We start from the raw sequence: 121,100 nt of genomic DNA, 5'->3' as shown, positions 1-121,100 counted from the left end.
TTAGTGGCAAAATGGGTTACATCTAAAATGACAAAGACCGGATAGTGGACGGTTTAATTACTGTTAACGTCTACTCACAAACTGGAGAAAAAGAACTCGTATCAAGCCAATTAGTCTATATCATTGTGAAATCTAGGGTCATGAAATCTTGAACAAACAGAAATACAGAACATTAACGAATGTTTTTGAACTGATAGAGAATGAGCCATGTGAGAAAATTCATACAGCATTTTGAAAAAATTATAAATTATAAAGAACTAAATAGACAAAGCTTGCACAAGTGAATACTGATGTTTCCGTTTAATAAATGGTATTGTTCTACCAATAATGGAATATTAGAACTATTCAGAGAATGCTCCCTCAAAACCAACACGTTTAAGTGATTCGCTTGTATGTAGTAAGGACTTAAGACTAAATGGAACAGCCTATTGGATTCTTTAAGCTAAATTCATTATTGACACATGTTATGTAATGAGGTGTCCTCAAAGTGACTCTATTTTGTTTTATTTAATTCATTTATTTATTTACAATTGTGTGTGTGTGGGGGTGGGGGTGGAAGTAAGGTAACATCAGATTTTGCCACATTATTATCACACAGACAAAATTCTTGTTAACATAATGTATCAGCTGATGCGGGCTGGCCTGAGCGGTTATTGACCTCGCAACCCTTGGATTATCTTTTGTCCGACGTTCTACACACTATTCCACTGCTGGATACAAAGTATATAATACTATAAAAAAAGCCTTTTAGTATAGAAAGTTGAAACTGAATGGAAAACTACACTACTACAATTCATTAAAATTTAACATTTGCTCCCACCAACTGGAAACAGAAACCGTCAGATAAAAATAACGTTGAACTATAAAATAAAATATGCAGCTCGTATAGACTAGAGGTAGATGATGAACATAATGTTTTAACTAAATGTCTTTTCATCAGCAAACAAACTCATCAAATGATTATAGACTGTTCCCTTTTTCTTGTTGCTGTTTTCTTTTTTTCTCCGTCTGTTTTGTTCGCACCAGTTGTTAGAGAATCTGTGTATGGGATGTTTTGTTGTTGTTGTTGTTGTTGTGGGGTTTAACGCCATTTTTCAGCACACGATAGGCTATGCATGGCGGCCATTATTAATGGTGGAGGAAGAACCCGGGAAAACTCAGGGAAGAACCACCGACCCACGAGAAGCTACTGGCAAGCTTTCTCACATACCCACATTGGCCGAATCCTGGACTCGAACCCACGCAGACAGAGCTGAGATGGCAGTGATCCGTAACGGAGAGCGCTTTAGACCACTCGGCCACTCGGGGCCCCGGGATGTTTTGTAATAGAGGAACTACTCAATGGTGCCTTTGGTCAAGGCATCATCCGTGTTCAAATATTCCTCCATGCAAACAGAACATCGCACAAATTAAAATTTGACCAAAACGTGTACATTTTGCTTGTGTTAATTCACAGTTGAAGGGCTTCCGTCCATATTTTTTAACAATGTTTTTATAACATTTATAATAAAGTAAAACAAAATCATTAAACTGAATTCATTGTATTTGTAATTTTAGAAGTTGACTACTAATGCTCGGCTAGCGTGGATACGTGGGAAAGCCTGCCAGTAGCTTCTCGTGGGTCGGTGGTTCTTCCCTGAGTTTTCCCGGGTTCATCCTCCTGTATTAATACTGGCCGCCATGTATAGCCTATCGTGTGCTGAAAAATGGCATTAAACCCCAAACAACAAACAACAACAACACAGGATAGAAAATGTCTTCACTGATATACTTTTAAGGCGCTTCCCTTTCATTGGAAATATCCTTACCTTAAGATAGATCGGATAAAGTTAGGTTTACACTGAAATGTATTCATTATGAACTTCTAAACTGATTGTTGCTTTCAAGGAAAAATGGATGAAACGGCCCCGGCAATGACAATGCAGGATATCCGAAGTGTACTGCAGATAACGTGGACAATGAAACAAATGTGAACAGGTGAAAAATAAAGTCCAATCTTATCCACAAGATGAGTCGTGACAGACAAAAAATAATATAATAGTCCCTGATTCAGCTTTGATGTAGAATTGATGTACTTCTCAGAAATAATTATGAGAATAAGAATTGTTTTAAAATTAACGTTTACAACAGCGTTTTTTAAACTCGAATTTGCACTGTAGAAGCAGTATATGTATGTAGATCAGTCAATTAGAAACATTTTGTTTGCAGGACACTTTAAGATCAACAACTGCTCGATTTAATCCATAGATGAGCTGCATTTGTTTTGCACCTTGATTATAGTTGATGAGTTATATATAACTATATTTTTTAACATTTTCCTGGCGCACATTTTTATTTAATTTTTTATAACTTTTATCATGGTTGTAATGTGTAGAATGTATCTTTAGTTAAGCTTGACCTTTCTGACTTGAATGTGTTAAGAGTATAATATTGCATAGGATCTATGAATATATGTTTACGTACGTCTTGAGAATTATTGATAATGATCTTAACAATAAGACGTAAATAGACCCTGTGACGTAGTTTCTCAGTGGCTGATGGGATGTAGATGTTTCGAGAATAATTCTGTAGTTTCACATTGGTTGCGCGAGGTCACGTGAATATGCTTAATTCGACGCAACATATCAATAGTATATGCTGTCACGTGGGGTCTATTGCGATACTCGATCCCACCATACGGTGTATAGAAGGGAAACGTTAAGCAGTCAAAATCATTCTGATTTTGTGAGTCTTTCGCACGTGTGTTCCTGTCATAAGTCTGCAGAAGTGCTGTATAATGTACCTAGATAGTATTCGAGAGGAAGGAAAAAAACATTTGGACTGTTCAGTGAAAACAGAAAGTGCTCATTATTCGAACTATACTATTATTCCGAACTTTTATAAATTATTCAGAGGAATTCTGGACAATGCCAGATTGACAACGTTACGTTTCTTGGAGGATCAGTACATTTCCAGCACTGAATTTATAAAAGATCTTTATAAGGACTAGCTTAAATTCACTTCATACTACTTAAGGTCCTTTCATATATTTCATTTATAACTTTCATAATTAAGTTGTTTGTTAAGTTTTACAAAACTTATCGGTTTTACGTCTTTTCTATTACTAAGCTTGTGACCACAGAGTCGTGATAGAATCTTCCAGTGATGATGAAAATCGAAGTGTTTGCTACTTAGTGTACATTGTTTTCACATCAGATGGTCAAAATAGTCTATTAGTCAGGCTACGGGTAACCTGTAGGGCAAAACAGAGCTGTCAAGCATCGGTGTCCCACACTGGAAAACACGATCATATTCATATGGGAATGTGGGAATAGACGTAGGTGTAGTAGTAGAATGTGTAGTTGGAGGCTGAAGTGGAACAAAGGATGAATATGCAACCCATTTTACCAAATTATATATTGATAGTCGTTATTATTCCGATAGCTACATTACACTTTCATCAATTGTTTCAGCTTGTAACTGAATTATAAACTTTCTCTATTTGATTAATCCTTCGTATGTTTTCTCTAAAATGTCCCTCCAGCTGTGGTAGTTGTGGTAATTATTCTTGCAGTACATTTTTAAAAGCTCCTAACTGCCTTTCCGTTTGTTCGATGAACACTAGTTTCAATTCATGCAGAAGTTTTGTACCTTCAATTCTTATGTGGTACTCATCAATTATAGTTTCAACATTGTTCTCCATTTTATGAAATGGTGCAGTACTTCTTTTTTCTATGGTACGTTTTCTGGTTCTTGTGTGTTAATTGTTGGTATTTGTGGGTACTGAGGTTTCATATCAGCCTCGCAATGTATCACCATTCATTCCTGTATTTGTCTGGCCTATTTTAATCAACATCTCCTTCCCAGTCTTTTAGAATGTATTGTTGGGGGCTATGGCCTTTTTAGGCTGCAAAAGAGAGCGTTTCGCTTTGTATAATATGGCTGATTTTCTTCAATGGTACTGTAATACATTCATGCCAAAATATTCCCTTGACTCCTACTTGACCAAATCAAAAACTTAGTTGACAAGTCTAGAACCTACTTTTAGTCCAACACTAATACATCGCATATTTTAGTCTTCAGTGTCATTAGCAATATGTTCAGTGTCATCAGCTTTAATCTGTACCTACTGCATCTTCGGGTTTCAAGGGTTGTCATCGCCGGGGGCGGATGTGGGAGATAAGCACCCACTTCCCTTGGAAATCTCCCAATGGCTTGCGTCTGATAGAGCCTCTGACAACCAAATCCAGCTCCAGGCCTTCACTAGTGGCGGAATCTGTTTAAACTGACTGGAGAAGGGATGACAGGCGAGCATCTGGCGCCTCAAAACCAGATGCTTCGGGCAGATGGGGCTCGTTAACCTTGGGTGGTCGCCCATCTAGGAGAAGGTAAACTCCGATATCAAACCTTCGCTGCCTTGCGACTATACCCTCTCAGGGGAAAGGCCAAGGGAGTAAACCACAACAGAAAATCCGGAGTCGGAGTCCCTAAGGCGACTTGGCATTGATTTCAGTGTCATCTCGGCAACTCCTGCGACGCAGCTGGTGCCATGACGTATCGGCTTGTCCTTTCCCTTGGATCCATCAGCCGCGTGGAGAGGGGTGATCAGCTGCATGGGCAACAGGTGATTCTCCATATCACCCTGCCCAGGCTTGCACCCTGGAGAGGACACTCCAACTTCGCTCCATAGCGTCGACACAACACGGGAAGCAGCAGTTTACCGGTTATAAGTCACCGCTCGATTGGCGTAGAGCCGGACGCCAGGGATTGCTTCTGACGGTGGGAGAGACCAACATGTTTCACTCGACAGCTACCGCCCGCCTCAAACTGGGCAGCCCCCAGCCAATAAGGTGCCGTCCCGCCACAGTTCGCCTGCCTTGCTTGGTGCGTAAGGCTTAAGGTACGCGAGTACCTGACAAGCGGACCAAGAAATAACAAAATAAAAATCAAAATGAAGACTTCAGTCCTCCAGCTAGGTACCTGGAATGTCCGGACCATGCTGACTGGGCTTTCAGATGATCTCCAGATAATCAGTGATATTCGTAAGACTTCAGTCATCAACGACGAACTTGCAAGGCTCCAGGTCGACATCGCCTCACTACAGGAGACACGACTACCAGATTATGGGTCCCTCAGAGAAAAGAACTACACATTCTTCTGGCAAAGAAAGAGTGCAGATGAAGCCAGAGAGTTTGGTGTTGGATTCGCTGTCAGGAACACTCTGCTGGGAATGATAGAACCCTGCCAACAAGGAAATGGAAGACTGCTATCCCTCCGCCTCCACACCATAAACGGGCCTGTCAACCTGATCAGTGTTTACGCTCCCTCACTAAGATCCTCCACAGATACCAAGGATGAGTTTTATGATGAGTTAAACTCGCTCATCGACAAAATTCCCAAGGAAGAGAACTTGACTTTGCTGGGCGACTTCAATGCTAGGGTGGGTGCTGACCATGAGTCTTGTCCCTCCTGTCTTGGCAAGTTTGGCATTGGGAAGATGAATGAGAATGGGCAGCGCCTTCTAGAGATGTGCTCATACCATGACCTCAGCATCACCAAGTCATTCATTCAGACAAAGCTACAGCACAAAGTGTCTTGGAGGCATCCCAGGTCTAAACAATGGCACCAGCTGAACTTGATCATTACAAGACGGTCAGCCATGAAGGGTGTGCTTCTTACCCGTACCTTCCACAGTGCTGACTGCGACACCGACCACTCGTTGGTGTGCTGCAAAATGAAGCTTCAGCCAAAGAAGATCCACCGCTCTAGGCAAGAGGGTCAACCACGCATTGATGTGAACAAGACATCATAACCAGACAAGGCTGAGGAATTCACCTATGCTCTTTCCAAGACGTTTGACTCAGAACCCCCCAACGGCAGTGCCAAAGAAAGATGGGATCACATCAGAGAGACTGTATACAGCACAGCCACACGGATCTTTGGTAAGAAGCAATCAAAGAACAATGACTGGTTTGAGGCTAAATCTGCCACACTCATGCCAGCCATAGAAGAGCGTCGCAGTGCTCACCTGCAATACAAGTGATCCCCCTGTCAGAAGACACTACAGGCATACAGGTCTACCAGAAGCAAAGTGCAGAGATTAGCACGGCAGTGTGCCAGTGAATACTGGCTTCAGCTCTGTCAGAGTATCCAGTCAGCAGCAGATATTGGAAACATCAGAGGCATGTACGATGGCATAAAGAAAGCAATGGGTCCCACGAAGAAACTGACAGCACCACTGAAGTCTGCCACAGGCGATACCATCCACAACAAGGGCAAGCAGATGGAGCGTTGGGTGGAATACTACTCCGAACTGTACTCCAAAGAGAACCACGTGACCAATGATGCCCTGAACGCCATTGAAAACCTCCCTCTCATGGCCGAACTGGACGAGAAATCTACTGTAGACGAACTAAAGAAGGCCTTAGAGAAACTGTCCCTAGGTAAAGCCCCAGGGAAGGATGGCATCACAGCAGAACTCATCAAATGTGGATGTAGCGTGCTGCTCACACACCTACACGACCTCCTCTGCCAGTGCTGGGACGAGGGGGCAGTGCCTCAGGACATGAGAGATGCCAACATCATAACCCTGTACAAGAACAAGGGCGACAGAAGCGACTGCAACAACTATAGGGGCATATCACTTCTCAGCATCGTGGGTAAAGTTTTCGCACGCGTCATCCTGAACAGACTGCAAACGCTTGTTGACAGAGTTTACCCAGAGTCGCAGTGCGGGTTCCGCGCAGAGAGGTCCACACTCGACATGATCTTCTCTGTCAGGCAACTGCAGGAAAAATGCAGAGAACAACACAGACCCCTCTTCCTGGCCTTTATAGACCTCACCAAGGCATTCGATCTGGTCAGCAGAGACAGACTCTTCACAATCCTGGCGAAAATTGGTTGCTCTCCAAAGCTGCTAAGCATGATCCAGTCCTTCCACGATGGCATGAAAGGCACAGTGCAGTACGATGGATCAACATCCGACCCCTTTGACATCCACAGTGGAGTTAAACAGGGCTGTGTCCTTGCCTCCACGCTCTTCGGCATCTTCTTCGCAGTCCTGCTCAAGCACGCCTTTGGGACGTCCACATAAGGGATTTACCTGCACACAAGATCAGACGGCAGACTGTTCAACCTGGCACGAGTGAAGGCAAAGAGCAAAGTGCGTGAAGTAACCATCAGGGATATGTTCTTCGCAGACGATGCTGTTCTAGCCACCCACACAGAAGCTGAGCTCAGCGCCTGATGGCCCGCTTTGCTAAAGCATGTAATGAGTTTGGGTTAACCATAAGCGTAAAGAAAACAAACGTAATGGTTCAGGACGCGGACCCCCCAAACATCATCATCAACATCTACGAACTTGAGGTGGTCAGTCAGTTCATGTATCTCGGCTCTACCATCACCAACAACCTCTCGCTCGATGCTGAGCTCAACAAGCGGATCGGAAAGGCATCAACAACTCTCTCCAGGTTGTCGCAGAGAGTGTGAAACAACAGCATGCTGACCATGAACACTAAGATCACGTGTGCAATGTATGCGTGCTAAGCACTCTCATGTATGCCAGTGAAGCCTGGACTCTGTACGCCTCACAAGAGAAAAGACTGAGCGCCTTTCACATGCGATGCCTCCGACGCATACTCGGGATCACCTGGAGCGATCGAGTAACAAACAACGAGGTGCTCGAGCGCGCCAAGATTCCCAGCATGATCACACTCCTCCGCCAACGCCGCATCAGATGGCTGGGCCATGTACGTCGGATGGTTGACGGACGGATCCCCAAAGACATTCTTTATTTGGAGCTCGCCTCTGGCAAAAGGTCGATCGGACGGCCACATCTCCGCTTCAAGGATGTCTGTAAGCATAACATGAAAGCCCTTGATATTGATGTCAACACCTGGGAAGAGCTCGCTCTAGACAGATCAGGCTGGCCACATGCTCTGATCACTGGTCTGATAGCCGGAGAGGACAAGCAACGCTTGCTAGCTGATGAAAGACGATCGCAGAGGAAGAAGAAGCAGCTTCAACCAACACCTGACACAACCTTCAAGTGCAGCAAGTGCAGCAGGGACTGCCTCTCCCGCATTGGACTCCTTAGCCACAGCATACGCTGTACAACCACCAACCGGGACATATCTCATGGGCGCAGTTTCATCGTCTCTCGAGACTAATGGATGCCAACTAACCAACTAACTGCATCTTCATTTTCATATCAAGGAGTTTCAACCAAATAAATAAAGTCACCGCCCCCCTATGTCATTTTAAAGTTATTTCACAGCCAAATCACCTCAAGCCATATAATTGTTTCATGAAGATCGTTGGAATGTAGTCTTGGTAGAAATCATTTATCCCACCGAAGTTATAGATGTAGATAATATAAAATAATTTTCCCCGTCGAAATATTCAGCCAAGGAGTTCAAACACACTGGGCAAAAATCAACCTCTCATTTTCGAATTGCAAACATCATCTACATCAAATCCCGATTTGAATATCTATTTCACGAGAATCCCTACAGGAATGTACGTTAATGCTTACCATCTTTGTCGAAACAATCTCAGATACTTTTTAAAGGTCAGTTGTGGCGAAGCACCAGGAAAAACTAGCCGGAGAACTGTCGTAGAATGTATTTTGTGTCTGACCGTAAACCACTTTTTATACGATTTTCTCCCAGTTTGTTTGAGATGGCATCTTATTCAAAAGACATTCACAATGACACTCGATTCTACAAAACCTTTTCTTGTCTATTGAGCTGAACGAGGAACTAAACGTAATGCTTTTCTATTCAGATGTTACTGAATATAACAATGATGAGAGTATTTCATTTCAATGTGGATTCGGCCAAAGCAGCCAACAGTGAGGGAGAAAACTCATCACATTCACCGAAATTTTGTATATCTTCATTATCTTCCTGACAAAAAGTCGTATTTTGATAGTGTCAATATTATAATAACAGGAGATCTTAGATAAAATATCGTATTTTCCCAAGGAAAAGCCGTTGTGAAACTGTATTTTCGAAAATGATTCTCCACTGATTGTAAAAGATGCATCTTGTGTAGCACGGAGTAGCACGACAACATCGAAATAGTATAGGTGATATTTAAAATCAGATTGGAGTACGGTAGAACCCATGGTGGAACCTATAGTCTCTAGAGGATTGCATGCTTCAAATGATGCAGGTACGACGCAAGGAAACTACGTTTTACAAAACCTACTCTTGGACAAGCATAGTCCTAAAGAAACCGTGATAAAAGGAGGAAGAAAGTGATGATTCAAACGGGAAAAACCCTTAGGGCGCTAAAAGGCCTCAATAATAATGATTCATGCTTCTAGAGATGGCATTGTTTACCCCTCGACGCCACAGCAAGGACAAGGCAGAAAGAGATCTCGAACATTCATCACATCTCATAGACATGGAGCTGTCCATAAAAATAATACGACAAGAAGAAGGAAAATAGTTCACCGTGAATCTTGCAAATGTTCAAAGTCAAAATTCGATATGTTTGCCATGACGTCGATGATGATGACAATGTAATAATCCCAATGGGTATGAATAACATCCTGTGCTGTCTTTGAATACCTTATTTGAAATCCAAGAAGAACACAAAATCGAGGACACCACCAAATCGAGGCACCAGTGCTAGAGCAACACCCGTCAACAATTTCATGTACTCGTTGCTCAGCGAAGTGGATTTGTACCTGAATAAGAAACTAGTGATCAGCAGCATGGACATTTATCCTTAGGAAGTACTTGGAAAATCTCTTTACTTACGGAAGAGAAGACAAATACATACATGTCGACATTTGGTTGGTATGGAAACCCGATACGCTGCACAGATTCAACGATACAGAGTTGACTGCGTATGATGCATGACGATCTTGACAGTATATGGCGGGATATTGGTCTCTACAGACGACATGTTAATGGAATAGTGTAAGGTGTTGAATAGCAGATGAATGGGTAGCGGTCACTGCAAACGGCGTGTGGATGGTATAGTGTGGGGTGCTGGATAGTAGGTCACGGAGTATTGATCACTTCACACGGCGAATTAGAAGGTGGATATAAGATGCAGGATAGTAAATGACGGGATGTTGGTCAATCCACACGGTGTGTTAGATAGTATATGTGGGGTGCACACGGTGTGTTAGATAGTATATGTGGGGTGCTTGATAGTAGCAGTCGGGATATTGGTCACTAAACACGTCATACTAGAAAGAATATGAGATGTTGGATAGTAGATGACGGGATCATTACACATGGCATGTTGATGGTATTGTGTGGGGGTGCTGGATAGAAGATGACGGGGCATGGTCCTTACGCACGGAGTGTATAACCCTCAAGTAACTATTCCTTCTAAACCTATGGACGAATATTATTTCCAGCTTTCCAAGAGGCTCATTCAACTATTAAAGTTTTAAAATGTGTCTAATAATCAATTATTTGAATTGTATCTATACAAAGAGAACTGCGGTAGTTTAGTTGGTATAGCGCCAGACTCGTAATCTATGGGCCGCGAGTTTGAAGCCCGTCAAAGCCATCCATGATCGGCTGCCACGATATTTGGAAAAGTACTAGGCTCACATTTCCTCGGCAAGATGAATTAGAAGGTACTGCAAAAACTAAAAATGTATTATAATATATCAATAAGTCTAATTTGAGACATAACTCCCTTCATTCCTATATTATCGAAGTAACTGAAAAATTAATATATTTCGCTGGTTTGGTTCAAACACTGCAAGGGGACAAAATAAGTAGATAATTTATACAAATATTTAGACACTTGCTAGTAAATAGAATAACCTGCTTCTTCATGCAATACAAATATACATTTTTTTAAAATGATAATGTCCGTTTGTCTTATTTGACCCAACTGTTTAACATTCTGGTTTGGTTCTGTAGGGTTTAGCACCATTTTATCAGCACTTGGTTAGCTCTACAAGGCGGAGATTGTATTTTGGTGGAGGAAGAGCCCGGAAGAATAACCAATCAATGGTAATCTAAAAGTACGTTTTCTCACAATCCCAAGATAGTCGAGCAGTCTCGAAATCGCACAGACAGAGGTGAGGTATGTGATCACTACCTCCACGTAATATTTAAATTTTAGTAACGCAAGATATGTGTAGAATGAACGATAATTTCCTACGTTTGCCTTGTTACTGTACGCCGATTTATGAACTCGCCGCTGGTAATTTCCCCTTTGGGGATACAAGTTCTAACATCATTTGCTCCACATACTTGATGTCATGTGATCAGAGTGATTTGCCCATAGGATGGCTTATTACAAAATAATGAAACATTTAGTGTTTACCAGGCCCTAGTAAGAAGAATTTAAATTGGATGCAATTAAAATCGTTTGACCCAGAAAAGGTAGTTATTTGTTCATATTACCGAAAAAAAGTAATTAATGATGTATTCATGCGCCGTTCTTGTATACTTGACAAAATGTTTTATTAACAATGGTTACCAAATATTTTGTTATTTAATGCGAGAGATTCGTATTTTATTTTTAAAAAGGTACCTGTAATTATAAGATTTAAAAATAGTAATTCATAAAATTCGTGGAACCATGAACTTTAAACTCGGGTATACACTATGCATGTACGGCCCTTGCTTTGCTACTATCGTTAATTCAGCAATTAATAAATTATCGAGCTGCATGGATCCATGCAACATATAAAATATGAAGTTCGATTCTTAAGCAAGTGAATGCGCGTGCATATGAAAGACACTGGATGAAACACTAGAAAGCAAATAAGATGTTACAGTGACACACTACCAACTTATAAAGACCATATTCATACAGTAACATTGATCACAAATCAATTGAATGACTATGATAATTGAGACAATGCAGAGAGTTCATGATTCGGATTGCCTCAGCAGTAAAAGAATGGTCATGCCGCCCTTGAAATATTAGCTCCGACAACAGACCTCATGTTTTTCCTCATTTGTTTTTAATTTTGGTTTCTCTTTCTTGTAAATACAAACGAGTTTATAGATAATAAACCTGAAATAAATACTAAAGTAGACCATATGACTGAGATGTTATAGAAGTTTAGGATCAATAACTGCAGTAAAATCACTGGATTGTAGCCGGACTTAAAGCATTGTTCATTTGGTACATTTGGCAAAATAGCAATTATCTTTTTCAATTTCAAAACTTAAAAATACAGTAGAATTTCTAACCATGGCTTTTACAGGAATATCGTGTGTGTGTGTGAGTGTGTGTGTGTGTGTGTGTGTGTGTGTGTGTGTGTGTGTGTGTGTGTGTGTGTGTGTGTGCGTGTGTGTGTGATTTGGATTTGTAACGTAGCTTTAACGATTTTTCAGTCATATCGCTACGATGTCTGCAGTGTGGCAGTTTATTTATAGTGATGTCTAGCACTGAGACATCATGCCGCAGACATGTAACATGATGTCCCACCCAGTCTCATTATTCTGACACCAGGCCGACCAGTCCTAACACTAACATCTTAATGCTGAGTGCCAAGCGCGGCAGCTGTTAGTACGATTTTTATAAGTCCTTGGTAAGCAGCAGAGGGGGCGAATCCGACATTTTGTCCAATCGTCATTTGGCTTAATTAATACTTTCTGCAACTCAACGATCTAGTGTCGTCAGCGCCTGGTAAAAAAAAAACGACGTCGTCGTCGGGGGATCGTCCAATCGTCATTTGGTTTAATTAACACCTTCTGCGCGTCGATCCCCAGCGTCGTCAGCGTCCGGTAAACACATCGACGACCGCGTCGATGTCATCGCCCCCTCTGCTGCTAAGTGGTTATTTACAATGAGGGTCTTTATGATCTTACAAACAGAGTGATCACTAACTCCTCCTCCTGTAGATCAATTAGGTTATTTGACTGATCGGTAAGTCTAAAATTAATTCTCGTTAAAAACCGATCATGGCATCGCATATAGACCGGATTAATCGGACTCTCAACGATTAAAAATCCCGGAGGGGCTGTTGGTGAAAATGAATAAAGGATATACCCCTGTTGAGCTTGATTTGATTGCTTGGTATCCACCTGGTAACTCCCTTCGATAACATCACACACTAGATTGATTGCTATCACCGATGCGATATTTACGTTGTACGGGGCAATATGCCTACCATCATCTCCGTTATCGTGTCTGAGGATATGAATTAATGGACTGAGAAAATCATTAAGAGACTTTTTTAGTTCTGGCGCGTTGTATCCTGGAAACCTAAAATCGGGTAAATCGGCTTCTGCGATATTATACTCGGTTAGGAATTTTTGTTTATTATCATTGCTGCTATCGGATATTGTTTTAACGATTCGTTCATTGATATATTCCATGTCTGATATAAGTTGATTTAACACCTCAACGTGTTTTTGTGCTTTTGTTTTCCGTAGCTGTTCTAGTTGTGATTGGTAAATATAATTAATCTCGATAAAATACCTATTAATATCACTTAAACTAACTGTGGTCGCGGCGGACAATTTAGGAGTTTCCTTATACGGAAAATACCATTGCATGTTATTCCTGTCTTGAAATATAAACCTACTGGGTAATAACGCGCCTTTCATAATAGACAAATCAATTTGATAATTGGGATTAATTTCATGATACGATTGCTTGTCCGCGGAGATTTCATGAGGTGGATTCTTAGGCCATCCTAGTATGGTTCTTATTGAACTGTTATAGATATCAACCATATACCCCGGTGTGCTTATTTCAATCGTCGACGATAACGTCGGTTCATGAACCGTAATAGCGATTTTTGATTCTTTTCCTGTGATCGATTTTATCCTGCGCTGAAATTCTCCATTGATTTGTTCTATTTGGTATGACCCAGTTGGTATTGTAACCTCCTTCCAGTCCGGGGTTCCATCGGGTTTATTTGTCCATGCAAAAACCAGCGAGTTATTAGGTTGTTGTCCGTTAAATGCATCCGCTCGGATATTAGGCCAACTGTGATATATTCGCAATTTTGCCAGCGCTATTTCCTTCACTGGAACCGGCGATGGGAAGTTCACACTGAATTCGGGTTTCGTTGACGTTATCGATATCATATTTGTTTGTACCGGAGTGGTGTTCTCCGCGATCCGTTGAAGCAACTGAAACCCTTCGGGGTTCAGCGACATTATTATTATTCGTTGTTTTTAGTGTCTAATTTCAACAACCAGAGCCCATTGAAGTGGTTCCGGCTTCCAGTTGAAAATCCTCGATTTTTGACATCGCGGAGCTATACAACTGGACCATCGTGGAGAATTCAACATCGGATATGAACAAATTATCAATCGACAACGAGATCAACCCGGATAATTTCGAGTACGCGTCGGATACTATTTGATGTTTTACTGTATACTCGTTGAGTTTTTTTTGAAAACACGATGATATCTTCCTAGTGATTGCGTTGGCAACTGCAGCAACTGTTGTCATTGCGGAGATAGCGATTGGAACAGCGATCGGGGCTATCGTGGTCACCGTGGATAAAATAACACCGGTACCGGCTACTATACCCGACACCGAGTACACGACCGCGTCGATGGCGGTTATTTTTCGGCGGTATTTTTTTATTTTTGCACGGTATTGTTCGGAAAGCGTTTTCAAATTCGCGGAGAATTCTTTTGCGGTATCGAATCGATATTGATGTGACGTCGGTGATACCTCTGATTCAATTACCTTGGTGGTCATTTTTATTTTAAAAGAGCTAGTGTTTTTAATTACTTAGATTCGCTACAAATTCCACATACCATGTGATGTTTGCCCCGGCTAGATTTCTATCAACGGCATAAATTGTAAACAGTTCAGTTGCATCCTTGTCTATAATTGTTGATATTGTATTGTTAAACCCGGATGAACTCGACGATAATATATTAAACTGCATCATTGAAACCAGTGTCAATCGATAAATGCCCTTAACAGTTGCGGTGATATTTACTGTATTCTGTGTAGGAGTCCAATCGAATGATCCATGCCGAATTGTGTATACTGTGTTGATGATGTTCTCATGAGGGGTTTTATTTTTTCGAATTGCTCTGCTACTTTTGGTAGTCCGTCTTTAATCGCTTCAACATCAGTTCCGATTATTTCTATTCTCAGCAAATTCGCGTCTATATTATTCTTGTTCGCTGCAACATTAGTTTTGATTGTTTCTATTTCCCGTGTATTCTCGGTCATACTTTTTTTGTTCGCTGCAACATCAAGTTTGATTGTTCCTATTTCCTGTGTATGCGTGTCCATATTATTTATGATCGTTGTAACATCAGTTTTGATTGTTTCTATTTTCTGTCCATGCGAGTCTACATTATTTATGATCGTTGCAACATTAGCGCCGATTATTCCTATTTCCCGTTCATGCACGTCTACATTCCCTTTGCTCGTTGCAACATTAGTTTTGATTGTTTCTATTTCCTGTCTATACGCAGTGATATCATTTATAGTTATTGTGATCTCATCCGGCCTGGTATTTTTTTTACCAAAGAATTTATCAAAGTTGTCATCGATCCTGTTAACATTTTTTCGTAACGTGTAAAATTGGCCCGACAGCGTTGTAAACTCCGAAATAGTATTTTTTATTGTTGCAAGATTCGGTTCGGTTACCGTCGGGATCCCAAAAAAACTAGCGGTAAATTTTTTCACCTGCGTGTCGAGTTCGATCACAAATTCATTCAACTTTATAAGATTGTCTTGGGTTAATGTTATCCTATCCGTTATCGCCAATATATGTTCACCCGGTTTGAGTCGTCCGTCTCTGGTATACAACGCGATAATGTCCTCGGCGGCATCACGCCGTCGTGTTAAAACGTCATCCAGCGACACATTACTGGATTTCAATTTACCCTGGCGGTCTTGAAATACAACTATTTCGCCCGGGTCAACACTTGTTAGATTCAACGTATCAGCGATTTCATCCTCAATTAGTTTTTTTATGTCATCGGTGGCGGCCGTTTCCGTGGGCTTTTCAGCGCCGAAATGGGTCGTCCCCAGATATCAATCATCGTTATTGTAAAAAAAACGGTGTTTTTAATTAACCCGCCGGGCCTCTACGACCCCACTAGTGTATTCGTTTACAACCACATGAGGTGGTTTTCACGATGATGAAATCGCCGCGAGTACGTTCAATACCTCACGGCCACATATCGGTGGGTCACTTAATCGCTGTGTTGGCAGCGTGGAATAAAAAACCGGGGCTGAACACGCCCGGGTTGAGCACGCCCGGATATACCGCATGAATTCGTTTGGTGGGGCTAACCCGTATGAATCAAAATAGACGATTGCACGCGGGTCAATCGCGTATGCAACCCAATGAGTTCCCGCTCCGGAGGATCCATCGAGGTTAATTATGCCGGTTTCAATATTTCTTGGCGCCGCCGGTAATTGATCCCTCATAAAAACACCTCTGAAGTTTTTTATCGCTAACGCGTTTGCGGCGTCTATTAAATCAAAATTAGACATGGGAGTCATAGACTCTTGAGTTAATAAACGGTTCCCGGTAGTCTTACACCCTTTCCCCGAGTACCATGAATACGGGGTCCCCGGTAGTCTTAGACCCTTTCCGGCTACGGGTTGTTTTTTTTGTAGCCTTTCCCGGTTGCCTTTTTCAATGCCATTCCCGCCACGGTACCAACGGCCCCCAACGCAGCCGCCTTAGCCACTGCTGGTGCGGCCGTGGCAATCAACGCTGGAATCGCAGCTAACAGCGGAAATATCCCACCGGTCTTTTCCATGTTTTTAATTGCTGCGGCTGAAAAATCTATTTGAACACCCTTTTTATTCTTCATCGCATCATTGAAATGTTGTATTTGACGCGCCGTCAACGATATCTTATGATTACCACCTGCCATCTGTGATGGCTTCAGCGTTATTGTGGTTCCGCATTGTTTAGCCGACTTTGATCGTAATTTCTTGACTTGACCATCAGTTAGTGTAACGCCGACAACACTATACGATATTTTATTGTAAATGCGTTTGTGCTTTCAATTACATGTTTTCCACTGGCGCATCAACGATTCTCATTCGTCCACCAACACCTTCTAGCAGCATTGATTTATCGCTGAGAATGACAGAACCGCTCTATAATCAGCACCAGCCGGGGCTATACGAGCTCGGAAGTGTATATCAACGACGGATTGTCTCGTTAAATAAAGATGTTCCAGCGAAAAATAATAAATCGGATACAGGTTTTTAAAATCAAATTGTGATATTTGCAAACCAGTGTCGACGTTTTGATCACGACCCATATATGACAGCAATCGATGATACACACGTGCGATATGGTTGTCGCCGTAATTAAGCTGTATATCCTCGGATGGTTCCTGTTGTCCGTTTATTCTCAGCGAAACATCCTTGACTCCTAATTGATCAAATATCATATGGCTGCGTTCTTGATTACCCAATCGTTCCCTATTCTGTAGCGCTATGAATATATGACGTGGGGCTGAAACACCCTGTTTTGACGCCAAGTGCCATGTAAACGTATCGGCGACGTTATCCTCTTTAGTATCAGTTGTTACCGCTAGCCAGCTCAACAACGATTTCCCTCCCTGTTCCATAAATGCTAACAATCGTGCTTCCGTGGTAACTGATGGAGTCAGCACCGGCATCCACAATGCCATTTTAGTTAAAATGACTTTACCGGCAGCGACGCCAGCAGCACGCCATATTGCATTGTTATCATCGCCCCTTCGCGTCAGCGCGATTGTATGCTTAGCCCCATAGATAACCTTCCTGACATTTCTGCAGAATCCAAATATGTGATGGAGTGGAATCGCGCATGAAAACTGTCGGCGTGGTCTTTGCAACATTATTACTCGTGCTGCGAATCCCATATTGTAATCATTGTTGATACTCTTTATAATATTGAAATTAGCGCCTGGTCTTGCTCTGCGGTCTGGATTGGCTGCTTCAGCTTGAACAGCAACTGCGGTATCTCTTTCCGCCAGCACGTTGATGTACTGAAGATGATCAGCGTTATTAGTGGTGTCCTTCGCAAACATAGATGGGCCCGCCGATCTTGTATAATCATCCGAGTATCTCGCTAACCCAATTATCGTCGTTGCAACATCAACCTCGCGTTCTATTGATTCAATTTCTCGCCCGTCAATAAGATATCTGGCGCTCTCAAATAACGCCATGATACCGTTGTTAACGAAGCCAACTCGAACACGATCGTCATCTGCGTATGGTGCATTATCGGCGGCATTTGTCACGAGTTCTCCCTCAATTTCGATAAACGCTTCACACGGCAAAAAATATTTACTGGTATCTTGGACTTGAAGTTCAATTCGCGATCGTAGGTCAGGTTGCGCTGCATAATAAGAATAAAATTGATAATCACGGACAGAATCATCCCTGCGCACTGGGGCATCCATATCAAACGCGGGATCAGCGGTTCGCGCAAACATTTTATTATTATTCATGTCGGTGTTTTCAATTGAAATCCATCAACGTCGTTTTCGTCGTAGACCACTTCCCGCTATCGCGTTAATGATCGCGTTGGTTGACGCATCGGTGGATGACTGAGCCGCCAACGACTCTAATTTTTCTTCCACGGCGTTATTTATTACTTTACTGACATTCGCAGGCATCACTGTCGTTGATGGCATCTGTTTTTTTCTCCTCACCAACGACATTAGTTTGTCCCGCGCGGCTGAAAGCGCCTTTCCGGCAACATCTCCAATAGCACTAATACCCTTATCACGAATAACATCAATAGCCTTCATTCCTAATTGTTTGGCTAACGGCGCTACTTTTGGAGCCATTCTTGTAAATAACCCCGCAATGGTGCTACCGAGACCATCTCCATAGTACGCGCGGTAAACAGGCAATCGCGAGTTTACCACGTAGACGAGTACTGGTTTATCGTGGTTGTAGTGTATGATCATCCTTATTATAAAAACACCAGTTTTCCAATTAGTGATTGTGATCACCAGTGATTGATCACCCCCCCCACCGAATCAAAAACCGGAATAAATTTTATCAAAATTTCCTTGGGTTTTTGCCCTCGATAAAAATCCGGTTTTTTTCTGGTTTTTTCTTGATTTTTAGTCATTTTTGGTCGTTTTTTGTTGCCTATAGTCGTTTTTTTCTCTATTTTTCAGAAAAACATCGATTTTCTCTAAATGATTTCCTTGGGTTTTTACCCTCAAAAAATGGCAAAAAACAGTCAAAAAATGGCAAAAAACGGTCAAAAATTAACAAAAACGATAATTTTATAATTTTATAATTTTATAATTTTATAATTTTTTTAATCATCCACGAGTTCGTCTATGAGCGTTCGATATGCATTAATGTCCATAATACCGCCCGCAAATAAACGCTTGCAAATATCAGCGGCCTCATTGATTATTTCCGGAGAGTTATTTCCGGCTCGTTTTCCTCCGATTAGTACTTCCAGCCGTGATATATCACTGAGAACACTATTGGGACAGGTAACGCCGTAGGATTCTTTACCAACAGAGTATCCTTTTCCTTTTTTTGGTGTTCTACTCTTAACTTTCTCGAGGAATTTGTCGTAATCGGGATCACCACGATGTGGTAATGCATCTTTATGTTTACTCGCTAAATACACTATTCTTGTCCAGTTCTCCGTCGAGGTTATTTTTTTCTTGTAACCTTCATTGATATACTCATCTCGAAGGCTCTTAGGTGATGTTGTAACAACAAAATTAACTAATTCTTCATCGTCGTCGATGTCTCTAATTTGATCTATTGCGGACTTTTTAAGAACATTACGGGGTATATTCCCCTCTTTCTTTTTTTCTTCCGGTGCTTCTTCTTTTGGTATTTCTTCCGGTATTTCTTCTTCTGGTTCTCTTGCGGTGGCGCCTAGTTCTTCCTCGTCGGCCATTGTAACATAAGGTTCTTGTGGTTCGGTTATAGCGAGTGGTGGTGGCCTCCGTGTTGTAGCAGCCGCTATTTTTGCAGGGAGTGTTTCGAAAGACCTTTTTGTTTGTTTTGTCTCTGCCGCTATCTTTTCAAGCGCACCAAGTACGGGTACAGTTGCCGCCGTAACATCCTTAGTCGCTTTGGTTACCGGGGCAAATAACTGTTCGCTTCCAACAGCAAAATCAGTTTGCATTTGTTGTCGCGTTTGAAGTTTCTCTCTCACTCTGTCTCGTAACGGTATGAACTTTTTAAGCGCCGCTAGCCGCTCTCTGGCTAGCCGAGTAGTAAGTGATTCGCCTACCATTATTGCAATTGCTCCGCAATTTCTAATTTCTCGCCGAGTGTGCCATCGGAGGCTCCGTCTATAATCCTTCTAATGTTTTTGATCTTACTAGAAATCTCCCGGCGTCGTTCATAAACACGTCCAAGTTTTTTTCGTATTATTTCAACGGCAGTAAATAGTCCAATGAATGCATTTGCGTCATTGTGGTACAGGTTCTCATTAATCGTATGTTGTAATCGTTTTATAAAAAATACTCGCGGGCCAGGGTAAAACGCCCCCGTTTCGATTGTTCGTTAATAATCTCATAATCGGATAATATTCTTTCGCTGTCGAGACCATCAGATAATTCAATTCCTTGATTTTTTAATTTTGAAATCTCGGCTAATATATTATTGATGTCTTCGATATTCATTATTCTTACAGAACATCTTATTTTTAAATAAAAAAAAAATTATTTTACAAAATGAACCCCCGTGTATCAACCCCGAGGTGTGTTAACCGTAGAATAATTCATTTTCTTCCGGAACAGACGCGTTCACACTGTCATGGCGACTTCCTCAGCGCCATGGGCGCCGGTGGCCTTGTCACGGTGACTTCGTCACTCGCTAATTTCTGTTATATATGAAAATCGAATTCTGTGCCCAGTCTTTTTTGAGATCGCTGAATTCTGTATTCCTTCTGCAACAAATCGTACTGCGGGCATACAAATATCAAAATATCTACTGGCTTCATTCATCGACTGAAATATTTTTTCTTCGTGCGTTGTTGTATCAAATGACTTTACGGGTTTTGCTTTCTTTGGGTATTTACCAGTTTGGCCTTTTTTGACATTCTGACTTTGCGAGATAGCTTGTAGGTTTATAAGAGAATTATCAGTCTTTTTATTATTAATATGATCAATCACAAGCCCATTATAGATTAATCCGTTAAATGCTTCAAATACCATCCTATGAACATAATAATTCTTCTTTCCGGCACTAAACATCAAATACCCCTGATTATTTACGGTACCAACCGGCCTCTTCAGTCTGCGGTTTCTGACAACGCCGTCGCGAGATGCCTCGTAATTGACGAGCACAGGGTGAGGTCTGAACTCTTGGTCCATTTGTATAATAATACTACTTGTCTAATTTATTATTTGGTTTAATTATAAATCTTTCAACGTAGTCTTGGGGGGTTTTGATGACGAAGTCGGCGGTGGGGTCAATGACGGCGTTTTTAATTCGCTTGTCGTAATAACGTTTTAACTCTCTGTATCGCTTTCCGCCACAATTAATACACAACTGCGATTTTTCTCTTACACCAACGTGGCAAACCAAGCACGGGAGGGGGCCAAGAGAACCATTACGAACGCTTTGTAAATGATACCCGCAGAATTCACCTCTGCATGATTTATTGCACGGGGTTGTCGACCCAATCATCAACCATTTGCATTTATTCATTATACTATATTCTTTTATTTAAATACTTGTTTTAATTATATGGATGAGTTCGAGAGATTATCAGCAATTAAGCCCTGGAAAAATATTAAATTCAATCTTGACAGAGTCCTCAAGGACGTACCAAAAGCGTTAATAAACGATAAAACCCTGTTGAGTAAAATACGCGAGTGTATCAATGAATTCAAGCGTGATGGTGCATCTCATAGTTGGTCAACATTTCGAATTGATGGTGTTGTTGATGCTACCATGAACGACAACCGCGCAGCAACGATAATATCACAACTTGGCTCCAGCAAGTATTTCTTTAGAGTAAAATTCATTGTCCGGGTGGAATCAGGTGATTGGATCATACGTGATAAATTTGAACCAGTTCTCAGCGACAAGAAAACAGTCATTGTCAGCCGCGACTCCAAGCCGGGGTTGTTAACCGGAATTGATAAACCATACTATGAACGAGCGTATCCTGAAACAGCAGTTGTTTATGGAATATACCCGTTAAATAAGAAACCTGATATCGGAAAACTGAAACCAATGAAACAGTCAACGGGGATAAATTGTGTAGCAGAACGAGTAATAGAGCATTTTACAAATGCATGTCGAGGAAACAAATTGACTGATTTACGACGTAGCAAAATCAACCAGTGGGAACTAACCGTAAAAGAGCGTGGAGCAACCATCAGCGACATAGCGAGATTAGAAACATCGCTGAGATTTCCAATAACCGTTACAACGATAACCGGTGAAGTATTATACGAATCAAAGTACAAATCAAATGGAGCCCCAATCAAAATTATTGATCATAACGAACACGCATGGACGCCCGCGATCACAATATTTCCACGGGATAGAACAGTAAAGTATATCCCGGGGGAATTTTTGGGAGAGGACGGTTTTCTCGCGGAGAGGAAACTATTTGATGCTATTGCCTACTTGTGTAAAAACGACCCTGTATCAGTGTGGTTACTTCGCAGCACTGAAAACGATGCGGATACCTTTGATCAGTTTGTAAGACCAAACGGTGAATTATATCGCACTGAAGCATTTCACAACAGGATGAAAAAACCGCCATAGAATTTGAGGAGCATGATGAACAACTGCTAACAAATTGTTTTACGATTCCATCAGCAAGGAAAAATGCGTGGAGACCAACGCGCAGGGAATTTCTACCGGATGTACAATCCAGTTGTTTGGAATACTATCACGGTGGACTATGGAACACTGAATACAACCGCGACGCTATGATCTCGGTTGATATGGTTGCCTGTTATCCAGCGAGTTTTCTCGGGTATGGATCCGCCGCTGAGTATTTCAAACGATTTGGACACCCCAGACATGAAATGACTCGTGTTGCTATTAATGGACCACTGCCTGATTTTGATTTAACCGGATTCGCTCGCATAGTATCATTTGAATTCGCGGCAGGACTTCATCGCTGTTGTTATATTTGGATCGGTAGACACATGGCTGAAAAGAAGTGGCTGCCAATAGCGCTGCTACGGTATATGATTGATTGTGGCATGCTAGTTTCGTTGATTGTCAGTGACGCGATTATATCATACCGGGCGCAGACTGAAGTCTGGTTACCAGAACCGGAGCGTCTAGATAGCATAATTGACGAGTCCAAAAAACACATTGATGCCGACGAGGAATATATCATCGAATGGTCCAGGAGGATATTCAACCAACGAAACAGAGAGGCAAAAGATCTCGGTAGAAGAATAATTGGTAAGTTCACACAAGGTGGAAAAAACTGCGATTACAAACGATATTGCTCACGGCTGATTATAGATGACGCGGAATATGATTTCATAATCAAGGACGCAGTGGCGAAAAATAGATACGTGAACTGCAAAACAGCTTTCTTGTCCAATGGAACAAGGTTGGGAACAGTTGTTACCTACAGCGACGGAGACAGCCCGGCATACCCGCATTTGAGGGCGTCTATGCTGGGTTATGCCGCTATCAATTTATTCTCGATGATAAATAGATTTCCCGACACCGCGGTTAGAGTAGCCGTTGATTCATTTTATATAGACGTAAAGTATAAGGAAAACGTAGCCGAGTTTACTAGTCCGGACGAGAGTTGGGGTACATGGAGAATTAAAAATGAAATACGACGCGATTATTCCCCGTCAGCGGATGTCACCGTTGAGAACAATTACCTACGCGGTGATAAATTATCAGAATGGTCTAATGCACCGCCGTGTTCTGATCCAATTTGTAGACACAAGACGGTTTATTTAAGCGGCTGTGGCGGGTCAGGAAAGACGACTCGGGCAATTGAATTATTTCGAACGCGGGCAAGTATAATCGTGCTTACACCGACCCATAGACTAGCGCGAGAGATAAAACAACGAAATGTTGACGCCGTTACTTATCACAGCTTTTTTTGATACAGCGGCGGTGAGTGGACTCCTGATCGAATGGGTGAAAAATTTATTCCTGAGGTTATCATCTGGGATGAGATATGTACTGTTTCGTTAGACGTTTTACAAATGTTTCTTGAGTGGTTGCTGCTCGCGAATACAGCGGTAATCATGTGTGGCGACCATGGCCAACCACCACCATTTGTCGGCGAGGGTCCACATGATTGGTTAAGGGGTTTTGTGGACTATTATGAAGAAACCGATACTGATTACCGAGCACTTGATGAACAACTGCGCGAGGTTAAAAAATTAATCAGATTACAGGCGGATAGAATTCAGTGTAAAATAATCCGCGAGGTGATTCCGGAAACGCCGTTAAATGAATTCTGGGAAACATGGAAACCAAACGATTTAATTGTAGCGAGTAGAAAGATAGTCAGGGACACACTTCAGCAAAAGTTGTTTGCGTTGCATAAGGAAAAGTTTCCAACGCGTCCAGTGCCGTTATGTTATAGAGCCGCGGATACACGGCGGCAGAACATTGAAGTTGAAATCCCGGGCCCGACAGCGTCAGGGACAAAAAAACAAATTCTCGTGCTGAATGACATCGTGCTCGTTGATATCAGCGTCGTCGAGGACGCGCTACGTGCTGATAAATCCCCGTGGACGCTAGGATACGCAACAACAATACATTCCTCGCAGGGACTAACCATCACGGACACAATTGTTTGGATGGTTGATAATCGCATCGAATGGTCAAATCTAGTTTATCTTGCAGTGTCCCGAGTACGGAGGATAAATCAGCTTCGAAGAATTGTTATTGACGGAGTCAGTGACGAAGCCGGCGACAAAGTCGCCATCGATGCAAGCGTCATTGATAGAAAACTTTCGGGTTACCGCCAACAGGATAAAAAAAAAACAGCGGCGTTTTGATATTGATGCCGAATTAATAATCTCGCTACGACAACAACAGAATAATCACTGCGCGAGTTGTAATTGTATAATGAGTTGGCGTTATTCGGATAAAGACGCTCGCCAATTTACCGTGGACAGGATCGATAACAGTCTCGGTCATGTCAAAAACAATGTGAGGTTGACCTGTCTTGAGTGTAATAGACGCAACGGCGCTAGTTAAGACCACGCGGGGGTAATTGAGTATCGTTAGGTATCACTTGTAGTTGCTCGCGTGTAAATCCGCGCTGAGGAGCAGTTGAATCCAGTCTATAGATCGGTGGTCTACCAGTTGATCGTGTTATCGTTGATATGTTATGTGTGGTAACACTCCAAATAGGATCAGTAGCTCTTTTTCTACCGCCTTCAAGCTCTCCTGGTTCATATAGATATCTAACAGTGACATCGCCAAGAATCGGCTTGGAAACGCTATTTATTTTTGATTTTCCGGGTATATACTCGTATTTAATCGCGTCGCTGGGCTTCATGTTGATTGCTCGGGTAATCTCGTTATTTAACGCTGTAATTACGCCTGGCAACCTTTTAACCCATTCACGAGATCGTTTTTCTTGGATGAATTCCTTCGCGTATTGATATCCAAATAACCGTTCAGCAAGAGTCCGATTGAATCGTTCAACAATTGCCTGATCACGATGTAGTGCAGTATGACCTCGTCGTATCGCGACGCTATGATGTTTCAGCGTTGATAAAACAGCGCCGCGAAATTCACTACCGGGATCAACTTGTAATAGATTTGGCCAGCGCAGAGGACCTCTTTGATAAATTCTTTCAAACGCAGCGGCTACTTCAGTTGCTGACTTTGTTTTTAACGGCTCCGCTTGTTTGTATCGACTCGCAACATCAACTACGGTTAGCGCGTATTTGTAACCGTTGTCATGCGGCAGAAATAGTATATCAGCCTGATGAACTTCATTAGGTACGCTGACATCAAAGCGCGAGAAGTTGAGTTGTTTAGGCGGTGGTAGATAAATTTGCCATATAGCCTGTTTGGATAACCAATTAGCCGCAGTGGCCTTTGTTACCTTTGCAGCGCTTGCAAGCTTACCAATTGCGGCCTTCCCCTTCCAGTATCCTCTCGGAGAATAATAGATGGATTCCATGTTGTTATTAATTACCAGCGCCCACCATTAATTTACCTTTCATAGCCGATTTTACCAACCATGAGGCCAATTTTTCTTTGACGGATTTATCAGGAATAGCATTTAACGCGTGAATTAATTTTACATCCGCGATATGACGCTGTTGCAGATCGCTACTTTTGTAAGCAACATCATGAGCATGACACGCCTTATCGATAGCGTTTATTGGGTACTCACCGGGTTTGGGCTGATTTTGATCATCGAGTCTGATATCTAATCGTGTTCCTGGGCCACAGTAGCTATATCCTGGGAGGTGCTTTTCTCCTGGATACTTTGCCCACGGGGTTCCGGGGAGTTTTGATAACCTGGCTGCGATGTCACCTCCTCGCTTTTTTTTAAAACATCCCCGGGTTTAATAGAAATAAATCTAAATTTCTTTGTACCGCATTGTGCACACTTACCAGTAAGGGCCGATCTGTTATTTCTTGTTGTAGCGGTTGTCATATCATTTGTGCCAGTACGTACTCTACACTTCACACAATATAGATCCATAATTTATGTATAGAGGTATGAATATAATTGATTTTTCGGCGACTAAAACAAGAGAACCAGTTAAGCATGTTGCAGCGTTACGAAACTCGATCCGGATGATTATCATCGGACCATCTGGATCCGGCAAGACGCAATTGTTACTCAATTTAATAATGAGATGGATGAAGTGGGATAAGTTGTATTTGGTTGCTCCTAGCGTAGATGATCAACGATGCTACGAGGTGTTGAAAGATTTCAACGAGAATGCATCAGCGATCGCTAAAAAAAATGTTATTGAGTTTATTACAGATATCAATGATGCACCAGGTATTGATGATATTGATGGCGACGTTAACAATCTAGTCGTGTACGATGATGTTATGTTAGACAATCAAAAAAACCCAGCTAGGATATTTTCCAGAGGCAGGCATAAAAACACTGACGTGATATATGTCACTCAACGGTATACTCAGATTCCAAAAGTAATCAGAGATAACTGTAATATTCTTGCTGTATTCAACGGCGTTGATACACACACGCTACGAAATATTTGGCAAACATGGTGCGGCGGTGACATGGACTTTAATGTTTTTCGAAACTTTTTTAGTCATGCTCAGTCGACCCCACATGGATTTGTAACGATAAATTTACATGATCCTCGGACACGATATCGTATCGGACTTGACCAAATATTCGGTTAGTTGTAAATAATTTTCATTGTAAGCAGCAGAGGGGGCGATGACATCGACGCGGTCGTCGATGTGTTTACCGGACGCTGACGACGCTGGGGATCGACGCGCAGATGGTGTTAATTAAACCAAATGACGATTGGACGATCCCCCGACGACGACGTCGTTTTTTTTTACCAGGCGCTGACGACACTAGATCGTTGAGTTGCAGAAAGTATTAATTAAGCCAAATGACGATTGGACAAAATGTCGGATTCGCCCCCTCTGCTGCTTGGTATGACTCGGCCGGTGATCGAACCCAGGACCTCCCTTATTCGAGACGGACACTCTAACCACCAGGCCACCGGAGCGGTCAGGAATATCTGACAAACACAAGCACGCACACATACATACATATACATACACATTCCCGTTTAATTGATGCTTGAACAGAAAATATATATGTCGTTACGTTATGAAATGTTTTACTTCAAAGCAATAACCGACGTATGACAATGCATAGGCCTACTGATTAAAACAATTTACAAAAGTATTCTTGACTTGAGGCTAGCGTTTTGTAAATTACAGTTACTGCACTATAGTCCAGAAATTCGTCAATAACAGGTGCCAGAACACAAACGGCAACATAGCACTGGCTGCAATAAACAATAATTTCAAATATATATATATATATATATATATATATATATATATATATATATATATATATATATATATATATATATATATATATATATATATATATATATATATATATATATATATATATATATGAGAGAGAGAGAGAGAGAGAGAGAGAGAGATAGATAGATAGATAGATAGATAGATATCGACAGTCAAAGGATAAAAGACAGTAACAATCAGCCCTTAGAAAGCATTCTTTGTATTGTATTGGACATTAATAGATTTATATGTCCTCCACGAAACCGTAACTGTATCGAAATTTCATACCAGTACTTAACAGTCTGTGCTCAAAATTACATATGACGTTTTCTGCTAATCACTATGAATCATGTTTGCTACAGTACGATAACATATCTATTTGTTTTGGTTGCAAAAGGACAAATAAATTTATATATATATATATATATATATATATATATATATATATATATATATATATATATATATATATATATATATACATATAGCTATTGTAAACCACCCTTTCATGTAAAATTTAACGCAATATTTGATAATATTGAGAAACAAAAAAGAAGATCATAAATTGTTCTGTGAATATAATATAGTTGTAATAAGATTGATGACACATCTTCCTATTTCGTATGTATATAGTTTTGCCGATGGATATTATTTTTTTCTGCTTTTGATTAAAATAAAGTATACCACTTTTTATTGTTCTTCAAACGGCCACGATCAGCTGATAAAAATCAATGATTATGTGAAAAATAACCGTAAACTATCACAGTGCATGTGATGCTTCCATTTACTGCCACTGAAGTATCCATGAATATTTTGAAGATTTTTGCAGTGACAGTAATCTCTGTAACGCAAATACTTTGAAAGATTTTTCAAGGTACATACATCCTCTGTTGATCTCGTATGGTGAGAAACCTTCAATGACTCGCAGGTGCATGGAGACCACTAACTCCTCCTTTTCGTGTATGATGAATTTGCCTATATCCGTTGAACTTCTTTTGATCGAGGCACATGTCTACAAATACAATTGTCAGTAATTAATATATATATATATATATATATATATATATATATATATATATATATATATATATATATATATATATATATATATATATATATATATTCATATAACCGATCGGCGGTTAGAAATTCTATACTCTTAAGATAAAAACATATTATTCGGCAAACATAAGAGTTTTATGAGACGTAAAAAGATATATTTTCGAGTAGCATTTCTGACAAATTCAGCAACAAGAAACAACATTGCTAACAATGCCATAAATAGTTCGAAAATAATATTATGAGCTGTATACCTTTGGTAAACTAAACAAAATATCCTTATGAGTGACTTAGTCCTTATGAGTGACTCAGTCCTTATGTGCAACGTAGTCCTTATGGGTAACTTAGTCCTTTTGAGTAACTTATTCCGTATAAGTGACTTTGTTCGACATGATCATCATAGCCATGCTTTAGAGTGATTACTTAATATTTGCGACGAATTTTTACATCAAGTGTTTATATTATAGAGTTTATATTTTCGTCTATTTATATATATATATATATATATATATATATATATATATATATATATATATATATATATATGTATATGTATATATATATATATCTATATCTATATCTATATATATATATATATATATATATACAATTAAAATATAAATGAAAAAGTATTGCAGGAGCAAACATAAATTCAATTATGAACCTTTATCAATCATTTGTGAACAATGATACATTGTGTTACTTATTTATTTTCCATGTAAAGTGGTGAAGTAAGGCAGTTTATGAACAACGAAAGGAAACAAAATCATCTAATTCGTCGTCCACATATGACTCTAGTAATGAACAAATGCACAAATAATGTAGTGACTGTAATGCACAAATAATGCAGTGGCTGTAATATTTAGAGAGAACAGGATGAATCTGTCATATGTTTTCACAGATATGAATCTGTCATATAGGTTTTCACATATAAAAATTTTTATATAGATTTTCACAGATTAAACACTGAAGAAAGAAACAATAAAAAAACAGTAAAACTTACGTAATTGCACTTCTGGTCCCATTCCTGACAGATGTGAAGAGCACAATGAATAAACACAATAGGCGACGAACGGAAACGGAAGGCAAATAATGTGGCCCAGGATCGAGTATAACCGTCTCTTCGCACGTGAAAATGGGTCGCCAAATCTTTATTAAGACTGCAACTTGTGTATTTATAGGTTTAGAACAAGAAGAAAATTAGGCGTTTTTGTAAAGTATTCTATTTCTATCAAAATAATATTGCTTACAGTTGGAAATCAATTGCTAAATATAAACCAAATCTATATTTGTACAAGGTTATTTCAAGTGTAAATAAACAGAGTATAACACAAGTGTTACAAAATATAAAGCAGAAATTATAAAAAATGTTATGACTGCAGGATTAAAATTTACCAGTCAATCTTAAGTAAAGTTTTTCAAAATAAGACTAATTGCTAGAATGGGTGACAACACCCCGGATATGTGAAATTAAACAATACGTTTCAACACACACATATTTTTATATTGTTTGTTATTTTCTGATGCTTGTAATCGTCAAGAAGCACAATGCTGTTTTATGCAATAAGGCAAATTTAAAGCAACAATCAGACGCAGCTCGGAAATGGGGATTATTCTCTACTTTGATACGGCTGTTGTCGTATACCTTATTTTTCAGCACTAAATCTAAAACAAAGCTATATTCCTCCATTGAAAAAACGTTCGTATTTCGACCTACCCTTTCTCTATGAAAGTCAATGCCGGAATTGAAAAATGGGAAGAGGTTCCATCAGTTGTGGCATTACAGGTGACTGGTATCAACGTATAACTTCCTGAGAAAAATGCAAGCACAAGATGATGATAACGATGTAAAATGTGTTAGTAATAACTGTAAATATTTGATAAATGATGACGATGAGGTAAGAAATAAGACGATTATGAGTATTCTTGTAATTCTCAGAATTTGCGAAATTTATATAGATCAGTTTAGTAACAGAGCTTACAATTGAGTGTCATGCCTTAAACTTCTCTATTTTTCCACACGAATATTACTCAAACATTGTGTGATTGTTTATTAATATGAAAAGATATTTACACATGCAGAACTTAAGCCTTGTCAATCGTAGCCTCATTCAGACATAGCACGAAGAACACATTCCTATTTACTCAGATCTCTGTGTCTCTTATCCTCACTCCCTCTCCCCTTACGTTTGGAAGGGATCGCAATCTCCCATGTCAAAGCCTCCCCGACGTATAGGTGTCTATTCACAATATGACCTGATTCTTCCCTCAGCACCATTTCAATATCATTCACAGTAGGTGGAGATTTGTCTGAAATAAACCAAGCAGACCCCCTCCTGTACTATGCGAAAGACTTACATACAATTGTCATTCATGATGAGTACGACGGAAACGGTGATGATAACAAGAATGATGATGATGACGATAACGACAATTATTTTAATTATGATGATGATAAAGGCTACTAAGAGAAGGAAGAAACCGTTTTGATGGTTTATAAAGCACTTTTAAGACAGTACTGTATTGGCTATGTCATACCTGGGAAATGGGTGCACAATGCTTTACCCAAGCATAAACTGATGCAGCCAACCCGGGCTAACCTGTTGAACCCGCGTCCCTTGGATTTCAAGTTCGAAGCTCTGTCACCTGAGCTACTGCGACTCACGGATGATGAAATAGTGTGGCAACTGGACATACACACAGTCATACCTGACACCTTCTACATCTGTCACCAGGCGTCATAGGCGTAGGTACTTAAACTCGTGTGCTGAATAGAAGCTTATAAAAACTTATTCTTGACTGAATGCATGGTTCGTCTACGGAACTCCTTACCAGCCGATACGGCATTTGTATTATCCAGCCATACATTCCCGCAGGTTGTGGTTTCTTATTAAACTTACAAAACTACTAAACAACTATTATAAATTTTTTTCTTTGTGTTAGATTCAGCCAGATTATTGTATTTCTTTCAATAAGATCAACTTTAAACACTTGAAAGAGTGATCAGTTTCCTTGAATATGACGATCGTATCAACACCTTACCTTTGATAATTTTCAAAGATGTAATATTCAATAATTTTATTCTAAAGTATTATTTGCATCAATTTCTATTTTAACACTGCACAGAAAATGTTCTTAAAAAATTAACGGGGACGCGCAAAAATATAATCTATACCTGAATCAAAAAGCACTCTCTATTACATACAGTTCAAGTGAAGATATGTTGAATCAACAAATCATGCAATCAAATTATATCCTTTAATTGACATGCCAGTCTGTTCCACAAGAAACCAGATTGTAATCAACGAGCACATAGCTCACTTCTTCGAAGCGTTAAGTAAATTCCAATAACTACTGTAAACATTGATTATCATGCTGAAAATAAATTCTAATTAAAATGATCTTCATAACGAAGTTTTGGCCTTTATAACTGGACATAAGAGACAAAACAAAGAAACGGGGCATCATTTTATGGTATGAAAGAAACAATGTTTTCATTTTTATGGTATGAAAGAAAGGAAGCATTCATTTTTAGAATATTAAAGAAAGAGATCATTAATTTATATGATATCAAAGTACTATGACGAGTTGATAAAATCCAAAGACTAATTTTTACTAAATCATTCTTCTTAAAATCTACTGGACAAGCTATTGTCGTTGGCTAATCATAGAGACGAGATTGTAGTGGATGAAGGTTACGGGATCTGAATAACCTTTGAGTTACAGCCAGTATAACAACTACTACAAGTTTATGAATAATGGATGTCCTGGTTAGCCACTATAGATGAAGCCTGACATGAAATGCACGTAGTTCACTGGATTGATTATATAATTCTTCACGTGCCGAGTACGACGTTAACCTGTTGAGAGTTACCAATTTCAATATACAATGTAATGTCATTTATATCGAGTTTACCACTGAACACACAAAATATATTTCTTCCAAATGCATTGGTCAAGAAAGGTTGCATCTAGCAAAGAAATACTCGTCTTGCAATGAGGTAAACATAGATACCGAACTTCTGCTAATAAAGAATAGTGTGTATATCGCAGTTACCCTTTTGGTTATATGTACGTGGCGGTTACATTCAATTATCACGTTTTGTGATTAGAATATAAACACCATCCTATAAATTACCCTTCAATACACGATTTTAACATAACATTTTGGCACAGTCTCTGCAACACGATATGTAGGTCACATAGACCTAATTTTGAAATAATATACATTAATAATTTGAAATATATTTTATTTGACGTATACATCATATCATTTTGTATTTGTTATGATATATATTCTCATAATGCTCCTTGTTTCTAGTAAGGGTGCTATACATATTGCAGGCCAAACACTCAAATGTTCACGGGCGAAACACAAAACACAATTCTATGTTTAATAGTATGTATAAAGGATGTGCAAAAAAGTTTCTTTAACATGTTGCCAACTCAAAACCTTTAACGAAGGCAATTAAACATGGAATGTAAGTGGCAGTTACCGCCATTTGTTGCAAACATGTGTAATTAAGAGAGATCATATAATCATCAAGTTCAATGATTTTAGTATGAAAAGTGCTTGAAAAGTAGCAAAAAAAATGGACCCAAGTCAATGAAGCATGAAATATGGGTCATAGTAAACTAATGCGAAAAAATGGAGATGAAAGCAAGTACTTATCCTAACTGGTGTACATTCACGTACACAAATAGCCACCTTAACTTATATCCCAGGTGTAGGTGCTGCAAAACACTCCAACTATTTTTATGGACCTTAGAGAATGGTTCCGATACAGTGAGACCGTACATCTATATATATTTTTATATATGCGGACGACGCTGACAACTACAAATACGCCAACGCCGACCTCGACACCTCAGAAGAAATGTACTGCAACGCATTAGACATTATCTAGCAATAGAGGGTAGCAAAACCAGATGCCATACGTTTATTATGTGAAAATTTAGATTTCGCAACAAGATTTGACCCTTTTATGTCCCAAAGATCACTGACAAAACTGGAAAAATCTTCATTTCAGAGAACTCAGATTTGGATATAAAGACAGCAATGCTACATATAATGACCTGTCAACAAAGTCAAATACATGTACACTTCATGCAACCAGAATTTGGTATGTGGCTATCCCGACATGGGATATTAACTTTCCACAAGTGAGTGCTTTTCGAAACCGAAAAGGAATGTAATATTTGTTTATATTTATAGTTATGATATAATTATCAAGGTTCAAAATACTCAGCCATGTAACTTTAGTAGAAACATATAGATCCAAAATATATGGACATACCAAGCTCCAAAATGCTCAGCAATTATTGTATACATGATAAGATCCAAAACACTATGGTAGAAATAACCAAGAGCCAAAATACTCAGGTATGTATATATGGTAGAAACACCCGGATCCCAAAGACAGTGGTGAAATACCAAGATCTAATATACTCTGGAAAGTATGTAGAAATAACAAGACCAATATAATCGGGTAAGTATGGTACAAGTAACAAGACCCAACCGCTATGGCATCAATAAAAAGACCCCAAAATTATGGTAGAAATAACAAGACCCAAACACTATGGTAGAAATACCAAGATCCCAGGTAAGCATGGTAGAAGTGCCAAATGGCAAGATCCAAGGCCATATGGTAGAAATATTGAGACCAGTTTTTATGGTTTTAAAAAATTTATCAAAAGTTGGAATCACATTAAATGCTAATGTACATTGTGCATATGGTGTATACTTAAGATTTCACTTACAATGCTTGAAAATGATTGGCTCATCGCATGCACGTGCTGCTTATTGCTCTTGATTGTATTTGCTTTTAATTATTCAAGGAATCAAGTTCTCTTTTCCCTACAGGAACAAGTCATGCTTGATTCGTAATATGTATATTTGAATATACATCTTGATCAATATGCCATGCAAAAGTATTTTCAACCTCGTGTACTATGGTACCGGAGGGTGTACGTATATATATATATATATATATATATATATATATATATATATATATATATATATATATATATATATATATATATATATTGCATAAAACAACTCCGATGACATAGTGGTTAGAGCATCCGTCTCGGATGCGGGAGGTCGTGGGTTTGATCCCCGGCCGAGTCATACCAAAGACCTACAAAAATGGTACTAACAGGTGCCTCGCTTGGCGCTCTGATACAGCAGCTACTTAAAAGTTGTGACGATTACAATATGGTCCATGCTTTAACATCAACAAGTTAAATGACAGCTAGCGCACTAAAACGTGTTCTTTTTTAATAGCTAGGGATATTTCTGGGAGCATTAAAACTGTTCGTGATCATCAATGGGTCTTGTGTGTGTGTGTTTGTGTGATTTGGATTTTTAACGTAGCTTTAACAATTTTTCAGTCATATCGCTATGATGTCTGCAGTGTGACAGTTTATAGTGATGTCTAGCACACGGGCATCATGCCGCAGACATGTAGCACGATGTCCCACCCAGTCACATTCTCTTTACACCAGGCCGACCAGTCCTAACACTAACCTCTTAACGCTGAGTGCCAGGCGAGGCAGCTGTTAGTACCATTTTTATAAGTCTTTGGTATGTCTCGGCCGGGGATCGAACCAAGACCTCCATTATCCGAGGCGGACACTCTAAACACAAGGCCACCGGAGCGGTCTCATTGGGTGTTGTATCTGTACGCGCATCTTTGTGAGTAAAGTGGGATTCAGATAAAGCCAGTTATTATTTGTGTAACACATGTTGTAGCAGCTTGGGACCTCTGTCATACTTACCAATTATAATTCCATTCGGAAGTTGAATCTGAATCCCTGTTTGGACCGATTTCGTTTTGGAGACATCCACACTTGACCTGCGACCCACATTTGATCTCTGATCATTAGGCGATCTCTTGCATGACAAGTTGTCTATAACTGTACCACCACCTCCAGGATCATAGAGTTTTATGTGTATCGGTTCGAACTGTAAAAGTTATTTTGACTAAATGAATTTGGAACGATATGGGACGTACATAATCATTTTTAAAATTTCAAGTGCGCAATAAATTGATTGACCCTGATATGATAATTTGTATAATTTTCGCAATGTTGTTACGACTCTATGATCTTAAAATCAGTTAAAAGAAAGAGTTAACTAACAAGTTTTGCATAATCGAAAATATAATTTATTTCCCTAAAATAAATAGTGAAAGAATTAAAAATATTTTACAGTATGTTGAATAAATTCCTAAATTTCTAAAATTTCTATTAATTCGAAATTTCCGAGTAATCCAAGTGAGTTTCGAAGATTCTCCAAATGATTGTCTGAATTGTAATGATGTCTCAACAATTAAGGAGAATTCTTATGAACTAAATGCAGTATTTTATCTTATGTACAGGTCAAGTGATATTTACTTTTACGAACAGTAGGACTCAGCCTTGGAACTTTATGAATGAATAAACGCTCTTGATACAGGACTCACCTTTAAAGTTCAAACTACTATCGTGATATATTAGTATTAAAAATGTTATGAACTAAATGACCCTGGCGAACTATAATTATGAATAATAATGTACATAATATTGGTATACATAATAACTTAACCTATACAAATTCAACCATTGTCTTTGCAAGCGACCTTGCGATATAAATAAGGTATACACGAAAACATCAAGAACGGTTTATCAAAAGCGCTCGAGAAAAAAACGAAACTTGTACGTATTGTTGCACATATTTTACTGCAAATATTCTGTAAAACATTAAGACCGACGACCACTTCCATATCGCAGCCACCTATTTAAAAAGGTAACGTATATCTGATCCTATATTTAGATATACATATATAAATAAAAGATTAGTACATCTGGTCACACACACACACACAGGCACACACACACGCACGCACGCACGCACGCACATATGTCACTTGTATGCCCTCCACCGGTACAATTAGGATAATATCTGAAAGACACGAACTTTATATAGGGGAATTGATATAAAGTTGCACGAAATGTATATGGGGAATTGATACAAAGTTGATACCCATATATCTGACATAATGAATGTTTCATGCAGAGTGGAAACAAAGTTTGGGTAGTTGGATGTAAAATCACATTATTAATCTGTGTGTATGTGTGTGTGTGTGTTTTGGATTTTTAACGTAGCTTTAACAATTTTTCAGTCTTATCGCTACGATGTCTGCAGTGTGACTGTTTATAGTGATGTCTAGCACTGGGGCATCATGCCGCAGACATGTATCATGATGTCCCACCCAGTCCCATTATCCTGACACCAGGCCGACCAGTCCTAACATTAACCTCTTAATGCTGAGCGCCAAGCGAGTCAGCTGTTAGTACCATTTTTGTAAGCCTTTGGTATGACTCGGCCGGGGATCGAACATTATTAATCGGTGTGGATCTCGTTCATGATAAAATACTTATGAAATCCTAATGATATAACTTATATTCCATGCTTGATCAAATTCGAATGAGAAATTAAGTCCCTCGATTGGTAGCAAACACTTATCGACGGAACAACGATTAGAGTATGGGCATGCAATAAACTCACTTGTCCTTACGGTCATTTTAATTGAAAAAAACAACAACACAGATTTGCGTTTTAGAACACATATATACAGCAAAGTTTCAAAAGATATCTAAAGTAGCGTAAATGTTATGATTTTACACCATAAGATGTCAACCTGATGTTATTGATCCACGCTAAAAAATGGTTGGTTATTGGTGGCAACAAGATTATCACAGAAAAATGTTGAAGTCTAGTGAAGTGTAGTAGTAGTAGTAGTAGTAGTATAGTGGATTGTTGCTTTGCATTTGGACCATACGATATAACCTCAAATATTCCCACGAAAGTTGTTCCACTAGCAGCTGCTGAAAGATCTGGAGCATACATTACATAAAACTAGTGTTATCAGTTATACAATTATAAACCATTCTCTAGAGACCTACAGCCCAAAAAAAATAATAAAACGACAGGATAAGGTAAATTTCAATTTAAGAAATCGTATAATGCCATATCCCATAGATAAAAGTGAAAAAAATAATTGAATTGTACGCATATTCATTATTTGCAAATGTTTGTACATAAGCATAATTTGATCCAATATATATCAGCAGATAACGTGTGTCTTGCTACTGTACAAAACAAAACATTAAAGAACGAACAGTTTATGCTAACATTATTATACTTATATAGGTTCTAAATGGTGTTTGAAGATTTCTGATGGACTATTTTTTAGTATGGCTTAGTATTATTAAACTCTAGATGTCTTGACAATACTAGCTTCGTATGTGAAAGCGAGAAAACAGTTTTCTTCTTCTTCTAGTAAAACATGTTTCATCAATAATACTTACTCGATTGGGGCCCCGAGTGGCCAAGTGGTCTAAAGCGCTCTCCGTTACGATCATTGCCATCTCACATCTGTCTGCGTGGGTTCGAGTCTCGGATTCAGCCAGTGTGGGTATGTGGGAAAGCTTGCCAGTAGCTTCTCGTGGGTCGGTGGTTCTCTCTAGGGGTTTATCCGGGTTTTTCCTCCACCATTAATACTGGCCGCCATGTATAGCCTATCGTGTGCTGAAAAATGGCGTTAAACCCTACAAGAACAACAACTTAATCGATCATAATACCGTGAGAGAACTTCAATTAATTCCCGAATTTTGTCCTCCCAGGCTATAAAAGTTTAGCTAATATGCTGAATGATGTATGCTCACCTAGGTGGCATTTAAAAAAATTAATCTCCCTTTGATACAGGGATTGGCGCCAAATCTCGCGACTACTTTGGTTACCACTGGAGGGGAAGGCATACTCTCCATATGGGTGTAAATACGGGGAGGCTGATGAGGGTGTATTTGCATTATGACTTGGAAATTATTATTGAAGAAAAATACTTTAAGAATACATTACCCGATCAAAGTTCCTCGGGAAGATATGTAAAAGGTGGATGGCGATATATATCCTTATCCCTGACAGACCATCTCGACCCGCTATGGTATGTGAGACATCTTCTAGATAACCGAACTGGAGCTTAGACTCCATATGACGGGGAGAGACATCGAAAAGGAAATATTTTACCTCCAACAAATCCAGCAGAAGCCTTGAAGCTAAGAAACGACCTAGAAAAGTAACCTGGTGAGCCACAACTATAGGTCCCACCTTATAGAGTTGAGACTTTTAGAATCAAAAGATCTCTGTGATAAACATTGGAAAAGTTTACTCGGATCTTCATCACTTGCCATGGATAATATATCTCAAAGAGAAGTTTCGCTCAAATGCAGTGTTTGTGGCGACTACCTTAATTTCATGAGCCGAGCGTTATTTTCCTATCTCAAGGATTAAAGTGCCGGTTCTTATAGAGCCCTTTCCCTCTGTGAGGGGTAAGAAGAGGTACGATCTCCCTTTACATACCGCCATGAAGGTGGTCCGGACATGGGCCATTTGTTTGGTCTATCAGTCGAGTGAAACCTCATGGACTAATGCTGAGTGAGGCTGTGAGTGCCCTGAACTGGCAAATGGTGCTTTTGTAGACGATCGAAGGAACCTCATTGAGGCGGACTGAAGAAAGGCACACTGACTGCGTAGTCTCCCTCTTGGAGTACATTTAAAAGGCGCAGTGGTATTTGATTGCGTGCGCTTAGGTTGAAGACAGTGCAACATGTGCCGAATTTGCAAGTGAAGGAACCCTGGACAGTGGAGGAGGTGTGATGAAAGTGATGGCGATATATATCCTTATCCCTGACAGACCATCTCGACCCGCTATGGTATGTGAGACATCTTCTAGATAACCGAACTGGAGCTTAGACTCCATATGACGGGGAGAGACTTCGAAAAGGAAATATTTTACCTCCAACAAATCCAGCAGAAGCCTTGAAGCTAAGAAACGACCTAGAAAAGTAACCTGGTGAGCCACAACTATAGGTCCCACCTTATAGAGTTGAGACTTTTAGAATCAAAAGATCTCTGTGATAAACATTGGAAAAGTTTACTCGGATCTTCATCACTTGCCATGGATAATATATCTCAAAGAGAAGTTTCGCTCAAATGCAGTGTTTGTGGCGACTACCTTAATTTCATGAGCCGAGCGTTATTTTCCTATCTCAAGGATTAAAGTGCCGGTTCTTATAGAGCCCTTTCCCTCTGTGAGGGGTAAGAAGAGGTACGATCTCCCTTTACATACCGCCATGAAGGTGGTCCGGACATGGGCCATTTGTTTGGTCTATCAGTCGAGTGAAACCTCATGGACTAATGCTGAGTGAGGCTGTGAGTGCCCTGAACTGGCAAATGGTGCTTTTGTAGACGATCGAAGGAACCTCATTGAGGCGGACTGAAGAAAGGCACACTGACTGCGTAGTCTCCCTCTTGGAGTACATTTAAAAGGCGCAGTGGTATTTGATTGCGTGCGCTTAGGTTGAAGACAGTGCAACATGTGCCGAATTTGCAAGTGAAGGAACCCTGGACAGTGGAGGAGGTGTGATGAAAGTGACACCGAGTCCCTGGAAATGACTTATCAGCTACATTGGTCGTCGTGGCACATCTTGTCCCATACGGCATCCGTGATAAGGGCGGAGTGAAGAAAATGCCTTTGGTGGAGTAGGAGATTCTCCCCTGGCGAGAAATGCTGACTTTTTGTTTGGGAGGACTATGGTTTTCGAAGGTTGTAGAATAGGTAGGACTGCTTCCCGGTGGCTTGTTTTCTGGCGACTTCCCTACGATATTTGTATTGATTGCCCTTAAAATCCCTCGGCTGTAGCTGACACATTAAGACAGGGACGTTCGTGTCCTTGTTGGCTTGTTTGATGATTGCCTTGAACCGAACCATTAAAGAGGAGATTAGATAATAAAGTTTAGGAACGCAGCCTGACTTTATGATGATCTTAAGAAAGGCGGAAGTAGATAGCACTGCCTCTCGCTGAGCCAGTTGTTAAGTACGTAGATTGTCTAGAGTAATTTGGGCAGTTCTGTTTAACACGTTGGCCATTCTGGAAACAAATTCCTACGCATGTCCCCTGGGATTCGGGGTGAGAGTAATTGAACTGTGTTCCGCCTATTGAAAGATCGAAATATATATTAAGACGATTCTAGATACTAGTACGGCACGAACGTGCGCACAAACATTTGTTTGTCTTTAAAAGAATTCCAAATCCATGTGTAAATAGGATGACTTTGCCATCCCCAAAGCTGGAATATCTCCGTCGACTGTTGGGAGATTTCAACGTTCACTTTGACTGTCCTGGAAATCCAAACACATAAATAGTACTAGATTCTATTCATATTTTCAACCTCAAACAGCAAGTTAGCCAACCCGCCCATAAACAATGTTACATTTTGGACTGGATTCTTTCTACACCTGATCATCATATTCTACAATCTTCATTGGTGTTCCACGAACATACATCAGATCAACCCTGCGTCATATGCCATCTTGACGTATCAGTTACTAACACTCCATCTCTGCTTGCTACTAAGAGAAACCTCCGTATGATAAATAGAACTCATGCAATGTATTACATCCAAGCAAACCTAACAACGTCGCTACCTCTTTCAACAGTACAACTTGACAAATGCATGCGATTATTGTTAATATGCCACAGCAACCAACTTCAGAGTATCAATTTAAAAGTGTTTTCCATGGTATAGTAGTTTAGAGTTCAGCTTCACGCTGCTGAAAGAGGACCGCGTACGGCTGAGAGCATTTGGCTTTCCACCAGCCTCACTGCGCATGAGCAGAGCTATATAGCGTCTTTGGAGAATGTTACAAACACAGTTCTTGCATCCAAGTCAACCTACCGCAATAATAAGTCCACTAAATGTTCCAGCTGCTAAGAACTATTTGAGATTACTAACAAGTCCAAGTTTCTATATTCTATACAATCAACTGCTATTAAGTGTCACAGATCGACATCTGGCGCCTCACCAATTGTACGCTTGTGACACTCAAATATTTAAACCTAGCTAACCATCTAACGTTGAGGCTACAATCCAAGGCGTAGAGAGGTGCATTTCCGATGTGAAGTTATGGATGACATATAACAAGCTGTAATGAATGATGATAAAACTGAAGCCATCCTGATCACCATGCAAAAACCTTTTATTTCATATCGTTTACCTGAATAAACACCATCAATGTCAAATTAAATTTACACAATATGAAAAACGATTTTTTCCAAGCAACATGTGCTTCTTTGAGAATACATATTCAATCATTTATCTTAGGAGAACTATTATCTCTGACAGGTTAGCCGACAGTAACTGACAGGTTCGTGTAGTTTGCCACCAATCCTTATACTTATCGGGAGATTACTCTGCTTGACCACCATCTAGGTCTGCGGACAACGTTTAGCTCCCTTTAGCTAAACGTAGTATCTGGGAGAGCTGGATTTGCAAGGTAGTAATAATTCTTCTAAGGTATTATGATTGGATAACGTAGTTAAAGAAGAACACAGATGCATTCTTGACAGTACAATCTCATTACACAGACATGTAATGAACATATGCAAAGCTGCATATCTGGAGCTGAAACACATCAGATCCATTCGTTTTTTTTTTTCGGTCGATGCCACTAAAACATTTGTGTGTTCCTTAGTACTCTCATGACTGAAGAACTATACTTGACTTCTGAATGGTTCCTCCTAATATGTACTATAGAAACTTCAAAAGTTCAAAATACGGCTGCTTGGATCATCATAAGAGTACGAATTCAGTACCCCCCACCCCGTAACCACTGGAAACCCTTTCGATCCAGAATCAAACGCAAATTATGTTCATTATGCTACATTTCGTTGACTGGCTCCTATCTACCTCGCATATATATATATATATATATATATATATATATATATATATATATATATATATATATATATATATATATATATATATATATGCACTCTTTTTAGAAACTGATCGCTTTATTTCCGAAACACAAGCTGCATTGTTCCCACTGTTAAAACTAAATCAACATTTTCTTGCGTACCAGAGCCAAGCTACTTGAAAGGAATTGCCCATTGATCTTAGACACAAGGACACCATGATCTCATTAAAGAGTTTTGTTAAAACTCATCTATTTCGACTTCAAGAACAGACTCAAATACTTAATAATGATTATTCCCTTCATTATTGTGATGATGTTGTTTTATATAAAATTTGATGGTGCTTGTTGTCGTAATTTCTTTGTTGCATATATTTTTATGTGTTGTCTAATAATGTAAAACGCTTGGAGCTTATACATATTATGCTCTGTTCTAAGTCCACATTATTAATATTATCACTTAAAGGATTTGTCACCGCTCCGGTGGCCTAGTGGTTAGAGCGGGAGGTCGTGGGTTCGATCCCCGGCCGAGTCATACCAGAGACTTAAAAAATGGTACTAACAGCTGCCTCGCTTGGCGTTCAGTATTAAGAGGTTAGTGTTAGGACTGGTCGGCCTGGTGTCAGGATAATGTGACTGGGTGGGACATCGTGCTACATGTCTGCAGCATAATGCCCCAGTGCTAGACATCACTATAAACTGCCACATTGCAGACATCGTAGCAATATGACTGAAAAATTGTTAAAGCTACGTTAAAAATAAAAAATCACATCACAAATCACAAAAAAAGGATTTGTCGCCAATTCCCTTATCAAGGGGAGATCGCTCAACCTAGCTGCCACCTTGTTGTGCAGATAACATTTATTACTTTAGCTACATAGTTTAAGCCCAGGAGAGCTGAAGTTGCGAGGTAGTAGTAGTAGGTATCCTAATGTATTATTATCGAATAACGTATCTGAAGAAGAAACGAAACCCTGGCTATACTTACACCTTCGCAATCTGTTATGATCAATCTACGGTATCCATTAGAGAATATGACGTCGCACATTTTTCCGTTCCTACGTGCTTGCGCTTCTGTCAGCATTTCCGGTTCAGGATTGATCACTCTGATAGACCCATTAGTTAGACAGTCTCCATGCATATAATAAAAAAATATTGACTTTTATACTTTATTCTAAATGCCGTTGTTTATTTCTGAAGGATTTACATTACACGTGTTTATTTAAACAAATGAATGCTAAGTTCTTTAGTCCATTTAATTTAGATACTATTCACCAACCTCGTGAAACAAATTTTTGCTTATGGCATTTTACGGGAAACTGCATTTTAGAGCAGAACGTATATATACTTGCTGAACAAGTTATTTAAACGAAATCCGATATTACTGACACAATCTATTTGCTAAAGTAATGGTTGATTGTTATTTTCTTTTTAACACTGCTTTGAAGCACTTAATTTGGAGACCGGGGGTTGGGATGGGTTGAGTTGGGTTGGGGATTGTGGCTACAATTGGAAAACATATGAATAACAATATGGAACACATATGTTAATAATCACTCCCGTCTATCCCCTAACGGCACAAACACACTCACACACATATACACACAGACACACTTTAAAGCGTCAAGAGAGTAAAGGGAAAGGAAGCATAGTAGGAGTTCAATTATAAGAAAATATTTTGATCTAACTAACCAACAGTTCTATGATCAACTCGCCTAAAATGAATGTGTGTGTGTGTGTTTGTGTGTGTGTGTGTGTGTGTATGTGTGTATGTGTGCATGTGTCTGCGTGAGAGAGAGAGAGAGAGAGAGAGAGAGAGTACCATATACAAGTGTCGTCTGCAGGCTTAAATTTGCCTTCATGATTAGGATTAGCGCCAACTTGTAGACCATGACAATCAAATAATGTTTATCAAGAGGTACCTATAAATGCAAAATAATTTTGAACAAAATTAACCATACATAGGTTAGATAAACACATAAACACATACATACATGCATGCACGCACGCACGCACGCACGTACACACACACACATACATACATACATACATACATACGCATTTATCAATCAATCAGTACAGATATACATGAAACCAATGAAATGACTGTACTGAGATAAATCACCCATAGTTAAATGAAAGCTTTCTTTTTATACCGCATGTAGATACATAACTTGATATCAGAAACACTTAAAATCAATCAGATTGCTGTTAGTAACAATACTTATCAGGGGCCTCGAGTGGCCAGTCGTCTAAATCTCCCATCGTTACGGGTCATTGCCACCTCGCCTCTGTCTGCGGGCTCGGCCAATGTGGGTAGGTGAGAAAGCTTGATAGTAGCTTTCCGTGGGTAGGTGGTTTTTTCCCGGTTTTTTTTTTAGGGGTTCTTCCTCCACCAGTTATACAGGCCGCCAGGAATAGCCTATCTTGTGCTGAGAAATGGTGTTGAACACCATAACACCAACAGCCAATACTTATCAAGGTATGACGAACGTTTTGAATAAACAGTTTGACTGAAAACTGAACAGTTTGGGTCCTATAATTTTTATTGAAAAAAATAGCATTGGTTTTAGACTGTTGATTAATAAATTGACGGGGCAGTTTAGTCCAGATGCCATTGTGTACTTATATAAGTAATGGACACACGAAACCTAATGTTATCAAACTTACCTTCAAGTCCATAAAAACTGAATGTGCTAGCAGACGTGGAGTTGTATATCACGTGATCTTTATCAAACTTGAAAGAAAACAATGTCCTCTAAAAGTCGGCCAAGCCACTTTTTCTGTTAAGTGAAATAGTACGGTGAAAATATTTTGTAAACTATTCTGGATATCGAATATTCCAAACTGTATCAGCGCTTGCAATCTGAGTAATTGCTGACCGTTATGTAGACAACGTATATCTCCGCACTAATATGCATTGCACGTGCAGCACGTTTATCCTTTATAAAGTCTCTGAACGATGACCGAGACTTGTGTATATGCCATTGATAAAAGCGGGCAGACGTCGTTTTTTCCTCCTAAGGACTATTAAACAATAGAGGTAAGGCGTTTTTAGTTAACTTGAACAGAACAATCGTTAAGGTTACAAACTTTACATAACTTTCTTCAGGATTAAAAGCTTGAAATGTTTGTCTCATCTAGTTTGCTTCAACTTGATGCTGAACGATTTCATTCTGGTTTAGTTTTCTTTGTCTTGTCTTAAGTGCTCAGGCTAGTTAGAAACTAGTTTTGCACTGTTAGTTGTCAGTTTATTGCACATACACACACACACACACGCACACAAACACACACACATGTATATATATATATATATATATATATATATATATATATATATATATATATATATATATATATATATATATATATATATATATATATATATATATATAATGTTTCGTTGCAGACTGAGCTAGTGTGTACATTCTAATGTCGTGGTCAGGATAAAATTTATCTTTAAGATTGGTAAACTTCTATTATTCAATGCAGATTTGTAACTTTTCGTTTGTTTGAGAGAGAGAGAGAGAGAGAGAGAGAGAGAGAGAGAGAGAGAGGGCTGAATTAATATTATAACCTGCAGTGACCAGAGACAATCTTGGACAACCGTTGTCAGAGAAAACTTTTTTAATATTAGACACAGATACTCATGTTTTCTTGTCTATGACGGTGTCTAATCTTATGCATTGGGTCTCGATAGTGATTTTCCACGTGATGCATGAGCTATAAAAAGATGTAGCTTCAGATGCTTAATCGAAGTGTCACATGATCGATACCCGCACATGTCAGCCCGGTCAGCTGCTTTAGTATATCCTTGTGAAAGGCACATAACTATTTTTTCTTTGACATAACCCAGCCAATATTGTGTTAAAGGTGCAGTTAAAACCTGCTAAAATGACGGAACTTCCTTGGTCCTTTTCCTGTACATAAAGTGTTTCTGACGGATTTGTTGACATAACCTTAAATGACGACGAAAAAGATCAGTGGCTGTGACAGTTAATTAAAGGGCACGTGCATAAGGTTTTTCATGGTTATCCAAAGAACAAGCAAATGAGCTGGTGTGCAGTTTTAGATTTACAACCGACTTGTTGCAATTAAAGACTTCACTGAGGTCCATTCACTGCATGCAATATTAATCTTTCCTTCCTGTTGTTCTTTCTGTCTTCCTTGTTTTGTTATGTTCATTCTGGTTTACTTTTGCAAACTTCATTTTCACAGAGGTGATTGTGCCTACTTGACTCGGTTACTTGCGATAAATGTTGCATACCTACCATACTGTAAAATGGCCGTCCCTTCTCACGACACCAATCTCGAAATGACTCTCCATTTTATACAATCACCTGTACATTTTTGTTTGACAGAAAAGCTGCGGTTTTGTTTGTGTTGACTGTAACTGCACTCTTAGCGCATTACAGGACGTATCAAGCAAAGGAACTGCAAACCAAGTGCTTTTCTCGAGAACAGCAGAACAGGCCAGGGCGGCTACCAATCTAGCGACCCAGGTGGCGCGGCTCCCTCATGACCGTATTACATTTAATGTTTTCTATTTTCAGCCAGTCTTGACATCAATGCTTAAGAAGGAGCTAGCGTTGCAGTCGACATCCCTTTTAGCCCTGATTGCACACATATACAGTGCGATATTAAGCGATAACATTACATACAGTGAGTATTATATTATGCAAGCATCCAACGGTTGTATATTCCGTAAGGAATTAATTTTTCTTCTAAATATTAATACATGGATCTAAATCACTATGGGGAGAGAGCTACGATTTATACTCCTTTGCATGAGGTAAGATGTATTCAGGGTAAATATATTGCACTAGTTCATTGAAATTGGTCCTAAAATATGACGACAAAGTCTGCAAAAGTAGAATCTTCAGTTTATTATAAACAGCACCCAACTCACCTTTTTCAGAATGTAAGTGCTAAAATCAATAAAAATCCGATACTGTTTTACGTTGGATTACCTTTGACCTTTGAAAGTCTCGTTAGTGTATAAAGAGACATTACTTGCAAAGGCATATGACGATATTATTTTTCTTCTATTCAACATTCACAAAATTTTAAATAAGGACAAACAAGAAACATAATATGTGTGATTATAATTGTCCATATATTCCATTTTGATTTTATCTTTGGAGTTTATTTTAGCAAGACAAGAAAATATTTTTTGAAGTTGAAATAAAATATTTTTAGTGACATTTAATCACATAACAGTAGAATTTTGGTAAGCTATACTCACGTTTCCTGAAGATAAAGTAAAACAATAAATAAACATCTTCGAAAGCTGCAATATTTCAGAGCAGGACGGGAGATAGTGCAATGGTGTGTATTTTTATATAAGTTATTGGGCTGGACCATCATAAATGATAATGTGACAGTGCATGTATATTGTAATAAATTTGGAGTATGCACATTTGGTTATAGCGCCCCGTTTTAAGGAATGCTTAGATTTATGTGATTACTAGTCTGATTATTGGAATTCGGTGCAATGGAAATATTCCTTATGTTACGTATATCTGATTTAATTCATATTTATTTTAATTTAGTTGTTTGTCAGTTTCATTTTTTTTATTCTATTATATGCTACTATAATGTAAATTTATTAACTAGAGATGATACTTTTTCAAAACATTGTTTGACCTTGACTGTTAGTTTATAAACACCATGTGTTGATTTAAATTCTGGCCTTGTTTCAGAACTTGTAGCTACATTTATAAACAAGTTCTATTTTATTTTAAAATGATTGGTTGTTTCCAAGGTCATGATGGTACTACATGATTTAAGATGTAAACAACTTTTTAATATTTGTTATTTCTTGGAGTAAAATGTTTGGTTGTCGTCAAGGTCATATTTGGTGTAAACACGATCACGTGACCCCACTTTCGATTTCGCAATTTGGATTTCCAACACTGGAGTGCCATTATTTGTATTTCTACAAGGAACTGTAGATAAGCACAGTAATGACTACATCATACGTCATCGTCGCCCATCTTGGATTTTCCATCTCCATTGTGTAAATTTGTGTAAATTTGTCACCAGACTTAGTTTCACGACCCGTGACAGTCGGAATGGTGTATGTTTTATCCGTTGAGGGCATTCATTTATTACTAGGCAACGACATAGCTGGAGACTAGGTTGTGGTTAATCCACTTGTAACTGACAAGCCTTGCTTGGATCAGAAAGTCGATCCAATTGAAAAAGAATTCCCTGATGTATTTACAGCTTGTGCAAGATCAAGAGATATGGCAAAGAAAGCTCTTGAAAATGATGTTGGTAAGGCAAGTATTCCTTTAGCTGACACATGTATTGGTCAGGTTTTTGATGAGGTCACTTTCACTCCTTGTTTGGATCAATCAGAAGGTATTGATCACAGTGATCCTCTTTTAACGACTCATTCTCTTTATTCTAAATCAGGGTGATAAACGACAATCACTTGTCGCCCAACAGGAAAAAGATCCTGTTTGTTTCAGAAGGCCATTAGCGAAACTGAAGCTACTGAAGTTCCTGTCTGTTATTTCATAAAAAATTTAATTCTTATGAGAAAATGGAGACCTCCTGTGGTACCTGCTGATGACGAATGGTCAGTGAACTATCAAACTGTAGTTCCAAAACCTTCCAGACAGGACATATAGAATCTATGTTGGGGTTTGGACCGAGACAAGGAAATCCCAGTCAAGGGGTTATATTATTTGACATATAATTTAACCCCGCGACGTTGTCCAAACCCCAAAGTGAATCTTTTTCTCGCCCAATAATTGTCTTTAAATTAAAAATGAACTTCTCACTTGTGCAGTGCAGTTCACGCGCAAATGTTTACATGCGGTGCATTAATACAAAAATGAGGAATGTGGCGTGACCGTGTAATCCTAAGTATACAGTTTCTATGCGCGAGCCAAAAAGAATAACAACATAATAATTTGCATAGTATTGAGGTATTATCACATTTAATATATGGATGTTATATGAAATTAACAAAAAAAAGTCAATATTTATTACAAGAAAATGTTTCATTTTCATCAGTCCCAATTTAGAAAATTAAATTGTAAAGAATGAAACGACACTGCGCCCACACTTCTATTGTTATAACGAAAAGTTACATGTAGCATGAGTGTCCGTGTTTGGGTTATTCACGGGTATTTGGAGATCAGAGTCACTATCGTATATAAATTTCCTTATCTTTGGAGGTGGTGAAACTGTTTGTAACATGTGTTGTAATTAATATGGATTGTAAAATTACCACCCCGTATGAAAGACCCTCCAAATACAGTCCCTAGCTGATAACCATGTGATGAAGTTTCAAGTTCAAGATTTCTAGGAAAATTTATATTCTCTGTCTTGGAAATATGGCAAGTGTTCCTACTAGTAGTGGAAGAATCTGCTACAGGGAAATTTGTTTGTGGAATAACGTGTGGATTGATAAATGATTCCCTTTGGCTGGTAAGTGCATTATTTGTCCTCAAAGATTGCATGCACATGTTTCATTCAACTGGGGCACAATGGAGATGTTTAACAAAATTAGAAGAAAGGATGCTTGACATAACACATTCTGGCTATTACTAAGTTTTCTGTAGTTGTTGAGAGAGTTGGGATTTTTGTGGCCAGTGATGTGTATAGCCTGAGTGTCTGGAACATTGTATTCTATTAGTTTCTGACAGATATTTTCTCACGCTAGCGTTTTTAATGGGTTTAGAAGCCAAATCGGGCAAGTTTACTTTCAAAGCCATTTTTTTCATTAGCGAGTTAAGCTTTCGAGCACCAACTGGTGCACATAAAAACCATTGCTCATTTGGCCCAGGTGCATGCACGTAAGTTACAGGGGCATGGTAAAATGGATGGTCAGGGTTACAAAAATCAATTGGACGTTTGTTCATGCAACATTTGTAAATAGTTACCGGACGTATATCTGGAAATAGATGGTTAGCGTACATCCCTGGTTTTTCTTTTCTTGTGTTTTTTATGTCCTCTCCTGTCCTCGTCTTCGTCTGTCTCTCGTTAAACTCTAAATATTCTACGTCAAGTTCGCAATCTTGCTTTAATGATATGTCTCCCAACTTTATGTTTCTGTGTTCTTCTCCCCCTCCCCGTACCTCAAAGTACAAAGTATTATTAAACCATAAAGTGTTCAGTAAACTTGCCGGTGTGCTGGGGCCCAGAAGCGAGTATTCATACATTTTTTTTATGTCATCATCAGTTACGGCATCAGCAGTTTTGAGTTTGTTTCCTTTTCCTTTCTTCTTCAAATCTTTCTGTTTACTTTTTAGGGCATCTCTTGCTCGATAAAATTCAGGGTCATAAACCAAGCTGCAATTGTATCTGTTTCGTCTCAGATATCGTTCAAAACTTCCCATCATGCCTAATAATAAATAATAATTAATTATAAAAAGCCATGTACCTAGGGTAACAAATCTCTCTCTGTTTTTTTAATCATTTGTCATCCATGTTGGCGAGGGCCTAAATTGCTTTATCAGTCAAGTTCTTTAATTTATAAGGTAATTTACCTTTTAAAACTATGTATACAATTCTTGTTCATTACATAATATTTTTTTGGGTAATTATTTATTCATTCTTGCACTCATTTAAAAACTCATTTATGTTTCAAACAAATTGAATGTATATCAGTTGCGCTATGCATCATTTTATTTGCTCATCAGTGATTCTACTAAATTCGGACCAAATATGGAATAATACAGTGATTTTTTTTTCAATCTAAATTCACAGTTTTGGATATTTAATCATGTTACTAACATTTCACCGCACATGAAAACAAAAAATTGCCCACAAATTGTTTACCGTTTTCATTTTACGCCAAATGCATCTCTCATGGTGAACCTTGTCGTTACGGAAGTTAGTTGAATCAATTAAAGACTATTCAATCCAATTAATAGTAAATTTCAACCTTTTACTCACTTTTTAAAGCTAAATTCTGATCTATCTTTTAGTTATATACTATAGAAAGGCTTGTTTTTTATACTTTGTTTTTACAAATAAAGTCTCAAAATAGACTAAACTGCGTTTGGATAACAGTCACACATAAACAAATAAACTATCCAAAAGCATGTTTGGGAGAGCCAGTTATTGTTAACTTTCCTTGTTTTTGCTAATATAATGCATTATCTTTCAAGTTAAGGTGATATGTTTTTTGTGCACTTGTATATTTTTATCTCCATTATAAAAAACAAGTAAAAACGTTACGGAAGTTAACTTTACTAAGTTCATGAAAGAACATGAAAGAATTCTTAAAAATTGTATTACAGGGAACGAAGTAATTCTATTCTTTTAGTTCACTGATTAAAGGCAAACATTTTTTTTGTCTATTTGATCATTTCGAAAGCCCTTTCGGCCTTTTCCATCTCACTTTTGTCAATCAGGTAAGTTTTATCCAATCGTTTGGATTTTCCTGCAGGTCTTGGTTCTTTTTCTAGTATGGTCAGAAGTTTTTCTCTTTTTATCCACAATTTGTCTTCCCTAGATGGCATTTGGAATGCTTTGCCATACTTTCCTGATTTCTCTAAAAAATTGATCTCTACTTCATCATCGTCAATATCAATGGCTACTATTTGACCAAAATAAAAATTTCGTTCGTAAACAGCAGAGACCCAGCAGGATGGTTGAATGTCAGAGTACTGAATGCGTTCATATTCAAACACTTCTTCCTGGTCGCTTGTAACGGCAGCGACCTCTAAAGTTGGCATGAGAGTTCCATTTGTATCAATGACTTCCTCATCCTGTCTTTTACATATCACATGTTCCTGCCATTCATGGACGCTGGTTTGAGGATTGACAAGACAACCATTACAATAACATGATGTTTCTCTAGTAAGGATCGTACAAGAGTTTATTGGCACAACTGCATGTAACTTAAAGGTACCGGATATTTGCATAGGCTTCTCTTTCTGTTGTATTGTTTCATTGCTCATGTCAACGTCTGCCTGGTTGTAGTACAGATATTTTATTTTGCTACCACTCTCTTCCGTCTGCTTAGACCACGCGTAGAAATCTTCAGCATTTTGAATGAGACATTTTCCATGACGAATGGCCATATCTGCGGCTCTTTTTATGCTAGCACCTAAACCATCACACGGGCCTTTGCCATGGCCCGATTCCAAATAGTTCCATCGACCAGCTATACCAAAGTCTTCATTGTGGTCAGCCAAAATTTTAAAGATTGTTTTGTTTCTATATTGGCTCGTTGGTGAATCGGTAAGGTAGTGTATGGTTTTGATTGATGGATAAGTTGATTGCAGCATTGGTATGAGTTTCTTCAAAATTGTATAAACAACTGTTGCGTTATGACATAAGACATCAGAGACTCCCACAAAACTTTGAAGACGTTGGCCTTGTGACTTTGGAAAATAAACAACCATAGTGTGGAGACTGACCATAGCCTGATTCCAATATGAAGACTGGACTGCTTCCACGGAGGTACACACAAAGTTTTCAGCAAAGTCCATCCATAACATTACTTCATTCTCGGGTAAATTTTCTCGAAGGTTTCTCATTTCTTGGTACTGTACTTTTACCCTCTTGACGTGGTTTCTGAATTCTGACGTTTGACTGTCCATCAAATGAATAAAATCGGTTTTAGCTACAGCTTCATCAACTTCTTTCCATCTTGACTTCTGCCCTTCTACTACCTTTTTCCATTGAGTGTATTTAACCATATCTGGGAGACCGGTTTCAAGTGTTTCTTTCAGTTTTTCATTCGTGTCCTGTTCTTTAATGAAAGCATCTGGACTTTTTGGAAGATTTAGACCTAATGACCTCATTGCTTTAAGTTTCAAAGCCATATTTTGATGTCGTGCGCATAAACAGGTTCTTCTAGATGCAAAGTTAGCTAGCAACAAATATTTCGGTCTTGACTGGTAGAAACGAGCTCGTGACACCTTGATATCAGGATTCTCTAAGCGAAATTTGTCATGAAGGTTATGCATATAGTCGGATAAAATTCTCTTTTGATGCTCGATGTTTTCAATCACCACTACATCACTCTTCTTTTTGCTGACAAGTACTGAGCTGTTATCTTCTCTCTCCAGGAAACTTGTTACTTGTAAATTTAGATTCTGTTTAGATGCTTGTTTCTTTGTAAGCGTGGTTCTTTTGACCACCTGTTTTCTGTGTATGCCAGTTCTTCGATGTAACTCAGACATGAAGCGATACTTTCTAGCGGTATAAAATGGGAGCTTCTTGAAAACACTTTTTTTAACTGAAGCCACAGATTCTTTTAAATCTTTTGTGATGCAGTTGGCAAAGAAAAGCCTTTTTCGAAGTATTTTTCTTCCTGATGGTGTGAGTTTAAGTCTATTAAGCAGTGCATTTGTTTTTGATCGTGGTGTCATACGTGAGCTAGGAACTGAGTTTTCGTCTGTTTCAAGAGTTGTGTCTAAGTCTGCATCCGAAGAGTCATGAGTTTTTGTACTTTTTGCTCTTAGTCTTTCTATTCTCTTTTGAATACGTTTGTTGCACTTGCTTAAATCTACGTTTTTCTGTTCTAACTCTTGAATTTTCCTCTGTGCATTCTTGAGTGAGCTTTTGTACCGTTTTCTTAAGCCTTCTCCCTTATTATGTCCAAACGATGGAAACTTCACCAATATTGTTGTCTTTTCATGACTTCTTGTTGATGTACCTGGACCATCTTCTATGTTATTCACAGGGGTCATTTGGGAAATCTTCTTTTTCAAATAATGTCTCTTTACTCTCTCGTTTACTTCTTTTTTCCTTCTTTTATGTGCTCTCTCGCCAAGGTTTTCAACTGGAACATATGACTCCCTTTTTCTTTTTCTCTCCTTTTCCATGAATGCGTTTAGATTCTGTTCTTTTTTTCGCTCTCTCCATCTCTTTTGTCGTTCTGCATTTGACAGTGGCATGGTTAACTGAAAAAAATACAAGAAGTGTTTTTAACCTTTTAACCTCCGTAACGAAAGCAATTTGCGTTTTTTTCTAATACTAATATAATAATATTAGAATTGAGTGGAAACGGTGATAATTTTATTTCTAGTCTCGATCTCTTGTTCAACGATTTTAGTTTTTTTTTCTTTTTTTAGGAAGGGGGGGGGGGTAACATTGTGTGTTTTATCTTTGATAAGCCATACCTCAACATCAAGAATCATCATAGAACACTGGTCTGTAGACACGATGTTAACTTACGCCCATTTTATAATTTACACATGAATAGCTTAAATTTAAAGTTATAGAAGTGACAATTGAAAGCATAACATGTAAAAGAATACAAAAACCATATAAAAAATATTCAATTAACTTCCATAACGGAATCGGACATGATTTTCGATTGGGCAAAAATTCACTCTACACCGACAACATGCAGACGATTTTTTTAAGTTATAATCAGGTCGTATTTGGAATGAAAATCAGTTGTATTTGTCTTTTCTACTATTAAAATCAAGTTTCTGGCATGCTTTTTCACTAGTACACAAAGAACTTACCTGAAGAAAACAACAAGTAGCTCTAAATTATAGTAAAAATCGTTGATAAATGATGTCTGCTATATTCGATAATCTTCCGGTGAATCGTGAAAAATAACCACCAAGTACAAGTCTCGATCCGGTATCGACTTCTGATTCCGGAAAAAAACCGTTACGGAAGTTAAAAGTTACGGAAGTTAATATTTTATATTTAAAATTGAACTATTGGTTACAGACATCGATAATGTCTTCGTTGAATAGTTTATATTAAAGATTTCCAGCGCTTGCAGTGAAACTCGCCTAATATTTACCGTTTAAATTTACCATTTCACAGAGATAGTTGTTACGGAAGTTAATGTCTTAAGTAAGACATCCTTTTTTTATATTTCATTATCTTCTTAGCAGAAAGTTTCCAACTATTTCTTTTCGACAGAACTAAGATCAGAGCTAACGGTTTTCTGTTTTTAGCTTACAAAAAACCCGATAGTTGTTTTCGATTTAACTAAACGTTTTGGTATATACATAAAAAGGTTACGGAAGTTAATGTAATTTTTGCGACTAGGTTTAAATCAGCATAAAACATAATCGATGTATTTATTGCTTGAGATCATGTCTTCTTTCAATCAAGCAAAACAACAAAATATAGAAATAAAGCACCAACACAAAAAAGTGTCAAGGATTCAAAAAGTGGATGCATGCATAGCGACACATTACTTTACGTGTAAATTAGATTTTCATTTTTGATATATTTTCACAATTAAAAAGGTCTAGATACCTTTATTTAAATTGAAATGAGAAAAAACGTGTTATAGTATATATCAAAACAGAAACTAATGGTGTAATGAATTCAATAAACGTTTTACGACTGCAAATTTGTTAACGACATGAATAATCATTAATTGGTCACATTATAGTAGAATGAGTGTCATACATTATTCTTCAGATTCAATTGTGTGTTATCGGTCAGTATGTATGCCATTGTCACCTCTCAATGTTGCCGGCTCGTATTCACTTCCATCAGTCTGACGAAGTGAAAGGAAAAATCTTGAGAGAATGATGTTCAGGGCAGGTGCCGGCACTTGATGTATAGGGCGCGTCTCGTTGTTTTTCTCAAGATATTCTTCTAGTAGTTTTATGTCTATGTCTTGCTATGTCTTGCGTTTGATATTCACATTTTCATGCTCTAAAACAAAATTTGTGACAAATTGTTCGTCCACTTCTGTAAATCTACTCTCTTTGACCGTTTCAGTGTTTTTTATTTCCACTCCTGATTTTGTTATTTTCTCCGACGAAAGTTGGTTTGGTTTCAGAGACACATTTATTTCATTTGTTTCCCAGTCATCAAAAAGAAAGGAAAGATCCTCTGACTCATGCTTTGGTGAATCTTCTGAAATTACTAGTTCATGTTTTGCATAATTTGCGAAACTTCCATCGTCCAAAAAGCGTACTGTATACATGGAATAGGTACCCAGTGGGTGGTAAACATTTACGATTTTTGCTCTATCTTTAAGAGACAAGATGTTTCCTAGCTTGTAGTCTATTTTCTTTTTGTCTTATCTTTATCTTTTGCTTTCTAAATCTTCTTTTTGTAAGTTATTTTTTTCTCTCTACTCCAAAAAATTATTTTGTCAAATGTCCCAAAGTGTTAGCGTTTGTTTGATCCGAAAATAACTCCATCAGACCAAGCATAAGACAACTATGGTTGCGTTCCTTGATAATGTAGTCCGTAGAGCGTGGACACCTTGACTGAGACGACTGGTCTGAGATGACTAGACTGAGATACGAAAAGTAAGGTTAGCAAAACAGCTAGATTTTTCTGTCGCATGGGTGAGAAATACTTAGTCTCGACCATGAAACTCCATTGGCTGATCATTTAGGGATCAATAAAACTTATAACAAGATCTTAACTCACTTCTATTGGCCAAAACTCAAAAGTGATGTTGGTAAATACTGTAGATCTTGTCATACCTGTCAAATGATGGGAAAACCAAATCAGAAAATTCCCAAGGCTCATCTACAACCTGTTCGTGCCTTTGACGAACCATTCAGTAGAATTATGGTAGATTGTGCTGGTCCCTTACCTAAGACCAAGTCAGGTAACCAATACCTGTTGACCATTATGTGTGCGTCAACAAGGTTTCCAGAGACAATTCCCTTGAGGAATATAAAATCTAAAACAATAGTAAAAGCTTTGATAAAGTTTTTTTTTTTTTTTTTTAAACTCAGTTTGGCCTTTCCAAGTCCGTACAGTCTGATCAAGGCTCAAATTTCATGTCTGGAATTTTCCAGCAAGTTATGTACGAATTGGGCATTAAACAATTCAAATCTTCTGCCTATCACCCTGAGAGCCAAGGTGCATTAGAAAGATTCCATCATACTTTGAAAAATATAATTCGATCATATTGTTTTGATACGGGTAAAGATTGGGATGAAGGAATTCATTTACTATTGTTTGCTGTTAGGGAATCAGCACAAAAATCTTAAGGTTCAGTCCCTTTGAACTGGTTTTTGGACACACTGTGCGTGGACCATTGAAGTTATTAAAAAAAAACTTCTTTCTAATGAAGATTCTGAAATTAATCTTCTTGATTATGTTCTAATTTTAAATACAAGTTGTCAAAGGCTTGTGAGGTCGCAAGAGCAAATTTGCACTCTACTAAATCCAAAGTGAAGTTAAGATATGATAAAAACTCGAAGGAAAGGAGTTTTCAGCCTGGTGATAGAGTCCTGGCTCTCTTGCCAATACCACAAAATCCTCTTCAGGCTAAGTATTATGGTCCCTACACAGTTGACAGGAAAATAAATGATTTAAATTACATCATAAATACTCCTGGGAGACGTAAACAAAATCAACTCTGTAACATTAACATGCTAAAAGAGTATATTGAAAGAGATAGCCAGGTTAAACATGCAATTAATTTAGTTGTTGTTGTTCTTGTTGTAGGGTTTAACGCCATTTTTCAGCACACGATAGGCTATACATGGCGGCCAGTATTAATGGTGGAGGAAGAACCCGGGAAAACCCCGGAAAGAACCACCGACCCACGAGAAGCTAGTGGCAAGCTTTCTCACATACCCACATTGGCTGAATCCGAGATTCGAACCCACGCAGACAGAGGTGAGATGGCAGTGATCCGTAACGGAGAGCGCTTTAGACCACTCGGCCACTCGGGGCCCCCTAATTTAGTTGTACCTGTCCCACTCATTAAAGATTTAAGTGAAGGAATATCATCAGATTCTACTGACATTGGAGTGACCAGAAAATTTCACATTTGCAAGAGAAAAAAAGAAATAAACTTAAAGAGTTATTATTGAATATGATCACTTATTTCCAGATGTTCCTACAAGGACAAACAAAATCTTCCATGACGTTGAAATTGTAAATTCTAAACCTTTCAAATAACACCCGTAAAGGATGAACCCTCTCAAACAGGAATACTTGAAAAAGGAAATTCAATATTTGCTGGAGAATGATTTTATAGAGCCTAGTAAAAGTGACTGGAGTTCACCATGCATACTTGTTCAAAAATCAGATAAAACTTTCCGTATGTGTACTGATTATAGGAAGGTGAATATTGTGACAAAAGCATTTATTCCCATTACCAAGAATCGATGACTGTATTGATAAGATTGGGAATGCCAAGTATGTCACCAAGTTTGACCTTTTGAAGGGATTTTGGCAGATTCCACTAACAGAAGGAGCAAATGAAATTTCGGCATTCGTGACTCCAAATGGACTTTACTAATATAAAGTAATGCCGTTTTGGGATGAAAGGGTCGCCAAGTACATGTCAACGCCTCATGAATATGATTACCTCTGGTCTAGACAATTGTGATACTTACATCGATGATGTCATCATCTACAACGACACCTGGAAAGAACATTTAGCAACAATTCGGAAATTTTTTGACAGACTCACAGATACAGGTTTGACAATATATTTATCTAAAAGTGAGTTCTGCTATGCATTTCTGGGACACATCGTGGGACATGGACAAGTTAAACCTATAGATGCTAAGGTCAATGCTATCTCTGAATTTCCAGTGCATGTTAATAAAAAGCAACTGATGCGATTTTTAGGTATGGCCAGATAATATCGAAAATTTTGTTGCAATTTTTCTAACATTGCTGAACCGCTGATAAATTTATTGAGCAAGAAAAACAAGTTCCTTTGGAGTGAAAAATGTCAGGAGGCTTTTGACAAGTTGAAAGCCATACTTAAAAGCGCTCCAGTTATTACAGCTCCAAATTTTAGCCAATCTTTTAAACTGTCTGTTGATGCAAGTGATGATGGGGTTGGAGCAGTTTTGATTCAAGACGATGAAATGGGTATTGATCATTTAGTGTGCACACTATTCCAAGAAATTAAATAAGCACCAAAGGAATTATTCAACAATTGAGAAGGAATGTTTGGCTTTGATATTGGTATTACAACATTTTGAAGTTTACCTTAGTTCAGCTCCTTCCTCGATTGTTGTATTTAGTGACCACAACCCCCTTATTTTCATCGGCAATATGAAACATAAAAATCAAAGACTACTAAGGTAGAGTTTATTGTTACAGGAATATAATATTGACATCAAGCACATCAAGGGAAAATATAATTTAATAGCAGATGCAGCATTTCTCCGTGTATATAAATGTATTATTCATATACAATGTTTGTAATTCATAAGAGTACTTATGTTTTTCTTAAAACCCATGTATTAATCCATGGTAAAAGGAAAGCTTTATCATATAAATCTTTCTTTCTTTATGGGGGAAAGTGTTACGTATATCTGATTTAATTCATATTTATTTTAATTTAATTGTTTGTCAGTTTTAATTTTTTTATTTTATTGTATGCTTTTATAATGCAAATTTATTCACTAGAGATGATACCTTTTCAGAAAAGTGCTTGACCTTGACTGTTAGTTTATATACACCAGGTATTAATCTAAATTCTGACCTTGTTTCAAAACTTGTAGCTACTTTGATAAACAGGTTCTATTTTGTTTTACAGTGATTGGTTGTTTCCAAGGTCATGATGGTACAACATGATTTAAGATGTAAACATTTTTTTTATTTGTTATTTCTTGGAGTAAAATGATTGGTTGTCGTCAGGGTCATTTTTGTAGTAAACACGATCACGTGACCCCCTTTCGATTTCGCAATTCCAGTTTTTCCATTACGCGCATTTTTTAGTTTTAATAGAGATGCTTTGAGAGAGATTTCTCATTTTTGGGCTTTTTACACTGATGTCAGGTTATTTTGCTGTAGCCAGATTTATAGTTCTAATTTTCTTCGGATCAGTTGGATTTCAAAAGGATTAATTCTTTTTTCTCTGGAAATATTTTGAGAAGTGCTCACAAAGAAATTTTGGAAAGACATTGCTTACAAGTTTAATTTGGATTTCCAACACCGGAGTGCCATTTTTTGTATTTCTACAAGGAACTGTAGATAAGAACGGTACTTGCTACATCATACGTCATCGTCACCCATCTTGGATTTTCCGTCAGGATTCAAACTTGAAATTATTAGAACATTTGTTACTAGGACGTTTGCAAAGTAATTCGTGGATTATTCTTAGATTATTGTTGGATTTGATTCTTGAAATCGTAAGTTCTTCTCCTTTTTTCATTTTTACAGAATTTTTCCAGAAAAATAAATAATTTGTTAAATTTTAAAAGTCTTGTTGTTTTCACTCTTTCTGTGTAACTGTTTATTCGAGCCTAAACACGCAACACTTAGCCCGAAATAATTAGCCAATTACTAGGAGCAAACGTCACAGTGTGAAGTGTTAGTGAGTTTCCATGATGCAGTGATTCACTAGTAGTGAATTCTGGTAGTGAATTCTGGTAGAAACGGAATGAGTGTCCCTGTCGTACCGTAGTCCCTATTAAAATCGAGAGGTGTACATTGGTGGTGTGACTGCAGTGGCAGTATTTACGGTAGGATACCTGTAAATTAAACAAAGGAATAAATAAGAAGGCACTCGGCAGATAGCGTTTATGTCGCTATGGTGGCAAATGTGATGGAGTTGTACTGGCGAAATGTGCCTGGAAACCATTGATTGACTGGCCTAAGGTGCCGTACTTAAAATTATTCCCTGTGTTAGGGGATAGTTGCATAGTTTCTACGGCGTGAACTGCTGACGGTACGGAACCTAACGAAGAGAAACAATGCAGATGTGCTGTTGATAAATATTTGGCAGGTTGTGAAATATGTGGTCTTGCATTGCTCGGAATAAAATGTATGTATAGAACGGACATGTCGGCTTTCTAGTGTACAACTGAAGTAGTTTGGATGTCTTTGGAAATTTGGGGTAAACTTGTGACTTTTAGCGGAAATCGCGCCAGGGTTTGACACCGTTCGGTCAAGCAAATACCCCTGGCTGGTGACAATATGTTCTAAGTTTCAAAAGAACATAAAATGCATATATGATTTTAGGAAGGCAGTTATGAAGGGAATGACGTAAATCTCGTTTCATGTGAATTATTTGCAACTCCCATCTTCTCTTCTTTACCAACTACTACTACTTTCGTATATTCTGTTATTGTTGCCGCTACTATCATGATCACTGCAGCAATCGCTGATGTTGATATTGTTGTTGGTTCTACTACCACTATTACTGCCACCGCTACTGCAACAACAACTACTATTGCTAGTGTTGCAGCATCTGCTACTACTATTATTGCCACTACTACTGCAACAACTGCTAATGTTGCTGGGTCTGCTACTGCTACTACTATTACAAATGATGATACTATTTATATTACTGCTTTTACTGCTACCACTAGTACTACGGCTGCTATTTGCTTTTTCTCGTTCTGCACTAAAAACAAGGAGACATTTAAGATCAACTCAGCCTTAAATACCTTTCTAGATGATGGTATATATCTCTATTAGTATCACACCGAAACAGGAAAAGAAGATCACTGTGAGCTAAATTTCATATTTTACTAGCTTAGGCCATTTTCGTGCTTAAGTTGTGACCAAAATACCTTTGACAAGCTGTAAATATATACTTTTATAGCTAGATTCATGACGGTTTGGTAGATTATTCATCCTGATGAGTTTCAGACCCTCATCACAAAAGAGGTAAATGTAATCCATATTTAACATTACAATGAATTTAAAAAAATATATATTTTAAGTTCTTTTCTTTAGGTATCGGACTATTTACTATTTTGCAGCCAGATAACCAGTTTACTTGTTAGTGAATACAAAATTAGAGTACTAACTATTTTCACACCCACCCACCGTCTAATAAATGGATGTTTTTTAATTATTCATTTCAAACTTCTATCTATGTAGTATAATCCACACGGACATATTCACTTTTATTTTGATATCCTGTATTTAATATCCTACAAAAATAGCTCATGAACTTTTGTTGCAAGTCTGTGTTATTGGATGTAGTCACCCTGTTTAAAAGCACTAAATTAGAACAACTACTGTACCGCGAAAAACCTATTTTTCAAGGATGGAAAATGTCCAAACATTTAATGAATGCAAGTATGTCTGGTTTTCACGACAGTCTTATTCAGAAATTCGTTTTATTATTTAACATTCACATTAACGTCAATGGGAAATTAATCAGTTTTCCAATCCCTATAGGGGTGGGAACAGTGTATATATCTATGACAACTATGTGTATATCTGTGTTCGTTTTAAATTCAGTATTTGATTTATTAAAAATTACAACACAGTGGATTTAAAATACATCATGAAACTTTAAAGCTGCCCTATAGCAACTAATATCTAGATCAATGGTCATATTATTTTGAAGTTTAAGTTCCAACATACCCTCTATTGACCATGGCTTTTTATCATTTAAGTTCCAACATACCCTCTATTGACCATGGCTTTTTATCATTTAAGTTCCAACATACTCTCTATTGACCATGGCTTTTTATCATTTAAGTTCCAACATACCCTCTATTGACCATGGCTTTTTATCATTTAAGTTCCAACATACTCTCTATTGACCATGGCTTTTTATCATTTAAGTTCCAACATACCCTCTATTAACCATGGCTTTTTATCATTTAAGTTCCAACATACTCTCTATTGACCATGGCTTTTTATCATTTAAGTTCCAACATACCCTCTATTGACCATGGCTTTTTATCATTTAAGTTCCAACATACTCTCTATTGACCATGGCTTTTTATCATTTAAGTTCCAACATACCCTCTATTGACCATGGCTTTTTATCATTTAAGTTCCAACATACTCTCTATTGACCATGGCTTTTTATCATTTAAGTTCCAACATACTCTCTACTGACCATGGCTTTTTATCATTTAAGTTCCAACATACTCTCCATTGACCATGGTGTTTTATCATCAGTATTCATTTGAACAGTTATATTGTGCACCATAGGCCTGGTTGAAGACTGTCATAGATGTACGAAGTCGACTATAGGTGCAGAACTTGTTTTTTTTTGTCACCGCATTTATCATCCTGTTATTTTGAATGATACTTTCTGTCTGAACGTAAAGGGGCCCCGAGTGGCCGAGTGGTCTAAAGCGCTCTCCGTTATGGATCACTGCCATCTCACCTCTGTCTGCGTGAATTCTAGTCTCGGATTCAGCCAATGTAGGTATGTGAGAAAGCTTGCCAGTAGCTTCTCGTGGGTCGGTGGTTCTTTCCGGGGGTTTTCCAGGGTTCTTCCTCCACCACTAATACTGGCCGCCATGTATAGCCTATCGTGTGCTGAAAAAATGGTGTTAAATCCTGCAACAACTGTCTGAACGTAACACACTGAATATTGCTTTCCAGCTCCTGATTTAACTATATTATTGTATGTATCATCACATCAAACGTAAACGTTTTCTTGCTTAATGTCGCAACAAATTCTCCTTTCTTATATCATTTCAGATCTTTGCCATATCTTTCCTGTATGTACTCTGTTCAGTGACTCTGGCACGAAATGTCTGAACTTATTACCTATTTATTGACATCGAACAGTTATCATATGCTATGCTGCACGGTCCGTATGAAATGGTTGAATTGATAACTAACCACTATGTGTCAAGGTTGAGGTGGATCGGCTATCTCTTCATGTCTATTGGTTGAGAAAGAGAAACTCGTCCCATAGGAGCATATCTTGTTATCCATAATTTTATTTCTAATTTGGATTGCCTTACTTTGCTTCATGAATCATTCCATGCAAGAGAACAAACATATCAAATGCTAATTCTTTTTCTGTTCTTGTAACACTGAATAGTATAGACGAATTTATATGAGTCCATTGTTTGGACTCGCGTATAAATTATTTATCTTAGTGTAATATAACGGTAAGATATATGGGAATTAAATCAGCGACTTGATTCTTTTAGTTCTGTTTTTGCTATAATCAACAAACTAAAACGATTATATGCATCGTACCAAAATCTCTGATATAGGAAATTGACATTAACACAAAGGCTTTGGACGCTGTAAGTATTCTGTTACAGCTTTATACATAAAGCATGATATATAATATATCTGGATGAGTACTACGCCCTCATCACAAGAGTAGTTCACTGCAACCCATATTTCACGCCTCACTAATTTGGGATCAATCTCGACTTCATGCCATAATCATCAAAACATATGATTTTGTCACACTCTTATAGCTAAATTAGGTCACTGTGATATGTATTTTACGTTGTAATTGATTAGGTTATCTTTTGGCATTTAGTAGGCTTCCAAATTCCAGCATAGATACTGCTATACCTAGATTCACGACTGTTGTTGAGAGGTTGCATCTGAATGCGTAGATTAATGTATGTGGTAATTGTTCTAGACTTGTTGAACTAGATGATTGCATAACAACATCCTTAGCACCGCATCCATACAAAAAGGTCACTGTGACATACCTTTTTCAATGTACTAGCTTAGGTTAAATTTTTCCATTTAGCTCAAGTTGCTTGGGGCATTACAGCATGGCTACACCAATACTCTGTTCTGATGAGGCAATCCGAGTAAAGAACCGTGCCCATGGTAGCTATTCTTGCTTATCTCGATTGTGAGTTCAAACCAGCAGCCTTTAGGTCACGATTTCTAAACGAAAATGACGAAGCCTTATGTCTACTGCTTGAAATTAATCACCTATTACAATGTACAGTAGGGCACATGGAGGGAGAGGCATTAATCTAATGAACACTTAAATATTCAAGCTGATAGCCATGTAGAATATTTGCATCATAAGCCGCGGATGCTTTGTGATGGAGTGTTGGGCTCGTAATGCACGGGTCGCGGGTTCGATACCCACCCCGTCTTTGCTAACAAGGCGTCTAATATGGTATCCTATCTAGACCTTTGAGGATCGATCAGTTATGTCCGTAATTCGGGTTTATGAATTTCATTGGATGCTGTGCAAGCCACCGCATCCAATCAAAATCAGCTTGTTTAAATCTGAGCACCGTTCCTACATAATCGAGCCAAGGAGAGCACACACTTATTATAGACTTGTATATATGGAATTTTCCACTGCTGGTCCGTGTTTGCAGAAATACATCCTTTCCCTCGAACTTACCTATTGGGCTTATCTCTGGTACGCAGTCATACTTCGATGTTCAACTTACAAAGTATAATTTTGAAGTCAATTGTCTCCACCATTTTCGACCGATGTACAACGCACCGCTGTTACATGCTATTGGTTAGTTGGCAATGCATGCTGAGGAAGTCAACTCATGAAATCAAATAGATTTTGCTAGGACAAAGCACTGAAATATATGATCCTCCAATGTGTAGATAGGTTAATATGTCGGAACCTTGGGTAGCCAAGATGTACCTGCTCAGGTCAGCTCGGGTCGGCTGCTTTTGAATGTCATTGGGAAAGACACTTAGATCCCATTTTCCTGACACGATATAGCCATTTAAATTCAACAAAACATAAAGGAGCTTCATCACCAATATTACCTTCATTCAGTAATAAGTGATTATGGCCCATGTTTTAAACTGTTATACTTCAATGAGTTGTGAAATTTAGTATTTCATTTTCGTTGATTATGCGCTGTGCATGATTAAATTGTGAAATTGACGATATACATCTCCTTTAGCAACATGCAGTTGCAACAAAACAACCTCATCGTGACTTGTACTCCATTTGTTACTGACTTTGGGCAAGTTTCTGCATGAGCTGCTAAAAGAGTGCTGACTGGATGTATTTTGATAAGCGTAGACTACATCCTAATTGCAGATTAGGTTTTTGTGACCGTTTCATGCTTTATTGACTTGTTGCAAATTATACGTTGACATTTCATGCATTGGGTGCTGTGCATGTTTCATTATGGAACTTGATTATTGGATGCATCTCAGTTAGTACCGCACCCTTATATCCAAAGGTCATTTTGATATACATTTACCAGCACAGCCAATTATTTGCGTTTGGCTCATGACTTCATACACTTTTATATTATATATAAATCACAGTCTATACAGAAAACCCTATTTGCCCTGTGTATTTGGATTAAAGATTTGAATGGTAAACTTACAATAGTAATGACTTATATTGTATATTGTGAAAGGTTTCCTTTAGTATAGATTGCATAATGTTATCGGTTACCGTCAAATGGTTACTTGTATTGTACATTCAAGTGAGTATAGACATTACATGAATGGACTGCATATTTTGCAAGTAAAACCCCAGTAGTAGTGGCTCAGAAACGCAATCATTGAGCTACTGGTGTCACTCCACAGTTACTCAAAGCCTATGACTTCCACCAAGTAAAATCGGACTTGGTGGAAGTCATAGGCTTTGAGTAACTGTAGGGGTGGACAGTGATATCAGGTTTTGCATTTGGTGTTAGGATGTTAGGACCAAAACCGAACAATAATCAAGACTACATGTCACTGGAAAGAATGTTCTTTGTTTTATTATCTTGTGTATGGAGTGCCTTGCATGTACATACACACATTGTCAACATTTTACCGCAATACTGTCTATATAGGGCTAATTAAACATTTACCTTTTACATTTAACAAGACAAAAAAATACCCCAAGCTAAAATTTACTTTAAAGAGAGTATATTCCAAAAAGAGCTTAATTAGCAAAAAGGGGACAATATGTCATTATCACTTTGAGTATGAATTGACTGTCTGCATGATAACTCTTGTTTGCAATGGCTACTGGAGACTACAAAGAACTTCGTGTATGTAGGCTGTGGAACAGTGATTACATCTGGTTCTTTCTTTTGTTTTCCGTAGGTTGTAACCCAGGTGGTAGTGTGACAGTCAGCAACCCCGACTCGCATATATACAAGTATGCTCTAGCCAATAACTCGCAGACTGAATGCTTCACCTTCGTGTCTTCAGACAAAAGGACCTTCCTCATAACCGGCTGTATGACGGTATGTGCTCACCAGCGTCCCTCCTTTCATTTTTATGTATGTTGGTCTGTTTCCCTATCTGGCATAACAATTTATAATAGTACCTGTACTATAAACCTATCTCCATTTAGCAAAGATTTGACGAGAAACGCCTGATCGTCCCTCCGCACATCTTAGTTTACAAAACTAAATGCGTCATAGTGATAGTAACATCTGCCTTCAGTTTAACACACACACACACACACACACACACATGTGTGCTGGTATTAAATGTATGTTGCTTGAAATGTGTACCTTCCATTTGAAAATAAAGTTTATGCCTGTTGGCTCGTTTAATCCAAGGACTCAAAAATATATGTGCTACTGATAATTAATAAGTAGATTTATTTATTGAGCACTTTTTATTACTGCATCCATATTTTCAAACAGGATATGGATATAAGACTGGTTTTAAGCAGTAGCCACCTGGCCTTGCAGGAAATCATTGCGGGAGAAAGTGTAACCTATATCCTCCGCTGTAACCAGATCCGGAATGATGGTATCGAACGAAGCATACGCGATGAGTCTTTTGTCACAATTGTGTGAGCATCGTGAGCAATTTAGATGACAGTATCGAACCCTTTTCCCTGTAAAGTACCCATAAAGCTAGAGGAATACCCTAAAGACAAATAACAGAAAAGCATGACAACTAGTCATATTCCTCCTCTTCTTTTCTATCATTGTGATGATAGGCAAATAGAGTTTAAGCCATTATTACATTTGTTAAAACACATTTGGAATATTATAATATCTTAAAACTTGTGAGTTATAGGCAAAGAAGGGAAGAATACATTTGTGTATTTGACTTCTTTTATTTAATTTTTTATATTATTTTTGCCTCTACCTATACTAGTACACATTGTCGCAGTTTTCTCTCCTTCTTTGTAGTTTACCGATAGCTTTAAAAATGAGTTAGCTTCAGCAAAACTTTGTAACCTATGGTAACACATTTGGCTGCCCCTTTAATATAGATCTCGAACACATCTCTGCATCTTATTTGGACAGACGTAGAAGGTGTTATTTTGTCCTTTGATACACAGTATATAATGTTTTGAAAAACAAAATATAGGAGCTGATCTGCAAATATCATCAATTAATGTTCATAACACTTGGAACATTTGCTATTGAGGCAATTACATTTCAGGGCAAAGGCTTTACGTCAAATGAATGTGACACCGTCGTTGATCGTAGTCAGTCGCCTTCTTGATCCTGTTACTGGTCTACCAAAGCCATCGGCTTTCATCGGTGAAGAGCTTTCCTGGGAGATAGAGGGACCAAGTAAGTTGGTTACATATTTAATCTCATTCAGCAAGACTCTTGTGACTTAAAAACGAGATTTAACAAAAATATAGTGAGTACAAACTGTCGCCTTAGACGAGTGATTGCAGTTAGTTGTACACCTGAGCACGTGCAAGTCGTACGTCGTTACTGCACTAGTGGCCTACGTGTACAATACACGTCCTTCAGTGCTTATCCAACTTCAGCCATGAAGAACGGAGTGGTAACCTACTCGCATCTGTTTTGATAATAATCAAACTATTTATTTGTACGCTGTTTCTACTTAAGGACATTTCGAATAATTATGTTTAGCTACTACATCCATACACAATAATCCATTTCCCCGCCCCAACTCCCCGACTTCCCCAAAATATATGTCTGGTATCTCACTGACTTGAATCAAAGTCGACTGAAAGAAAGCACTTGTGCATCGCATATACATTAATGGGTATTAGTAATACAGAGTTCAGTTCAGGTGGGCAGGGCCCGTGAATCTGATTATGAAGAAACAGCTAATGGAGTAAGTGATGTCTTATTTTCTTCAATTAAGTATCGTGTATCACTTCGCAGTGAGTGTCTTAAAGAATAACTTTAAAAAAAGATTCATATCCTTTTGTCCACAGATTTTGACAGTGGTAAGCACTCACTCTTAGGGATAATCCATTTTGAAGTGAACTTTGCATACAACTTTGATACATTGAACATATCCCTTATTTTTTGCAAATAAAATGCATCTTTTAGGGATAAAACTAATTGTACATGAAGCCTATTCGACAAACGGTAGACTTGGGTGACGTATATATGCCATATACATCACTATTAAGCCTGTTGCACAATACTTAGTTTAACATTCATGATTATTGAAAATTGTAACATCAGACACAGCTAAAAGGAGCACCTACTTATAATGCATGTGGACGCTCGTAAATTTCACCAATTCAGTTCCGAATTTTCTTAAACCTTGTGAGTCTCTTCTGATAAATCACAATCCTGCTTTGCGAGAAATGCCGTCTAACTCACTAGCGGAAACACATCTTTCAACTTCAAAACTTTAATAATTATAAGCAAAATTAGTATGATTCCCATTTGGTATATTTATGATATTTAGCTAGCTAATGTTAAGTACATTTCATAATCAAAGATCGGCGGATTAATATTTATAGGACTGTATGTGGCCGGAGGCGAGATGAGAAGAAGTGTGTGTGTGTGTGTGATTAGGATTTTTAACGTAGCTTTAAAACATTTTCAGTCATATTGCTACAATGTCTGCAGTGTGGCAGTTTATAGCGATGTCTAGTACTGGAGCATCATGCCGCAGACATAAAGCATGATGTTCCACCCAGTCACACTATCCTGACACCAGGCCGACCAGTCCTATCACTAACCTCTTAATGCTGAACGCCTAGCGAGGCAGCTGTTGGTACCATTTTTGTAAGTCTTTGGCATGACTCAGCCGGGGTTCGAACCCACGCCCTCCCGCTTCCGAGGCGGACGCTCTAACCACTAGGCTACCGGAGCGGTCAAGATGAGAAGAAGTAAAATGTAAACTAATCAGTCATTGTGTATTATGTACTCCATGAACGTTTAGATATTGTCTCTGAGTTAGCAGTACCGATGACAATTGTTCTCTCTCTATAAAAAAGAAAACCTTTGATATCCACCCGGGCCACAGGTACACATGAAATATAACTCACTCATGGGTCTGCCTGGACTGTAAGAAGACCAATAGTAGCATCCATTACACGGCAATGCGTGTTTTGCTATATGCAGTATATGTAAGGCCCCATATGTAACAAAACGTAACATTCGTTGCATCTTGTTTGGTCTTTATGCAACACAACGATTACATTGCAATTACTCGGTTAAGTTCCAGTGCCACGTTCTATCGATCTATTACCAATGGGTGATACCTTCTTTCAACTCTAAAGGCGTGGAACGTATCTGTCCAGTTTGAAGGTAAATTGTTTCTACCCCTTAGGAACTAAACGCAAAAGGGAACTCAGTGGGTAGGTAATCAGTCAAGTCGATCACACAACTGCAATATTTATCTTTGGCCTGTGTGACCATGCGTTCACTTGTCCTCAACCCAGTTCTATCAACACTGATGAGAGCTAGTAGGTGGCTGCATCTAGGAAGAAGCAGCTCATGCAGGTCAAACTAAGGCCAGCATAGTCTGTGCTTTTTGCTTGACTGGCGTTTGGATTTTCATCTGTCTTGTTGCACCATCAATGTCGTATAGCCTACTTCACGTATACGCGTCAACTTTAGTATGTATATGCATCTCAGTGAGAGTAGCCCAACGATATTAAATGATAAAGCAAGGTTACTGAGAAATAATTTTGTCCGTGAGTGACGTTGTTTTTAATCTCTCTCCAATTAATAGAGCCCATATTCGAATACATTAGGACAGAGGTGAGATGTCAGTGATCTGTGAAGACGAGAGCCTTAGACTACTCGACCACCCACTCAATATTTTGAATCATATTTCATCTGCACGCACAAGAATTTGTGCGTGGAAACAAATGTAAATTAACAATCATACAAAATCTAGGTCACCGTGACTGTTGATTTCGATGTGACCTTGGTGTTTTCGGGTATTCATTCATTAAATCTTGACCTCATGAAATCCAATTTGTGGATGCACTTAATTAGTAATAACTCAGAATTAAGTCAGCATGACCTACCTTTTACTTTTGGCAAACCATGATATTTATAGCTATCCGTTACACTCTCAGTATCTTCAACCCGATTTCAGATCCAATCATCAAAAATAAGTGCATGCATATCACAAAGTTTAGCACAACTTTACCAGAACTAGGTCATTCTGACCTAATTTCGTGATTAAGTTAATTTTATCATCTCTCTTACACTCATAACATGTAGGATGCAGTTTTTACCTGCATTGGAAAACTGTTATATTGATGTATCTCTAAAACATGATCACAGTTGTATAGAATCTTGGTAATAGTAAACCTATTTCGCACGGAAATGGTGTTTTTATTTTCAGCTATCAGTTAGTTATAAATTCAATATCTTTAACCTTATTTAATCCACACCTGTAAAGATTTGTATTGACAATTCCCTGTGAGAGTAACATTACCATTCCAAAGGTATATTACGGTAATGTAACTTTCAGGCTTAGTTAATGTTGTTATTTAGGTATCAGTTCATTTCACGCACAATTATGTAGACGTTAGTTTACCTTTTCTTTAGATAAATATGTGCATGTCAATTCCGTAACAAAGCCACCTTGACCTTTTACAAGGTCAAAGTGACTTTATATTTTCAGCCATCTTTTTGTTACATTGTCCTTGTCTGCATCTTTTTTTTACATCAAAACTAATAAAGTTTATTTGAGGCTCTGGTGATACATCATTATAGATACATTAATAGTTTCGTTCTCCACTGGATGGCTCGGTTGTTAGCTGAGACTCACAATCAGTGGGAAAGGGGTTCACATTCTGTCTACACCAGCCTGTGAAGGTTTTTGTAGTTTATCTCTGTGCAAAACATCTGTTATTTCCTCGAACCTTGTTTTCTATCCCCAAATATGTTCCTGTTAGCAAGATGATCCTTGCTTACGAGTAACATCTTGCTTTCAATTGTACTTTCGAGTTAGAAATATAGGCTGTAAGGACAGAACTAAATTTTGATTCTGCACAATCGTGTTATAAAGGGACAAGGGACAGCTACCAGTAAGGAAACTGGAGACGTTAAGAATGCTTTAACATGGCGTAAATTTCTCGCAGCCAGGTAAGAGTCAGATTGAACGATGATAGTTGCAATGACTCAAAATAATTCAGGCAATGACAGAAAAGAATGTGAATCAAATTCAGATGATTCCTAAGTGGAAGATTTATGATGAAACCTTTATTGTGCATTGTCGCACCCGGATGTAAATTGCTTTTGTATGGAAATATAACACAAGAATAGCTATGGCATCACCGGGTCAATGGTACGCAGTAGTGTAGACATTATGTAGTACAGTCGACTCTTCTTTGGAACTATTGAATAATTAAAAATATTGTAACCAAATGTAAACAACCTGTCCAAAAGACAAGAATCTTTGTATCAATGGAGAGAGAGAGTGAAACGAGAAGAACATTACAAAATCACTTTATATTTGCTTTCGATTAACATTTGAAATAGATGTATTGATTTTATACAAGACTGTTACAATATAGTGAAGAAGCAAAAAGTAATTGAGAAGTTACAAATAAGGTAGCAATAACCGTCAAGCAAGTATACAATTCCATTTTTTCTTCCTTAGGCGATTACATTGTCATGCCAGAGACCTGCATCGCCTTTTCTGGACGCGTTCCAGGCGGTATTACGTCGAAAAACATAACCGAATACGGGTACGTAGATGACACTCTCCAATACACGTGAAGATTGTTTCTGAAGCGGAACTAACACATGGTTGCTGCTGTTGTTGATTGGTTTTTAACGGCCCTTTTAGCACTCCGTTTGTGCATATAAAGTTTAGAAAATGAGAGCCAGTTGTATGTCCCAAGGACAAAACGAGACAGCCTTCCCATGTGGCTGTTGAAAATATTGTGCCCTCGACCAATGTATAACGAAACCGACGCTTCCTATCAACTGAGCTACTACGGCGTCCCTTGTACTTGTTATAATCCATCCCTAGAAGTCTATCTAGAGCTACTACGGCGTCCCTTGTACTTGTTATAATCCATCCCTAGAAGTCTATAAAAAAAATATATAGAATGTCTATATGTACATATTAATATTAAATAACTTTTATTCGCTCGCTATTTGTTTTTGCGGAATACATTAGTAAACTGTTGCAAAATGAAAGAGTTGCTAAATTCAAGTCTATTTAACAGCAAACAAGGTGCAATATGTCTGCGAACTTTGGTAACTGCAACACCAAACAATTGCGAAGAAACCACAATTTACTGTAGGTTTATATTATTTCTACCTATCTCAACATGCAAATTTATTTATATATCTCTTTATCAATCACAATACATTTTTATATCGACTTGTTTACAAAACTAAACATATAATCAAGTACCGACGTATCTGTTTGCTTTCTGTTTATTCTTTTCTTGTAATGTATTTCTCCAGCCGTCCTTCCATTCACTTATTTTATTTCTTTTTTATTTCTTCCGGAAATTTTCCGAGTTATTGGCTAAACAATTACCGTGTTTGAAAATAATATTAGAATATACTACTTGTGGTGATTATTTCCCTTTTGTAGTTATGAAAAGTAAATTGAAATGAGATTTAAATTGACCACCCACATTCCCGCCTGCCTTCCAGTTTACTAAAAATCTTAAAGCTTTACCAGTTTTCATAATAGCTGCCTGTTAAGAGTTTCGATTGATATTCCAATGTTTCATCTAAAGGTTAACTTATTGACGATGTAGGTTTGGATACCTCGTGTAGTTTTCTATGTTATTTGTGATGTCATCAGTTGCGACACCAGACCAAAGGACAAGTCATCATACGGTGAAGTACCTTGCAAATACAAACACGTCTTTATAACTTAGGTAGCTATCACAATTGTTATTTCACTAATACACTACTAATTAATGAGACCAGAATACACAGGTTGCCTCCTTGCCAAAATGAGCTAAGAGACCTAAATTTCCAAATGACATAACAACATGAGCTTCCCTCGTGATTAAACCACTTGATTTTGAGGGTTATTCAGTAATTTCGCTTTCTGCACAGGTGTACTATGGATATCGACTTGGTCACCGACTTCAAAACTTTACCCCGAAAACGAAATCTGCTGAATGCCAGATTATTCGCATTCCGCTTTATCGACAGTCCCTTTGTGACCATTGTCTGCAAAGTGCGGGGTTGTCCGCCCAGCTCCACATCGTGCGTATTTGTAAGTTTGTAACACACACACACACACACACACATATCTATCTATATATTTATCTATCTATTTATCAATCTATCTATGAATCTATGTATCTATCTATCTACGAATGAATTTGGCAGATCATGAACTATAAGCTGCTTTCGAAATATAATAAATATTACATGCTCGTTAGCCATGTTGTTAAATGAAACAGACGGCTACTCGAAAGCATTGTCTTAACAAGCAGCATAATAATCATAAAACGGTCTGTCTCCTAGGGAATTTGAAATTGATACCCTTAACGCAATGGTAAGATTAACGAGATAAATAAAGCCATCATTGGCAATTTGAACTGATTATTTAAAATGTCATGTTGTCTTTTGTAAAATAAAATTATTGGTAAGACCCTGTTTGAAATGAAGAAGCCCTATTGCAATTACCTATTTTGTATCTTTATCCGTTCACACATCGAGCCAAAAGCATCTCTCTCTCTCTCTCTCTCTCTCTCTCTCTCTCTCTCTCTCTCTCTCTCTCTCTCTCTCTCTCTCTCTATATATATATATATATATATATATATATATATATATATATATATATATATATGCCACCATTACATTTACTTTGTTACGTGTAGTAGGTACATTTAGCTATATAACCTAATCGCAGTTAAGGCATATATTTGGACGTAATAAGTACCCTGTTTCCATCAATACTGCGTCTCTATTTTGGCTAAGCCCTGTAACCAGCATAGCGTAGTAACCACTGAATATATTCTGATGCAAACTGGCATGTGAGTAGTGAAGTGGGATACCCTAGCGACAATGGAAATTAGCATTACAGACCCCCTTGGGACAATCTGGCGACAATGGAAAATTAACATGGAGAAAAATCGTGGGACAATCTGGCGACAAGGGAAATTAACATGGAGAAAAATCGTGGGACAATCTGGCGACAAGGGAAATTAACATGGAGAAAAATCGTGGGACTGTTGAGCGACAAGGGAAATTGAACATAGGATTTTTGTTTTTAAAAAAAAAAATAAAAATTTTTTTTTAAAAAGGGGTAGGCAATTCAAAGACCATCTCTTTTCGAGAAATATGGCTGGCCCTGAAAAGGGCCTTTGGGTTTTCTTCTTCTAATTTCTTCTTTTCCTCCACCAAGTTCTTATTTTATCTCCTACACTCTTCTTCTCTTTCTTTTTTTTCTTCTTCTCTTCTTTCTTCTCTTCCTCCTCTTCTTCTTTCTTCCTCTTCTCATTTTCCTCTTCTTTTTCAATTTTTTCGTTCCAATTGCGTATTCTTATTCTTTCCTCTTCATCCTCCTTCTCCTCCTTGATCTCTTTCATGACACCACTAATCTTGTCCTTTGCTTTCCTTAAATTGTTAATTTCCATCTTTACACGATGGGGACTATAGGAATAATGGTCTTCAACGAGTCTTATTAGCATCTGTTCCATTATTCCTAAGTTGTCTAAAACGTCTTGCAAGGTTTGTAATTTGTCGATTTGTTTTGACGCCATCTTCTTTTTATTCTTTGCAGAATGGTTTGAACGACGAATACTGTGGGTTCTTATACGAAAAGCGCGAACGTGAAGGAAAACATCCCCCTAAAACATAAAATGGATCTTACCTAGATGATGACCAAACATCGCGCGGACGTGAAGGAAAACATCCCCCTACTTTCTCATTTCATATAATATAACCCTAACTATACTCTCCACATTTGCTAAGAAACCCATAATCTACTATTCACACAAACATACCTGAGCTCTTACAAACACACAAACACACTAACACATACCCTCACAATATCTTAATAAAGAGTTAGTGTTTATTTTCACACTACTCTACCTACACACATTGGCAAATTAATAGTTATTTCTTTTCTAGAGTATTGGGTAGCCCTGAAAAGGGCTGTTTTTGTTTGGAACTTCATGGACACCTGGTTAATGGTGGCACCTTCCAGGCCTGGCGCCACATACACATCTTATCCCCCAGTTACTTTTTACCTTTTGGGGGGAGAGAGCAGAGGCAGGATATGTCGCTTCAGAATCCCAATTTTCACTCTCTGGGATTCTGAAATTTTTTCTTCTCTCCTTTTCCTCCTCCTCTTCTTTATATCTTCTTTCCTCCTCTTCTTTTTTTCTTCTTTCCTCCTCTCTTATCCTTCCCTCCTCGACAATGGCTTCAGCGGCCAGTTCATTTAATATGCGCCTGGCATATTCCAGATGCACATGAAGTTCCAACAGTTTCTCCAGTCTCGTGTTCATTTTTGGTGTTGATCAATCAACAAGGGTAGCTGGACTGCCGAACGAGTTTCATTTTATACTGAAAGCGCGGACGTGAACGAAAACATTCCCTAAAAAACATAAAATTCATCTTACCTAGATCATGACCAAGAAACAACAACAACGCGCGGACCTAAAAGAAACACTCGCTCACTTTTTTATGCTACCCATCACTTCAATAGACTATCCACATACGCAAAGCAATCCAATCTAACCCAAAATATACACCTCAAACAGCCCAAAAAACAAACATCATTTTAATCTACTATCCACACCAACCTACTTTATCACTTACAAACACAATTACACAAACACACAAACTCATACCCTCACATTTTTTAAGAAAGAGTTAGTGTTTATTTTCACACTACTCTACCTACACACATTGGCAAATGGATCGTTATTTCTTTTCTAGAGTATTGGGTAGCCCTGAAAAGGGCTGTTTTTTTTTGCTATGGCATTCTTTTTTAGTTTCTAAGAATGCGATGTCCTCTGAGGATAGACTTTCTGGCGATAGGTCTGCTTCTTCGGAAAGAGAAGAAGAATTCTTTGGTGTCGATACGACAATCGACAAAGCCTCTGTCAGCTTCAGGTTGCTGCTGTTGCTGTTGTTGCTGCTGCTGTTGCTGCTGTCTCTGAAGTCTGTACTTCTCTGTCCATTCTTCTTTCTCCCTGTTCATTTCTTCTCTGAAGAGCTCTTCTATCAGGTCTTCAGTGATTTTTAACATTCTCACATTCTCTATTTCTTCTGGTTTCGGTATCAGACTGTGTCTGACCCTATGTAGATTCACGTAGGCTTCGTTGAGCTTAGCTAGTTTGGAGCACATCTTCTTAGGAGGATGAGTCGACAATGGATGGTTAGACTGGGAACAACCCGGTTCTTAAAGTGAAAGCGCGGACGTGAAGGAAAACATCCCCACACGGTTTTCGAGCCGCAACGTTCATGAGAGGGATAGTAAGAAATGAAAGAGCATCAATCCAACATTCTTATAGCTAAACAAACCACAAAGGCATTTTTTTTCTAAACACAACATTTTTTATTCAAAAAATCACTTAACACTAAACAACAACATTTTTAACAATAAACCAACACTATAACATCAAACAATTTTTTTCAAATCACAAACATTTTTTTCTTTAAATTCAATCTGCTTTAAACAAGGCTGACAACGTTGTGAATGAAATTGTGATTTCCACTGTTGGAAATCATTAGGCCATTGATGGACACTACGTTTCCTAGCTTGAGACAAAAGATAAGCATAATGGTCACAAAACCATCGATCTACTTTCACATCGTTTCTAGCAGAAGAACGAGGATCGAAATGAGTCACTAAATGTTCTAAGGAATAGCCCAGGCTGCGATGATGCAGAAAATACACACAGTACTGTCCACACACCAAGGAATCTGTGCCTTGTAATTTCACGTTATTGAATCGGGTGGTTTGAGCATTTCTTCTCATAAAGTCGATGATATCGTCTTCCAAAGGGGGCAATCCATACGAATCGAAATATTCCACACAGCCTTCTTGAGGAAAGTAGACGGCTACCCAGTGGGTTCCTGGGAGATGACTGTCGTCCGTGTTGATCACGTAAGCTTGATGGTCTTTAGGTTTGCGATGAGGGAGTTCATCTTTAGCACAGACGACGGGATTCCAAGAAGACGTATACGAACTGTGGTTCAAAAGGTAATAAAGTTCCCAGGTATCCATTGTTTTTGTGTTTGTTTTCTTCTTCACAGGTAATAATAAGTCGTCAATTCGATCCTGACTTTTTGCTTGAAAATGTCTGACGAATAAACGGTTATTCGTTCTGTTTCCTCACTCTGATTCAGGAGAGCTTCGATACGATGGATCTCTTGTGTGGTTAATGGTGGACAAGAATGTTCACGCAAGTCTTTATACCACTGGTGCAACACGTCTTTGTTCGAGATGAGACTCCAAGCTTCGTCCAGATACTCGTCCAATTTTTCTTCTTGACTCAACATCAGGCATTTATCGTGTTGAATTTGACTGGGATGATCGTTTTGACATCCATAACAATTTTTCTTGATCAATTCTGTCATTTTGTCGACCAAGTGTTTGGCAAAACAGCAGACTAAATGGGCTTCTTGTTCTGGCCATCTCGACTTCATCATGATATCTTCTTCGTCTTTGTCTTGAGATTCTTCTCCTTCCACGGTCTCCTTACATTCCATCTCCAAAGTTTCTCCACTAGGTAAAGAGGGATAACAGTCTTCCATGGCTTTCTAATAATCTAGAATGACTTCTCTCAAACTGTTGATTTCTATCGTATTATCGAATTCTGCATACAGGATGACGTTCACTGTCTGTTTCAGTGGCTTTGTAAACTGAAGTTCCACACGAATCTGGCCAGATTTTATAGGGTGGAAATGTCCCTCGTCGCTGCCTTGGTCTGGAGTGAAATCGAAAGCCCACAAAGCATAGCCTCCGTCATATTCGTCGTACTCAATGCCGTGACTGGTGTTGGTTCCTAACTGGCCGGTGGCTTCGTACAGGGACAAGTACGATCTCAAGTAATTCTTCTCGTCGTCACCAAACTTAGGTTCAAAGGGTCGGGTACACAAGGTCTTGCCATCGCGACTGACTTCGATCTTGGACACATTGAAGTGTTGAAAGTTGAATGGATTTTTAGCGATGGCTCCGTTGAAGGCTTCATTCTCGACCATACCAAGGATTAAACGCTTGGGTAGCTGTCCTTGAAACAGATGATCTTGGGTTATGGATTGAAGGTTAGCGGGAATGGTGAACGTTTTCACTTCCACGCGTCGGATGGGATACTTGGCGGTCGTTCTGCTCAACGTCTGACTGATTTCGTTTGCCACTTTAGGTAACACTTCTACGCGTCGTACGTAGAGTTTGGCCTCTAAAATTGTGCTTTTAGGAGCCTTATCAAGATTAAGAGCCTGCAAATGGAAAGTGGTACTGCTGCGATTCAGTCTCAAGCGGACATTGACTCCGTTCAGCAAATATTTCTCTTGCAACCACATGTCCAAATGCAAACGATCCATCAGTTCTAAACTTTTCTTGTTTAAGATTTTGCTTTCTCTTGCCTCAAAGCCTTCATTGCTTTTATCTATTGCGTCGAACTTGTCCGGTGTGTCATCTACCCACAGCACACAGGCATTGAGATGACTTGTCTTGGCATCTATTCCGTACGTCAAGAGATTTTCCAGGTAGGCACGGTAAGGGTAAGTATCCATGCTGCTGCTGATCAGTTTGTTATTCAAGTACAAATCCACTGAGCTGAACAAGGAATGCATGAAATTGTTGACGGGAGCTATATCGTCATCGTCTTCTACTCCTTTATCATCTTTTTTTAGAACTTGGACTTTCAAGTACAAGTAACTGCTATTCAGATCGATGTAATCTTCGGGCTGTCCTTTGATTTCAAACTCGATGGGAGCTGAGGCTGTCAATGAGGAGACGGGGTGAAATTCCACCCACTGGGATTCTTGCATCGTCATCATGGTGGGGGGCATGGCAAACAGATCCAGTTCTGTCTTGGAACAGGCGCATGACTCTCGGTGCATCATTTTTTTGTTCTGTTCTTTCTCAATAATCGAAAACGTCTAAGTCTCGAACGGTTCTTCTTTTCTTGGCCTTTCTCGCTTGAAGTCTGGTGAAAGGGTGTTTTCTTCGTCGTCTCTTTCTGCCTTGTCCTTGCTGAATGCCTGACTCGGTAGCGTGCAGGGCATTTATAGGTGTGTCTCGTCGGCCCAAAATGTCTTTGCCCGTTTGCAGCAAGACATTTTTGCCTGCCCTCATGAAGGCTTCTTTAGGGTTTTGTTTGTCGATGATGACATTTTGGAGAAATTCTTTGCCTTGCGTCAGTGCCGCATCTTTCAAGGCGTGCAATCCGCGTGTCACCATCGGTTTCAACACCGGGGCCACCGAACGAAAGGCCGATTTTAACATGTCTCCTAAACCGTGTCCTCGCTGTCGAGCCACCCCTCGGTACACTGGATACATGACTTACGAGTCGTGAGAGAACCGTTTTCGAAAATGGAGTTTCACCGTGACTTTTCCTTTGGTGAATGGAATATTTTGTCCCAAATCTCCTTTTATAGTAATGTTGACAGTGTCCAAATACGACTTACTGACTGGCAAATAGTGAGGATGGACAAATTCGCGGTGAACGTGGTAAGTGTTTCCACCTTCCTCGTCAGCGATTGTGGCAGAATCCACTTTGAAAGGAATGACACGCAGTAACGGTACGGAGGTGTGTCCCACCACGTTGTATTCCACCACATCGGAATACACAAAGATCAAATTCAGTCCTTGGTTCAGTTCTACCGGGCTATTAAAATACTGGCCAAAAGTCACGTTGTCGTAAATGATGGGTAATTCGGGTTTTTGTTTTTGTTTTAAGCTCTTCCTCATCTCCGTGTTACCGCCCAACATGTCAAACAATTCAGGACAAAATTGAATGGACACGATTTTACTTCGCTCAAATTTCATCAAGAAGCGACGAGCTACTTTGTGGTACTCCATGGTGACACTTTTGTTCTTGACAATGTCAAAAGCTTTCCCAAACACGCCATTAAACCTGGAGGCTATGGCGCTGACCAAATGATGACCACTGAAATAATAGCCTGGGAGAATGAACAAGTGGTAGGTCCACGTTTTAGTTTTCTCATCATAGGTTTTATTGTCATATTTGACATTCTTATCCAAGTACTCTTGCAATGGCTCGTCATGAACTTCCACATCAAAAGTATTTTGCTGGGCAATGACATTGTGGACTTGGGTTGGGTGAATCATTTCCACTAAAGCCACTTCCCAATGGGCTTCGTGATCTAAGGGGATGGCTTGAGGTAATTTGGCCGTGTAACAGCACAACGTGTTGTTGGGAAATACCTCCATGGAACTGTCACTGGGTAAGGTTAAGTAAAATTGGTTTTGGTGACTCATAATTCCAGAGTTCTGTGGCTGTCCGAGGGGATATTACTGGACGTCAGAGGCGTGTCTCCGCCCAAAATGGGGTTCTGGTTGTGGTTGTTGTTGGAGTGGTGACTGGCACTGGCACTGGACACAACGTTCCCGTTCGAGGAGAATTTCAGGGAGGGATTGGGAAGCAGGTAACCGATGCAACTGCTCAATAAAATGGTCCACAATTGTTTGTCTCCTTGTTGCAAACTCAAATTGGCGATGGCTGCCCCGATGACACAATACACCACGAAGATTTGGCAGAAAAAGACGATTTGCGTTTTAGGCACACGTTCTCCACACCACACCCACAAAGGTTGTTTTTGTAAATCTTGCACAGAAGAACTAGGGGAAGAAGGAGTGGTCGACGTAGCTGCGTCTGATGTGTGAAAGGGCATGATGGTCACTTCTTCTTTTTATAGTCGATGACTTGCGAAGCGTCGATCCAAGAATCGAAACTGGGTGGATATCCTTTCCAACGTACTTTGACTTCTTTGACACGTCGTTTGCCCACTTTACGGGTTCTGCGTTCGAGAATGCTTTCGATGTCGTACACGTCGTCTTCTTTTTTGGTGACACGTTGTAACTCGGGCAAATAAAACGTTCCTTTGAGTACTTCTCCGTTCATGTCTTCCAATTTATAGACGGCAGGATGACGGCCATGTACTCGTCCAGTGACGCGAAACAATTCGGTCGTCCAGTTAGGTAAGTAACCTTTGTCAAAAGTGCGTTTGGTTTTGCCAATGCGCACCCAATCTCCTACGGTCAACTCTCCACTTTTCTTGGGGACAGCCCTCGTCGGGGACGTACCGAACAGACGCTCAAACACCAGCACTTCGTTGTCGGGAGTCACGTCTTGTGGGGCACGTCCGATGCTTCGATGGTAAGATTGGTTGTACGCTTGCACCAGGTGCGGTAAGATGTCGATGTACTTCAGAGTGTGGTGATGCGTAAAATATTTCCACATGCGTTCTTTCAAAGTGCGTTGAAAACGTTCCACGATGCTGGCTTTGGTTTCGGGATTCTCGGTGGTAAAAAAATGAATGTCACGTTTCTTTAATTCTTTTTGGAAAGCTTGGTTCAGAAATTCGGTGCCTTTGTCCGTTTGCCATCGAAGAGGGTGACGACCGCTTTGTTTCAACACCCGTTGCAGGGCTCGCACTAACTCGCTGCTGGATTTGGAAGTCAAGGGTACGACCCAGGCAAATTTGGAAAAGACGTCGATGACACAAAACAAATATTTGTAACCACGATTGTAGCTGGCCAAATGAGAGACATCGGCTAAATCGGCTTGCCATTGATGATCGATGCCTTCCACTCGGGTGCGACTTCTGGCAAACTTGCGTCGAATGGGTTTGTGTAAAGTGTAGGTATCTTGTTCTTGTAACCATCGTTGCACTTGAGGTAAACGGAGACTTTTCAGTCGCGTTTTGGCAGCACGATACAATTTTTGAACTCCTGCGTAACCTGCAGGATGCGAGGGATCGTAGTAAATGCTGGCTAAGACTTTTTCCATTTTTTTTGTGTTGATTGGTGTCTTAATAAGGCACCCACTCTTGGAAGAGGCTACTCTTTTTCTCTTGGGGTATTTTCTTGGATTGCAAGGCTTTGCGTGTGCGGCCAGCAATAGGTGTCGAAGAGGAGGAGGAGGATGTCTGAGCAGGGGATATCGGCTCTTGTTTCACTTCTGTCTTCACTTCTGTCTTCACTTTCTTTTTCTCTTGTGAGGAAGAAGGGGTGGCCATCATCTTTTTAATCCATCCAATTCTGGAGGTAGGTGGTGTTGTTAACTTGCGTACTTTTTCTGGTGGAGTTTGAAACCCTTCTTCTTCTTCTTCTTTTCCTTTTTCTGTCTTGGTCACGGGTACTGGTGGTACTGGTACTGGTACTGGTGATGGTGCTGGACTTTTCATCAAGGTCTTAAAATCTTTTAGAGTGGGTAAAGCTGTTTCGTCTAAAGCTTTCTGGTGAAAGAGTTGCAGTCGTTGCAAGAGTTGACCGTACTTTTGCGATTTTTCTGTTTCGGACAAATCTTGGCGATCCAGCAAGGATTGCAATTCGTATTGTAACTGGGACATCTCGCTCAAATTGGGATTGGGAGGTAAATGCGGGGTGCGTTGTTCTTGCCACCGATGGTATTCCATCCATCGTTTGTAAGGCACTAAAGCTAGTTTTCGTCCTTCCATGGGGTTGTCAGGGGTGAATTCTGAGATCTTGGGACTTCCGAAGGCCTTTTTATCTTGCTCCCATCAGTCCTCCCAACATGGTTCCCAAGACTCCTTTCAGTATGGGGCCTAACAAGAGAGGTAAAATGCCTCCACGTTGGACCAACATCATCTTTTTTTGACGAATGGGAATTTTCTTTTGAACCATTTTCCGAAGAACGTGACGATGTTTGCCTAAGCATTGTTTCTGGTGTTTGGACAAAGGGATCGTGCCTTTCAAAACGTTCAAACAACATTCGCACACGGTATCGATGACCTCTTTGGAGGCCGTTTGAATGAGTTTTTTTCGTAGGGGTGGAGAAGCTTTGGACAGGACAGATAACAGGTCCCCATGTTTGGCTAAACGTGGTGGTAGTCCTTTCCTTTTCTTTCCTTGGGGTTTTCTGGAGGGTGACATCTTTGAGTCTTTAGGAGCACCTAAAAACACTGATACCCTACTCGGTCACAGGCCTTTTTTATACTGGAACGCGTCGCCACTGATTGTCTTTACGTTTTATCAGTTTGAGGACAGGCATGACACGTCGTGCAGGGGTACGTAACGGACTAAATCGAGCCAGTTCTTGTTTGGACAAATCCAGTAAACTTTGTAACATGCCCGATCTTTCTTGAACTTTGATTTTGGGAGAAGGTACTTTGTGAGCAGCAGCCACTGCCGCTAAATTGGAAGGTCCTGCCACTGGGGAAGTTCTTTTGGGGGTCATCAACGGAGAAGTTCTTGGTGTAATCAACGTCTCCAAGTACTCTTCAGTTCCTGGTGACATCAACGGAGAAGTGGACAAACGTGAGGCTGCCGGAGACGCTGTGGCAGGTCGTGGCTTGCGAGTGTAAGGTTGCGTCCTGGCCGAAGTGCCTCTCTTGCGACTAGTTTTCTTCTTCTGTGGACTTTTCTTTTTCTGGGGACTTTTTCTCTGTTTCTTTTTCTGGGGGCTTCTTTTCTTTTTCCGGGGTGATGGTGGTGGTGTCTGGTAAGAGGAGGGTCCCGCCACTGGAGAAGTTCTTCTTGGGGACTTGGTCTTTTTCTTTTTCTTCTTTGGGCTTCGTTGGACTTTTGTCTTAGGGATAACTTTGGGGGCATTAGGATCCCATCTTAAGAGTGAGCGAATGATGACCCCTCCTAGAGTACCGCTCCCTCCAGGTTTCAAAATGATTTGTTTTTTGGTTTGAGTGTCGATGCGGGGATCGGCCAGTTGGACCAAAGCGACTTTGTTTCGATCGAAAAAGCGTTGGGTTTGATGAGGAATCTGAATGATTCCTTGGAGTAATTGACGTGCCGTCACCGTGAACCATCGTAAGACTTCTTTGAGACTAGCTTCTAAGACACGAGCTCGTGTTTGTGGATCTTTTTCTCGGCTGATGCCATACAAGGCACGAATCAATTTGACGGGAAGATGCGACTGAAGGGACGTCATGTTCACACTGTGTGAGACAGACGAAAAAGGGTCTGAGGTTTTTATAGATTTTTTTCATGGGGAGTGAAATGAAGTCGAGGACGGAGACGTGTACAGGACAGGCCCTCCGTCTTGGCACCAGTGGTGAAACAAGTGGGTACGAAATCGCAAATCCTCGGGGGTCGTAGGTTTCAAATCGACGAGTAAATAGGCGTGTGGCGTTTGAGTGGCATCGTCGTACGCCTGAGTCAGCCAAGGCGTTCCTAACTGTTTGGCTAAGACTTGCACTTGCGATTTATCTCGAGGGCTTTTAAACAAGACCACGTAATGCGCATTGAGACTGATGGTGCGATGGGCTTTACTTTGTTGAAACAAATTTTGGGTGATGTAAACGACACTGGCATTACGGTGATGCCCTTTGCGCGTGAACCACAATTTAATTTCTTCTTCGTCTTCTCCTAACATGTCGTCGAAAATGACCAAATGGGTTAGACGGGAGTCAGAGACGATACCGTCGTCTTCTTTAGGAATGCCTTCCACAAACACGATGGAATCGCCTTGACTTTCTCGCAAGAGGCTGTACGCCGATTGCCACTCTTTGTAACACCACACGATTCGTTGAGGGGGCCGATCGATCAAATGATGTTTATGTTCGATCAAACGTTTGACGAATTCGGTTTTGCCTGAACCGCTAGGTCCAGCAATGAGCATGTTAAAGGGATGGCGAAGATACAAAGCCTCCCAACTGGCACGATCTAAGTGTTCGTCGATGACTTTGACAGTAGAGGAAGAGGGAGCAGAGACAGTAGAGGTAGCCATGGTGTGAGAAATGTCACTTGTGACACGAAGAACAAACAAGACAAGAGTTTATATACTTTTTCAGAACACGTTTATTGAATGTTTCAAATATGAACACGAAAGACAAAAATACATACAACCCAAATAGTGATGTACAGGAATAAAAAACACATCATAACAATCAAAGTGGAATATAAACAAGTGTCTGTACAACATGTTTTGGGTAACCAAGATGTCCTAGGGACAGTGTGTAATGTTCTTACAGTCTCTACATGAGGTATTGTCACACAAGTGTCCTCCCGGAATGACCTTTCAGGAATGTCCATGACAGTCCTGTCCTGAAGCGAGTGGTTGTTCTCGGTGACGGGTTCTTCTGGCACCGTCACTAACACAGGTTGAAAAGTAACTTTTTTCCTTGAACAACTCTTGTGCATACTGGGCCACTTCTTGGGTCCAAGCCTCAAAACCCCCCTTTTTCCAGTCACGAACATCTGTCCAATGAGGGTGTAAGTCACAAGCTACACACACATCGTCATACACGTCTTGGGTAGCTAAAAGTTGACGAATCTTTTTTTCCTGTTGAGGTCGAGAAGTATCCAAATGAAAACGCAAGGCTTTGAGCAAAAGGAGTTTTTCGTGACCATTTAAGGCCATGGAAGTGGTAAGTACTGATCGTAAAGAGTCCACAAAGAATCGGCTGGTAAACGAAATCCCAGAAAACAAGTCACTAAGACACACACCACTTGTCGTCCCAAATTGAATGGATACAGTTCTTGTAATAATCGATGGTAATGATCCACGGTTTGAATATGGTCATTGAGTTCCTTCCACGGAATCTGTTGGATGACATACGACATAAGTCGTGGCATAGCTGCCTGTTTTTATAGTCTCTTTGTTTCGAAAAGAATACACGTACTTTCTAGCCAGTGATCTTCGTTCTCCAGTTGGGAATGTAAATCTTGCATACTGTAACCGAAACGTCAGAGTTCGATTAGAAGTTTCCTCTTCCGCTAAGTAGATTCCACGTAACAAATGTTGGTAATCCTTTACCTCGTCTTCCTCAATGGGTTGCTCTAGGTTAATCTCGAAGTAACCAAAATGATCAACACGTGAATCATCGGGGGCCTGGAAGTATTGAACAAGGTCTGACCACTGAAACAATTTCTGACGAATCAGTTCTCTTATACCCTTCAGGTACCAGTGGTTAAAGATTTGGTGACGTAACGGATGCAATTGTTCTTTACGTTTCACTTGTATTTTGACCAGCTCTCGGTAAATGCGTTCTCTCAACTCCACAGGCAAAGCACGAATGTTCTCTAGCAAAGTATCCATGAATAGGTCATACTAAATCCTCTTTGGTCTGACACAAGAAATGTACTCTTTGCACAAACATGGTTTCACTTCAGTGTCGAATTTAAATCGTTGAGTCACTAATCTACACATTACAATTCGTTCAGAAGTTTCCTCTTTCACCAAGTTGACATTGTGTTCAAAATGTTGGTAATTCGTTAACTCTTCCTCTGGAATTCGATGCAGTACGTTTACAATGTAGTAGATAGAATCGTCAATACCAAACCATTCCTTTTTATAACCAGGAGGTCGTTGATCAATGTCTGTCCAATGGAACACTTTCAACTCAATCAGTCCTTGTATAGCCTTCAGGTACCAGTGGTTCAAACACCGGTGACGTAACGGATGCAATTGTTCTTTACGTTTCACTTGTATTTTGACCAGCTCTCGATAAGTGCGTTCTCTCAACTCCACAGGCAAAGCACGAATGTTCTCTTGTAAAGTATCCATGAACAGATTATTATGGTAAGAAATTACTTCAATGTCTCGGTCCCACTAAAGGTAAGTAATGACAATTCGGTGACCATCGAGCATGTTCAACGTAGGCCGAATCTTGCGGTTCCCAGTGGTGAAGTGACACACCGCAACTGAAGCACTTGACTTTATCTCCTTCGCCCAAGTAGAAAAATCCGGCTCTGGCTAATTCTTCGGGGGTCGGTCCTCCGAGATACTTTGGCCATTTTCCTTTGAACGATTGAAGACGATTTTCAAAGTCGCAGTATTCCGACAAACGCACAGGAAACGAATATTCGTTTTTCACAGGTTCGTTTCGATGAGGGTTGAGTGAAATGGGCAGGAGTTTGCTCAGGGCTGGATGACATCCATAGGGAGGTAAACGTGAAGGTCGACATTCCCCTTTAAAACGAAACCCAGTAAAATGTCCAAGAGGACGAGCAGCATCACTTTCGCATCCCTCAGGTTTGACACGCACAGCATCACTTTCCATGACAGGGGCAGTGAGAACAAAGTTCCCATGATGCTTTACGGCATCGCTCAGGTCACAACGTACAGCATCGGTCCCATCGCAAGGCTCACAATCGCACTCGTCTGCAAACTCCGTTACGCAATTACAATGGTAACCACATGGACAATCGCAGTTTCCTTCCGGACATTTTCCGTCGCAATGCCTGGGTCTTATCCATCCAATATTAGTCACACTAGAGGAAGATACAACTTTTTTACAATCCCCAAACTGAAACGATGTCTTTTTCAAAGTATTCATCTTGTTCGCTCGGTCTTGGTAGTCACAATGAACTATCGATCTTGACCATAGCCCCCTTTTTATACTAGTCGCAATGCAGTCTCCAGCTTGTACGTCTTTCCTTTTTTACGTTTTTTATGTCTTGTTTCGGAAGGTACCGTCTCTAAGGTACCGTCAACATTGTACCGTAGTGTAATGGGTGGAAAGGCCATAGAAAGGTAAGGGCAGTGCGGAGACCATCGAGTATGTTCCAGAATAGCTGAATCTTTATAGATACATAGATCCATTCGTAACTTCAGTCCGCAAGCGAAACACTGTACCTCGTATCCCAATCCTGACTCAGGTCCCAAGTAGACAAATCCTGTTCTAGCTAAAACATGCGAAGAAGGTAATCCTTCCCTATCCGTAGGCCATTTCTGAAACGTGTCCAATCGACGGGCACAATCACAATAGTCAGGTAAGAAGACTTGAAAATGGTAGGGTTTGAACTTGGAGTTCTCATCGGGTTTCTCACTCGATTCTTGCTGTGGCGAAGTCATCTTTCTGGTGGGTGGCTATCCTCTTACAACCAATGTTTTATACCAACGTGTCCATACGGTAAGGTGAAATGATTGGGAAGTCGAACTCGCTTCTGGTACACGATTTGATAAACTTTTTCCAAAGGTCGACTGACGATGTGGTGAGTGGGTAAACGTACAATCTTGTTAGGTTGGTAAGTGGTCACTTTAAAGTTTCCATCCTCTCCCGATTGCAAGGCTTCTTTCAATACCCCAAAGTTGACCACACGACTGGTACGATAATTCAGAGTCAGTCCTTTCACTTTGCACGTCGTGTGCACTTCTCCTTGTTTGTCCCGGTATTCGTAGCCGTAATTTTTGGGACCGCCACGGACAAAACTTAGAATCTTGTCGTCGGGATGCTCGTCTGTCCAGGCTCCTAAACGGTCTCCTTCGATGTTAGGGTGATGTTGAATCGGGTGATGGATGTAAATGCAACTGTCCGTGTCAAAGTACAGGACGCGTTCTTCTAACAGTTCTAAAGCTTCGTACAATTTTAAGCGAGCATGGGCTGTCACGTAAGCCGCAATGATGACATTTCCAAAAGGGTCGTCTTGTACAAAGTCCAGATCTTCTTCGTAATTGACCAAGATCAAATTCTCTCGAACGACGTCCACGTGTTTCATGTATTTGGTTTTGTCGTGAATCATCTGGAAGTAGCGGGAAGGTTCTGTCAAATATTCCGTCTTGGGTAAACACGGTCGTTGTGCCATTTTACCCCACAAGCAATTTAACATCACTTTGGCAAACGATCGCCTGCCTTAGTTTTTCTCGATGTGGTCTAAAGTGATACCTTCTTGTTCGTAATATTTCTCTTTGAATTGTATTTGGTCTTCGGGAGTGTGACACCAGGAAGGATAGCCGCTGGCTTCTTGCTTCAGTTTCAAAAAGGCATCCACGTAGTCGGCGAAAATGCCTTTCTGCGTGGGGTCACCCTTGCGGTACTGTTGTGTCTTGGGAAAGTGGCAAATTTCGTACACTTCTAACAGTTGGTATCCCATGTCCAGAGCTTTGAACAATTCCACGCTGACCCAGGTTCCCGTCAAGGACCGTTCTTCCTGGCTGTGATGGCAAGGTTGGTCCTGGTTGCACGTTTCGGCACAAGTACGGCACAAGGGAAACATCAGTTTGCCTTGACAATGGTGAGGTAAGACGGGATGGTATAGGTTCGTGGGAGGCAAAACTTTGCACTTGATCAAGCCTTCGTATTGTCGAATGTTTTTCAGGTCGATGTGTTCCGTCAGCAATTGCGGGTGCCCTACAGGAAAGCGACAATATTTGCACACGTAGGGATACAGCGAACACACGTCCAAGTATTTGATTTCTTCTCCTTTCTCTTCGTCGGCTTGGTACAGCAAACAGGTGGCATTGGTCCTTCCTCCGTACAAACTATCCCTCGGGTTCAGCGGGTCCATGAACTGGTAACTTTCCACGAGGCGTTTAAACTCGGGATCGGTTTTCATACGGTGATCGTACTCGTGTTCCCACATTTCCACCGCTTGGTATCCTTGCTGTTCTAACTTTAGGCGTCGCTGACAAGTGTCCTGGTACAAGTCTTCCATGGTTCGTTGCAAAAACTGATTTTTAGTGCCACGGTCAGGGTAACAAACAGGACATCCGTGAAATAAGCAACCGTTAAACTCGTACACGATCTTGGGGTTTTCTAAGTCCCAGCCATCGACCGAATACGTTCCGATGGTCTTTTCGCCCCCTCCGTTGCGGGCATGCTGAATCCACTTGTCTTCCTTGTCGCACAAGTAATGTAACCAACGTAGGGCTTTGACCGAGTATTGACGTTTGACAAAGTGGGTCGTTTGAGGGCTGATGACAGCCACGGTGTTTTCAGGCATGAATCGTTGTCGATACACTAGGGAACACGCTTTGGCAATGGTGCAAGCTTCTTTCAAAGGATCCACCCCTCCGTGTTCCATAAACAGTTCTCGAAATTTTCCACAGCAACGCCGTAAAATGTCCACGTCGGAACGACAATACTTTAGCATTTCTTCCTGAAAGTCGAAAGGGTCCGAGGCGTGAGCCTGGTACCAAGCGTAGAAAGCTTCTCGTTGTTCGGTACGCATGTTGTCGGGGTCGTAATAGTGAGCCTCAGGCAAATGGGGTAGAACGGCGTGTTGATTGGCTTCCGTATTGAAAAAGTGTGGAAAGTACCCTTTAGCCATTTCTGTCATTCCAAACGTTTTAGGCATTCGACTCAAAGGCATGGCCAAGTAACTCATCGAATCTTTAAACTGTACTTGTCCCACTTGCATGAAAATGATTTTGGCTCCGTTCAAAGTCACTTTAGGACGCTCGGTGCCTTGTTCCGTATAGTATCTGAGAAGAAACTGTCCATCGTATCCGGAGAAATTGTGAGCCATCACCGTGGCATGACGATGACAATCTCCGTAACGTTCGATGTCCTCTTGGCTCCACGTCTTGTTGACGGGGTCTAAGACCCATTGGGCAAAATCGGCTAACGTGTTCGGTCCCCGAAAGATTTTTTCACGTCCTCCAGGAATCTTGCTGCAGTGAGGGCAATGACTGAAGATAGGTTCTTGAATGCACTTCTCGCACGCTCGATGAGCCACGCAGAAATTAGGAATGTGAATGCCAGTCTCTTGCATGCATTCGAAATCGAAAAAGATGAAATTGCCTTTCTTCTTGTGACCGTCCTCTTTCTCTGGTGGGGGTTGGTATTTTTGCACGTAACATTGGTGTTCCAAGTCCACGATGTGGTGACAAATGTGACATTTTTTCTTTCCTCGACATACGTGTGCCTTGGCATTGTTGGTAAGTATGCCTTGTCCACACGTAGAGCACAATCTCAGGAGTTGACAAGCACATTTCTTCTGTGAACCTTGTGTTTTCAAATGTTGTTGGTAACAGGTAGGGCTGACAAACGTGCGCAGACAAGTGGAACAAGGCACTGGTTCTTCGCTCAGACAGGGTGGAGAGGCCAAACATCCTGGGCATTTCGATCCACAATGCTTGTGTTGCTCTCGATTGTTATAACCATAATCACATTTCTCACAATAATAACCGTATCCTAGGAATCCAGTGATACTGGTAATGGTATCGAAATGGCCATCGTTATAATAGACATGAATGTATTTTCCGTCCTTAAATTCTTGGCCTCGAAACAACAGAGACCCGCGCATTTCTTGAGGGTGTACTTTCAAAGTGTAGCGTGGAGCTAGGACATCTTGCAATTTTTGCATTTCAGGAATGCCACAGGGTGTGTCTTTGGACAGTCCGGCTTGTTGTAACAGGAGTTCTGCTTCGTTTCGTTGTTTGGCTCGGTCGGATCGTTGAATAGTTTTCCAGGTTCTTTTCCATTCTACCGTGTCGTTCTTATTGGCATAGGTTCGTCCCACCACGATGGCACGGGCTAAACACATCTGGTCATGAGAGTTGTTAATTCGGACGAGACTTGTTTTGGTGTTGCGAAGGTCGTCCACCAATAACATCTTTTTGCGTCCTGTCCCTTGAGGAGGAGAGACGTGGGTCATGTCCAGTGTGGCTTTTCCATCGGTGATGTCAAACTGGTCATTAGATTGTTGTACGTGTTGAATCTTGTCCATGACTTTGGAAGCGGTCAATTCTGCCGGGGTGCTAAACTCGATCCAAACAGGGGATTTCAAACCGTCGTGTTGTATGGAAAGTCTCAAGCGATCGTCTTCTTTGGGTTGACATTGTTGCTTGAGTGCAGTGAGCAAAGAATCCCACACCTCGGTGATGAACACTTCTGCTTTCTCTAACGGCACTTCAGCCTTGAAATCTTTAAACTTCACTGTGTATTTGTAAGCCGTGGTTCTAAATTTTCTAGAGGAGCGCTTTTCCGTCTCTCGAATGGAATAGTATTTTTCAGGGTTGACTAAGGGTGGTGAACTTGATTTAGAGGGTTCGGATTCTGGTTCACTCATGTCCTCTTCAAAATCACTGGCATGAATTTGTGCCAAGATTTCAGCCCTGGTACGAGGCGATAGATCACGTTTCTGCCTCTTACTTTCTTCTTCTTTCTTCTCGAATGAATTAGATCGTTTCATCTTGAAAGCAAAAAGTCAAATGACTTAAGTTCAAACACCATAAACTACTTTATAGTCATAGCAGACCAGCGTATATAAAAGGGTGTGTGTCTTGTCCTTTCACTATTCATTTCACTCTCAAGCCGAGCACAACGATGGAAGAGACTAACCAGATGGAACGTTTCGTCAGAGCTTTGCGAGGGGTCATTAGAAAATTCTCTTCAGACCAGCCTACGGACTACTCTCCTTCCTTTAGAGATAAAAGTCAAGATACTTGCTATATCTGTCAGAAGAAAGGGCATTGGTCTTCAGAGTGTCCAGACCGTCAAAAAAGAAAAAAAACAGGGGATAAAAAAGACAAAAGTCAAGATACCTGTTATTATTGTAAAGAAAAAGGACATTGGTCTCCAGATTGCCCAAAAAAGAAACAAGAGGAGTCAGAAGAAAAGAGGAATTCTTCAGAAGAAGAGAGGGGTTCTTCAGAGGAAGAGAGGGATTCTTCTGAGGAAGAAAGCAGACAGGTGAAGAAAAAGAAACAGGAGAAGAAAAGAAGAAGGGAAGAAAGTGAGGAGGAAGAAGAGGAAAAGAGTGTGACAGTGAAGAAATTAAAAAAACAGAGAGACTAAACAAGGAGAAAAGAAGAAATCAATGAACTTTTTATTAAAGTGTTGTGAATTGTGAATTGGATTGTAAAAAATGGAGAAAAGAATAAATGAATGATATAAGGTAAGAGTCTTTGAGATTTTGATTTTAAAATAAGAAGCTACACTCACGCACTCATACACAGACACGTACTATAAGGGTAAAATGGGTGGGTTTTTTTGAGTTATTGGCAAATTGAAATTGTATTTCTTTTCGAGAAATGTGGGTGGCCCTGAAAAGGGCCTTTTTTTCTTTATGGTGCAGGGGTGAGTTTAAGCAATCAATTTTAACTGCCTTAAGCCTTTGCCACGGCCAAGGCCTACTTCTGGACTGCGTAATGATGATAATGATTGGGTTGAAATCACTAAGGGTGGTACGGTAGGCTTAGTCACAGGGTTGACATGTTTGGCTCGGGAAGGTCGTATTCTCTTCGGTCGTGATAAAGAAGTCTGATACATTTGTTTCAGACTTCTTAACTCCGCTAAAATGTCCAACAGTACCGTGACCGTTTGATTTTCACCCTCTTGTTTCTTTGCTGCTACTTCTTCTTGCTGTTGTTTTTTTCTTACCTCTTCTTCTTGTTGCTGTTGCTGTAGGAGAAAAGCCTGTTCCGCTTCCTTTTGTCGTTGTATAAATTTCTCCAATTCTTCTTTCTGTCTCTGTCTAAAATTCTCCACTTGCGGTAATGAAGAAGGTAACGAAGGTTCCGGAACAAATTCTTGCGAGGAGAGAAAATCCACAAAATCCCAATTCACCTCTTCTGAAAGTAAGTCCGGGTTCCCTTGGGCGGTCTCCCCTGCTGGTGCACCCCACTGGATCGTTTTCTGAGTTTCCGTCATGTTGAATCACTATCGCATAGATTGACTGCACACAAGCGTTAGCGAATCTATATTGACTACGTGACGTCACAGACTGCTCTCTTCGGATTGGATGCGGGCTGACTGAATTCTGTAACGCGTGTTCGGATTGGTGAATGAACTCAATCCGTTTCAATCCTTTCTGTCCCTATAAATAAGCGCAGTTCACTGCATTGATTCACCTATTCTCGGAGCCTCAACATGTGGACCGACGTTGAATCTTCAACCCTTGTGTCAACAATGATGTTCAGGACGGACATGCTCATGTATGTCCGATCCAAGTGGACCGTTGTCTACAGGACCAACAGCAGTCTGTGGATAAGAAGAGTCTATATAGAGAGACAAGGTTGCCTCAAGAGGACTCTGATGTATGGCCCTGCTGTAAGACGAAGTTTGAGGAAAAGAAGATGTCGCAAATGCCCTCTATGTTAAGGGCATATTAACATAAACCAAAGGCCCTTTTCAGGGCCAGCCATATTTCTCGAAAAGAGATAGTCTTTGAATTGCCTACCCCTTTTTTTAAAAATTTTTTTTTTTTAAAACAAAAATCCTATGTTCAATTTCCCTTGTCGCTCAACAGTCCCACGATTTTTCTCCATGTTAATTTCCCTTGTCGCTCAACAGTCCCACGATTTTTTCTCCATGTTAATTTCCCTTGTCGCCAGATTGTCCCACGATTTTTCTCCATGTTAATTTTCCATTGTCGCCAGATTGTCCCAAGGGGGTCTGTAATGCTAATTTCCATTGTCGCTAGGGTATCCCACTTCACTACTCATGTGCATTGTATCATAATGTTCTTTATGCCATTTTTACCTTCCTCGTCAACTATGTTTTGAACCGCGTCATGGCTCTTGGCAGGTAATTTGATGTTGCCTATATTCAGCATAATCCTGGCAAATAAATGGATGTCATTTCGAAAGGTTAATTGCTTATATGTAATGAAATATAGATTTCCTTTTAAAGGCTTAATCTTTTCATGCCAAATTTTTAAGAGGGCGTTCAGCTCTTGTTCATCAACTTTATATCTTTGCATGGGAAATTGCTTGTAACAGACGAAGCTCAAGAACTATTCGACATATCCTATTGAAGTTTACAATGAAGAGTGTGTCATAAAATAGCATATGTCATGGATAGGTTTAGTCTCACAGAGAAAGGCCTCCTGAAAGTTCGTTCTTCTGACTTTGGTTTCCATTAGAGAGCTTCACCAAAGTATTTTCGGATTTAAGCTATATTTAGCATGTGGCTTAAAAATGATGATGCAGCTGGTGAGATGTGATATGACTATTCCACATCATTTAGAAGCGTTATGCCCCTTTTTCTCTTCTCTCTTTCACTCGTTTCAACGGCATCATTTTATTAAGCTTTGTTGTATTAAAACTGAAGTTGGCATGCAGGTTTCATTTTGTGAGACATTTAATGTGGAACCTCGAGAGTTTCACACTACTGTTTAAAAGAGGGATGACCCCTGATTGACTATCCTCCTAACGATGCCTTTCATAGAATAACTGTTCACTTTGATGAGACCTTGCGGTAGTTCGATTTACATTATTCCTGATCATCAGTTATGTCCCCTGAATGCCCATCTCTCACATACTTCCTTTTCTAAATAATTGTCTCGTTTTCATGGCCACTATGAACAATTTCTTTAGTTGCCTTTTTTGATGCACTGGTCACTACCAGCCCTACTCTACCGTTTTAATTTCTTAACCTTTTTACAAGTAGAACTGCCCTTCAGAAAAACGGAAGAGATTCGAAAGGGAACTCGAGGCGAGAGAAGAGTTTGTGAGCACGCTGTTGCTACAAGAAACTGTGTCCATTTACCTTCAGATTTTGTTTCCCCAAACCGCCTCTGGAACTGCGAAACAAAGTAAGTTATGACTATGAATGTGATAGCCAGACCGTGCTTATCATCTTCTTGAATCGCACGTGTCATTTATATTTTGACTTTTATATTAACGTTTGCAATAATAAGCATATGGTCTCATAGGGATTTTAAACGTTACAGTAGTATTTTCTAGTTCCTCATGCTTTACTATGGCTTAGAAACAGACAGCACAATTCACGAGAGGTTTTGCTGCAAATGGAACACTCGTGTAATTAGCGTGCGCTAGCATTACAAAGAAATAGCCCTTTTGCATATTACGTTTTTATGAAACGATACAAGTTTAAGACAGCTATCAACCCCTACAATAATCTCAACACCAGACCAATGAAACAAACCCTCAATGTAAATCGAAAAAGCATTCCATGTGTAATTACGTCTTTCTACTGTGGGTATATATCAAATGTGCGTCAAAAACTATTTAAAAATGTTCTGAAATTGAAATTTATGTACATTAAACATTTTGAGTTCTTAACATTCCAACGTCCTCCATCAGACCATTTGGCGACAAATAATACCTATCGCGCACAATGTATATATACAAGTAAACCATAGAATTTCCATTTTGAGCTTTAGGAAGAGATATTAATGATAATGAAGACTCGGTACAGCGCATAAGCTTTAGAAACGGTAAGTACTTTGCAATATTAGATAACAAATAAAACCTGTATAAGCACATCATTATAAAACAGCACCATGCAATTACAAAAAAATAAAAATAAAAAATATGCTGACTAAGATTACGAAGTAAATATTAAGTTTTAAAGTCTGTTCTCGTAGTCGAAGTAAGTGAGTTTAAAGACCATTCTTGAATGAGATTACAGTGTCCTTGTGTCTAAGATCTATAGATAATTCGTTCCATGTCGCTGGGTCCTGGTATGCTAAAGAACTTTGTCGGTATGATATCGTTTTGACTGGGGGAAAATGATAATGCAAGTGTCCAAAGGGAGGTACAAGTTTCAAGGTGGGGTCTATACATGGGTGAGGTCAGATAGGTATATTGGATTGGAGCCAGTCAACGAAATGTAGCACTGTGAACAGATTTTGTGTTTCATTCTGGATCGAACGGGTAGCCAGTGAATGTTACAGTGAATGGGGATGTGAGCTCACTTTTTCGTACTCTGAGGATAATCCGATCAGCTATACCTTGAAATATTCGAAGTTTCTGTTGTAGATTGTAAGACGAACCAGACAGAAGTGAATTACAGTAGTCCAATCTTGAAAGTAATAAGGAGTACATGAGTATTTAGTGGTATCAACCGAAAAATATTAAAAGCTTTGTGATAAGGAAGGCTTTAGGTTTATCATCATTTATTTGTAGCCTTGTAACATGCCATCCATTACTTCAAATCTGAAATGCATCTTTTTACGCCTTGGATGGTAGCCCCAGCTTCAGCTGGGCAACTAGATTCGCATAAATGGGTATCATTGACATAAACTGAGGAGACGTCGGATGTCGATCTATGACACTTGAGAGCAGTTGAGTGTATATAATGAAGAGAACAGGGCCGAGAGTAGAGCCTTATGGAACACCAATACATATATCAACTGAGATGGAATGTTTTCCATTTACGGACCCAATTTCATAGGACTTTAACCATAAAAAGGCTGTATCGAGAAACCAAACGTATGCTGGCGACGGTTAATTAATATAGCATGGTCTGTTGTGTCGAATGCCGCAGACAAGTCAAGGAAGGTGAGGGCTGTAATCTTTCCACTGTCCAAAGCAGGGAAAAGGTCGCTAACTACTTTCCGACAGGCAGTTTCAGTACTTTGACGAGGTCGATATGTAGACTATTGCTAAAAATACTTTTTGAATTCAGATGAAATGCATGTTGGGATAGAACAACTGTTTCTGAGATTATTTAAATGAATGAGAGGTTAGAAACATGGAGGTAGTTCATTAAATCGTTGGGGTCGTGTCGGTTTCTTTAACAGGGGTTTTGCGATGGTAGTTTTGAAAAATCATGGGAATTCCCCAGATGAGAGAGGAGTATTGATAACATCTGCCAGAGAAGGCAATATTGACTCTGAGCAGTATTGATGTCGGAATCGAATTGGTTTCACGTGACATTGGGGCGAGCTCCATCACAATTGTACGTACAAAATCGATAGAGACAGGGTCACATGCTATTAAGGTTACCGTGTATATCCTGTATCATAGATACATGTTGACGACGAGACAGCTAAAAATATGTTTTTATTTAATCGGATGCAAATAATAGTACAAGACGCAGAGGGGACCTGAAATAAATAAAAATCGGTCTGTTGTTATACTGGCGATGTAACATGCATTGGAAGATTCCTGTAGTAGCTATAAACAATACGCATTCAACCTTAATCCAAAATAATTCCTAAGGTTATATCACAAGTCCTAAAGAATCCAGTGTTCCAAATGAATGTCAGATCCTTGAATCATGATGTATCACAATGGCATTGTCCAGAACTCCTTTGAATAATTCATAATAATCCCAGAATAATGTCATAGTCCAATGATCACGTTGTAATTCCAATGGATTTTCCAAACAAACATATCCTTTCAAATTATATCTAAAGACAACATTAAATACATCTGCAGACTGATTTTAACAGATGAACATATGAAATATGAATCCAAAATCGGAATCCGAAATATGAATGAATTAATTGCTTATTTTTTATCTTCAAATATACGTATAATGGCCTAGAACTCAATATACTATTTTGCTATATCCTACGTTTTGAAAGAACTTACCTAACCGAACCATCCAATGGGAAATAACCTTCAGCTATTAGACAGGTTTATTATCGATATTATTATTATTGATTGTAAAGACCTATTTATAGATCAAACGTAATCTACACTCTTATTATCTCAAAATAGAATTTATGTCCGTGTACAAGCATCAGATGTCTAATATCTTGATTATAGATGCTCGATACAATTTACGGTCATGAGCAGACACAGTCATGTATCAATAGTTACAAAAACTATAGACAAACATAACAATCTCAAACAGCATACCGCTATATAAAACATTCATTTGTTTGAGGCATCAATCCCAAACATGTATGTGTATATTATAAATGTGTTTTCAACCTTATAGTTTGACAAATATAAGTGCGACTGAGGTATTACTTTTGTAACAAAAATGTAATTTAATGTACGGTTTATTGGTGAGCGTGTTTGCGCCTTTTTGTGTCTGTTTGTGCGTACATGTAAGAAACTCTGATGTCTATTTCATATTAGATCCTGTCAACTATTTAATTATATTTTCTTTACTTTTCAGGTAGTATCACATCATTGCTTGCGTTGACAGTTTTGTTTGTCGGGTTCGAAAACTATTGGCAATGACAACTGCTTTTCATGATCTTATTTGTTAGCTTCTGTGATTGTTAACTATAAAACAGTACATTTTTTAAAATCTGATAGTAAATATTTCGTTGAATATGCTTTTTGTGCTTCTTTTTCATACATTTGAAGTTTATAGTCTTTATCAAATCATAAAAATTATATATAATCTGACTATATCACTTTAATGTTAACCCATCTGAGTAAACACAAAACAAGAAACAAACATAACAAAAACAACATAAACCCCAATCAAAAGCATTTAAATAAATTTTAATAGGAACGTTCCACTAAGACTATTTTACTAATATGCTTTGAAGATACAAATCCGAGTTAAAACAAATTTCAGCAAATGTCCAAGCATGCTGCATGTCAAATACAAATTCATAAGTCTAAATCTATCACGACAGCTTCACAATGATTTATTTTATTGATTGATTGATTGTGCTTTTACGGCACACCACGTAATATATTTGAAGGTAACAAAGCAACGCTACATCCCCCATAACATGAAGCTATTTAATACGGTTTCGCTCTGACGTAAACCGTTTTTGTTCATCACTTAATTTGAGGTGAAATGTTTGATGGAATTAGGCTTATATGTCGCAATAAATTTATTTTTAACAAACAATGCAGTGTATTGTTAAAAATATGATTTAGAATCTATAAGCTGGTTTACTACACAGTTCAAATACTTTGATTTGTATATCCTAAGCAAGGCATGTAGCTATTACATATGCAGTGTACGTCATACAAGTAACAAACATACAAATTAGACGTCGCCATTAATACCGAGTAAACAAGGAGAAAAATACTTAGCAAAAATACAGAAACACAAATAAAACGCATATAAATAGTACAATTTACATACGAGCACAAACTCGAAATTGACTGAACTCGGCATAAGCTCTGTGTTAATGAAACTAGATTGATATTTGAAAAATTATGAATATTCTAACACCGATCGATAGACAAAGTAAACTTTTATAAAATAATCTGCACACGTTGCACGCAGGACACCTGTAGAAATATACTTGTAACCTATCATGTATTAATGACAGTGACTTAAACGTGTTGTAACAGGAGAACAGTTATAATGTAAAATCCGAGAACTCTTAGGATACTTTCTGATATAAAAGCCAACTTCGATAAATTTACAAACGTAATTTGCTCACGTATCCTGCAAGTTCTAGGTGGCTGTATAGTTTTAAAGATGATCGCAAATCCATGGAAGATGACCCGTTTTCTGGACGACTGTTGTTTGCGATTGATAGCAGTAAGTGGCTGCATTGATTGGGGCAATCGACGAATATTCTCAAAATAGAGCGAAGATATTTCCATGATCACTGGTAATAATTCGTCGCCTGGTTTTAAATACCAATCATATGACCTAATGTCTTCTTAGAAATTGTATCATATAACGGAAATACTTTAAATCACAAAGTTTTACTGTTGATAAGACATGTTACATCGTGTTATATCCGTATCACTTAAATAAAAAATGTCCTTCCAAATATTGGTGAACATTATAGCAATTTATATTCATGAAACTATTTTGATATCCCACCAGCTGCCCATCTAACACAGTTTTAAAACATTTAACTAATTTATCGAAATTTTGTGACGTTAAATCATTATATCATTTCATTTTAATAGTTTCTTTCGTCACTTTATAATTGCTGTGAGACAAGTCAAAGTTTCAAAATCATACACGCGCATGTATATGTGTATACAGTTTTGCGAATCTATGTACTTAAAGTAACTGAAAAAAGTGAAAACCAACTACTTTTGTACAATTTATAAGATAATTTATTTCCCTAATATGACGCCAACAGCTAACTTAAGAGGAGTTGCAATCATGAAAGTATGCATTTGACATTTCAGAAAGTGAAACATTGCAGTGGTAAGGACATTTTCTGAAACAGCCTTAATTAATGCGGTTTCTGAATATCGTGTTAAAGCAATGCTCAGAGTTGGCAAACCGAACAAAAATAACATTCTCTATCAACAGTTTCATAAAGGAACTGAAGAAACGTTTCTTACGTTTGCTATTACCAAATATCGTTCATAATAACCACAAAGGATTAAATATTTTGAAAATGTAAGCCCTGTCGCAATGGAAAAAATTAATAAAATATGTGATGGTCGACTGTGATGGTCGACTGATAGAATTCCAAACAGGTGTTAAGAATGGGTTGTTCCGGTACGGAAAAATCTCTTTTGACTCAGAAAAACACCTTTAAAACTACATGGCACGCCCGTCAAACGAGTTCAACTAATACAAACCTAGCGACAAAGACACGGCAGTATGTGAACCCACGCCTCGCCTTTCTTTATCAACCTAGTGAATATGTTGTTATTTATATCTATATTTTTGTAACTCCTGGTACACAATTTTTTATTGGGGCCCAGAGTGGCCGAGTGGTCTAAAGCGCTCTTCGTTACGGATCAATACCATCTCGCCTCTTTCTGCGTGGGTTCGAGTCTCGAATTTGGCTAATGTGGGTATGTGAGAAAGCTTGCCAGTAGCTTCTCGTGGGTCGGTGGTTTTTTTCTGGGATCTTCCCGGGTTTTTCCTAAACCATGATACTGGCCGCCATGCATAGCCTATCGTGTGCTGATAAATGGCGTTAAACCCTACAACAACAACGATTTTTTATGTCATTTTCGTAATTTTTATTTTTGGTTGTAAACTTTATAGGCTAGCTTTTTTTAAAATTAATTCTACGTGTAGTCATTCACACTTTTTGTATTCGTACGTGTAGTCATTCACACTTTTTGTATTCCGTGATATAAATCTGCAGACGTGTTTGATGTACGTAGATATTTGTTGAGGAGGAAAACTTTTGTTTGGACTGTTCAGTGGTGATAAAACGTGTTCATTACTTATATCAGGGTATTATTGCGGAAATGTTATAACTTTTTCGAACGAATGCTCGTCAACGTCACCTTGACAATTTCACGGTTCTTGGAGGACCAGTTCATTTCCAGTATTGAAAACTATAAGGAAGTTTTCATTCCTTTAGGACTTGCATAGACCTTTATAAGGAATACTTTGGATTTACTTCATGATACTGTAAGTCCCTCCCACAATTTTCATTTATAACTTTGATAATTAAATTGTTAAGTTTTACAAAACCTGTTGGTTTTGCTTATTTTCTGTTACTTAAGTTTGTGACCAGAGTCCTGACAATGTTCACTGTGAAATGTTATATTCCACTGTGAATTATATGTCTGTTTACTCCCTTGAGTTTATACGTTTTGTACATGAAGATGAGGGACAGCAATAATCAGCAGTCTGCATTGCTAATGAGTACGTCAAAGAGTGACTGTCATGGGCGGGGTGCGTAACAGTGTTCTTTTAACGGAAAGGTCACACATTCACATTATTAAATGTTTAATTGCCCTTCTACGCCATACAATATCTATCTGTATAATTTACTTCACGTCAGCGTGTTATTCAAAGTGATGTTTTCCTTCATGTTTGCACGAGCATCAGGCATATAGTACATAAATTTCGCCAGTTCTGCCATTCATTGCTTTACAGACAACAAGCCTTTGGTGAGACAATCAAAATGGAGTTCAGAAATATGAACAGTGTAGCTCACGCCCCTGCAACTCATCGAGAACATAGGAAATGAGAATGCCAGAAAGGACACATTCAGTTCCACTTTGTGAGTCTAGAAGAAGAGATGTCGAGGAAGACGAGACAGAGAATGGAATAAACCAGAGTCGTTACCCAGAAACGGCAGAGCGCCATCGACAATGACATGCGAATAAGGCCTAAAGGGAGAAGCAATTATAACTGTAGGCGATAGTGCAAGAGCTCCCATCATCACCACCAGCAGCATGAGGTACTAAAGGGCTTGCTTTATGCTTCTCTCCGTCTCGGTCAGCACGTGGTCCAGAGAAACAGGATCAAATCAATAAAAATCAAGGACTCGAGGCTATTGGAAAATATTTCCCAAACCCAACACATGATCAGGTGTTAACTGAAACAATGTTATTCATTATAATCAACATTATTTTCATTTTAAATAGTAACAACGTTCAGCTCTTTGCAAATCCACTTGTCCGACGACCGAGACAAGCTAGAATTGATTCGGATAATTTAAGGTTTGTAATTTCGCGCGGGCAATTTATAAAGTTTAGGAGAGAGGCGACGTAATCAAGAAAGCGAGAGGTCGTGTTCAGTTCGTACAGCTTTGTGTTCCGCAAGTGATAAGCTCTGCGATAGCGCAACATGATAATCGTCATTTTTTTGTTGAACATTTATTGATACCGCATGCTTATATTTTACAACTACCCACATTAGCTTTCAACTTTCGATCCTTTATTGTATGCCATACATGGTCAAAATCTATAGTTTTAATTTTGAAGTCAATGTCAATGATGCCCGTCTCGTATTATCACACGCCGAACGATAATGCGAATTGTTTTAAACATGTTTTATTTTCATTTTTTTAATCAATATGGTATTGGACGTAAGTTGTCTAACTCATCTTTGTCATTTTAAAAAACACACAGAAATGATACAAAGACGACATTTGTTCTTCAAACTTTTCAGTACATCCAAAAACAATGTAAACAATTTCAAATGTTAAAGACACGAAACGTGTCAAATGAAAAGCGAATACTCATATAGCTCTATTGTCAAATAAGTAAGTAATTAATGAGAGAGCGTTGATTTTATCGTCACCCTTGTCCATTCCGTTCATTTACATAGTTTTTTACTTATAATATAGCTACAAGTATAAAAAGGTCCAGTTATATATTTCTCAATATTTGATAGTATGACAACGTGTGTGTTTAAAATAATAGAGGAAAGTTCGATGAGTGTTGAATAAGGGAAATACAAAAAATAGAGCACATTATCTAGCCACATGCATACATGGGAGCATTAACTAACTTCACTCTGTAAATGCAGGATTTGGGGGTACTACATGAGTGTCTAATTTTATTATGTAGGATATAAAGGAGACTTTATAATTATCATAATAAGGTGATGGCCCGTTTTGTGAACTAGGTAAATGCTTTGCAAAGATTATGACCTTTTGGATATTACCAGTGTGAGATTTCCGAAAGACATATCGAGAAAAAGAGATGTCTCAACAGAAATGAAGTCGAGTAGAGATGAGTTTGATGATTTGTGAGGTACGTAGACGATAATAAGATGCCTCATATCTCCTCTTTGAAAGAAGGTCGCTTTAGTTGCGTCCTTGAATATTTTTTAATTACATTCAATATGCAGAATCTCTTCTTTGTTTCTTGCGTAAGAGTTTACCAAACAGCTTCTGCATACAAGACCCTTTAGAACAATAAATGCGTGCAACTTCCACTTGAAATGTCTCTTCTAATCTGTCTAAATCTAGCACAGAACAATTATTCCAGACTTGAGTAAGATATTACAAACCTGAAGTATGAATAGTATATAGTTTGGTGACATCAGTCCCGGCAATGAGCTTTAGTCCCATTCGTTCCGATTAATCAGATCAGTCCATTTAGCATTAGAGGATAATGCTATTCCAAAGTGTCTGTGACTTTTAACAGGAGGCTAATTTATAGTATCAAAAGAGAACTTCGGACAGGAAAAGTGAGTCTGCTTATCTGCAATAATAAAATGTATGTTTTCGGGGTGTTAAGTGTAACAAGCATGTCGTTTGTCCATGAATTAAGTTTTTCAAGGCCATTGCCTATAATCCTTTGTACTTGTGAAGGGTCTGCAAAAGAAGTTGCAGGAGAAGTATCATCAGCAAATAGCATCGCCAGTGAGTTGAAGGCATCCGCTATACCGCTATTAGTAACGTGGGATACCGTACGTACAATGGGAATTAGCATTAAAAACACCCCTGGGATCATATACGTAAAATGGAAATTTAACATGGCGAAAAATCGTGGGTCAATATACGTACAAGGGGAATTTAACATGGGGAATAGAGTTTGGGCTTGTTTAGGGACAAGGGGAATTGAATATGGGATTTTTTTTAAAAAAAAATTTTTTTTAAAAAAAAGGGGTAGGCAATTGAAAAGTCATTCTCTTTTCGAGAAATATGGCTGGCCCTGAAAAGGGCCTTTGGTTTTTCTTCTTCTTCTGCTTCTAATTTCTTCTTTTTCTCAACCAACTTCTTATTTTATCTCCTACACTCTTTCTCTTCTTTTCTTTCTTTTTTTTGTCCTCTTCTTCCTTCTTCTTCTCTTCCTCCTCTTCTTTCTTCCTCTTCTCATTTTCTTCTTCTTTTTCAATTTTTTCATTCCATTTTCGTATTCTTATCCTTTCCTCTTCATCCTCCTTCTCCTCCTTTATCTCTTTCATGACACCACTTATTATGTCCTTTACTTTTCTTACGTTATTAATTTCCATCTTTACACGATGGGGACTATAGGAATAGTGGTCTTCATTCAGTCTTACTAACATCTGCTCCATCATTCCTAAATTGTCTAAAACCTCTTGTAATTTTTGCATTCTGTCCAGTTGGTTGGAAGCCATCTTCTTTGTAGAATGGTTTGAACGACGAATACTGTGGGTTCTTATACTTAAAGCGCGTACGTGAAGGAAAACATCCCCTGAAACATAAAATTGATCTTACCTAGATCATGACCAAACAACGCGCGGACGTGAAGGAAAACATTCCCCTACTTTCTCATTTCATATAATAAAACCCTAACTATACTCTCCACATACGCTAAGAAACAATAAAGAAACCCATAATCTACTATTCACACTAACTTACGTGAGCAGTTACAAACACAAACACATACACTTGCGTTATTTAAAAAAAGAGTTAGTGTTTATATTCACACTACTCTACCTACACACATTGGCAAATTGATGGTCATTTCTTTTCTAGAGTATTGGGTAGCCCTTAAAAGGGCTGTTTTTTTGAACTCCAGATGCACCTATCTAATGATGGCACCTTCCTGGCCTGGCGCCACACACGCATCTTATTCCCCAGTCTCCTTTCACCTTTCTTCTGGGGAGCGCAGAGGGAGGATGATTCGCTTCAACACCCCAATCCTCTGTCTCGGGAATATTGTACGACATCCTCTCTCCTATTTTCTTTTCCTTCTCTTCCCTCTGTCTTCTCTCCTCCTCTTCCTTCTTTATTCTTTCCTCTTCTACTATAGCCTCCGCGGCCAGTTCATTTAACAGGCGCCTGACATATTCCAGATGTATCTGGAGTTCAAGAAGTTTGCTTATTCTGCTATTCATTTTTGGTGTTGATCAATCAACAAGGGTAGTTAGACTGCCGAACGAGTTTCAATTTATAGTGAAAGCGCGGACGTGAAGGAAAACATCCCTCTAAAACATAAAATTAATCTTGCCTAGATCATGACCAAAAAAAAATGCCCGGACCTAAAAGAAACACTCACTCACTTTTTTAATGCTACCCATCACTATTTTAAAATTTTTTATAAATCACTTCAATAGACTATTTACATACGCAAAGCAATCTAACCCCAAATGTACACCTCAAACACCAAAAAAAACCCATGATTTTAATCTACTATCCACACCAACTTACGTGAGCACTTACAAACACAAACACACAAACTCACAAACACATACCCTCACATTTTTTAAGAAAGAGTTAGTGTTTATATTCACACTACTCTACCTACACACATTGGCAAATTGATGGTTATTTCTTTTCTAGAGTATTGGGGTAGCCCTGAAAAGGGCTGTTTTTTTTTGTTTGCTATGGCAATCTTTTTTACTTTTTAAGAATGCGATGTCCTCTGAGGATAGACATTCTGGCGATAGGTCTGCTTCTTCGGAAAGAGAAGAAGAACTCTTTGGTGTCGATACGACAATCGACAAAGCCTCTGTCAGCTTCAGGTTGCTGCTGCTGTTGTTGTTGTTGCTGCTGTCTCTGAAGTCTGTACTTCTCTGTCCATTCTTCTTTCTCCCTGTTCATTTCTTCTCTGAAGAGCTCTTCTATCAGGTCTTCAGTGATTTTTAACATTCTCACATTCTCTATTTCTTCTGGCTTCGGTATCAGACTGTGTCTGACCCTATGCAAATTCACGTAGGCTTCGTTGAGCTTAGCTAGTTTGGAGCACATCTTCTTAGGAGGATGAGTCGACAATGGATGGTTAGACTGGAAACAACCCCGGTTCTTAAAGTCAAAGCGCGGACGTGAAGGAAAACATCCCCCACACGGTTTTCGAGCCGCAACGTTCAGTGAGTGTCATGAGAGGGATAGTAAGAAATGAAAGAGCATCAATTCAACAGTCTTATAGCTAAACAAAAGAGAAAGGCATTTTTTTCAAAACACAACATTTTTTATTCAATAATCACTTAACACTAAACAACAACATTTATAACATTTTTAACAATAATCCAACCATATAACATCAAACAATTGTTTCAAATCACAAACATTTTTTTTCTTAATTGACAGTCTACTTTAAACAGGGCTGACAACGTTGTGAATGAAATTGTGATTTCCACTGTTGAAAGTCATTAGGCCATTGATGGACACTACGTTTCCTAGCTTGAGACAAAAGATAAGCATAATGGTCACAAAACCATCGATCTACTTTCACATCGTTTCTAGCAGAAGAACGAGGATCAAAATGAGTCACTAAATGTTCTAAGGAATAGCCCAGGCTGCGATGATGCAGAAAATACACACAGTACTGTCCACACACCAAGGAATCTGTGCCTTGTAATTTCACGTTATTGAATCGGGTGGTTTGAGCATTTCTTCTCATAAAGTCAATCATATCGTCTTCCAAAGGGGGCAATCCGTACGAATCGAAATATTCCACACATCCTTCTTGAGGAAAGTAGCTACCCAGTGGGTTCCTGGGAGATGACTTTCGTCCGTGTTGATCACGTAAGCTTGATGGTCTTTAGGTTTGCGATGAGGGAGTTCATCTTTAGCACAGACGACAGGATTCCATGAAGCCGTATACGAACTGTGGTTCAAAATGTAATAAAGTTCCCAGGTATCCATGTTTTTGTGTGTGCTTTTTTTCTTCTTCACAGGTAATAATAAGTCGTCAATTCGATCCTGACTTTTTGCTTGAAAATGTCTGACGAATAAACGGTTATTCGTTCTGTTTCCACACTCTGATTCAGGAGAGCTTCGATACGATGGATCTCTTGAGTGGTTAATGGTGGACAAGAATGTTCACGCAAGTCTTTACACCACTGGTGCAACGCGTCTTTGTCCGAGATGAGACTCCAAGCTTCGTCCAGATACTCGTCCAATTTTTCTTCTTGACTCAACATCAGGCATTTATCGTGTTGAATTTGACTGGGATGATCGTTTTGACATCCATAACAATTTTTCTTGATCAATTCCGTCATTTTTTCGACCAAGTGTTTGGCAAAACAGGAGACTAAATGGGCTTCTTGTTCTGGCCATCTCGATTTCATCATGATCACTTCTTCTTCTTTTTCCAAGGTTTCCTTACATTCCATCTTTAAAGTTTCTCCACTAGGTAAAGAGGGATAACAGTCTTCCATGGCTTCTAATAATCTAGAATGACTTCTCTCAAACTGTTGATTTCTATCGTATTATCGAATTCTGCATACAGGATGACGTTCACTGTGGCTGGTAGTTCTTTTGCAAACTGAAGTTCCACACGAATCTGGCCGGATTTTATAGGGTGGAAATGTCCCTCGTCGCTGCCTTGGTCTGGAGTGAAATCGAAAGCCCACAAAGCATGGCCTCCTGCGTAATCGTCGTACGTAATGCCGTGACTGGTGTTGGTTCCTAACTGACCGGTGGCTTCGTACAGGGACAAGTACGATCTCAAGTAATTCATCTTCTTGTCAATAAAGTCAGGTTCGAAAGGTCGGGTACACAAGGTCTTGCCATCGCGACTGACTTCGATTTTCTTCACGTCGAAGTGTTGAAAGTTGAAAGGATTTTCACCGAAGGCTCCGTTGAAGGCTGAATTCGAGACCATACCAAGGATTAAACGCTTGGGTAACTGTCCTTGAAACAGATGATCTTCGATCATAGAATGCTGTCCCTTGGGAATGGTGAACGTTTTCACTTCCACACGTCGTATAGGATACTTGGCGGTCGTTCTGCTCAACGTTTGACTGATTTCGTTACCTACTTTGGGTAACACTTCCACGCGTCGTACGTAGAGTTTGGCCCCTTCGATTTTGCTTTTAGGAGCCTTAGCAGGATCAGCCAACAAATGAAAAGCGGTACTGTTGCGATTCAGTCTCAAGCGGACATTGACCCCGTTCAGCAAATATTTCTCTTGCAACCACATGTCCAAATGCAAACGATCCATCAGTTCTAAACTCTTCTTATCTAAGATTTTGCTTTCTCTTTGCTCAAAGCCGGAATTGCTTCCATCCAATGCGTCGAACTTGCCCGCCTTGTCAGGTTCCCACAGCACACAGGCATTGAGATGAGTATCCTTGGCATCTATTCCGTACGTCAAGAGATTTTCCAGGTAGGCACGGTAAGGGTATGTATCCATGCTGCTGCTGACTAGTTTGTTATTCAAGTACAAATCCACTGAGCTGAACAAGGAATGCATGAAATTGTTGACGGGAGCTATATTCTCACTGTCTTCTACTCCATTACCATCCTTATCTAGAACTTGGACTTTCAAGTACAAGTAACTGCTATTCAGATCGATGTAATCTTCGGGCTGTCCTTTGATTTCAAACTCGATGGGAGCGGAATCGGTCAATGAGGAGACGGGGTGAAATTCCACCCACTGGGATTCTTGCATCGTCATCATGGTGGGGGGCATGGCAAACAGATCCAGTTCCGTCTTGGAACAAGCGCAAGACTCTCGGTGCATCATTTTGTTCTGTTCTTTCTCAATAATCGAAAACGTCTAAGTCTCGAACGGTTCTTCTTTTCTTGGCCTTTCTAGCTTGAAGTCTGGTGAAAGGGTGTTTTCTTCGTCGTCTCTTTCTGCCTTGTCCTTGCTGAATGCCTGACTCGGTAGCGTGCAGGGCATTTATAGGTGTGTCTCGTCGGCCTAAAATGTCTTTACCCGTTTGCAGCAAGACATTTTGCCTGCCCTCATGAAGGCTTCTTTAGGGTTTTGTTTGTCGATGATGACATTTTGGAGAAATTCTTTGCCTTGCGTCAGTGCCGCATCTTTCAAGGCGTGCAATCCGCGTGTCACCATCGGTTTCAACACCGGGGCCACCGAACGAAAGGCTGATTTTAACATATCTCCTAAACCGTGTCCTCGCTGTCGTGCAACCCCTCGGTACACTGGATACATGACTTACGAGTCGTGAGAGAACCGTTTTCGAAAATGGAGTTTCACCGTGACTTTTCCTTTGGTGAATGGAATATTTTGTCCCAGATCTCCTTTTATAGTAATGTTGACCGTGTCCAAATACGACTTGCTGACAGGTAAATAATGAGGATGGACAAATTCCCGGTGGACGTGGTAAGTGTTTCCACCTTCCTCGTCAGCGTTCGTGGCAGAATCCACTTTGAAAGGAATGACACGCAGTAACGGTACGGAGGTGTGTCCCACCACGTTGTACTCCACCACATCGGAGTACACAAACATCAAATTCAGTCCTTGGTTCAGTTCTACCGGGGTACGAAAATACTGGGCAAAAGTCTCGTTGTCGTAAATGGCTGGTAATTCGGGTATTCCTTTTTGTTCTACTTTCTTCCTCAGCTCCATGTCACCGCCCAACATGTCAAACAATTCAGGACAAAATACAATGGACACGATTTTACTCGGTTCAAATTTCATCAAGAAGCGACGAGCTGCTTTGTGGTACTCCATGGTGACCTTTTTTTGGGCAAGCTCCAACGCTTTCCCAAACACGGCATTAAACCTGGAGCGTATGGTGCTGACCAAATGTTGACCACTAAAATAATAGCCTGGGGGAATCAAAAACTGGTAGGTCCACGTTCGAGTTGTTTCATTATATTTTTTGAGATCATATTTGACATTATTCAAGTGCTTTTGTACTTGCTCGTCATGAACTTCCACCGTAAAAACATTTTGGTTGTTAAGGACATTGAGGACTTGGGTCGGGTGAATCATTTCTACTAAAGCCACTTCCCAATGGGCTTCGTGATCTAAGGGGATGGCTTGAGGTAATTTAGCCGTGTAACAGCACAACGTGTTGTTGGGAAACACCTCCATGGAACTGTCACTGGGTAAGGTTAAGTAAAATTGGTTTTGGTGACTCATAATTCCAGAGTTCTGTGGCTGTCCGAGGGGTTACTGGACGTCAGAGGCGTGTCTCCGCCCAAAATGGGGTTCTGGTTGTGGTTGTTGTTGTTGGAGTGGTGACTGACACTAGCACTGGACACAAGGTTCCCGTTGAAAGAGAATTTCAGGGAGGGATTGGGAAGCAGGTAACCGATGCAACTGCTCAATAAAATGGTCCACAATTGTTTGTCTCCTTGTTGCAAACTCAAATTGGCGATGGCTGCCCCGATGACACAATACATCACGAAGATTTGGCAGAAAAAGACGATTTGCGTTTTAGGCACACGTTCTCCACACCACACCCACAAGGGTTGTTTTTGTAAATCTTGCACAGAAGAACTAGGTGAAGGAGGAGTGGTCGACGTAGCTGCGTCTGCTGTGTGAAAGGGCATGATGGTCACTTCTTTTTATAGTCGATGACTTGCGAAGCGTCGATCCAAGAATCAAAACTGGGTGGATATCCTTTCCAACGTACTTTGACTTCTTTGACACGTCGTTTGCCCACTTTACGGGTTCTGCGTTCGAGAATGCTTTCGATGTCGTACACGTCGTCTTCTTTTTTGGTGACACGTTTTAACTCGGGCAAATAAAACGTTCCTTTGAGTACTTCTCCGTTCATGTCTTCCAATTTATAGACGGCAGGATGACGGCCATGCACTCGTCCAGTGACGCGAAACAATTCGGTCGTCCAGTTAGGTAAGTAACTTTTGTCGAAAGTGCGTTTGGTTTTGCCAATGCGCACCCAATCTCCTACGGTCAACTCTCCACTTTTCTTGGGGACAGCCCTCGTCGGGGACGTACCGAACAGACGCTCGAACACCAACACTTCGTTGTCGGGAGTCACGTCTTGCGGGGCACGTCCGATGCTTCGATGGTAAGATTGGTTGTACGCTTGCGCCAGGTGCGGTAAGATGTCGATGTACTTCAGAGTGTGGTGATGCGTAAAATATTTCCACATGCGTTCTTTCAAAGTGCGTTGAAAACGTTCCACGATGCTGGCATTGGTTTCGGGATTCTCGGTGGTAAAAAAATGAATGTCACGTTTCTTTAATTCTTTTTGGAAAGCTTGGTTCAGAAATTTGGTGCCTTTGTCCGTTTGCCATCGAAGAGGGTGACGACCGCTTTGTTTCAACACCCGTTGCAGGGCTCGCACTAACTCGCTGCTCGATTTGGAAGTCAAGGGCACGACCCAGGCAAATTTGGAAACGACGTCGATGACACAAAACAAATATTTGTAGCCACGATTGTAGCTGGCCAAATGAGAGACATCGGCTAAATCGGCTTGCCATTGATGATCGATGCCTTCCACTCGGGTGCGACTTCTGGCAAACTTGCGTCGAATGGGTTTGTGTAAAGTGTAGGTAACTTGTTCTTGTAACCATCGTTGCACTTGAGGTAAACGGAGACTTTTCAGTCGCGTTTTGGCAGCACGATACAATTTTTGAACTCCTGCGTAACCTGCAGGATGGGAGGGATCGTAGTAAATGGTGGCTAAGACTTTTTCCATTTTTTTTGTGTTTGTGTGTTAATAAGACACCCACTCTTGGAGGATGCTACTCTTTTTCTCTTGGGGTATTTTCTTGGATTGCAATGCTTTGCGTGTGCGACCGGCAATAGGTGTTGAAGAGGAGGATGTCTGAGCGGGGGATATCGGTTCTTGTTTCACTTCTGTCTTCACTTCTGTCTTCACTTTCTTTTTCTCTGGTGATGAAGAAGGGGTGGCCATCATCTTTTTAATCCATCCAATTCTGGAGGTAGGTGGTGTTGTTAACTTGCGTACTTTTTCTGGTGGAGTTTGAAACCCTTCTTCTTCTTCTTTTCCTTTTTCTGTCTTGGTCACTGGTACTGGTACTGGTACTGGTGATGGTACTGGACTTTGCATCAAGGTCTTAAAATCTTTCAGAGTGGGTAGAGCTGTTTCGTCTAAAGCTTTCTGGTGAAAGAGTTGCAGTCGTTGCAAGAGTTGACCGTACTTTTGCGATTTTTCTGTTTCGGACAAATCTTGGCGATCCATCAAGGACTGCAATTCGTGTTGTAACTGGGACATCTCGCTCAAATTGGGATTGGGAGGTAAATGCGGGGTGCGTTGTTCTTGCCACCGATGGTATTCCATCCATCGTTTGTAAGGCACTAAAGCTAGTTTTCGTCCTTCCATGGGGTTGTCAGGGGTCGATTCTGAGATCTTGGGACTTCCGAAGGCCTTTTTATCTTGCTCCCACCAGTCCTCCCAACATGGTTCCCAAGACTCCTTTCAGTATGGGGCCTAACAAGAGAGGCAAAATGCCTCCAAGTTGGACCAACATCTTCTTTTTTTGACGAATGGGAATTTTCTTTCTAACCATTTGGCGAAGAACGTGACGATGCTTGCTTAAGCATTGTTTCTGGTGTTTGGACAAAGGAATCGTACCTTTCAAAACGTTCAAACAACATTCGCACACGGTATCGATGACCTCTTTGGAGGCCGTTTGAATGAATGTTTTTCGTAGGGGTGGAGAAGCTTTGGACAGGACAGATAACATGTCCCCATGTTTGGCTAAACGTGGTGGCAGTCCTTTCCTTTTCTTTCCTTGGAGTTTTCTGGAGTGTGACATCTTTGAGTCTTCAGGAGCACCAAAAAAACACTGATACCCTACTTGGTCACTTGCCTTTTTTATACTGGAACGCGTCGCCACTGATTGTCTTTACGTCGTATCAGTTTGAGGACAGGCATGACACGTCGTGCAGGGGTACGTAACGGACTAAATCGAGCCAGTTCTTGCTTGGACAAATCCAGTAAACTTTGTAACATGCCCGATCTTTCTTGGACTTTGATTTTGGGAGAAGGTATTTTGTGAGCAGCAGCCACTGCCACTAAATTGGAGGGTCCTGCCACTGGGGAAGTTCTTTTTGGGGGTCATCAACGGAGAAGTTCTTGGTGTGATCAACGTCTCCAAGTACTCTTCAGTTCTGGGTGTCATTAACGGAGAAGTGGATAAACGTGAGGCTGCCGGAGACGCAGTCACCGCTGTGGCAGGTCGTGGTTTGCGAGTGTAAGGTTGCGTCCTGGCCGAAGTGCCTCTCTTGCGACTAGTTTTCTTCTGTGGACTTTTCTTTTTCTGGGGACTTTTTCTCTGTTTCTTTTTCTGAGGGCTTCTTTTCTTTTTCCGGGGTGGTGGTGTCTGGTCAGAGGAGGGTCCTGCCACTGGAGAAGTTCTCCTTGGAGACCTGGTCTTTTTCTTCTTCTTGGGGCTTCGTTGGACTTTTTTCTTGGGGAGAACTTTGGGGGCATTAGGATCCCATCTTAAGAGAGAGCGAATGATGACCCCTCCTAGAGTACCGCTCCCTCCAGGTTTCAAAATGATTTGTTTTTTGGTTTGAGTGTCGATGCGGGGATCGGCCAGTTGGACCAAAAGCGACTTTGTTTCGATCGAAAAAGCGTTTGGTTTGATGAGGAATCTGAATGATTCCTTGGAGTATTTGACGTGCCGTCACCGTGAACCATCGTAAGACTTCTTTGAGACTATCTTCTAAGACACGAGCTCGTGTTTGTGGATTTTTTTCTCGACTGATGCCATACAAGGCACGAATCAATTTGTCGGGAAGATGCGACTGAAGGGACGTCATGTTCACACTGTGTGAGACAGACGAAAAAAGGTCTGAGGTTTTTATAGATTTTTTTATGGGGAGTGAAATGAAGTCGAGGACGGAGACGTGTACAGGACAGGCCCTCCGTCTTGGCACCAGTGGTGAAACAAGTGGGTACGAAATCGCAAATCCTCGGGAGTCGTAGGTTTCAAATCGACTAGTAAATAGGCGTGTGGAGTTTGAGTGGCATCGTCGTACGCCTGAGTCATCCAAGGCGTTCCTAACTGTTTGGCTAAGACTTGCACTTGCGATTTATCTCGAGGGCTTTTAAACAAGACCACGTAATGCGCATTGAGACTGATGGTGCGATGGGCTTTACTTTGTTGAAACAAATTTTGGGTGATGTAAACGACACTGGCATTACGGTGATGCCCTTTGCGCGTGAACCACAATTTAATTTCTTCTTCGTCTTCTCCTAACATGTCGTCGAAAATGACCAAATGGGTTTGACGGGAGTCAGAGACGATGCTGTCGTCTTCTTTAGGAATGCCTTCCACAAACACGATGGAATCGCCTTGACTTTCTCGCAAGAGGTTGTACGCCGATTGCCACTCTTTGTAACACCACACGATCCGTTGAGGTGGTCGATCGATCAAATGATGTTTATGTTCGATCAAACGTTTGACGAATTCGGTTTTGCCTGAACCGCTAGGTCCAGCAATGAGCATGTTAAAGGGATGGCGAAGATACAAAGCCTCCCAACTGGCACGATCTAAGTGTTCGTCGATGACTTTGACAGTAGAGGAAGAGGGAGCAGAGACAGCAGAGGTAGCCATTGTGTGAGAAATGTCACTTGTGACACGAAAACAAACAAGACAAGAGTTTATATGCTTTTTCAGAACACGTTTATTGAATGTTTTTTTTTCAAAGATGAATACGAAAGACAAAAATACATAAAAGCCAAAGGCTTAAGTACAAGAATAAAAGGCACGTGGAATAAAAACAAGTGTCTGTACAACAACAACATGTTTTGGGTAATGTTCTAACCTGTTCTATAGTAGGGGGTAAGGTCACACAAGTGTCCTCGAAAATGGTCTTTCAGGCCTGTCCACGACAGTCCCGTCCTGGGTGACGGGTTCTTCTGGCACCGTCACTAACACGGGTTGAAAAGTAACTTTTTTCCTTGAACAACTCTCGTGCATACTGGGCCACTTCTTGGGTCCAAGCCTCAAAACCCCATTCTTTCCAGGCACGGACATCTGTCCAATGGGGATGTAAGTCACAAGCTACACACACATCGTCATACACGTCTTGGGTAGCTAAAAGTTGACGAATCTTTTTTTCCTGTTGAGGTCGAGAAGTATCCAGATGAAAACGCAAGGCTTTGAGCAAAAGGAGTTTTTCGTGACCATTTAAGGCCATTGAGGTGGTAAGTACTGATCGTAAAGAGTCCACAAAGAATCGGCTGGTAAACGAAATCCCAGAAAACAAGTCACTAAGACACACACCACTTGTCGTCCCAAATTGAATGGATACAGTTCTTGTAATAATCGATGGTAATGATCCACGGTTTGAATATGGTCATTGAGTTCCTTCCACGGAATCTGTTCAGTCACATGTGACATAAGTCGTGGCATGGCAGCCTGTTTTTATATTCTCTTTTTTTTCGGATGCAATACACGTACTTTCTAGCCAGAGATCTTCGTTCTCCAGTAGGGAATTTAAATGTTACATACTGTAACCGAAACGTCAGAGTTCGTTTAGAAGTTTCTTCTTCCGCTAAGCAGATTCCACGTAACAAATGCTGGCAATCCTTTAACTCGTCTTCCTCAATACGTTGCAGTAAGTGAATGTCGAAGTAACCAAAATTATGAACATGTACATCATTGGCGACCTCAAAGTTTTGAACAATGTCTGACCACTGAAACAATTTCTGACGAATCAGTTTTCTTATACCATTAAGGTACCAGTGGTTAAAGATCTGGTGACGTAACGGATGCAATTGTTCTTTACGTTTCACTTGTATTTTCACCAGCTCTCGGTAAATCCTTTCTCACAACTCCTCAGGCAAGCCCAAAATGTTCTCTTGTAAAGTATCCATAAGTATATACACTGTTTTTGGAATCGTTGGGTGGTGGCCAATAGCCTCGTTTAACTTTGTGCCTAATGTAATATCCACTCATAATGAGTCTTCTTGTACTTTGGAACAGAGCATAATTTAAAAACGGATGAATAACTTTGAGTTTGCGTTTCACTTGTATTTTGATCAGTTCTCGGTAAATGCGTTCTCTCAACTCCACAGGCAAAGCACGAATGTTCTCTAGCAAAGTATCCATGAATAGGTCATACTAAATCCTCTTTGGTCTGACACAAGAAATGTACTGTTTGCACAAACATGGTTTTACTTCAGTGTCGAATTTAAATCCTTTAGTTACTAATTTGCACATTACAATTCGTTCAGAAGTTTCCTCTTTCACTAAGTTGACATTGTGTTCAAGATGTTGGTAATTCGTTAACTCTTCCTCTGGAATTCGATGCAGTAAGTTTACAATGATGTATGTAGAATCGTCCATAACAAACCAATCCTTTTTAAAACTAGAGGATCGTTCATCAATGTCTGTCCGATGGAACACTTTCAACTGAATCAATCCTTGTATAGCCTTCAGGTACCAGTGGTTCAAACACCGGTGACGTAACGGATGCAATTGTTCTTTACGTTTCACTTGTATTTTGACCAGCTCTCGGTAAATGCGTTCTCTCAACTCCACAGGCAAAGCACGAATGTTCTCTTGTAAAGTATCCATGAACAGATTATGGTAAGTTACTTCAATGTCTCGGTCCCACTAAGGGTAAGTAATGACAATTCGGTGACCATCGAGCATGTTCAACGTAGGACGAATCTTGCGGTTCCTAGTGGTGAAGTGACACACCGCAACTGAAGCACTTGACTTTATCTCCTTCGCCCAAGTAGAAAAATCCGGTTCTGGCTAATTCTTCGGGGGTCGGTCCTCCCAGATACTTAGGCCATTTTCCTTTGAACGATTGAAGACGATTTTCAAAGTCGCAGTATTCCGACAAACGCACAGGGAACGAATATTCGTCTTTCACAGGTTCGTTTCGATGAGGGTTGAGTGACATGGGCAGGAGTTTGCTCAGGGCTGGATGACATCCGTAGGGGGGTAGACGTGAAGGTGAACATTCCCCTTTAAACCCAGTAAAGTGTCCAAGAGGACGAGCGGCATCACTTTCGCATCCCACAGGTTTGACACGCACAGCATCCCTTTCCATGATAGGGGTAGTGACACTAAAGTTCCCATGATGCTTTACGGCATCGCTAAGGTCACAGCGTACAGCATCGTACCCATCGCAAGGCTCACAATCGCATTCCACTTCCGAAGCCTCACACTTGAATTGTGCCTTTCTAAACAACTTGTTCCGTGTTTCTCTGAAAGTATTCATCTTGTTCGCTCGGTCTTGGTAGTCACAATGAACTATCGATCTTAACCATAGCCCCTTTTTATACTAGTCGCAATGCAGTCTCCAGCTTGCACATCTTTCCTTTTTTTATGTTTTTTATGTCCTGTTCTGGAAGGTACCGTCTCTAAGGTACCGTCAACATTGTACCGTAGTGTGATGGGTGGGAAGGCCATAGAAAGGTAAGGGCAGTGCGGAGACCATTGAGTATGTTCCAGAATAGCTGAATCTTTATAGATACATAGATCCATTCGTAACTTCAGTCCGCAAGCGAAACACTGTACCTCGTATCCCAATCCTGACTCAGGTCCCAAGTAGACAAATCCTGTTCTAGCTAAAACATGCGAAGAAGGTAATCCTTCCCTATCCGTAGGCCATTTCTGAAACGTGTCCAATCGACGGGCACAATCACAATAGTCAGGTAAGAAGACTGGAAAATGGTAGGGTTTGAACTTGGAGTTCTCATCGGGTTTCTCACTCGATTCTTGCTGTGGCGAAGTCATCTTTCTGGTGGGGTAACTATCCTCTTACAACCAATGTTTTATACCAACGTGTCCATACGGTAAGGTGAAATGATTGGGAAGTCGCACTCGCTTCTGGTACACGATTTGATAGACTTTTTCCAAGGGTCGACTGACGATGTGGTGAGTGGGTAAACGTACAATCTTGTTCGGTTGATAGGTGGTCACTTTAAAGTGTCCATCCTCTCCCGATTGCAAGGCTTCTTTCAATACCCCAAAGTTGACCACTCGACTGGTACGATAATTCAGAGTCAGTCCTTTTACTTTGCACATCGTGTGCACTTCTCCTTGTTTGTCCCGGTATTCGTAGCCGTAATTTTTGGGTCCGCCACTGACGAAACTTAGAATCTTGTCGTCGGGATGCTCGTCTGTCCAGGCTCCTAAACGGTCTCCTTCGATGTCAGGGTGATGTTGAATCGGGTGATGGATGTAAATGCAACTGTCCGTGTCAAAGTACAGGACGCGTTCCCCTAACAGTTCTAAAGCTTCGTACAATTTTAAGCGAGCATGAGCTGTCACGTAAGCCGCAATGATGACATTTCCAAAAGGGTCGTCTTGTACAAAGTCCAAATCTTCTTCGTAATTGACCAAGATCAAATTCTCTCGAACGACGTCCACGTATTTCATGTATTTGGTTTTGTCGTGAATCATCTGGAAGTAGCGGGAAGGTTGTGTCAAATATTCCGTCTTGGGTAAACACGGTCGTTGTGCCATTTTACTCCACAAGCAATTTAACATCACTTTGGTAAACGATCGCCTGCCTTCGTTTTTTTCGATGTGGTCTAAAGAGATGCATTCTTGTTCATAGTATTTCTCTTTGAATTGTATTTGTCTTCGGGAGTGTGACACCAGGAAGGATAGCCGCTAGCTTCTTGTTTCAGTTTCAAAAAGACATCCACGTAGTCGGCGAAAATGCCTTTCTGACTGGGGTCACCCTTGTGGTATTGTTGTGTCTTAGGAAAGTGGCAAATTTCGTACACTTCTAACAGTTGGTATCCCATGTCCAGAGCTTTGAACAATTCTACGCTGACCCAGGTTCCCGTCAAGGCACGTTCTTCCTGGGTGTGCTGACAAGGCTGGTCTTGGTTGCACGTTTCGGCACAAGTACGGCACAAGGGAAACATCAGTTTGCCTTGACAATGGTGAGGTAAGACGGGATGGTATAGGTTCGTGGGAGGCAAAACTTTACACTTGATCAAGCCTTCGTATTGTCGAATGTTTTTCAGGTCGATGTGTTCCGTCAGCAATTGCGGGTGCCCTACAGGAAAGCGACAATAT

At 39.7% G+C, this 121,100-nt stretch overlaps 3 protein-coding genes across 4 annotated transcripts; 1 reads left to right on the top strand and 2 right to left on the bottom strand.

The window, feature by feature from the left end:
• Positions 1-27,639: 27,639 nt before the first annotated feature.
• Positions 27,640-45,624, bottom strand: LOC149774981 (uncharacterized). 2 transcript variants are annotated; one of them, XM_089944569.1, is made up of 9 exons: positions 45,393-45,624; positions 44,545-44,644; positions 43,711-43,853; positions 35,698-35,884; positions 31,102-31,224; positions 30,632-30,725; positions 29,918-30,080; positions 28,738-28,867; positions 27,640-27,827 (listed from the first exon to the last, which is right to left on the bottom strand). In XM_089944569.1, the coding sequence occupies exons 1-9, from the start codon at positions 45,402-45,404 to the stop codon at positions 27,760-27,762; spliced, it is 1,020 nt and encodes a 339-aa protein (XP_089800695.1). In that variant the 5' UTR covers positions 45,405-45,624; the 3' UTR covers positions 27,640-27,759. The 2 variants fall into 2 exon arrangements, with proteins under 2 accessions (XP_089800695.1, XP_089800697.1); XM_089944571.1 differs by having other exon boundaries at positions 29,918-30,063.
• A 64-nt stretch (positions 45,625-45,688) lies between these two features.
• On the top strand, positions 45,689-100,186 carry LOC149774979 (uncharacterized). Its single transcript, XM_089944573.1, has 9 exons — positions 45,689-45,765; positions 47,276-47,384; positions 67,329-67,471; positions 67,880-68,031; positions 68,634-68,767; positions 73,038-73,125; positions 74,465-74,627; positions 96,599-96,743; positions 100,028-100,186. Exons 2-9 carry the CDS (start codon positions 47,291-47,293, stop codon positions 100,090-100,092), a joined length of 984 nt encoding a protein of 327 aa, XP_089800699.1. The 5' UTR covers positions 45,689-45,765; positions 47,276-47,290; the 3' UTR covers positions 100,093-100,186.
• LOC149774980 (uncharacterized) lies at positions 47,964-56,205 on the bottom strand. The gene is made up of 3 exons (XM_089944567.1): positions 56,133-56,205; positions 50,621-51,081; positions 47,964-47,972 (listed from the first exon to the last, which is right to left on the bottom strand). The coding sequence occupies exons 2-3, from the start codon at positions 51,077-51,079 to the stop codon at positions 47,964-47,966; spliced, it is 468 nt and encodes a 155-aa protein (XP_089800693.1). The 5' UTR covers positions 51,080-51,081; positions 56,133-56,205.
• Positions 100,187-121,100: the final 20,914 nt, after the last annotated feature.

Source organism: Sinohyriopsis cumingii, unplaced genomic scaffold (genome assembly GCF_028554795.1).
Source record: "Sinohyriopsis cumingii isolate HCF-2022 unplaced genomic scaffold, ASM2855479v2 utg000043l, whole genome shotgun sequence".
Lineage (NCBI taxonomy): Eukaryota > Metazoa > Mollusca > Bivalvia > Unionida > Unionidae > Sinohyriopsis > Sinohyriopsis cumingii.
This window is presented reverse-complemented; position numbering and strand designations above follow the sequence as displayed.

Coding starts and splice junctions, on each gene's coding strand:
- LOC149774979 (XM_089944573.1), top strand. CDS start 47,291: ATGCTTAAGAAGGAGCTAGCGTTGCAGTCGACATCCCTTTTAGCCCTG. Junction 47,385..67,328: donor AAGCGATAACATTACATACA/GTGAGTATTATA, acceptor TGTTTTCCGTAG/GTTGTAACCCAGGTGGTAGT. Junction 68,768..73,037: donor CTGGGAGATAGAGGGACCAA/GTAAGTTGGTTA, acceptor TTTCTTCCTTAG/GCGATTACATTGTCATGCCA.
- LOC149774980 (XM_089944567.1), bottom strand. CDS start 51,079: ATGATGGGAAGTTTTGAACGATATCTGAGACGAAACAGATACAATTGC.
- LOC149774981 (XM_089944569.1), bottom strand. Junction 35,885..43,710: donor TCATAACAGATTGCGAAGGT/GTAAGTATAGCC, acceptor TAACTTTTACAG/TTCGAACCGATACACATAAA. Junction 30,081..30,631: donor TTGACTTTCATAGAGAAAGG/GTAGGTCGAAAT, acceptor TAAATACACAAG/TTGCAGTCTTAATAAAGATT.